At 32.9% G+C, this 142,599-nt stretch overlaps 12 protein-coding genes, 3 long non-coding RNA genes and 4 other non-coding genes across 37 annotated transcripts; 9 read left to right on the plus strand and 10 right to left on the minus strand.

Moving 5' to 3' along the window:
- Positions 1-1,796: 1,796 nt before the first annotated feature.
- Positions 1,797-2,339, plus strand: LOC108831180 (cysteine proteinase inhibitor 4). The gene has a single exon (XM_018604740.2). The coding sequence runs from the start codon at positions 1,857-1,859 to the stop codon at positions 2,193-2,195; it is 339 nt and encodes a 112-aa protein (XP_018460242.1). The 5' UTR covers positions 1,797-1,856; the 3' UTR covers positions 2,196-2,339.
- A 4,945-nt stretch (positions 2,340-7,284) lies between these two features.
- On the minus strand, positions 7,285-7,365 carry TRNAL-CAG (transfer RNA leucine (anticodon CAG)). The gene has a single exon. It is a non-coding gene; the product is annotated as a tRNA-Leu (tRNA).
- Positions 7,366-9,212: 1,847 nt separating this feature from the next.
- Positions 9,213-9,321, minus strand: LOC130499293 (small nucleolar RNA Z107/R87). Its single transcript, XR_008938172.1, has one exon. It is a non-coding gene; the product is annotated as a small nucleolar RNA Z107/R87 (small nucleolar RNA).
- Positions 9,322-9,926: 605 nt separating this feature from the next.
- TRNAT-AGU (transfer RNA threonine (anticodon AGU)) lies at positions 9,927-10,000 on the minus strand. Its single transcript has one exon. It is a non-coding gene; the product is annotated as a tRNA-Thr (tRNA).
- A 6,979-nt stretch (positions 10,001-16,979) lies between these two features.
- On the plus strand, positions 16,980-18,596 carry LOC108831185 (protein GET1). The gene is made up of 8 exons (XR_008938088.1): positions 16,980-17,126; positions 17,292-17,414; positions 17,483-17,561; positions 17,643-17,713; positions 17,873-17,943; positions 18,015-18,096; positions 18,184-18,233; positions 18,311-18,596. It is a non-coding gene; the product is annotated as a protein GET1 (transcript).
- A 4,806-nt stretch (positions 18,597-23,402) lies between these two features.
- On the plus strand, positions 23,403-24,610 carry LOC108820828 (CASP-like protein 2B1). The gene is made up of 3 exons (XM_018593836.2): positions 23,403-23,716; positions 23,805-23,937; positions 24,198-24,610. The coding sequence occupies exons 1-3, from the start codon at positions 23,493-23,495 to the stop codon at positions 24,453-24,455; spliced, it is 615 nt and encodes a 204-aa protein (XP_018449338.1). The 5' UTR covers positions 23,403-23,492; the 3' UTR covers positions 24,456-24,610.
- A 7,788-nt stretch (positions 24,611-32,398) lies between these two features.
- On the plus strand, positions 32,399-35,401 carry LOC108822846 (transcriptional adapter ADA2b). Of its 4 annotated transcripts, none has more exons than XM_018596032.2 (12): positions 32,399-32,660; positions 32,968-33,023; positions 33,108-33,280; positions 33,368-33,433; positions 33,526-33,651; positions 33,750-33,828; positions 33,907-33,955; positions 34,047-34,066; positions 34,171-34,378; positions 34,449-34,659; positions 34,746-34,952; positions 35,025-35,401. In XM_018596032.2, exons 1-12 carry the CDS (start codon positions 32,611-32,613, stop codon positions 35,214-35,216), a joined length of 1,437 nt encoding a protein of 478 aa, XP_018451534.1. In that variant the 5' UTR covers positions 32,399-32,610; the 3' UTR covers positions 35,217-35,401. The 4 variants fall into 4 exon arrangements, with proteins under 4 accessions (XP_018451534.1, XP_018451532.1, XP_018451535.1 ...); XM_018596030.2 differs by having other exon boundaries at positions 32,400-32,660; positions 34,159-34,378; XM_018596033.2 differs by having other exon boundaries at positions 32,400-32,660; positions 33,910-33,955.
- A 30-nt stretch (positions 35,402-35,431) lies between these two features.
- On the minus strand, positions 35,432-35,978 carry LOC108822848 (uncharacterized). Its single transcript, XM_018596034.2, has 2 exons — positions 35,853-35,978; positions 35,432-35,760 (listed from the first exon to the last, which is right to left on the minus strand). Exons 1-2 carry the CDS (start codon positions 35,925-35,927, stop codon positions 35,482-35,484), a joined length of 354 nt encoding a protein of 117 aa, XP_018451536.1. The 5' UTR covers positions 35,928-35,978; the 3' UTR covers positions 35,432-35,481.
- Positions 35,979-42,830: 6,852 nt separating this feature from the next.
- Positions 42,831-44,589, minus strand: LOC108818630 (vegetative cell wall protein gp1). The gene is made up of 3 exons (XM_018591539.2): positions 44,403-44,589; positions 43,969-44,050; positions 42,831-43,847 (listed from the first exon to the last, which is right to left on the minus strand). The coding sequence occupies exons 1-3, from the start codon at positions 44,424-44,426 to the stop codon at positions 43,105-43,107; spliced, it is 849 nt and encodes a 282-aa protein (XP_018447041.1). The 5' UTR covers positions 44,427-44,589; the 3' UTR covers positions 42,831-43,104.
- An 11,539-nt stretch (positions 44,590-56,128) lies between these two features.
- LOC108822249 (oligopeptide transporter 3) lies at positions 56,129-59,014 on the plus strand. Its single transcript, XM_018595281.2, has 5 exons — positions 56,129-56,676; positions 56,874-56,971; positions 57,050-57,619; positions 57,710-57,965; positions 58,045-59,014. The coding sequence occupies exons 1-5, from the start codon at positions 56,152-56,154 to the stop codon at positions 58,840-58,842; spliced, it is 2,247 nt and encodes a 748-aa protein (XP_018450783.1). The 5' UTR covers positions 56,129-56,151; the 3' UTR covers positions 58,843-59,014.
- A 173-nt stretch (positions 59,015-59,187) lies between these two features.
- Positions 59,188-60,838, minus strand: LOC108822250 (SNF1-related protein kinase regulatory subunit beta-2). 2 transcript variants are annotated; one of them, XM_018595282.2, is made up of 4 exons: positions 60,426-60,838; positions 60,150-60,325; positions 59,916-60,078; positions 59,188-59,802 (listed from the first exon to the last, which is right to left on the minus strand). In XM_018595282.2, exons 1-4 carry the CDS (start codon positions 60,633-60,635, stop codon positions 59,476-59,478), a joined length of 876 nt encoding a protein of 291 aa, XP_018450784.2. In that variant the 5' UTR covers positions 60,636-60,838; the 3' UTR covers positions 59,188-59,475. The 2 variants fall into 2 exon arrangements, with proteins under 2 accessions (XP_018450784.2, XP_018450785.2); XM_018595283.2 differs by having other exon boundaries at positions 59,916-60,075; positions 60,426-60,801.
- Positions 60,839-61,241: 403 nt separating this feature from the next.
- LOC108822210 (lysine-specific histone demethylase 1 homolog 3) lies at positions 61,242-68,921 on the minus strand. 5 transcript variants are annotated; one of them, XM_018595240.2, is made up of 12 exons: positions 68,772-68,921; positions 68,480-68,669; positions 67,311-68,396; positions 66,806-66,941; positions 64,456-66,660; positions 64,260-64,353; positions 63,762-64,099; positions 62,907-63,620; positions 62,716-62,790; positions 61,937-62,586; positions 61,730-61,847; positions 61,242-61,565 (listed from the first exon to the last, which is right to left on the minus strand). In XM_018595240.2, exons 3-10 carry the CDS (start codon positions 68,339-68,341, stop codon positions 62,521-62,523), a joined length of 4,659 nt encoding a protein of 1,552 aa, XP_018450742.2. In that variant the 5' UTR covers positions 68,342-68,396; positions 68,480-68,669; positions 68,772-68,921; the 3' UTR covers positions 61,242-61,565; positions 61,730-61,847; positions 61,937-62,520. The 5 variants fall into 5 exon arrangements, with proteins under 5 accessions (XP_018450742.2, XP_056848034.1, XP_018450744.2 ...); XM_056992054.1 differs by having other exon boundaries at positions 68,480-68,654; positions 68,772-68,893; XM_018595242.2 differs by having other exon boundaries at positions 68,480-68,563; positions 68,772-68,877.
- A 7,599-nt stretch (positions 68,922-76,520) lies between these two features.
- LOC130498566 (uncharacterized) lies at positions 76,521-77,713 on the minus strand. The gene is made up of 3 exons (XR_008937456.1): positions 77,466-77,713; positions 77,007-77,213; positions 76,521-76,872 (listed from the first exon to the last, which is right to left on the minus strand). It is a non-coding gene; the product is annotated as an uncharacterized LOC130498566 (long non-coding RNA).
- Positions 77,714-83,063: 5,350 nt separating this feature from the next.
- Positions 83,064-83,915, plus strand: LOC130498580 (iron-sulfur cluster assembly protein 2-like). 3 transcript variants are annotated; one of them, XM_056992049.1, is made up of 3 exons: positions 83,064-83,478; positions 83,548-83,602; positions 83,795-83,915. In XM_056992049.1, exons 1-3 carry the CDS (start codon positions 83,199-83,201, stop codon positions 83,907-83,909), a joined length of 450 nt encoding a protein of 149 aa, XP_056848029.1. In that variant the 5' UTR covers positions 83,064-83,198; the 3' UTR covers positions 83,910-83,915. The 3 variants fall into 3 exon arrangements, with proteins under 3 accessions (XP_056848029.1, XP_056848030.1, XP_056848031.1); XM_056992050.1 differs by having other exon boundaries at positions 83,066-83,478; positions 83,806-83,915; XM_056992051.1 differs by lacking the exon at positions 83,795-83,915 and adding an exon at positions 83,731-83,756 and having other exon boundaries at positions 83,072-83,478.
- Positions 83,916-90,449: 6,534 nt separating this feature from the next.
- LOC130498991 (uncharacterized protein At3g43530-like) lies at positions 90,450-93,552 on the minus strand. Its single transcript, XM_056992868.1, has 5 exons — positions 93,349-93,552; positions 92,575-93,273; positions 92,339-92,455; positions 90,753-92,255; positions 90,450-90,506 (listed from the first exon to the last, which is right to left on the minus strand). Exons 1-5 carry the CDS (start codon positions 93,550-93,552, stop codon positions 90,450-90,452), a joined length of 2,580 nt encoding a protein of 859 aa, XP_056848848.1.
- Positions 93,553-101,883: 8,331 nt separating this feature from the next.
- LOC108821655 (DNA-directed RNA polymerases II, IV and V subunit 9B-like) lies at positions 101,884-103,354 on the plus strand. The gene is made up of 4 exons (XM_018594651.2): positions 101,884-102,014; positions 102,244-102,320; positions 102,854-103,011; positions 103,084-103,354. Exons 1-4 carry the CDS (start codon positions 101,986-101,988, stop codon positions 103,162-103,164), a joined length of 345 nt encoding a protein of 114 aa, XP_018450153.1. The 5' UTR covers positions 101,884-101,985; the 3' UTR covers positions 103,165-103,354.
- A 10,435-nt stretch (positions 103,355-113,789) lies between these two features.
- On the plus strand, positions 113,790-128,084 carry LOC130498554 (uncharacterized). 3 transcript variants are annotated; one of them, XR_008937451.1, is made up of 3 exons: positions 113,811-114,030; positions 114,436-114,502; positions 127,795-128,084. It is a non-coding gene; the product is annotated as an uncharacterized LOC130498554 (long non-coding RNA). The 3 variants fall into 3 exon arrangements; XR_008937449.1 differs by lacking the exon at positions 127,795-128,084 and adding an exon at positions 114,564-115,551 and having other exon boundaries at positions 113,812-114,030; XR_008937450.1 differs by lacking the exon at positions 127,795-128,084 and having other exon boundaries at positions 113,790-114,030; positions 114,436-114,560.
- LOC108836435 (protein LNK1-like) lies at positions 116,017-119,070 on the plus strand. 6 transcript variants are annotated; one of them, XR_001947142.2, is made up of 7 exons: positions 116,017-116,952; positions 117,103-117,251; positions 117,356-117,491; positions 117,588-117,728; positions 117,819-117,959; positions 118,132-118,323; positions 118,546-119,070. XR_001947142.2 is itself a non-coding variant. In XM_056992007.1 (6 exons), the coding sequence occupies exons 1-4, from the start codon at positions 116,854-116,856 to the stop codon at positions 117,681-117,683; spliced, it is 411 nt and encodes a 136-aa protein (XP_056847987.1). In that variant the 5' UTR covers positions 116,157-116,853; the 3' UTR covers positions 117,684-117,728; positions 117,819-117,959; positions 118,120-118,323. The 6 variants fall into 6 exon arrangements, 4 of the variants coding, with proteins under 4 accessions (XP_056847987.1, XP_056847986.1, XP_056847988.1 ...); XR_001947143.2 differs by having other exon boundaries at positions 116,017-116,893; XM_056992007.1 differs by lacking the exon at positions 118,546-119,070 and having other exon boundaries at positions 116,157-116,883; positions 118,120-118,323.
- An 11,102-nt stretch (positions 128,085-139,186) lies between the features above and the next one.
- LOC130498581 (uncharacterized) lies at positions 139,187-140,249 on the minus strand. Of its 2 annotated transcripts, XR_008937465.1 has the most exons (4): positions 140,020-140,249; positions 139,758-139,903; positions 139,575-139,663; positions 139,187-139,481 (listed from the first exon to the last, which is right to left on the minus strand). It is a non-coding gene; the product is annotated as an uncharacterized LOC130498581 (long non-coding RNA). The 2 variants fall into 2 exon arrangements; XR_008937464.1 differs by having other exon boundaries at positions 139,575-139,903.
- Between the last annotated feature and the right edge of the window lie 2,350 nt (positions 140,250-142,599).

Below are 142,599 nucleotides of genomic sequence, written 5' to 3' on the forward strand. Positions count from 1 at the left end.
ATGTGTGACGGAAAATGTAAGTCAACTTTGGTGACATAGATAGTCAAATCAATTCTCTTAAGCCTTTTCACATATCACAACTCGGGATGTTACAATTCACTCCTTCTCAAAGAACCCAACGTCCTCGTTGCGCCTCACGACAGGTCTCAAGACGCCTCTCAGGTCAGAACTGAGACGGCTAACCAGCTCTAATACCACTTGTAACGCTCCGACCGCCCACGGCTAATGGGCCATCCACGCCCGCTCTCTCGGCCCATGGGCCCCATCCCATCCGACGGTCGGTCGTTAATTTCCAAGGCTCGAAATCATTGTTTACTGACCCTGCAATCACCACCCGACCTTTTCCCGTGCTTTGGCCTCACTTACACGGTATCGCGAATCACTTCCCGATAGGTCACCCATTCTTCCACTACTCCAGCTCAAGCACGCTTAACTTTGGAGTTCTAAACGGATGTGTGACAGAAAAGGTAAGTCAACTTTGATGACATAGGTAGCCAAATCAATTCTCTTAAATCTTTTCACATATCATAACTCGGAATGTTACAATAAAACTATATAAACCTTCCAGGTTAGGTTAAGACTCTACACCATGGACCAGTGGCAGAGCTATCTATTTTAGAGTGGTCATATGACCCACGTGAATTTTGATTAAAAATAAAATTTTTTGGTATTTTGAAGAGAAAACTAAAAAAAGTTGCAGATTTAAGTTATTGACTGATGCAACATAGTAAAACTATGCAATTGACCCTGGTGAAAGGTGGAGCTGGCTCAGCCACTGCCATGGACAATGTTATTTTTGCTGTGCATTAATACATACATTATTAGACAATTACTCGAAGTAATACGGCAAACATATCAAACCTAGTTTATATTGCGTTATGAAGTTATCTGCTTGTTGATGAGACTTGATTATTTGAATAATTAGAGATAAATCGTTATAACTATCATATTAAGCTGAATTCACCTTAGTTATTTGAGTTTGGAATGACAATTGAGTTGATCTTTATACTAGAACCTGAACACTTCAGTTTTTAAATCTATGAAATCTGCAAGGCATACTAGTACACTACTCCCTCTGATTTTAAATAATACATATTTTAGAATTTTCACATTTATTAAGAAAAATATATTAAAATTTTTATTAATGCATAGTTTTTTAAAATTTTATATTTCTTATATTTTTAAATCAATAAAATTTCAAGAAATTTAATTAATGTTTTTGAAATACATAATTTTTTATTATTAGTTGACAAAAATTACATTAAAAATATAAAAAAAAGTATATCTTATTGAAATAATTTTTTTTCCTAGAATATGTATCTTTCTCAAAAGGAGGGATTATTATACAATTACTTGAAGTAATCGATGTTTATCATTAAACAGTTCTTAAGACAGCGGTATTGTCAGTCCCGCCACAAAACTAGGCTTTCCTCGAGTGGTTTTTGACACATTAACCGAAAACGACGTCATATAAATTCATCACTGTATTGCCGACGCGATTCCACGTTGGCCCAAATCAACAAACATGGGCCCATGTAGTGCTCTACCAATAAACTCCATTACTCCACTATAAATCTTTGGCAAAAGAAAACAAAACACGTGACGGGAAAAGTTACGTTGACTCTTTAACGTGTCCGTAACTTAAACCACGTGGGAAATTATCCAGTTGTCAAATCTGACGGTGTAAGAACGACAATAAACTCTCATCACCGCGTAAGATGATAGGGCTGTCCGTAAATTTCTGGAACTATCTGCCCACGTTCCAAAGCAAAACCCATATCTCGAAAAATCTATAAAAAGTTAAAACCATCAAACACGAAGACACCGTCCAAGATCTATAAAGAAAAAAAGAAAAAATGATGATGAAGTCTTTGATTTGTCTCTCGCTCGTCATCCTCCCTCTCATCGCCGTCGTGGAAGGCAACCTCGGTGGGTGGAAGAAGATTGAAAACTTATCAGATCCGAACGTGGTGTCGCTCGCGAAGTATGCGGTTGATGAGCATAACAAGCAGTCGAAAGCGAATCTGGTGTTCGTGAAGATAGTCGAGGGGAAGGAGCAAGTGGTTAGCGGGAAAAAGTACGATCTGAAGATTGCGGCCAAGGATGGTGGTGGTGCGACGAAGAACTACGAGGCTGTGGTGGTGGAAAGGGTGTGGGCTCATTACAGGAGTCTTGAGTCTTTCAAGGCTGTGTAGATCTGATTTGGAATATTGATATCTATATAGGTTTCCTTGGTTTGAGATTTTGACACTATATGTTGTTGTTTTTTGACATTATATGTTGTTGTTTGGTAATAAAAAGTCTTCTTGATATTAAATAAAAGATCTGTTTTACTTGGAGCTCTGATTCGAGATTTTGGGGGTTGAATAGATCTATGAGGATGGATGTATGCCGTTGCAGACGCAGGCGGCACACGTGCGTCGTTCGTGACTTTTGGCTTTATCTGTTATTTTTACATTAGAAGAGGCATGAAGAGTGAACGTAAGTGTTAGAGATCTTCAGTTTTGTAGTGACATTTGGGACGAAATATAAGTGCCGGCTCTTGGCATGTGCTGAAGGTGCCACAGCACAGGGTCCAATCTTTTTGTTACATATTTACTTCATAATTAAAGGTCCAAAATTGTTCAGTTTATTAATACTATTGTAGTAAAATATGAAAAGTACACGTTAAATAAGGGTCCATTTTTACAGTTTAAACAGGGTCCATAGAAACTTGGAGCCGGGCCTAACATTGATGTGATTTCAGGTTAGGGATGTGTTCCGACCTGAACCTCCTGATATTCAAAAAAAAAAGGAAATATTACTCTGAATGAGTGTTGTTGCTTTAGCATGCAGATTGTTTTTTCTTTCACAGATTAGATCGTTTTTATGCTTTCAATCTTCTCTTTATATTAATTATAACATAAGCTCATAAAACACGCCAAAATTTATGAGTTTAAAGATATCGGGAAAAAAAATCATTGTAGTGGTTGTAGGCATAAGACAATGAGTTTTTTTCTTCTTGTTATTCTAAAAACATAATATAACCTTGCAATTCTTATATTCGTTTTTCTTTTTTAGAAAATATTAATATGAAATAGCAAAATATTATTTATTATTGATTGTTGATTGGTGACGCAGGAGCCGATGAATCTAAGAAAAACTCTAAAACAATATATGTTTAGACGGCTAAGTAGATAAGATCTTACATTTACAGACGTTTAGCCTAGACTTGCATGGAGCTTCGCATTACCATGTAAATATGTTATGATTAAAGAAAAATATAGACCGACAAAAAAATAAGAAAATATAGGGGTCTTGAGTTCAAATGAGTAATGTGTTATGCTCCTTTGTTTGTTGTGAAGAATACTAGCTTCAAACAATCTCAGACCGTTTAAAATGGGAGACAAATGAAAGGGTGAATCACTTGATATTATATCCGTGAATAACAACTGATGTATAAATCTGAAACTTTAATGATCTGTGGTTGGACACTCGTACGCTTAAGGTTTAAAGAAATTACTAGATTTTGACCCGCGCTTTCAAAGCGCGTGTTTATTTTCCTTTATTTTTTTAAATTGACAAATATTTAGTAAATGTCATATTTTCATATATTTGTTTTTTTTTATAAAAGACTTAAACTTTTTATCTTTCTTTATCGTATTTCATTTTAAATGAGTATAGGCCTGAGCATAATATCCGGACCCGAAGAACCAATCCAAAACCGATCCGAAAATCAGGGTTCCGAACCGATCAGACCCGGGGTAAATATCCGAATGAGTTCTAAATTACTATATACGAAGAACCGATCCCGAACCCGACCCAAACCGAGAACTGAATGAGTACCCGAAGATATCCGAAATGTGAATATATATCTAAAAATATATGTTATAATTATATTTATAATTATTTTAATATTTTAAATTAATATTATAAGTTAACTATAGTAGTTATTTTCTATACTTTTGAATATTTTTTGATAAAATATGATAGTTTGGATAAAAGTTTACCCAAAAAACTGTATAGAATGGATATTTTTGGTTACTTTTGGTTACTTTTGAATTTGAACCGAATCGGATACTTTGGTTACTTTGAGTACAAATAACCGAACCCGTTTTAGATACTTTGATTATTTGGTTATTTTTCTGGTTCTTATGCATGAGAACCGAACTCACCCGGATCCGGAAAGACCCGATTCGAACCCAATCTGAAATTTTATAATACCCTAATGGGGTTTAATTTCAAAGCCCGAAAAACCCGATACTCGAAAGAACCGATCTGTACCCGAATGAGTACACAAACGTCCAGGTCTAATGAGTATTTATGTTTAGAAAATTAAATTTTATCTTTTAATGAATTTAGTTGGTATAACTCTGATAAATTAATTTTATTATGTGGTTAATATTTTTTTAAAAAGTTATAAACTTTTAATAAAGATTTATATTTTTAATGAAAAAATTCCAATGAAAAAATTCAATTTTTTTATGAATGCTTAAATTATATTAAAAAGAAAAAATATAATAATTAAGTGATTAATTTTTATTCACTACACAAAATATTAAGAATGGTTGAAAATAAATTATTTGAACTTGAAAAAAAAAATAAGAATTGGATCTGATTTTTTAATCGGCCCAAATGGCCCAAGAGAAATCTGATGTGGGCAGTGGGCTGGATCCAAAAAATGACCCAATATAGATTTGTTATTAATATTACTTGATTGCCCTTAATGAAATATGCAATGTTAGTTAAAGAAATGGTAGGTTTAGGTAAAAAGCACAATAGGATCCTGCTTTAATAGTATAGATTTTCATACAATTGACACAATGTGAAGCCATTAATATTGGTTCCAAAATCACATGCTATTATTGCGTTTTTAATTTTGTATTGAATGAACTAAAAGAAATATAGTTTTCTTAAGATATGAAGGCTTTTGAGGCAGTGGCGGATCCAGAAAATTTTTTAACCTGGATCATAGCTCAACATAATTCTGTACACTAAATTCAAGTAAAACAATTATGATTTCAAATATTAAAAAAAAAGACAAATATGTGTGCATGCAGAGGTTTGAACTCGAGAAAGGGGGGGGGGGGGAGTCATTGGGTTCAATCTGTAACCAACTGAGCCAAAATCCCTTATGAAAATAGGCCTACAAATCAAATTTATATATTTAACCTGTGTCATTTGCAACCCCACCCTTTCATGTAGGTCCGGCTCTGAGGACGGATGGGTGAAAGGGAAAGAGTTCGCGGTCTTGACATTGTTGCCGCTTTGTGCTGATAGCGTGAGGAACCATGGGTTGCTTGTGAGGGAAGGCGCGATTCCTCCGCTTGCGAGTCTCTCTCAGAACGGCAGCGTCAGTGCTAGAGCTAAATGCAAGGTAATTACCGAGTTGACTTAGCTACAAAACACTGAGAGTCTTATCTTTATCATATCTTGTTTTCGTTTTACTAGTAGATCCTTGTGATGTAGATTCTATAGATAAACAGGCTTATCTTGATGAATTGTCATTGTTTTTTCTTCTACAGGCAGAAATACTTCTGGGTTATCTTAGGGAGCCAAGTAAGGAAGGATGTTCATCAAGCCCTTGAAATGGATTTGCATGGTTCATTTGAATGCACTCCATGTGGACGTTTCCATCAGTCTAGTATGTATATTCTTAGTGTATGTTTTGTATAGCTTCTTTGTGTAGACTGTAAAGACAGATCAATTCTTAGAAAGATTGACTGACTTTTGGTCTTTCTTGTATTAATATGTTAAGCTTAGTTTTTGAGGGTTTCAAAGGAGTGCTATTTGGGTTACAAGTCTAGCAGTATTCAGGTTTTTGGTGTGAGGGTTTCGATTATGCTGATTTTAAGGCAAAAAGCTTGTAGAGTCGGCTAATGTATGTTCAAGAACAAATCAATTTTAATCGATATTTCTTGATCAATTGTTATTAACTCTATCTGGTTCAACTATTGCTTGATCTGTGGAGAGACGGTGGATACGGTAGATGATTTTTTTGTCGACATATCTGGATCCGCTTATAATATCTTGTCCCACAATAGTAATGGTTAGCGTTGAAACATGAACTTGTCCCAGCTATAGACAATGATAGTACTGCTTCAGAAGGTTAAGATTTCACTTATTAACTTTGATGCTTTGGCTACAAGTAACTTGTCTGGCTTAAGGATGAACCTTCGGTAAATATTTGAGATAAGAACGATTCACTAGAAAATGGTAATGTTTAATTGCTGTGTTTTCTTTTTCAATCTCATAGTCAAAGGTCAAATAACCGTATCTCCTAAAGTTGTGTAGTGTTAGTTAAAAACTGGTATATTTGGACCTGGGCTATTATTGGTATAATTCATTCAAAATTTGTAGTTGCAAGAACAAGTCTTTGCATGAGATGTTGTATTTTCAAGCCAGACAAACACGAAATAATATAAGTAATAAATTGAATTACCTGTCTTTTTTTAGCAACAAACTTTGATTAGAAACCTGTCTAATATCAGACTTACTAATCTCTCTTTTTTTTGTTCTATCTTATCATCCTCTTTTTTTTACTAGTCTTCTTCAATATGCAGAAAAAGAAAATAGTTTTGTCTCACAAACGTGAGTACGAATATATGCAGTTTAGTACTTTTGGTTCTTAGAAAATTATGTGCATTGGCTCTCCCTTCCATATATATGCATTCTAAGTCTAACTCATTTTCATTCCTTTGGGCCATTTTGCTGGTCACTACAGCATCTTCGGAATTTCACTAATGATAAATATTCAGATATCAACCAATGATCATGTCTTTTTCTCATATGTCTCCTTTCCTAGGATCAATTTGTGATCGGAGTAGGTTTACAAGTACAACAGACACACCCAAAGAATCAGAGTAAGGTATAACAAAACTTCATCATGATAAGGATTTTTATAGAGTACAAAAGAAGGTAAATTTATGAGATAATTAGTTGTGAAAAGTGCTTTAACCCAATGTTTGCAACTTTTTCATGTTAAACATCATAGCTAATTAGCTATGTGTCGAGGAGTAAATGACATGAAATTTGTTTAAAGACCTAATATTGCATTTCATTCTTCACCATCACAATAAAACACACGTTAATCTTCTTGATAAACATATCCTTAAACAGTTTTGTATCTAATATATCTCAGATAAAAAGTAAAGTAGTCAAAATATTATCGCAATAGCAATTTCTCAAGGAGAATTTTTAGATTCATAACTTTTTTTACTGTTTGTATCAAAACTCTAACAGAGTTATATACAGTTCAACACAAACATTTTCTTACTTTAAGGTGGAAAGAAACAAAAATGATAATGTCAAGAGTGGGATTTGAACCCACGCCCTTTCGGACCCGCACCTGAAGCGGGCGCCTTAGACCAACTCGGCCATCTTGACTTTGTTAAGTTCATTCACAAATATTTAATTGAAATGTTTCTCTTTGGTCTCGCTCGAATAGGAACAGTCTACTGCCACTGCGTCTAAGTTGAAATCTACATCATAATTCTCTTGTCACGCTTGAATGGTGATCTTCTTTGGGAAGATGAACTAAGTAGGTGGTCAAGCTTCTAGAACTCCCAGCTACGAAATACTAGCTTCGAGTTAGATCCAAAAAAGGGGGGATTACGTGGTGTTTGCCAAAGGAGACGCGAGCTGAGGAGAATGGAGAGTGCGGGAGTTAAAAAAGATCCAGGTTCTAGCCAATATCGAATTATATGGAGAAGTTCACAGGTTTGTGTCTCCAACCGATGCTTTAGTAATTCAGACACAAGTTTCGGTTTGGATGATTAACGTGAACGGTGGTCTTGAGATTCGATTCAGTAAGAGCACATTTGGGTAATAAATGTAATTGGTTGGTCCAACTCATTTATTTGGCGAATGTAAATGGGTCAGAAGGCGACATCACGTTAGAATAGTGATAGGATAAGGTCAAATACCACAAGAGACTGCCGTGGTTAAGATTATCTTCATGTCTTGATTCTATTTATTTTCTAAAGCGCCTAGCCGTCCCTTTGATGGTGTGAGGTCATATAATAAGTTATGGTGGTGTGTAATCAAGGTCAAAATTTCCTTTGTTTACCCTTTTAGAAATTGTTGTTCTGATCGTTGTCACATCATACTAAGACCATCTCCAATAGTTCACTCTATTTTCTACTCTAAAATAGAGTGACTCTATGATAAAGATAAAATTTGCTCCAATGGTACTCAATTTAGAGTAGAAAATAGAGTGATTGAACAAAAAAACAATTTACTCTATATTTGGAGTAAACATATTTTTCACTCTATTATAGAGTGAGAACTAGAGTGTCATTGGAGTATTTTTTACTCTAAACTCTATTTTAGAGTGAAAAATAGAATGGGGTTGGAAATGCTCTAAAGTGAGTGAAATATAATCGATCATTCATTAATATACATTAAAATATAGTAACAAAATTGTGGGACCTTGTAAATCCATTTGCTTCCAGTCACTTTCTTGCTAGCGGGATAGATAAGTGGAATCCAATGGGTGGTCGATAGTTTCAAGAGCTTGAGTCTTCGGTTTGTGCGACAATTATGAGTCAGCAAATAAAACTAACTATGAAAAACTCATCTACACAAGAAATTCAAAGTAAAGTTCAACCGCTAAGTCTTTGAGACTTAGTATTCTCTTTTTTTTGTGACAAAAAAAAGTATTCTCTTTTTATTTTTTGTTTTATGCAAATAATTAGATCACCACTTCACTTCCTATTTGATATATAGAAACAAAGTAACGTGAACGACTTTGCCATTATCTTTTCCATTGTGCATTTGCTTCCAAGTTTGTAGGAATGTTTAGTTCCATTTGTCTATATAAATCAAAAAGCCAAAAAGAAAAGACAGAAATTTGTCTGAAAATTTGCCTGAAAGTTTATAATTGTGTTCTAAGTTCTATTTTGCAAGTGTTTTTTGATCAACAATTATAATCTGCAACAGAGGTTTATCAAAACACAATAACTTATAGCTAAAAAAATGTGACAACAGTAGCAGCCTATCATACAAAATCCAGTAAAGATAAAAAATATTATATTAGAAGGACTAGATATTGAGTAAATATTTCAGTGCTAAGGGTTGCAAATCCGTCGTCGTTGAGACACAAATTTATAGAATAAACTAGTAAGTTGGAAGCAACCATAAGCTTTCTGAGTTTAATATGAGAAAACGATTGTTTAAAATTGGATTAGTGTTGAAGTAAACGCAATGCCTACAAGGATGTAAAACATAGTAGATAAGGCTCAGTTCAGCGGGATTATCGACATAGAAACGAATCCTCCAATTGAAAGAAACGCCTAGTTCCGGTCTGTTGAGCTTGAATATTTCCGAGTCGTCACTGCCTTTGAGATTATCAATAAACTAAATAAATGTCCTAAGAACCAGTGATTGACAAGTTATTGCAAAAAAAAAAAGGATTTTAAATTAATGATACGTTTGACCAAATTTTTTTTTAATGAGATGTAGGTGTCATGGCCGGTCCCAAACGGTAAAGGCAGCAACGCCGCTCCGCAAGGCGATGGAATATGAGACCCTTAGTGCGATGCTTCTGACGGAGAAGCCCTTTAAGGCTCCTTCTACGTCTTCCGCTGCCTTTTTTGTTTCTTTGTGACGTTAACTTTTAGGGTTATGCAACCATCACTGTTTTTGTTGCCCCTTGTCAAGTAATCGATTTCTTGGAGAGGAAATCGCGTCACGCTTCATAAAAGACATTCTAAATAAACAAAAGGACATCTATAGGTTCGTAACCGAGAGAGAAGAGTTTCAACAGAAGAACGAAGTTCGATGATGACAAATGGCAATGTGCGTAGGCGGTATTTATATGAAATACGCGAAAACCCTAATTAATTTCTGTGATTTGAAGACTTAAACGTTTAAACCCACACTAGTGAATGGGCCCGTTCAAAATGCGGTCCATAAAAGAGAACAAAAATATAAAACCAAAAACCTTGTGCTTTCATTGAGAGTTGAACTCAAGACCTCCCGCTTACTAAACGGGTGCTCTAACCAACTGAGCTATGAAAGCTTGGCGACGTGATTTGTTACAAGTAGCAATCTATTTATAAACGTCTGATAGCACATGGTTCTGTTGCATGCACCAACTCATATTTGTTTGTATTTTTTTTTGAACTTAACCAACTCATTTTTTTTGAACTTACCCATTCTACATCAGTCCTCACTCCACTTGGCATTGGCTCTACTCTGGAATATTTGGTGCAAAATTAAAATTTTGACATGTTTTTTTCCACCTTATAGTCCTCGCTCAGCTCTGCACCTAACTTATTTCTTTGATAAAGATACACGCTCCGTTTTACTATTTCTTCTAAAACTTTACTATGTTTTTTTTTCCAAGGTAAATAAATCTTAGCACTGGATACAGTTCAGACTTTGTAAGTTTTTTTGTTGATTAAGAATTTTTACTTTCCAAAATAAAAAAAATGAATGATGTCATAGATTTTCATTTATGTTTTGAAAACAAACAAAAATTTTGAATTTCTAAATAAAATAAAAAATCTAAGAATTATCTCAAAATAGGTTCACTTTTACAAAAACTAATTGATGAAGTTCTCATTCAACTTGTGAACTCTAATAAAGTTGGAATCCTCGTACCCTAAAAGAAGATAATTAGTTAGTAGATTATTTGAATGCAGGCTTGTGGAAAGAGCTAACTAAATGATATAATTGGTACCCTAAGAATTATCTCTCAATGTTGCTGACATATACAAGAGTTAAAGAGTGCTGACTCAATTAATACATGCAAATAAGTTTAGATGTGACTGACAATTTTCCTATACATGATAAAAAAAATTATAGACAATTTTAGTTGTATCCGTTTACCTTTCAAAATAAAAAAAATTATTCTAAAATTATATAAATATTTATGTAATAATATTTAATTTAATATATATTTTTATTTATTTATGGTCACCGCTAAAATTATTTTCTAAATCCGCCACCGATACTATCAATCGTTGTATCGCAAGATTTATCTCTGAAACATGTAATACTATATATGATTGCATTTGAACATATCATCACCACCTTCGAGACTACTTAAACGAGCTTAAGAGCATACCGACCAGAAAAGGTTATATATACATTTTTATAAATTTAAAAAAAAAATGCGGAGGAGAAATTTTATGAATTTTAGAGACGCAGAGACGTATCAACGTCGTCGTGTCGATCAGTCCCAACCACCTTCGTCTTGTCGTCATTATTTGTCCAGTGATGACAAAAGCTAGGCTTAACAATGGAATCAGAGGTGGAGTTAGGGCATAAGGAGAGGGAGAGGAGCTGCTGTGACGAGGATGTTTGAGAGTTTAGAGGTAGAAACTGGAAGAAATCAAAACTCGCGGGTTGGGTGAAATATTGTAAGATTTTGTTGTCTTGGTGGTTAGGTTTAGGGTTAAGGAGCTCTCGCTCAGCTCTTAACTCTCGCGTTCTCTGAAGTTTTCTGAATCTTTCTTGAAGCAACACGATTGAAGACTGGATTACCATTTGTTCCTTTCGGTCTCTTGCAAGTGAACTCCTGACGTACAAGTATAATATGAGCGTGGAGAGTGTGTTTCTATAGGGTATGGGGTCATGTTTCGTATGTTTGTGTCTATTTATATATGGAGGAAAAGGGTCGATACATTCTTATTATTTAATCTGCATGAGAATATAATTAATAACTATAGGGTTGTTGAATATTTCGACGAAATCCGAAAGGAAGAGAATCAGGAGTAAAGTTGGAAGATAACAAGAGGAAGAAGGCAAAAAGGATATTCTAAGGATTGTAAAAAAGATAATGTATAATGTGTTCAGTGTTAAAAAAAATATGTGTTGAGTGGAGGCTTGCATATTTGAATTTCTTTTTTACGGCAACAAAAGATAAGAAGTTGGCCAAAGTAGAAGATGGTTGTGAGGAAAATGACAAGAAGAATGTTTAAAGGGAAGCACATGGATTTTGTTTGTGTGATTATTGAGTGATATAAACCCCCTTTATTCATGCATCCCACTTAACTCCCCCTAAGGGCTCTTTTTCTAATGCATGGAAGCTTTATCATTTCCCACTAATCTAGACTATATAAAATCGTCTTGCTAATGCTTGAACTGGATCTAGATTTTATATATAATTGTCTTGTTAATGCTTGAATTGATCTTATATATTGATATGTTTAATCGTAGATTTTGTCAAGGTAAATACTACAACAAATTATACCTTGCATCATATGTAATGCAAGGAGAATACAAAACAATTAATAATAGGAAGACTAATTAAAAGCTTCTATACATATATATTCATATCTTCTCTATTTAAGAAACACACATGAGATTATACTATTCCTGGCGAATAAGTGATTTTTTTTTTTGGTGAATAAGAAACGAGATTGAGTGACAAAAGGGTTTAGGAGAGATTTTGGTGGCTTGGGAGATGGTGAAATGGAACCACTTATTTGTCTCTACGTCAAATCTTCTCCGTGGAGTTAAAGTTATATTATTGGCATAGAATTTAAACTGAAACACATTTTCAAGAGGAGTGTCAAAAGCTGTTAGGGGTTTCTATAAATTAGTTGATCCACTTTTATATTTTAACTTCTTATGATTTGGCAAGTAGTGATTGGAAGAAAAAAAACGACAAATAAAATGAGTTCAAGAGTAGGGAATGATGATATCAACATATAATATGATGTGTTTTAAATTAATCAATTATTGTGAAAACACTAGTTTTTACTCAAAGACATTCCATCTCAATCTCCTCGTTTTCTCTCGATCGAAATGCTAACTAACTCCCCTTCCAATGATGAATTGCATCCATGCATGTACAATTGATATACTCAGACGAGACAATCTTGATATTTTGGAGACTACATGCTAAAAAAATAGCCAAAAACATTTTAATGCACATCCCAACTCCTGTTAAATTATAAGATACCACTAAACCAAATTTATTTTTGATTGACTGAATATTTATTTTAACTTCGATTGGAAGTCCATACTTCTTTTGCTTTGGGCAAGAGCCGACGCTGACTCAAGATAGAAAGAATTGCTATTTTTCTTCATGTCACAATGTTAGATGTAAATTTATAGAGCCGTGGCAAACTTATATATCCACCGCCTGATGATCAATATATCTGCCTTCATTTTGATTAATTAGATTAATCTGGAAAGTTTGATTAGTAGCAATCTCTCACAAAAGAAGCGAGACAGTATAGAGCGGGGGTTGAACAGGGAGAAGTGGACATGAAATGTAAAGTCTGAAAGGCACATCAAAAGTGGTGGGAGCAAACGTTTGTCGGGAAGTAATTGGAATGCAATGGCATGCATACGCCAAAGCTGAAGATGCTATACTACGTCTAGGGTTTGGATTTACATTGATTCTCTCTTTATTGTTTTTTTTTCCTCTTTATTGTTTCAGCTTCGGTATCTGCGAACTTATCGACAGTCCTCTGATTTGATGATAAACCCAATTAGATAGAGATGACTGACATAATTATAGTTAAGTGGGATCGGATGAGACAAAACATAAAACGTCTTTAGGTTAGTTGAGAGAGATTAATGACAAGACGTGCCTATTTCTTCTACGTAAACAACTACTCCACGTAACATAAACAACTACTCCACGTAAAAGATAAATATATTTTTTTTTTTTGATAAAATATTAATTATTATACCAAATTTTCAAGTTTTTGACAGCAATTATAGAGATAACTAGAAGCAGAATGCAAGAAATTAAAACTAAACAACAAATGGAAAGCAATAGCAACTGAAACCGGAAGCAGAAGAGGTTAGACTAGAAACCAGCTAAGCAACGAAACAAGCTGAGACCAAACCAAGCCCGAAAGGTCAGAGAAAAGGAGCCAGTTGCCGCGAGCTACCGAGAGATAGGCGCCCTCAAACCTAGAAGCTACGGTTCCTGCAGCTTCCAACACCCAACCCAACACAAACTGACCCGGAGAATCCCAACACGGACCTACCACAAAACCAGACAGAAACTACCTCCGACGGCACGAGAGAAAGCCTCCATTCGACGATGTCGTCGTTTGGAGAGTAGATATGAAGAATGCCGCCTCCATACCCAACCCACCGTGACCGTTACACCCATTGAATCACAAACCCATAGAAAGAGAGTGAACCGAATAGTGACATACCCTCCGGAAACAGCACGGCAAGAGAGATGACAGACCGAGAGTCTAACTGCCACACGGAAACCAAGTACATGGCCAACACCACCATAGGACAACAGAGTACCACCGCAAACTTTATTAGAGTAAAGAGAGTAAGCAAACGAGGGGCCACACCGCCGAGAATACTCCATGGAAGAGGCGAGAAGCACGCACCGCCACCACGCACTGCCTCCACCATTACGCGTCGCCACCAAATCACACCGTTAAGCGAGACTGCAACCTCACCCCCAATGTAACTCACGCGTCTCCACTAGCAAAGAAGAGTAAGAGGACCCAAGATCCACGACATCTCAGGACCAAACCATAGTCAGAACCCGGACCACAAACGCCGCGCCACCAACAGATGGAGAACCAAGGCTCAAACGAGGCTTCTCAAACGCCACACGCGCCAACACTCTCTTGAATCACCGGAAGCAAGATGAAAATCGAACCGGCCAGGAACACCAACAGGAACAGAGATGGAACCAAAGAGGAGAAGGCGCCGTCCTCTAGCACCACAACCACCGATGGCCAACCTGAAACTCGCCGGAGACGCTGGATCTGAACCAGATCTACGCTGAAGGTGAGACAACCCTAACCGAAGAGAGACAGAAAAGGAGAACGGAGAGAGACACCAACAAAAAAGAAACGGTAACCCGGCGGTCGCACTATCCCGAGGCGGCGGCGACCGCCGGAGAGGAAGAACCACAGTGAAACCCTAGATCTAGGTAGAGAGAGGTTGGAGAAAATAAAGAGGAGAGAGAGTCGTTCTCTAAATTAAAACTGTTTAGGGTTAACTTTTTATAGTGACTAGCCTCACCGCTTGCGCTGCCTCAAATCTAGGATTTTTTTTTTTTTGCCAGTAAAAAATAAATATGTTACAACATCAAATGATAATGGACGAAACCACATTGCATTACAGTTAATAGCAGTAACAAAAATCTTTACTATATATGTATCATTAGAACCGCATTGTAGTTGTCCATTTGAACTCTTATTTTTATTTTTTTCCCTCTATATGGTGATGATGTGACAGAAACATTAATTAATAATAATAATTTTTTTTTTAAAACACTAATTAATTTCCAACGAATGGATGACAGGGGCGGACCCAGAAAATAAATTAACATGGGGCACAATATATATTTGTAAAGTTTTATTTATATATATATTAAATAATAATTATTAATTAAATTATTCATTAATTTTTTATGTTATGTTATATTATATTTATAAAAATACTTCACTCTTTTAAATTTTATATATTTTAAAAATGAGTCTAAAAAAAAACAAATTTTTATAATATCATATACTTTTAAGTAACATCACAAAAAATTATTTACATATAAATTTGTTATGAAAAAATTATTCATTTTAGTTACTTTTTGATTTAAATATTGGAAAATAGCAACTTGATAAAAATAATATTTAAAGTAAAAGGGGAATTTTTAAAGTAAAAACTTTTTGGTATAAAAGAATTTGTCCCTAATACATTTTCTCTAGATGATGATGGTTTGATAGTTAATCTTATAATTTTAGAATAAGGATCGATGGGGCACCTTTAAACAAAATCAATGTAAATCAGGTTGAACATAATGAACATGACTCGGATACTACATTAAGTTAGATAAGATTTCAATTAAAAACCAATTGGTGATAGTATATTTATTTATCTCTCTTATCTATTTTAAGCTTCTTTCAAATTTCCAATGCGAGTAATTTTATCTCGAATAGTCTATTTATGCATTATTCTGCCCATCATTTAAATATCTTTATGTCTTCTTTTTTTGCAAGCTTTTTTTATATATTATATCGGTTGATCCGGTTAGTTTCAGTCGGGAGAAACATTTAGTGCTATAGAATGGACCAGCTACTACACTGCCTAACCTGAATTTGGAATGCATTCCGATTAATACCAAAAAGTGAACCGATCATCTGTTACAATACACCATATTAATCATTTGATTCGAAATCCAAACCTAGACAAACCAAATAATAATCTAGTATTTGCTTCCTTCTTTTTTTTTTCACACTAAAAATTTCAATATCCTCGTGGGAAATATTACAACCTTAGGTGGATCAATACAATCGAAATTGACAGATCAAAGGAAAGGACTAATATAAGACAAAGTGGTCCTTAAGCCATGAAGGAAACCCTGAAGCAATATATGATTGGTACAGATCCATCTTGATAACACTATCGGCGACAAGAAAGGCCGGTAAAAGAGCATGATGAGATTGAGATTCTACCTTCCATGACCTGAATTCTCGAAGCTTTGAGATCAGAGAAGAGGAATAATATTTGAGGGAGTGCCAGGTTGATTGAGAAGATAAAGCTTTAACGTAGTCAACATCTTCGGCTGAGAAAATAATGTTATCAAAGTGAAGGGACTTCATACTTTCAATTGCCCAGCTCCAGCTTTCAAAAGAGGAATTGGTTTTGTTTGATATGTTGGCAAAGGAACGTCGCCCATGAAGTATTTGCTTCCTTCTTTACAAGCTTATTCTCTTGAAAGTATCTTCCTTAAATCATTTTGAGAGTTGCATAACCTTCATAGATCTAATGAAAATCAATCCTAGACAGTATACACACATCACGTTTTTAATTATAACGCGCTGTGTTCAAATAGTTCTGAGTCTCCAGCAGCCTATGTATTTTCCATTCAAGGTTGTCAAAACACAGAGAGAGAGTATCAACACAACATGTAGTCGGCCCGGCCGCTACCAAAGCTTTTTTATCAAACAGCGGTTGGGGTTTTTAAAATAATGGGCCGATTCTCTCACAGAGAAGCCCAATAAAGCCTGTTGAAAAAGGCTAATTCATTAGTAATCGTTTTGTTTTTTTACTCTTAGGGGCTTGAATTTTGTTACTAGAAACGAAAAGAGTCACAGACTTTTATTTCTGAAAATCTAAACCATCCTCTTGTCTGTTTTTTTTTTCATATGAAGTCTTTACCCTTGAAGAAGTATTGAGATTGTGGAAATCTACGACGGAAAAAAATTGTAAGTTCCAATTCGATCACAGAGTTCATCGAAACCGTTTCCTCCTCGTCGTGCAATCTATAGATCTGATCAATTGTTGTTAACGCACATGATTACGACGGATCGAATTAGGGTTTCTATTTTTTTTTTTTTGTGAATTTGAATAAAAGTTCGATTTTTTTTCAGAATCGGTAAATCATGGAAGGAGAGAATCTGATTAAAGATCACGGCTTTGTGGCCGCTCCTCTGACGTTCTTCGTCGTCGTCGTGTTCCAGTTGCTGTCAAAGAGGCTAGACCAGTTGAAGAAGGTAAATAATCAAAACGTTTTCATGAGTAATCAATTTGAAAAGTCACCTTCTTTTGGAAGTTTATGCAGAAAGGGTCGAAGAACACGAGGGAAGCGGACTGAGATCTGAGATTAAGCAGCTTTTGAGAGAGGCCACTGGGTTGTCTCAGTAAGTACTTTTGTTCTGTTCTTTTTTTTTTGTCTGAAGCTGTGTTGTAACAATGAGTGAGTTTGTTTATGTTTGGTGCAGGCCAGCCACGTTTGCGCAAGCGGCTAAGCTTAGGAGGTCTGCAGCTAGTAAAGAGAAAGAACTTGCACAATGTGAGTATATGCGTTGTACATGTCAGCTCTATAGGGTAGTTAGATTTAGAAATGAATACAGTCTGGTGGTTAGATGGACCCACCAGAGCATTGAATATTTTTGGTCTTATATAGCTGTGTGTGTGTGTTTGTTTATGTTTTTTTTTTTGTGAAAATCAGATTTGGAGCATCACAATAAAGAAATTAATCTGTCATACGATCTGTATGGAAAGGTTCTGCTTGCTTCAAAGGTAACAGGCTTCTTTTTTTTTGTTCTTTTGAGAACTCCTTATTTGAGATTTACTAAGAACTTCGTCTCTAGGTTGTGGTATATATAATCTTGGTACTTTGGTTCTGGAGGACTCCAATTGCCATTATTGCTAAACAACTTGTTCAACCCTTTGGTGAGTAATGTTAGAGTTTGCCAGTTAATTCTGGCTTTGGTACAACATAGGTTGAAAAAAAAATACTGAATGTGGTGTGATTCTTAGGGAGGCTGTTATCTTGGGGGACAGGAGGTCACTTGACAGGCCATGTGATGGTAAGTTCCTTCTTTCTCAGTCCATTTCTTTGGGGGTGTTTTGATAATTAAGAGTGTTGGTTGTGTGAATAATGCAGGTTGGGATCATACCGTGGCTAATACTCTCAACCAGAGTGAGCAAATATGTGTGTAGGTTCGTGGAGTTCTAAACCACAGTCCTGAAGAGAGTGGAGTCTAATGTTTTAGGAGTCGCTTGTGGTCAGACTTGTTCTTTTTCTCATCATCTACCTACCTTGACATTTTTGTACATGATACGAATCTTGTTCTCCGGTTTGTGTTGGATTTGACCAATAACAAGTTTTTTTTTGTGTTTTCATAGTTGTAACGACATTGGCCGAATGTCACTAAGATCAGTCTCCACTCTACGTATTGTCAACTTTCATCTTTTAATTAGCCGACTTTGGACAACCAAAAGACGCGTGGTAGTGTGTACTTATTTAGCACGATGCAGTGCATGTGCTTCATTAAGATGTGCCAGTATATTGGACTCCCAGTATATTACACACCCGAACCTATTTTAAAACAAAAAAAGAAAGAATAAGGAAACAAAAATGGGAGTGGGTATTGGTAGTAATATCCACTTCCACCTACTCAGCTAGTCTCATTAGCGGTTGATCTTAATTAATTATGAAAACAACTTTAGTCATATGTTGTTTGATAAGACATGAAAATGCACCTGTAACATCTATTTAGATCTTCATTACAAACATGGGCACTGAATCATATAACCAAATATGGGTTTGGTTAGAGGCTAATAGAGGGAGATGTGTCGTGATAAATAAGAAGAGAAAATGTTCATTTATAGTTGTCTGTGTAGTACTTGTGTGCGGGGGCCATACAAAGTCCCATCTTAATAAAGATAGATAAAGATATAGTCGCAATGCAAATTTCATATGTGACATTAGAAAATTCTTTTAGAACTATCAGTAGAATTTCAGAATAATGTGTGTATTGAGAATTAGATTTAAAATGACATCAATTTTTGTGAAATTCACAAACGAGCAGATTTTGGTTAAAGTAGAAATGCTAGATAAACTCGAGAAATGTATGGTTTTATTTAGTTTAGTTGTTCTTCCATTGTATTTGTGTGTTTGTCTATTTTGTATGATCTATTTTATATCTTTGTTTGTCTTTTACAGAGTTTGAAAACGTAAGAGTTGAAGACTATTGAAGTTTGAGTTTCAAGACTGTATTTGAAGTTGACAATTTTGGTTTTCGAATGATTTTGAACACTTAATATTTTTGTTTGTTTTTTATATATACTTTGACAATTGCATTTGAAGTTTGATTATGAATAAATTTGTTTATGGAGTTTAAACACTGTTGCCTTAAGTTCATGTGTTTATAGATTTATTTAATTTCTAATTTTATCTTGTTTATGTTTTCTTTCTCTTAACTATCATTTCTAAATTATGTCAAGATACATTTAGCCCTGGGCATTCGGATGTTCGGTTCGGTTTCGGGTAAAAACCATTCGATTTCGGATATATCGGATATATCATTACTATACCCAATCGGTTCTTATGAGATTTCGGTTCGGTTTCGGTTCGGTTCTGCTTTGGTTTCGGGTCGGTTTCGGATATCCATTTAATATGTGATTCAAATATATATAGATAAAATATTTTAGTTAACATGTTAATCTAAGTGGTCTACTAATTATATACTTGCATAATCGTCAATCCAAACAAAGTTCGAGTTTCTAAAATGTCAATTTTATAATTTTATAAATATTTACTTTATTTTAATATAAAATAACACATATATTTATAATATAAGAGTGTAGATGAAAGATAATGTGGTCATGTAGTATCAATGTTCTCACCTTTCCTATCAAATTCAGGTTCGAATGATATTGATGGCATTTTACTTTGTTCTCACCCTTCCTATCCAATTCAGGTTCGAGTGGTATTGATTGCATTTTACCTAATAACAGAAAGCTTAATTTAATTTTTCGGAATATTCGGATATCCATTCGGTTATCGTTTGTTTCGGTTTGGTTACCGTTTTTTCGGATATAAAAGACATAGAAACCGTTCGGGTATTTTAGGATTTCGGTTCGATTTCGGTTTCGGATATTTTGGTTCGGTTTCGGTTTTTCGGATCTGATTTTTTTGCCCAGGGCTAGATACATCCATAATTAGTGTAAAATTATTTAGGTTTGCTAAGTTTGTGAACTAACATGATTATTTTTGAGTCACATACATATATTTAGGTAAAAGAAACTCGAATTAGTTACAACTTCATTTAAAGTTGAATCGAGTTTGTGTTATAAATTATACTAGATTCTGACCCGTTTTTTGAAAAGCGGTATATTTTTATAAATTATTTTTGAAATTTTTAATTTTTATATTTGAGTTTTTTTGTAATCATATTTGTATTTAATATTTAATTTAACTTGATAGAATATTCTTTTAAATAAATGAGTTACTTAATTGAAATAACATATATCAATAGGTTATGTTCCTATTTAATATAATAGATTCGAACCAAATTCGAAAAAAAAACGAAACCGAGTTCAAACCGAACTTTATAAACATCTGATGGAAATTATTTTCATAAACCTAAAATCTAAAACTCAACTGAAGATGATCTTTATTTAGATATCCGAAACGTTAAACTCTAAATCTAGTAACGTGAACTAATTATTTGGGTCTTTGAAAAGCCTCTTCTTTCTACTCAAATTTAAAGTGATATTTTTCTTTTTAAAAGATTGATGCTTTAGATTTTAATTAATAACTTTATTTTTAATAAAGTATAAAATTATGAATGATATTTTTAGAAAATAACTATAACTTTAATAGGCTAACTAGATTTTGATCCGCGCTTAGAAAGCGCGGGATTATTTTTGTTGACATATTTATTACCCTATTTATTTGCTCACTAATATGTTTGTACGCATTTGGTTTTCGGTTTGGTTCTAATTTGTATTTTTTTTTGTTTTCAGATTCATTCCAGTTTGATTTCTATTTCTCGATTCAAGAATATAAGAATCGTTCGGTTAATGAATTTGGATTTGATTTTGGTTTGGTTAACTTAGTTTTCGGTTTGGTTCGAATAACAATGTTAAGAACCCGTTAAAATTTTGAGTTCAATTCGACTATGGTCCGATTCTTGTTTTTAGATAATTTAGAGTAATTGGGGTAAAATGATCGATTTTTGGAAAAATAACGGATAATTCAGATAAATATAGATATTTTAGCTAAAGAGTAATCGAGTGATTCTATTCTAGCAGAAAATTAAAATAATTTTAAATATTTTGGATAAAAAATAGTATGAAAATTCATCTTTTGGGTAGAAATATAAGAATTGTTCGGTTATTTATGAATTTGTATTTGATTTGGTTTGGTTAATTTGGTTTCCGGTTTGGTTTGGAAAACCATTAAAATTTTGAGTTCAATTCGACTATGGCCCGGTTCTTCTTTTTTTTGGATAACTTAGAGTAATTAGGGTAAATGATGTTTTTGAAATTTCAAAAAAAATAATGGATAAGTCGGATAAATTTAGATACTTTGGATAAAAAATATTCGGGTGATTCTATTTAGCATAAAATTAAAAATAATTTCAAATATTTTTGGATAAAAATAGTAGGGAAATCCGTTTTTGTGTAGTTCAGTTTATAGATAGTATTTAGAATATTTTATCATTTTAAAATTAAATATAATAAATATTTTAAAATATATAGACTGTATTTTGAATATTTGGATATTCCATTTGGTTTTTAGTTTGGTTTTGATTTGTTGTAGTTTTTCTGTCCCAAGATATAGGACTTGTTTAGATATTATAAATATTAATCCGGTGTTGATTTTATTTTTTTTTTATTTGAATACTATTACTAAGAACATAATAATAAACTAAATTTATTTTAATGTTTGGTAAATATTATATCATATAATAGATACTTTGGCTAAAAAATATTATTCTAGCAGAAATTAAAATAATTTCAAATTTTTTGAATAAAAATAGTAGGGAAATCCTTTTTCTGTGTAGTTCAGTTTATAGATAGTAGTTTTAGAGTATTTTATCATTTTAAAATTAAATTTTATCATTTTAAAATATATAAACTTTATTTTGTTTATTTGGATATCCATTTGGTTTTTATTTTGGTTTTAATTTGGTTTTAGTTTTTATGTCCCCAAGATATAGGAATTGTTTAGATATTTATAAATATTAATCCGGTGTTGATTTTATTTTTTTTTAATTGAAAAATACTATTACCAAGAACATAATAATAAATTAAATTTATTTTAAATGTTTGGTAAATATTATATCAAATAAGTATACTATTATAGTAATATTATTATACTTATAGAAATCTGTACTCAATTATTCATTTAATTAGGGATTACATATTGAGAATAATTGATATATTTTCTGAGGTGGACAGTAAATACAAAAAAAATTTACATATTATAACTTACCATATATTTTCGATTGTAAATAAGGTGGGGTCTGCAATTTATTTTTATATATCAGCTATTTATTTGGTTGTTATAACTAATTTCTATAACTTATTAATTAAAATTAAATGATAATGGTAGTCTTGTAAATAGTTTAAAAAACTAAGGGGATGTCTGAAAAATGTCTGCTGTTTTAATTGTATTGATTAAAACAAAACTATTTTTAATATGTGTAAAAACATAAAATATCCATTTTCCAAATTTGGATAGAGTATTAGATAACGCGTGAGTTTTAAGTTTAACTATTAAACTACTTCGTCCTTCAAAATTTTAGTTTATTTTCCACTTTCCTAAAACATTAAAAGGACAAGTATGGATCATCATCCTAATCCATTGAGTAATCATAAACTTTATTGTGATATTTCACTTTTTCTCTTTATAGAGCGAGGGGTCCCTTAAGTGTCCAAAACCTACATCGTAATTAGAAAAGGAGACAGTGTCTTCTTGTTTTGTGATCAGAACCCATATTTGAAAGCTAAACGCATCTCTACATACTTAACAACGCTATACAAGAGATTTTCCACCACTTGGAAAATTCTAAAACAATTATGTTTCGGTGTCCCAATCAATGTGAGAATTATAAATAGGTTTATACAATATTTCAAACCCAAAAGAGATGTGAAGTTTTAAAGCATGAACCTCTTTATTTCTAGTATAAGTGGGACATATTGAGCATTCTCTATGTAAGGCCATAACTCTTCAACTAACTAGTCTCCTTGCTTCCTCTCTCTCTCTCTCACTCACTCTCTGGTCTCTACGGACTCTTGTCTTGTCCGAATCCAGATTTCCTTTAAGGGTACCAATGAGTTATCTGGGGATCGGAATCAGTCCGGGAAACGTCGCCATCTACCAAGGAGGTAAGATGAAGCTGATTGATCAGAGAGTTAGGCTAACGGAGGTTCTCTTACGCTGCTCCGTGAGTGTCTTCGCTCTCCTCGCACTTATTCTGATGGTTACGGACACTCAGGTCAAGCGTATCTTCGTAGTTGAGAAGAGGGCCAAGTACACCGACATGAAGTCTCTTGTGTAAGCTACTCTGAGCTCATCAACGAGGCCACCCTCTTTTCACTTGAGAGAGATTTGTAAATTTAGTTACATTTTTTGTTGGATGCAGATTCTTGGTGGTGGCTAATGGGATAGCTGCAGCTTATTCATCATTACAATCAGTTCGTTGCGTGGCGGGTTCGATGAAAGGAAGTGTTTTGTTCAGCAAGCCACTTGCTTGGGCCATTTTCTCTGTTGACCAGGTTAGTGAATCTAGTCTTTTCTACATACATTATTGTTGCCAAAACTAGTGAAGTAGCTGTGAAAGTTTGGCTTTGTCGTTTGGATCTCTACATGGTCGGCCCGGGTCGGGTCAAATTAGGGTTTTGATATATGTTGAAAAGTCTACAAGCATTTAATGGGTTTGGTTGGGTATAGTAGAATTGAATGTACGTAGGTAGGAATGTTGCTTTGTTTTTAAGAGACTAAACTTGTAACTTAATGGGGGTGTAAATGAGAACAGGCTATGGCTTACGTGAGCGTTGCGGCTATAGCAGCTGCATCAGAGTCTGGTGTGATTGGAATAAGAGGTGAGGAAAGGTTGCAGTGGATGAAAGTGTGTAATATGTATGCCAAGTTCTGCTACCAAGGGGCTGGAGTGGTTGCTAGCGCCTCTATTGCCTCAGTTGCTATGGTGTTCGTGTCTTGCATTTCTGCTTTTAGTCTCTTCCGCTTGTATGGTGCCACTCAAAGGCGGCTCAACCTCGCCTTGGTGAAGTGAAAATGCACCTTCTTTAGTATTTATGAAATGTTTTTTTTTTTTTTTTTTGCTAAAATATTTATGAAATGTTGTTAAAATGATAATCTTCTCTCATTCTATGTAACAAACTATATGTAAAATTGGACCTAGTGTTATCTGTATCAGTGTGTTATATCTATTGTGATCGAAATAAAAAACAAACAACACAGCTCATATATCCTGCAACTCTAATTATATTTAGGCCCCTCAACAATAGGAATATTACATGACAGGTATGGCATTTATGTTTTTGACTATTTTTATTTACAAAATAGAATTAATCATTTTTAAGATCCAGAGAGGAATCATGTGCAGTGTCAATTTTTATTTACAAAATTCAATTAATCATTATAAAACCTTAAATTTCAATTTTCATCTGTTATGAAAATAAATTACTTGATTATTTTTAATACAAAAAGAACTTTGGTTAAAAATAGAGAAGTCACTACTACAAGAAAACACCCGGAATTCCGACGGCGGTTCCGACGGACACAAAAGTCGTCGGATGTTTTTGACGACTTTCAGACCGATTTCCGACGAAAACGAAAAATATGAAGTCGTCGGTATTCCATCAATATATTCTGACGGAATACCGAGGAAAAGAGGTTTGTCGATATATTCCGACGACATTACGACGACATTCTGATAAAACATGGTTCGTCGGTATTCCGTCAGAATATACTGACGGAATACATACGATATTTCGATCAACATATATAACCGTTGGAGTCGTCGGAAATTCGTCGGTGTATTCTGACGGAATACCGACGACATAAGATTTCATAAAAGTTTCGATATGTCCTCGGTAATCCGTCAGAAAATACTGACGACATTTTGACGGACGGGACATGTCCGTCGGAATGTTGTCAGTATTTTCTGACGGATTACCGAGGACATATAGTTTCATTGAATTTTCGATATGTCATCGGTAATCCGTCAGAGTTCAGTCCGTCGGAATGTCGTCGGTATTTTCTGACGGATTACCGAGGACATGTGTTTCTACAAAATTTCAAACATGAAAATCTACAAATTTATATGTCAAAAATATGAAAATAACACATGATAAGTCTTTAGTATAGTATTAGATCGCAACCGTTCAAATATAACAACTCATTTAAATATTTATGTATGCATATCATTGTTTTCACAACATCTCATCTTAACATTCATATACTTATACAATCATATTCATAATCTTACACTACAAAAAAATGTTGTTGTGTTAAATCATGTTATAAAAATATATTTATTGTTAAATCTTTATGCAAATACTATATTTCTTATCAAAGATTTGGATTTTGCATTTAGAAACTTGAAACCAACCCCTAAACACTAAGTCGTCGGAATTCCGTCAGAATTTTCTGACGGATTACCGAGGACATATGGTTTCATTGAATTTTCGATATGTCCTCGGTAATCCGTCAGAAAATACCGACGACATTCCGACGGACATGTCCAGTCCGTCAGAATGTCGTCGGTATTTTCTGACGGATTACCGAGGACATGTGTTTCTACAAAATTTCAAACATGAAAAATCTACAAATTTATATGTCAAAAGTATGAAAATAACACATGATAAGTCTTTAGTATAGTATTAGATCGCAACCGTTCAAATATAACAACTCATTTAAATATTTATGTATGCATATCATTGTTTTCGCAACATCTCATCTTAACATTCATATACTTATACAATCATATTTATAATCTTACACTACAAAAAAATGTTGTTGTGTTAAATCATGTTATAAAAATATATTTATTGTTAAATCTTTATGCAAATACTATATTTCTTATCAAAGATTTGGATTTTGCATTTAGAAACTTGAAACCAACCCCTAAACACTAAGTCGTTGGAATTCCGTCAGAATTTTCTGACGGATTACCGAGGACATATGGTTTCATTGAATTTTCGATATGTCCTCGGTAATCCGTCAGAAAATACCGACGACATTCCGACGGACTGGATTTCTACAAAATTTTAAACCTAAAAATCTACAAATTTATATGCCAAAAGTATGAAAATAACACATAATAAGTCTTTAGTATAGTATTAGATCGCAACCGTTCAAATATAACAACTCATTTAAATATTTATGTATGCATATCATTGTTTTCACAACATCTCATCTTAACATTCATATACTTATACAATCATATTTATAATCTTACACTACAAAAAATGTTGTTTGTGTTAAATCATGTTATAAAAATATATTTATTGTTAAATCTTTATGCAAATACTATATTTCTTATCAAAGATTTGGATTTTACATTTAAAAACTTGAAACCAACCCCTAAACACTAAGTCGTCGGAATTCCGTCAGAATGGGTCGTCAGTATTCCGTCGAAAAAAACTGACGGACAATATATCCGTCGGTATTCTAATTTCCCCGGGAAAACCAAACCGCGTGAAAATTTTCGCGAACCGCCTTTTCGTATATATTTAATGATTCTGACGGAATACTGACGAACTTCGTCCGTCAGAATCATTAAATATAAAAAAACCCTTCTTCTTCTTCGTTATCACCGCCTCTCTCTCAAACCTCTCCGCGATTCCTCTCCTTTTGACGGCGATTCCGGCCAAACTCAAGCTCCCTTCACCGGCGAATCACCTCCTCATCCTCATATCTCTTCTCCAAACCCCTAATCATGTAAGAATCATCCCCTCCTCATCTAATCTCAAGTTTTTAGGGTTTTGGTTTTTAGATTTTAGGTTGTTTGATTGTAAACCTGAATTTTAGGTTGTTTGATTGTAAATTCTAGGATTGAATGGATAGTTTAGGATATATATGTTTGGATTGTTGTTTGGTTTGTTGTTTATTTTTTGGATTTTTTTGGTGTTTTGGTTAAAATTCAAAACGTTTTTCAAGTTTTAAAACGTTTTTTGATTTTTTTAAACGTTTTTTGATTTTTAAAAACATGTATATGATTTATAAAAACGTTTTTATGATTTTTTCAAACGGTTTTTGATTTTGTTAATATATTTTTATTTTTAAAAACGTGTATATGATTTTTAAAAACGTTTTAATGATTTTTTCAAAACGTTTTTCAAGTTTACAGTATATATAGAATTCTTTATAATTTTCATACACACACACACACACATATATATATATATATATATATATATATATATAATTTTAATATTTTATAAAGTTTTATACATATATATGTATAAATCATGTATAATAAAAATTTAATTTTTTATAATATATATATATATATATATATATAAAATTTTAATATTTTATAATTCTTATACATATATATATAATTTTTAATATTTTATAATTTTTATACATATATATGTATAAATCATGTCTAATAATGGCGGTTTTTTGATCGAAGCAAATGAGGGTAATCCCGTTGATAATCTCCAACTCATCAAGGTGGCTCACACTAACAAGAAGACGGGTCAAATCCAAGACGTTGTCATCAAAGGTGTTGTTGAGATGGTGGAAACTGAAATAGCATCTCAGTCTCAGTCTCAGCCTCTCTCTGATGAAGGCGATTCAACAGGAGCGTCAACCAACTTGTCTCGATTGCAAATCAATGAGATGGTTGAAAAGGTAAATTTCAAAATTAATAAGTTTATTTTATAAGGTAGTTTATATACTAACTTTAAATATTTTTGTAGGCCGTTCCTAAAAGCAAAGGAGACCGTTTAGTTGGGCTGGCCCGCCGTACTTCTTCGTATCCGACATCTTCTTCGCAAGCTCCGTATGCCGATCCCATGATTCTCGAGGAGCTGCATGACAAAGATGAACAGATTGTGGCATTGGAGCAGCAGAACGCCACTATCCTTACCGAGAACCAAACCATCCTTGCTGAGCTGGCATCATAAAAGAAGACCACGCAGAGATCATGGAGAAGCTAAACCGTTTGTTTCCTTCGATCAGTTCTTAGTTTTTTTCTGAATTTTAAAACTTTCTGAATGTTTTTTTTCTATTTCGGTTTGTATGAATTTAAACTCTATAATATTATTAATTTTCACTTTCAGATTTGTTTTAATTATTTTTTTTTTAAATTGCAAAATTTAATTCTAATAAAAATAATTTAAAAATGAAAAATTTAATTATTTATTTAATTGAAAATACCGACGACATTTGGTTCGTCAGAAAATACTGACGAACCAAGTTCGTCGGTATTTTCCGAGGATTTAGTCCGTCAGTATTTTCTGACGAACCAAGTGTCGTCGGTATTTTCCGAGGACTTGGTTCGTCGGTTCGTTCTGATTTCCGATGAAACATGTTGTCGAAAATTCTCTCGGAATGTGGTCGCAAGTTCGTCAGTATATGGTTTCTCGGTATTCGTCAGAAGTTCGTCGGTATGTATGACGAAATTCCGACGAAATTGAAAATACCGACGAAATGATACCGACGGACGGTTTCGTCAGAAATTCGTCAAAATATGCCTATTTCGACGACATTCTGACGAATTTGTCCGTCAGTATCCCCATGTTTTCTTGTAGTACAACCACGTTCATAATATCATTTTTCATGTTTATATTAACCACATTTACTTTTAGTTTTAATCAGGTAAATAGATCTTTATAATTTTAGGGTTAACAAATCTAAACTTAGAGTTTAGCTTTGAATGGTGTGATTTTGGAAGGAGTTTAGTATTTTAATAATATATAATAAATAAAAAATTTAAAATATTTTTTTTAATATAGTTCCAAAAAGTATTTTCAAATTTCAAAAAAAAAATTGAAAAATGAAAACAAATTTAAAAAAATTAGAAAAATAATTAAGAAGTTCGAATTTGAAAATCTATAATCCAAAAACTACAAAATTTATTTTTTATCATTTGTTTAAATAATTATTTATATTTATATAGGTATGATGTAAGGTAGAAGAGTCACTTGTCACTTTAATGAATATAAACATGTATTATGTTACAAAATATAGGATAAACTAGAATTTTTCTCTTAAAATAAGATAATAAATAAAATAAATTATTATAAAATTAAATATAAATAAAAATAAATATAAAGACAAAATTATAATAGATTTTCAATAGCAGAAATGAAATAATAGTCTAATACTGTTATATCAATAAATTTTGTTTTTTAATACAATTTTCTATATTTTCTTTAGAGACCAACGTCTTGGAGCTAACATGGGGTAATAAGATAGTATACCTATTATCAAACTTTTTAAAATCACAATTTTGTAGCTTATTCAATTGTTGTAATATTAAAAAGTCTATGAAAAGTTTAATCAAAAATTTTAAACTTATCTGTTTACTCTCCCTCCTCTTCATTATGTGTTTCTCTATTTTGTATACCTTTATTTTCTTCTGCATATCCGTAACTATGTTCAACATGATAATATAACATTTTTATGTATGTCCATATGTTAATACGTGAGTCTTAGACATGTTTCTATATTTTAAAAGTCGTTTGTTACATAAAATGAGGTAAAATCTATTTTACCATAAGTATTTTTTTTTACTTTTTATTTATTTATTTATTTTACCATAAAATTGATACCATTTTTCAAATTTGCCATTAATAAATGACTATTTTTACAAATATCCTAAATTTGTGATAAAACAACACTAAACTAATTTTAAACATATTATAGAACATTTATAAACCCATTTCTAATCTCAATCTCAACCTTTTAATATTAAACCCTAAACAATAATCAATAAAATCTAAATATGAATATATATTTTTGATTGGTTGTATTTTTGAAAAGTCATACAGTACCGTGTTCAAAAACTCGGGAGACTAGCAGGGTAATCGACCGCATAGGCGCTCGGCGGCAGGCTGACGACGCCGCGACTAAGGAAAATTGCCTAACCTAGTCGGTTGACCGAATAACCGGCCGATTTAGCGATTAGTCGATTTTGAAACTGATTTTATCCTCCTAAAACCCGATTAACTTTTACTTTTTGACTAAATATGGGTTTTATAATGCAAACTCAATCGCAAATTGAGACTCTTAGAAACTACTAGTGATTATTTATAGACGTGTTTAGCTCTTCTCTTTTAGTGAGTTATGGATATGGGACTTTCTTTTATGTATTTTTAATATTTTTTGCGTAAATTTAAAATGTACTACAGAAAAGTCGAACCGCCGACCTCAAAGTAAAGCAACACTATCACACGCTAATACACCACAGCATCATATTATGTTTATATCTGTATTTTGATATTTATATGCATATTTTGTTTATATATCTATATTTATAATTAAAAATATGAAAAATTAGTCTTCGATTACTCTTCGATTAATCCCTGATTTTCCGATAACTCGCTAGGCGTGAACCGACTGCCCAACTAACGGCTAGCGAATTTCCGAATATGGGTCATACTGAACTTGTGATCAATTTTTCTGTAAAAATGTTTGCTTTTGAAAAAGTTTAGTCTTCCGCATCTCACTATACAGTCGTAGTAGTAGGATACTTGACCTACCACTTTATAGTATGCTGTAACAAAACTGTCTTTCTTAGTAATACATATTCAGATTTCACCATAGTCTGATTTGTATGATAATTGGAGATAGTATTTCTTAAATTTTGTTTTGAAGGAGTAGAAAACAGGATAACAAATTTGATTGCACTGCCGGAAAGCCTACAATTAGGTTTGGACATGAAACAAATATTAGGAAAATCCCTAGCATCTAAGATCCAACTTTGTCTCGAACGAATATTTATATTTGTGATCTGTTTCAATTTGGAAAATTTTAAATATTCAAAATTTGGATTTTCAGAGTTCTTTTAGCTATTCAGATTATTCGATTCGATTTTTTAGTTATATAAAAATAAAACTAAAATTAGAATATACTCCTTTTGTTTCATAAATAGTGTGATTTTAGATTTAAGTTTTTGTTTCAAAAAAATGTCACTGTACAATTTCAATGCAACTTTGTACATTAAATATATTTTTTATTATTTTGAATAACCGGTAAACTTTTATTTAAATCATTTTCATTCAATTAATCATAAATTAAATAAGGATGTTCTCTCTATTTCTTAAAATATCATTTTAGTATTTTTTTTCTTGTTACACAAAAGTATCGTTTTAAAATTCCAGTTCGAATTTTACTTACCTTCAACTTAATATTAATTACAAAATATATTGATCTTAAAAATAAATTGATTTATCTCAAATACTATTAGTTAAGTAGATGTAGTTAATGAAAATATAATTATATTTTAATCATTTTTAATATATGTGATGTGTCTAAGTGCTATTTTTTATAAAACGAAAGAAATATTAGTCAATTGTACAATTTTCCTAATCTCCTTAAAAATGTTATAGTGGCAATTTTTAAGAAACATAGAGAATAATATATAACACTAAAATTAAATTTAAAACCTTACTATATTGTAATAAATAAACAACAAATTATAATAGAAAGCCTTTTTCAAAAAAAAAAATCATAACTAACAAACTAGCATCCAAATAATAAAGCAAACTCATTTGTTAACATTTGGTTCAACACAAAATTAAATTAAATGTACAATAACCCAACATTAAAATTTGAAAAAGAACTTAGGATAGTAAATGGACTAAATTTATATTATAAAATATACATATATAATGGTTTTACATTACATATTTTGTAAACATACGTATCAGAAGAGATATCCTACTTATTTTCAAAATAATATTGTGAATTTGTTTTATTTTTTACTGTTCATCTCATTTTGCATTGACACAAATTATTACATATATTTAGATTTTTCTGATCGAATCGAAACGAATAATATACCAGTTCAAATTTAACAAATAATATACCCAGTCATAGCTACAATCTCAAAAATGTAATTAGTAGGAATTTACACCAATATTTCAAAAAAAAAAGAAAAGACACAATAAGTGCAATTAGCATAAGGTTACACGGATTAGTGTAGTAGTAAGGTTGGGCAGTTAAATTAATCATGATGGTAATTAAGAAGAGTGAGTTAAGAAAATATAAATTCCTTTTCCTCTCCTCCTCGACCCTCTCCCTAAATTTTCTCAGGTCGGAAAGTTCCACAAAAGGCCACCGTCCATAAATTTTTACAGATCCGACCTGACAACTTCCGACACCGATTGTTGTTGAATTCCCAATTTAGATTCTTTTCTTTAGCGAAACCCTAAGTACCCTTTCTTCGACTTGACATTGTTTCCAAATCAATGGGTCGCTCTCGTGGGAACTTCCAAAATTTCGAAGACCCAACCCAGAGGTATGCTTTTTTTTTTCCCGACATGGGTTTCTGTCTGATCCCTCCAAATTTCCGAAATTGATTCAATTGCAAGCTTCTCTGAATCAAATCATTGATTTTTTTTTTTAATTTTTTCCGACATGGGTTCTGTCTGCATTCGTCAAAGTTTCCGAATTTGATTGAATTGCAAGCTTCTCTGAATCTGGGTAGTGCAATAATAATCATTGGTGTTTTCAATTTGGAGAATGCTTCAAAGGCTTTTAGAGAATTTTTTATAGTCTTTCCTTATCTTCATGATTGTGAGTTTCACTGTATGTGTGTTATGCAGAACGAGGAAGAAGAAAAATGCGGCTAATGTGGAGAACTTTGAGTCTTCCTCTACGGGTAAATCTTGTTCTTGTTGCTGTCTCCTGTAAAGATTAGATTCTTCTTTTTTTTTTTTAAACTCAAAAGACATTTGTTTCACAGTTACAGGAACGGAGGGAGGAAGGAAGTACAACTGCGATTATTGCCAGAAAGACATTACTGGCAAAATCAGGATCAAGTGTGCTGTCTGTCCTGATTTTGATCTCTGTGTTGAATGTATGTCTATTGGAGCTCAGATCACTCCTCACAAATGTGAACACACCTATAGTGTTATGGTTTGTTTCCCCGCACCTTTCTTTTCTTTTCTGTAATGCTTTCAATATTTTATTATACCAAACATTACTTGGGGTTTGTTTTGTTAGGGAGATCTAAATTTCGAACTTACTTGTCCGGGATGGAGTGCAGATGATGAAATGCTGCTCCTGGAGGTACTACTACTCCCCATTCCCTTCTTCCTATAGTTTCTGTTTCTTTTCAAATCTAAATGTTTTTGTTTGTTTTTGTCTCTCTTTTAATTCAGGGACTTGAAATTTATGGAATGGGAAACTGGGCAGAGGTTGCAGAGCATGTGGGAACAAAGAGTAAAGAACAGTGTCTCCAGCACTACACAAACTATTATCTCAACTCCCCCTTCTTCCCACTTCCAGTATGCTATTATGCATCTATTATGACATAGTATTACTAGCCTTTTTTGCAATGTAATTAATATAAGGTGTCGACTTTTTTTGTATTTATTTTTTCCAGGATATGTCACATGTAGCAGGGAAGAACATGAAAGAACTTCAAGCCATGGCCAAAGGACGCGTCGTCGAAGAGAAGAAAGGTCCGCACTACTTTGCTTTAATTGGTTGGTGTCATTCTTGGGTTGCTATATTCCTAATTCTGAAATTAAATGTGGCAGCAGAACAGAAGATGAAAGAAGAGTACCCGTTTTCTCCTCCTAAAGTCAAGTATGTCTCTTGTCCTTCACAGACACTACTGTACAGTGATACCCCTACTCTCTTTTTTTCTTTTCTCATCTCTTATCCAATTTTCTTGCAGAGTTGAAGACACACAAAAAGGTGAGTTCTTTGCTTCTTGGTGTGTTATATATGGTTCGAATATATAAGTGTGCTTCTTCTTGTGTTGTGTTATTGATGTGTTTTGTTGTCAGAGTCTCATACAGACAGGAGTTTTGGAGGAAAGAAACCTGTTGCCCCTCCGGGAAACAACTCTTTGGTTGAGCTGAGTAATTACAACCACAAAAGAGAAGAGTTCGACCCTGAGTATGACAATGATGCTGAGCAGCTCTTGGCTGAGATGGAGTTCAAAGACAACGATACTCCTGAAGAAAAAGACCTCAAGCTGCGTGTCTTGCGTATCTATTCGAAAAGGTACGTCCAAGGAGAAAGAAAAACAAAGTCTCTTCTTTTTGCAGCTCGTGCTGATGTGTGATCTTTGCAGGCTTGATGAGAGGAAACGTAGAAAGGAGTTCATATTAGAAAGAAACCTCTTGTACCCAAATCCCTTCGAGAAGGACCTGTCTCAGGAAGAGAAAATGCAGTGTCGGCGTTTAGACGTGTTCATGCGTTTTCATTCAAAAGAGGAGCATGAGGAGCTTCTCCGCAGTGTTGTGAGCGAGTACCGCATGGTGAAACGGCTCAAAGAACTCAAGGTTTACTACTCTCTGAAACTCTGTGTTTTTGGTTCGTTTTGGGATGCGGCTCACTGTGTTTTGTTGGATTGTATGTGCGGAAGCAGGAAGCTCAAATGGCAGGGTGTCGCTCCACGGCTGAAGCAGAGAGGTACCTGGCGAGGAAGAGGAAGCGAGAGAACGAAGAAGGGATGAACAGAGGGAAAGAGAGCGGAGGGGAAATGGGAACTAGACCACCTGTGCAAGCATCTTCAAGCTATGTCAATGATCTTGACCTGATTGGGTTCACTGAGTCACAACTGCTGTCTGAATCCGTAAGTGTCTGAGATACTACTAAAAACACGTGGAACAAGCGTTTGAGATGAGTCTGTTTGTTTTTTTGGCAGGAGAAGCGTCTATGCAGCGAGGCCAAGTTGGTTCCACCGGTTTATCTACATATGCAACAAGTGATGTCACATGAGATATTCAAAGGGAATGTAACGAAGAAGTCGGATGCATATAGCTTGTTCAAGATTGATCCGACCAAAGTGGACAGAGTTTACGATATGCTTGTGAAGAAAGGTATTGCTCAGCTATAAGACTCTGTGTGTTGTATCATGTAATCTATCTATCTCTCTCTCTATGTGTGAGCTCTATTTGAGTTATCATATTGTTCCTCTTGTCACAATTGTAGTTTATACTCTGTTCTACATGTCATTTAGTCATCATCAATGTTCTGTTTATGCAAATAGTCTTTTTTTTTAATCAACTTGATATTGTTCCATTTTATTTGACATAAATGCGCACCAAATCATGTACATTTGTAAAGCTCTTTAAAAGATGGAGACGTTGGATACAAATCTTTCAATCGTACTTGTGAGAATCTTCAGGCCGTCCGGCGACGTATTCCATGATTCCCTCGCCGGTAGATTCTTCTGAAAGCTGTTGAAAGCCACCACAGGTGATTGCCACCGCCAAGAAGGCGGCCGTTGATGCAAACAGAGGCCAGAAATAAGATAATATGTCGAGAATCCTGGGTGCTAAGTACACGAGGGAGGACACGAGCAGGCTTACGATGATTGCTACCATGAAGTGGAGTTTGTATTCCTTTAGTCTTGCTTGAATCTCCATTTTCCTTTTGATCTTGAGAGAGAGAGATGTTGAAGCTAAAACCTCTGAAGATTGCAGTTTATGAAGAAGGAGATTGAAATGGTTTTAATGTCAAAAGTATGTACCTTCTGCTTTTCTTGATCAACGCAAGGTCTCAAGTCCTTTTCTTTAGTGACTGTGTGCTTCGGTGAAGATTCCATTGGTTACCATTAATCTAATCAACTACTCATGATTACTCTGTTGGAGTGACATGAATGCCCCCACAGTTTGGAGAGTGTAGAGGACATAATTGTCATTTTAGGATTGATGGATGAGGCAATGGAGGTGCCTTTTGTCTCTTTTCTTCATTTTGATTACCAAACACAAAAGTCTTTGTTTATAAACTTTGCAAAGTTTCTTCCTTTTGATCATATCCAATGGAAAGGCATCAACTTTCCTTTCTTTGTTTACATTATAAAACTCCACTTTGTTATTACCAAACAAGTGTTTGATTTACACATTAAAGAATTTAAATAAAAATTAAAAACTATAAACCATCACATTTTTCCTTTATTGGTATCTAAAAATAAACCCATTAAAGAAACTGTAAGTTGAAAAATTTACAGATCACAGGATTTGCGAAGAAGAATGCAACTATTAGATTGACTTGTTAACAAAATTTGTCTCCCTTCTGCTACTCAGATTTCCTCCACAGAGAGACTCAAAATTATACAGCAAAAGGCTAATCAAGCCACATCATAAGTTATCTACCTCTACTATTGTCTCCAAAGATGGCTTCCATCTCCGCTTGCTGCTCTCACAAGTCTCTGGGAGCTTAAAGGAAACGCCCCTGCATTTTTCAGCAGCAGCTCAAACTGCTTCCTTGTCAGAGTGATCTTTATGCACCGCCTTGTCCCAGCTTCCTTCCCAACCGTCTCTCGAGGTGGATCCTTGGTCTTCTCTGTTGCCGTCTCATCTAACCAGACATTGTTCTTTACTAGCTAAGGAAATCATATTTCTTCAGAATCTATACTATTAAAGCAAAATACCTAATAGGTTTTTGCCCTTGGTTTTTGGAGATAATTACAAAGATATGCCATTACCATATTTGGAATTTTTTTCAATTATTCATCCAAAAATCGCTCGGCCAATCAAGTTACACCTTTTCTAAATCACATGCATATTTCGAAGCATAATAAAGGCGGCCAATCTAACCCTACGAAAACATTAATAAGGCCCATATGATCTTCTTCCTTTTTTTGTTTTTTTCTTTCTTTTTCTATTTTTTTCAACGGGTAAACAATCTTTATAACCAAGTTCTAGATTTTGATGGGCCAAGTTCACAGAAAAAGAATTTTAATAACTGAACTCAATACGCTAAATTATTATTTTCTGAAATATATAAAACAATTATTAAATATATTTTTTGCAACTAACTATTAAATAATATTACAAAACACACTATAAAAATTTGAAGTACAAATTTTAGTTATAAAATAAAATATTTAAAAGTATACAATTCCGCGCTATTAATTTTTCTTTTTTGTTAACCAGTTTAAAGGATTTACACAATCTTGAATATAAATAAAATGAATACAAATCTTGCAAACTTCTGTTATTAGAAATTATCATGTATTTATAAAATTCTTTGTGTTATTTTATAATAAACACACAATAAATATTAATAAAATTAAATATTGAGATATGTTTGGAGACATGAATAGTAGAGATGTGTACTTTCTTTTATTTACACATTTAGCAATTGTATTTTCAATAAATTAATAACAAATCATAATTTTTTTAGAAACATAGATAATATATTTAATACTTCTTTTTATTTAAAAATTTTGCCATTATTTTTACGATAAATTAAACAACATTCTTTCTATATTTTATTAAATTGAAAAAATCAGTGTAAAATAAGTTTAATTTTGGGTTAAATAAATAAAATAATATTACGGGTTATAATTATTTAGAGTATTCTAAAATTTAGTCATATTTAAAATAACAAAAATAAGTCATATAAGTAAATTTAAGATAAATTTCATAAAAATTTAAAATATATAATTTATCAAAAATCATAACTTTTATTACGTAAAATAATTTTCCAACAAAAAATATACCGCCCTTACCTTTTTGTCAGAATTATTTGCAACCAATCAAAAATTATTATTTTGCAATTACATTAAAGAGTATTTAATATAATTCAATTCTTAGCATTTTTGAAAATTTTGTTTCCTAAATGTTTTCACCATATCTTTCCAAAAAATCTTTCATGTTATTAATTATTTGAAAGCATTTATTAAAGGAAACTTCAAAATAAATTCAAGTTGAAATAACAAATGATTAAATCAACAAAATCATAATACGGGTCTGAATTATCTCAACTCCTTAAAAATAGTTTCATTTAAAATAAAAAATAAATCATATAAACTAAATTTAATAAAATTATAGAAAATGTTTTGAAATACACAAATGAGTTTTTCAATACATAGAGTGTTGAAGATATAAAATATATTATTTAAATTAAAAAAATCAATGTAAAATAAGTTTAAATTCAGGTTAAATAAATAAAATCATATTACGGGTTTGAATTATTTAGAGTCTTTAAAAATTTAGTCATATTTAAAATAACAAATATAAGTCATATAAGTAAATTTAGGACAAATTTCATAAAAAGTTAAAATATATAATTTATCAAAAATCATAATTTTTATTACGTAAAATAATTTTTCCAACAAAAAATATACCCGCCCTTTTAAGGGCGGGTCAAAATCTAGTTTATAATTTTATATTTGTAATAATATTCTTTTTCAGAGAACACACATGTAGCAAAACTTTGTGAACAAATATTTATACACATCTATACTATTAAAGTACAAGCACATTTGGATTTTTACTTTGTTTACCCCTATTAAAAAGGCTTTTTTTTGTATTCATTAATGACATTTTGGACATTTTGCATTGGTTTCTTTTTTAATTGTTTTTGGTTTATCATTAACCACCGGTTTCCTAATTCAATTTTGGTATGTGATTATTCCGTGTTTGATACTGCATCATTTTAATATTTTTCCAACCGGACATGTTTGAAACTGCATGGTTTTTTCTCAAACTATTTAATGGTTTGGTTTTAAACCGCTTTTTCCTAAATATAATCCCAACTATCTAACAAAACTTATTTATAAAAAATAAAAATTGTTTATTGGTTCAACCAATAGTTCAACCAGTAGTTCAACCGGTAACTGGATTTCAATTTTAGTAGTTTTTATTGGATTTTTAAATTTTGTTTTTTTTTCAAACCCGAACTGAATTTATCTTTGATCAACCGGTAATCCGTTCAACCGCAGGTCTCAGTCGAATTTTAAAACACCGATCAAAATTATAAAACTGTTATATTGATTTATATTTAAAATATCTAATTCAAAATTAAAAACCTAAAAATACATGTATAATATAGTTTTACCGAACATAAATCTGGATATAAAATACATATATGAGACGGAATATATAAATACATATACAAGACGGATTATATAAATGTGATTATATAAAATTTTCACCAAACATAAACCCGCACTTTGAAAGCGCGAGTCAAAATCTAATGATACAGTTAAAACAAAAAGTAAGTCTCATGATATAATTGCAGATCCATACAATTCGGATAAGTAATCAGTTTCATATTTCACGGATCTTACTCCACCGTGAACATGAATTTCTCAGACCATAAAAATAAAATAAAAGAAATTTAAGACATGGAAACTGACTTGGATTTTTATAGGGGATAATTTGAAAAATACTCTATAATAAGTTTGAAATTTAAAAAGTACATCTTCTTTTCATTTTTTTCAAAAATTACACTTTATTAAACATGAAAAGACATTTTTGTCCAGATTATATATTTTAATAATTGAAATTTAATTTAAAAAATAATAATAGTAATATTTTTTTTTTTTGAAGAAATAGTAATATTATTATTAGAACCTTAACTCTCTCTTCTTGCAACTTTCTCTTCTTTTCCAGAGTTTTATTTCAAAAGCATCGTGGCATGTTAGCTCTCTGTCTTTTTCATGCATCAATGTTTGTAGACATTAGAGTGTGTGCAATTCAAAAACGAAAAAAAGAACATACATGATATTTCTTTCTTTGTGTGTTGAATGATATTTTGTTGGTCTGTGATAATATGCTTAAAACATTATCAGGTACTGATACAAAGGTGAGAAGTGTACATTACGTACAGTGCTTCGAAAACTATCTACTTCTTGCGAAGTGTTTTTATTTGGAATTCTGTTTTTTATCAGTGTGCATTTCAAAGTGGGGAAAAAAGCGTTAATTTGGTGAAAGGTGAAAATTGTCAAATTTATCACAAAATCAAAACTAAAACAAATTACCAAAACCTAGAAAATCAAAACCAAATCCAAGATGAACGCTTAGAACACAAAAACATCAGAATACACTTAAGTATAGAAAGAATAAATTATAAAACTAGAGAAAAATGGTTTGGAAAACAGATCAAGAAAATTAGCAGAAAGAAGAGAAGAAGACATGTCGCTCATTTTTTCCCCAAAAAAATTCAAAATTTAAGATATTATTTAGATATTATAAAGATTTCTTTTTAAAAAAACATATCTTATAGTTGAACCGTTAGTTTAAATATTAAATCAATTATGATAATAAAAATGATGATGACATTAAATATTCAGATGGGCTACTTTAGTAAATTCATATATACAAAATTGTAGTTTTCAAAAAGCATAAATGATAATGTAGTTTTCAAATTAAAATCTCATATAAGTGTATTTTTCCAAATTTTCCCTTTTTATAATCTTGTTTTTCTGTATTTGTTTTTGGCATAAGTTAATTTTCAATGCACTAATCACCTAAAAGGCTAAAAGGACTTCGATAAATTTAAGTTGTGAAACAAATAATGAACCTTTTCTAAAGTTTCCTATATGTTAACGAGCAAATCCAACCATTGATTTTATATCTCATTTCTGATTTTAGTCCATTGTAAGTTGATTTTGAGTGTTTTTGTGAGAGGATATATAAGCATATTATACAAATGCACATATATATATATATTATATATATATATATATATATATATATATATATATATATATTGGTTATACAATTTAGTATACAATTATGCATATGTTTAAATGCATAAATATTTATTAGATTGTAAGTTATATTACAATTATGCATATGTTTAAATGCATAAATATTATATTTACAGTTATATTAGTAACTAACCCGAACTATAATGTAAAACTATAATATTTTATTTATAGTAAAATAGTTTGTAAGTCTAATATATATTACATTCATTTATAATATTTATATTTGAAAGAATAACATATATTCATATAATTTATATTTGTTTTCAAAATTTCTATAATAAAATTAATAATATATAAATGTAATTATATATGAAATATAATTATCTAGTTATTTAATTTATCTCCCACTGGTTAGTTTTATTGTTCTGTAATTTAACTTTAAAATAAAGTAATTATATCTATATTAATTAGAGGTTATTTCTTTTATATTTTACAATAGAAATGAAATAACATGTATCATACTTTATAAAGATTTTACATGTTCAATATAACTGCAAAAAATCGAGCATGAGAACATCAGCTGTAACTTGATACACCATATAACCAAATAATAGAAATATTATTTATCCCCTCATGCCGAAGGCGCTGGCTATGAGGGAAGCGAGGCAGAAAGCCAAGCACACATCTCTTCTCAATGTCTGGTTTCGAACCGATTCTCAGAGGTTTAGTAGAGCTATAAACTCGAAAACATATTCGGTGAAGCTTTTTGAAGTTCTCATAGATATCGAGGTTGTTATCTTCTTTTTTCACTGTCATCTTTTTTTCTTTTGTTGATCGCAAATTCAATGGTGTAGCCGACTCTCTTGCGAAGTCTGCTCTCCATAACTTGTTTTGACTTTGTAGTGAACTACAGTTTAGATTTATAAATCAGTTTGGTTGCCAAAAATAGAAATATTATTTAATATGTAGCAATTAAATTTTATAAATTTATTATAAAGTGATATAATTTAATATTTCAACATTAAGAATTGTTTTCTAAATTAAAATTATTTCTTTTTATACAAATTTTAAGAAATTAAAGTTATTATTTGTTTATAGTTAATTAAATTTCATTTCTATTTAACGTAAAAAATTATATATTAAGTCATTTAATATATTTATTATTATATGTAATATGTTTAATTATCCTTATGAGATATATATAGATATATTATAATGTAAAATAAAATATTATTTTATATTGTAAATAAAATATTATTTTATATTGTAAAATAAAATATTATTTTATATTAATTTATTGTAATATTTTTATATTAGTTGTGAAATTATTTAATTATATTTAAATTTTATAAGCGTTACTTAATATGTTATTTAATATAATTATTAAGTTATTTAATATATTTATTATTACATGTAATATTATATACTTAATAAAAATTAATTTACTATTTATTTCTTGTAACTTAATAATACAAATTTTGAAATAATTCTAGAATATTCATGTTTAAATAACAAAAGATTTTTCATTTAATACACATCCATCCAGATTGTAGATCAAATGTATTTATTTATTTTTATTTTTTTGGATGCATCTTTTGGTTTATGATCAATTTTTGGTCTAAATGTTAAATTTAATGACCCAAACTTCTGACCATACTTCAGTTTTGAATGTCAGTGAATCATCATAACACACGGCTCTCTTATGGTCTTATGTTATGAAGATTCCATATGTTTACCAATTGGACACAAACTTTATCAGGTAGTGTTCACGAGTATTTCTCTGCGAAATATAAATCATAATCTACTTTCTCCTATATCTCTTCTCCCCACCATTAATTGGCATCATAATAATCATAGTAGTAGCTTCATAAGAATATTGTACTACAACTTAGGAGGAGAAATCCTTTATGAACTTCGCTGAAACATAAAAATCGTCAGAAGGTAAGATTAATAATTCATGTGTAAAAGGTAGAGCTTCCTGCATCACAAACTTACAACATCCCAATATTTTACCCACACTTTTTAAAATGTATTGAATCACAGGACAATACAGAAAGAAGATAATTGATAAAGCGAGATACTGTTATTGATTTTTTATATAAGAAAATGTAAAAATTCTGTAATGTTTACAGTTACAGGTTCAAAATGGACAACCGAAATGGAAATGGCTACCATTTTACAAAATACAAAGATCCTTCCTTCCTTATTCGTTTTACTATCACAACATTATACATAAACATCTCTATATATATTCTTTTCATTATTTGTATTAGAAAGAAAAAAGAAAGATTTGAAGAAAAGTATGGATATAAAGAGAGTGAAAAGGGGATGAGTCATATCACATGATGGAGCAGCTTTGTGGGTTCTCTTCGCTGAAGTAATCGCATCTGGTGACGTGGCATTGTCGGTAACTAGGTGGTGGTCCTCCTCCCCAGCTATCGTAGACTGGTCGGCCATAGCATTCATACGGTTGAGGCGGCGGCATTCCATATCCATTGAACGCTGGCCCACATCCATAGCCACCATAGTAGGGCCCACAACACATGGCTGCTGGCTGCCCCTGCGGCATTATTGGCACCATCTGTGGTGGCGGCGGTCCAGGCTGCTTCGGGGCCGGAGCGGGAGCTGGAGCAGGTGCGGGAGCTGGAGTAGGTGCTGGTGCAGGTGCTGGTGCTGGAGCAGGTGCTGGTGCTGGAGCAGGTGCTGGTGCTGCTTTGGGTGCAGCAGGTTTCTCGGGTTCTTTAGGCTTCTCTGGTTGCTTAGGCTTTTCAGGTTCTTTTGGTTTTTCAGGTTGTTTAGGCTTTTCGGATTCTTTAGGCTTTTCAGGTTGCTTCGGCTTTTCAGGATCTTTAGGTTTCTCAGGCTCCTTAGGTTTCTCAGGAGCTTTGGGAGCATCTTTGGGCTTTTGGGGAGGAGGTTGGGGTTGTGGCTGAGGCGGCTTTGGTGGTTCGATGATCTCGATGGTCTTGATAGAGCCGCCACCTTTAGAACAGAGTTTGTCCATGATCCTCTCAGGGCTGCAGCAGACCACCTTGATGATGACCATGTTGGACTTTTCATCAAATATTTGATCTCTGATTTCTCTTGTTCCCAATCACATAAATAATTATCCACTCAGTCCATTTCATCACCAATAAAATCACATCAAAACAAATAATAGTTCACCAGAATCTTTATAAAAATTAAAGAGAGAAGAACTCACGAGGGAATTTGCAAAGAACCTTCTTGACCTTCTTGTAACACTTGGCGCAATCAAGATCCACCTTCAACTTCATCATAGTTACCTGTTTTTTGGATATAGACATCACTTCAGGTTCTGTCTGATTAGTTAATCATGGTAAACTATGATCACCGCCGTACTTTGGAACTGATTCGATCTCTGACACAAAAAGCGAGAAAGAGAGAAAGATTCTTCTAATAGCTTCCACAAAGTCTACCCTTTTTATTCGATCGTATTTTTTTAACCATACAAAACAAAAGATATCCCACATACAAAAACCTCCACAAGATAATATTAATAATAAGTAACAAAAAATGAGCAGAAAAAGGAGTATCAAAAGCTCCAGAAGATGTAAATTCTAAAGACCCACACAAGTTTCTCTGTCGAACAAAATAAGAAGAGAAAAGAAGACAAACCTTTTCCTTGCCCTTCTCGGCCATGGCTTGAAATGGAGAGCTGAGATCTGAGATCTGACGATGGCTTTGAGTCTACTTCAAGAGAGAAAGGCATGGGAGGTGGTGAGAAGTGTAGCTTTTTATAACACTGACTCAAACCTGACTTAACCAATGGTCCAATGACACGCGTACAACGCTAGCATCCGTTCTTGATGTAATCAAAACTTTTTCATATCTTTTTGCTCATATATTTGTATATTATTTCTGATTTTTTCTTAGAAGAAAGAAATGGTGAGCGTACAATAATGAATCACTAGGTAGGATCTGCGCCTTGCGCAGGGTGAGATTGGTTTCTAAAATTTTAATTTAATTTTAACATATGTTCTAAATTTGTAAACATAGTTTATGGATCGGTTATGTAATAACATTCTCAATATATTTTTGTTCATAATTATTAACTACAGATGATAGATATTTATTTTTAACTACGGATGATAGACATATATTTTTAATTTTCATCTATCTTTTCGTTCGAAAGGTACATAGCAACCTTTTGTATACATTACACTACTTGAGTGATTTTTGTTCGTTAATGAAATAATAAACCAAACTTTCACTCCGGCTTTGTCTTCTGACCAGTGTCTTTGTTCTATTTAATTTTGGTTTGTGTAGATCTATCTGAGGGAGCTTTGAACAAATCAGTAACAAAAAATCAAATACAAATCCCAAGACAATCTGAAGCACTGACTGGAATCAATCAAATCTTTGATAAGTAACATTAGGTTACGTGTATTTTTGTATTGAAAATAGTTAAACTATAGATAGACTACCATCGAAAATAGTTACATGATACGATTCTATAGGTTCTATAGTATAAAGAGAGGAACATTATGCATAACTGAGATCATGATATTGAGTTTTAGGTTAATTGGCAAATATGATTAAATAATATGATTTTGTGGTTCTATAGTATATCATTTATTAGGTTCATGAATGTAAAATATTATACTATAAAAGGATAACCAAATATCTATATTATTAAAACTGAATTACATTTCAGTTTTTTAGAAACATAGATAGTAATATTAAAAAAATTAATTATGTTTGGAAATAGGTATAGCATTCAGTCGTTTTTTGCTTCCTTCACTAATGTCATTTTTCGTAATTTCAGTATCACACGGCTTTAACCAAAATCGAAATCAATAAAGTATACATTATCAGTTAACTTACCATGTTTATCTGCTAACCAACTGGTTTGTTTAACTAAACAATTAAAAAAAACATCGTGTACAGAAAGTCATTTTAGATACGAAAACAACTAAAATTTGATTTAAGCGTATATCTCGAAAAAATGTTATTAAATTTGAATCAAAAGTGGATAAATATCCAAACAAATTTATCATTCTGGTATCTAAATAACCAGAACCAAACATGATCCGATCGAAATATTTCGGATATTCGAATGTATTTGAATCATATATACTTGAATATGTTATCTATTTCTATAGTTAATATCAAAGATATAAGCTATCTTAAAGTTGACTAAAATATTTGAAATATAAAAAACACCAAAAATACTTAAAATATATATTTCTTCTCCATCCAAATATTCAAGTTAAACATATTTTTAATTTAGGTAATTTGGCTTACATTACTCAAATTTACATGTTATAGTATTTTTATTTTTAGATTTAGGGAAATTTAAAGTATATAAATTTAAAAAATTTAAAAATAGTTTAAACGGGTTATCCGGACCCACAAAGATCTGAATTAAACCGGAATCAAAATTTATAAATAGCTGAATAGAGCTAGAATCTTTAAACTCAAAAATCTCAAACCCGAATAAATTTTAACGAAATTCGAATGGGTACCCAAATACCCAACCCTAGCTTAGTCAATATAAAATGATCAAATATTACAAATATATAATTAAGTATAAATAAATGAAAACTAAAACTGAAAATTAATACTTGTGCGGTCCTACGGGTCAAGATCTAGTAAATGTTAAATGTGGGTCTTCTATGTGAGGGACATATTGTATAGACAGGCTTCAAATCACCAACAAATTAAATCTAAACCTGCCATTTCTTTAAGTACTGGATCTCAAAAAAAATTAGAGACAAAAAGAATAGAGAGAAGATGATATCATTGAAGCACTTCCATCACTTATATTTATATAAATTTCAAATTATTTCTTTATTAAATGAGATCAATATATCAAATATACGCTCGATGATACTGATTGGCAAATTGCAAGTTAAGATTTCTTCAAAAAAAATTTGTTTTCGGAAGTTGATAAATACGGCTGAATACTGTTTTAGGTTAATATTAAACATTTGAATCAAAGATTTCGTTTGTGATGTAAAGATTAAGAAGGTAGTATAAATAACGGCAAACTAATTTTATCTCCACATAAAATTTTGTGATTGCAATCAAGACTTTCCATATACAATACAATATTGACCTAAATAATAATCTAAATTTGCGTGGAGATCAATATATTGATAAAAATATCACTCACTAATATTCTAAATCATAAATGCATTAAATTAAAGATCATAACTTGCAAATCACGATTATGAATTGATACCATAAAGTGTATCATTTACATTTAAATATATAGAAATTTGATTTCAAATAAATTAGTTTATCTGTGAAAACATTTCAACTTAAATTGTTCTTATATTTTTAATGTTGGAAATTAATATTCATATTTTCTGTAATTTAATTTTTGTTTGCGTTTGTAAAATAAAAATCACTATAAGAAAATACATATACAAAAACTACAAAAGAGATTTTGCAGGTACAAAAAATATTATAACAGGGGCTTACTTCTTTTTTTTGAACTAATAATAATGATGAACTAACGTAACTAATCGATTATTTCATTAGTTGATACCAGTACATATAAAATCCAGAAGACGAACCTTCAATGGTTGTTAAATATGTCCCAAAACTATGGAGTTTATTACTCTTTCAATATTTCTTACCTTCTTTTGTTTCCGAAATTATACCTGCGAAATCTCTTTTGTAGTTTTTATAATATTTATAAACTAATCGATTATTTCATTTCAATGAAATATTTAGCAACAAAATAAAACAAACTAAACAATGGACAATAAATAACTAAAAATAACGCTTTCAATAGTTTAGTTCTGGCAAGATAATTTAAACGGTACATAGTTCATCAATTAGAATCTTAAGATCAAATGCTAAAAACAACAATGGTACAAATCAAAATATGAACGATACGTTGCAAAGGCTTTATTATTCAGAAACTGAAAACCAAAATAAAATTCAAATTAATATGCAACTCACATGAAAAGGCTCTTCTTGGTATCCTCAAAAACAAATCCTGTCAATGTAGTTTGTGTAAGCAAACATAGAAGTAAAATAATTAACAGATGAAAATGTTCATATATGCTTACTTGTTTTTGAAGGCTTCTATTTCTAGGAGTTCAGGGTCAAACAAAATGTGAGAACATGAAGCTCCTCGTCTATTTGAAGTCACCTGCTTATATATTTGAATCAAAAAGAGAAATCAAATCCTTTTTATCCTTGTTTCAGAAAAGGATCAAACTAAGAAACCAAAACCTTTTTAAATGTCGCATTTTGTCTTCCTACAAAAATTTACCATATGAAAGTGTTAGTTGTTTGGTTAGACAGGGCTAAGTTGATATAGGGCATATTGCAATAAACTAAAAAAAAACTTATTTTTGCATCCATGAAAAAATATTATAAAAGTTTCTACACCTTTAGCCTAGTATTGTTTCCAAAAACTTTTTACATCTCTTTTTCACCTTTGAAATGTTTCAACTCAGATATTGAGTGCATAGAACTCATTTTTTGTTAGATTGCATACCGGTTCGAACTTGGTTGGTAATGATGCTGAGTAAATGAGTTTGAAAAGTCATATATAGTCAGGCAACTTAGGGTTTAGGCACACAAGAATTACCAGAAACAAATATTGAGTAGTTTACCCAAAATTTACGCTATTACTATATTTAACTACACGCATTATCGCCTTCCAAAATTTGGTTAGTACTATATTTTCGAAACTAATATAGGAAACAATATTCAATACGATATTTGACCAAATATTAAGTGTATAGTATAAACTTAAAATGATAACTATTTCTGTGGAGGATTTGGCATAAATTACGGTTATATTAAATGACATACTAAATTAGTTTAAAATTTATTGCAGTTTTCATATATTAAATACGGTTATAATAAAATGGCTTCTGATACATTATATGGCTTCTGATACATTATAAAAAATGTTTAGTTTACTTTTAATAAAATGGCTTCTGATACATCTTGCAGTGAAAAAAAACAAATATTAGATTTTACAACATTATACTACATAATTTCGTAATACATTATATGGCAATGATCTATGGTAACCTTATATATGGCAATATATTTTGATAGAAAAGAAAATCATGGAATGAGTTAATGGGAAATAGAATTAAGAGAAATAGTAATGATTTTTGACTTTCCTTAAACATGAAATGATGAAATCGGACATATCTTTGACTTTCCTTTTTACACGAAAACGTCCAATTATTCATTTTGAACTATAATGTATATGAGGAAATTCGAGTGGTACCATAATGACATTTCTTTGTAATTTCTCTAGTGAATCAAGGGTGATTCTATATATGGGCTGAGAGTGAATATGGTGCCGACACGTCAGCATGACACTCATGTAAATAACTTACACATTTAAGGTTACTCTTTAAAAATGCTTCTTGATTAATAATAAGAAGGGGATTGAAAAAATACCTTCACATATCTAACCTTCATAGTTGCCATTAACTGCCCTGACCAACCTTTCTTTTTTTTTCTATTCTCAAATGATATTTACTGCACATCTAATTACTTTTTAGTTTTATTAAATGGCTAATATGAAAAGTTAGGATAAACTATTTAAGGCATGAGTCGGTGGCTATTTTTTTCAATCATCATTCCTTCAACGCAACTCTTTGTTTCCTCTTTTTGTTCTGTAGAGATTTGCTTTTATAAAAAAAGTAGAGAATCTGTGTAATTGTTTCACCAGCTCTAATAATCTAACAACTCCCACTTCCACAGTACCGCATCACATGCTTTGTATTTATCTTATATAAATAGGAAGAGTGACATAATTTTGTATATGTCTAGCTTATAGTATATCACTAACAAACAAATAAAGCAATCATCATCATGAATTCTTCATACGTAAGAAGAAGATAGAAAGTAAGAACACATAAAAAAAAAAACAAAAAAAAGCTGGAAGATTCGTGACATGGGCCTTTTGTTTATTAAAAGCTCACTTGAAAAAGACACTGAGAATTAAGATAAACTAGATCTTGACCCGCCCGACCGGGCGAGTATTTATTTTATGTTTTTAATTTTTCTTTTAATATTTAAATATAAATTTAAATATTAAATTTATGTTTGCAATTATAATAAAAATTAAAATTAAAATTTTAATAAAATATTCTGATATAAATTTTAAATTTCCTAATTAAAATAATATAGAGGTGGATCATAATTTTTTCCAATTCAAAAATCTTAGCATCCCTCAAAAACAAAGAGAACAAAATTATAAATACATAAAACATATAACCATATTTGGGACTATAGTTTCTATTAAAATAAACTTGTTAAAGAAAAATAATGTTACGCTGTTTTTGTTTATTTATATAGCTTGACCCGTGACCGTATAAATATTTTATTTCACTTTATTTTTTTTCTATGTACTAATGGTATACTATATATATTTGTAAATTAAAATGTATTATATAATTGTTAATATAACATTTTTAAAACATAACGATTTTATTTATTAGTTTTAAATAATTATATTTTGTGATTTAATCGTCTATTATATCACAATGTATCATATAAACAAATCTTATATTTATAACTAATTGGACTTATATAAGAAGTATTATGCTAATAATATAAAAAAAAAATTAATTTATATTTTTATGTTATATAAATTGATTATATTTTATATATTAAGAAATATATTTTGGTTAAGATTTTGTTAAGGAAATTTATTATTTAAATTAGAAAAAAATATTAAATGCTTAAATCTATTATTTAAATTAGGAAAACGCAATCATACTTAAATATAGCTTCATTTAATACCTCAATGGCATGACAATGTAAATATAATGAAAAACTAAGGTTTAATTTAATTTTGTACTTCTGTTTTAATAGAATAGATATATTAAATAGTGCAGGAGCCAATGGGCAATATTTAAAAGCTCTTACTGGACTCTGTACATCTTCTTATCGCTACGTCCAATGGGCCGTTACACATTCTTTTGCAGACATAGTTTATTTATATTAACAAGTGAACTCTTATTTTCAATTTGTTTCAACTATGATTTCCGAATTCTCTATCAGGAGCAACATCCTGTGAATGGTCGTTAGTCGATATTACTTCATGAAAAAAAAACTAGACACTTTCTATCAAACTTTTCTTCATTTCTAAATCCATAAATGCATACACACGCCACCTGATTGCTTTTTTATGTTACAACTTACCATCATGTCAAATCAATGGTTATGAGCTTTCATGTTCCCTTAATTATATCATTGTAGAATTTTTTTTCTTCATCCACTCATCTCCAAGAGAATCCAACATCGAGATTGGCGACACATCCAACTAGCATCAATACTTGATTTGATAGTATATGTAGAAAAAACTGGTGAAAAGGTTCACTGCTCACACCAGAAAAAAGTATTAACAAAAGAAAAGGGTTCACTGCTCACACCAAGAAACAAGCTCTATCCAATACCTACATACATGTATCACGTATGTACATATATACCTTATAAAGAGATTATTCAATGACAAAAAACATTTGAATATCTTACGACATCGTACCCGTATATATATAGGTCTGAAACATCGAAATATGGAGAACCGCGCGTATACGTAAGATTAAATTCAAAGGTCAGTTTTAGATGATATGATCTCAAATGTGACGTGTTTTACTTTTAAACCAGTAGAAAACTCATTATATGATTGAGTTCACATTGTCACATGCAATAGAATTAGAGGGTCGAGATATTCTTAGGGTTTGAAAGCTCACGGACCTACTATGTAAAGCATGTGATGTGACCCTATCTAATAATCTATGAAATAAACAGGCTCCAATATTGTCGATACGTTTAGGTCTGCAGGGACCGCTTCATTTATTTTCATACTCATTTTGTTTTTTCACAATGATACCATTGTGGTCTTCCGAACGAGCCGGAAGTTATAGTAATACAACTATACAAGATTTGAATATTTAAGTTTGGAGATTGCGAGTATTTGTCCTTAGGAAATCTTTTCCTGATTTGATCTATATTCATTTGTTTTTCTCCATGACTTGACATAGAACCCATACTTAAAATCCTTAGGGAAAACGGGTTCTACGTTGTAAACTTGTAATTCTCTAATTCTCCAATAACAGAACAGTAGTAATCAAAATATATATAGTAATTCAACCTCAGTTACGAATCTTGATTGCCAAATAACAGTTGATTCAACCAGTAGCTTAAAGAAATACAATTTAATGCCAATAATAAAATTTACAAAGAGACAGTGACGAAGATGTGATCATTCAAATTGGCCATCTTCATTGATATGTCCAAGTCTGACTATGTTGTTGACTTTTTGTTGGTTGACTTAAACAGGTCGCCGGGCCGGGCTGTTGGATGGCAACAAGACCGAAAAATGATTTAGAACCGAAACAATTGAATTGAAGAAAATCCTTTACCAAACGGCTTGCACGTAGACTTTTGTTCAGTTGAGGTTGGTCCTATTTGCTTTGGTTTGGTTCACTTAAAATGGTCGTCCTCTATAGTATACCTATGGGCATTCAGTTTTTAGTTTGGTTTTGGTTTGGTATTTTAGTGTTCTGTTTGTCAGTTTTAATTAAAGATTTAGGTATTTATGAAATTTTGTTCTGTTTTAGTTAAATTATTATTATTTTTGTTTGGTTTTAATCTGGTTAACATGGTTGGAAACCCACTAATATAAAAAAAACTGGATCTGTCTCGGTTCCGAATTTTTGGATTATTTGGATAAATGTCGGATATTTAAGGGTTTTAGATTAATTATCGGCTAATTTGGGTTGTTCGGATAAAAATCAATTAATTTAGATCATTTATAATATTTCGGATAAAAGTTATTCAGATAATTCATCTTTTTGTATGATTTAGTTTATAAAAGTATTTTAGTATATTAACTTGTTTTGAAATTAAATTGGAATGTTTTTAGGTATATAGACTATATTTTAGATATTCGGATATCCATTCGTTTTTAGTTTAGTTTTAATTTTTTTTTTGGTTTTAAAGATATAGAAACCATTCAAACAAATCATGATATCCGAACTCAAATCGAAATAAGTTTTTTTGTTTGATTTTTCGGATCGGGACAAACGTGCCCATCAGCCCATAGCTACTCTTCTGTATCTTATAACAAAAACTCATTTTATTTATGTGTTTGTAGGAGTTGATACTAAAAATCCGGCTAAATATATCAGAGGCATATGTCGGATGTTGCAGTGGTGGATATAAATTCATGAAAAGACGATACATTTTCTAATCATTGTGTTGTTTTCCAGTAAAGACGATGGCTATCAAACATGTGGTTCCCTAACTACTAAAGTGACTATGCTAGTTATGATGCACCTTATACCACAACCCGTGGTCTCTTAAGTCAACTTCGAAATTCCTATATCTGCTTCTTCAGTTGTGGTAGTGTGCTTATCTACAAATCTGCTGCTATTTATAACTGTTTAATCAGTAGACGTTTTTAGCTGTTTAGTTAGTATACATTTTTAATTGTAATGCCATGTATTAATTATTTCATATATGTAGATCTAAAGAATGTTATGTGTCAAGTGTCGTTTAGGTAAAATGGATCGACAAGAATATTTACATATTGAGAGAGACACAGAGAAAGATACAAAGCAAAGTGTCGTCTCTGCTGAAAATTCCATCCCCAGAGAAAAGTCTAACAATTAGATTGGAAAGCTGGTGGGTCCAAATTGCAAATCAAAAAGTCACAAAGACTTTGATGGGATTATCCGATTATGTCCTTGATGATGTGATTGTGAAGATATATATCATTCTACTTTGTGTGGCTCTGCTACATATCCTATTTCTATCCATTCACAGGTAACGGATTTGATTCGTAATGTTATATCACGAATAATCATTCGATGATGCAGTAAGAAAATAATGGTAAAGATACAGACGGTACAAAGTTGATGCCTGGCATATACTGGTCTGGTTGTACAAAAGTTTTGTATTTTCAATTTGTCGTTCTCTCACTTCTTACTATATATATTTAACTAAACACCACCATCTCTCACAACAAAAGTTTTAAACTGTTCTTGTGTCACCAATCGGATCAAACAACATTTAATCGTGGGGATAGCATCTAAAAACTCAAAAGATCTCTAAGTATCTATAACTATATAGTAAATATGCGAAGTTGGTCTGAGATCATGACAAGCACTTGAGAGAATAAAAATGTGAATGGAATAGAAGGAGTTCGTTTTGGTCGATGCAGAATCAAGCTAGGCCCGCATGGCATGCCGCGGTCGCTTTTTGCCTTTACGAAAAATGTATGAAAGGTCCAAATTAAAATGATTGCTGTAGATTTGTGGTGGTTAGTTTAATACTCAGGGATTTACTGTTTATGAACTCAAAGGTCGGATCTAAGATTTAGAAAGCAATATGTTTCTAAGCTATGTTAACAAAACAATTTTTTTTACAATAGCTCTTTAATATTTAAGTGTCAAAACGAATGTTTTATTTGACTGAATCTAAAACAGGCATTGCATGAACTAGAAGTCTATAATTAATGTATATAATATCTATTTTATGTAATAGTAGTAGGGTAAAGGAAGAGAAGTGGGCTTTTTAGGTTGAAGGAAAGAGAATAAAGGGAGATTTAACAATAAGGAAGTGTCGTTTTATGTGGATGAAAAAGAAAAGAATATAGTGTGGGGATTGTGTGATGTGTCACTCTCTCAAATCTAAATTCATTGCTTCACAGATCAAAACTATTCAAGAATCTTATTTACCAAGTTGGTGCGGTGGTCTCTACTCTCTAAACATATATGCCATTAGCGATTAAAGAGCTTGACATTTGTTTGGTTATCCGCTAGATTCTCGAGTCTCACCAAGCAGTTAAAGCATACATTTTTGATATTGATCTTAGTCCCCCTATTTAATCCTTCAGAGGGATTCATGCATGTTATTCATGTTCGTTCAAGCTTTGAAATATATATTATTTAAAACTCTTTTTATTTTTTAGAGAAATTTTAAATTTCATTTTTCTGTGTCTAAAAATGTATGGACGGAAACCTAACTAATCTTCTAAAAGACCAGTACCGACGAATACTCCGGTCTAAATGAGATCTAAGACCGGTTCCAAATTTGCTAAACGAAGGCTAAGACATGGTGTTATATATGTTCGTCTGGCCAAACAGTAGCAATTAAGTTTCTAACAAGAATCAAATCCAAGACAAAATGTTTACGCGGTGCTCCAAAGTCCAAAGTCCAAACCCTCTTCTTACCAAGTTATGTTCATTTTTCTTACAATATCATGGTGGACAACCAAACCAAATGTTTTCTTTGACAATACATGACGCTTTACTGACTAAAACAATTGAATGTAGACTTTTTATTGCTCTCATCCAAGTTTTTTTTTTTGAATGAATATTAAATTCAAAATCCAAAAGAACATTTGTTACATCGTAATGCATCACTGTTTAACGAATTAATGAATCAAAAGAATATTATATTTTATTATTCAAGTTACAAAGTATATTATTATTATACTTTGATAAAAAAAATTATTATTATACTAACATTTGTACTATATTTTATTCATCTTTGTACCACCTTATTTAAGAATAGATTTAACATTTTTATTTAACTTTTTTTTTGTCAACTAACATTTTTATTTAACTAAGAATACAAGAATGTTATTTTGCCGTCGCTTCTTCACTGTTTCATTGACTCTTTTCAGTCTTCATTCTACAAGGACACATTCATTAGAAAGTGCTAAAAAGGTCAAAAGCATATTCAAAGGACCACAACCCATTCACTCATGTCCACCTGTCACTGCCACTCTGTCAAACCACGTTAGCATGGTGGCCACGTGGATTCATATTTGTTTTGCGCATACCACGAGCTTCACACACTCACGAGGCGCGACGTCCGTCAGAGCATTGACGGCCGTTCCCTTCTCCCTTCCTATCTCTGGACGGTAAGTTCTCACGGCGTTGGAAACCACGGAGTGTAAGGTCCTAGTCGAGTGTCATAACGGCCCCACACGAGTCAAGCTTACAACTAGACAGAGAAATGAGTGTGCCAAACCTCTAGCAACACGCGCGACTCACACGCGTGGAAAAATATGGTAAGCAGCCATTTACAACCTCCCAATGTGATTTTGAATTTTAAAAAAAATCACATTCCTTAATTTAATTGATTTTCACTCAAATAATATAGCAAAATTTGGAAATAAATAAAAGAATAAATATAAAATATCTGTGACGAAACAACCTTGTATAATTATTATATTAATACAAAATAATGTAAATACTCTAATTATTAATTGATTGACAAAGATCTCACCGTACTAAAGAGTGACACGTGGATAAACTAACGTTATAGAAGGAAGGTGCAGAATCGTAATTTGACCACATCACTCATTATTACCAGTCGTTCCATGTCTCTCTGTCCTTTGGTTATATAAACAAGACAGATGCAAACTTTGTCTGGTACCTCTCCTGTAAAAGACATGGACGCAGAGAAAGCAAACAACAACGATAACAATGGCCACGTCGAGCACGAGCGTTGCCCGGTGGAGGAAGTGGCACTCGTGGTCCCCGAGACCGACGACCCGACTCTACCGGTGATGACATTCAGAGCTTGGTTCTTGGGCCTGTCCTCCTGCATCCTCCTCATCTTCCTCAACACGTTCTTCACCTACCGCACGCAGCCGCTCACCATCTCAGCAATTCTCATGCAAATCGCCGTCTTGCCCATCGGCAAGTTCATGGCTCGGACTCTCCCCACCACTCCCCACAAGCTCATGGGGTGGGAGTGGAGCCTCAACCCTGGTCCTTTCAACATCAAGGAGCATGTTATTATCACCATCTTTGCTAATTGTGGTGTTGCTTACGGTGGTGGTGATGCTTACTCTATTGGAGCCATCACTGTCATGAAGGCTTATTACAAGCAGAGCCTTAGCTTCATCTGTGGTCTCTTCATCGTCTTGACCACTCAGGTATACCTCTCTCTTTCTCTCCCTCTTGAGATTTATATTCCTGGAAAGATTTTTTAATTTGTTAAAATATTGTTTAATTTGTTAAAATATCGGTCTAAGGGTTCAAAAAATGGGTCTAGACGTCTGCATAAACTAAAATCCTCTGACCGCCTAGTGATTTCTTGAACATTGATTTTGATGAATGGGTGTGTGTGTAGATTTTGGGTTATGGCTGGGCTGGAATCTTGAGGAGGTATCTTGTTGATCCTGTTGACATGTGGTGGCCATCAAACCTTGCTCAAGTCTCTCTTTTCAGGTTTGCAATCTTATCTAGAACGTAACGCTTTTTTTTACTTGCAAACGCGAAAATCTGAACGCTGCTTTTTGTTTTCAGGGCGTTGCACGAGAAGGAGCACAAGTCAAAAAGCTTGACGAGGATGCAGTTCTTTCTTGTGGCACTAGGTGCTAGCTTCCTCTACTATGCGCTTCCAGGCTACCTATTCCCAATCTTGACTTTCTTCTCGTGGGTCTGTTGGGCTTGGCCTAATAGCATCACGGCTCAGCAAGTTGGGTCAGGGTACCATGGTCTCGGAGTTGGAGCCTTCACTCTTGACTGGGCTGGTATCTCTGCTTACCATGGCAGCCCTTTGGTGGCTCCTTGGTCCTCTATCCTCAACGTTGGTGTTGGCTTCATCATGTTTATTTACATCATAGTTCCTGTTTGTTACTGGAAGTTCGACACTTTCGACGCTAGAAAGTTTCCCATTTTCTCCAACCAGCTGTTCACTTCCGCTGGCCAGAAGTATGACACAACCAAGATCTTGACTCCTCGGTTTGATCTTGACATTAATGCTTATAACAACTACGGGAAGCTTTACCTCAGCCCTCTTTTCGCGCTCTCCATAGGTTCCGGTTTTGCGAGGTTTACTGCAACGCTGACTCATGTAGCATTGTTCAACGGCAGGTTAGTTTGTTTGTGGTTTCTTGAATGAAAAATAAAAAGAGAGAGAGAGAGAATGTGAATGAATCAATTTGGTGTGTGTGGTTTGCGCAGGGACATATGGAGGCAGACTTGGTCAGCAGTGAAGACGGTGAAGCTTGACATACATGGGAAACTGATGCAAAGATATAAACAAGTGCCAGAGTGGTGGTTTTATGTGTTGCTGATTGGAAGTGTAGCATTGTCTCTCCTCATGTCTTTTGTGTGGAAAGAGTCAGTGCAGCTTCCATGGTGGGGAATGCTTTTTGCTTTTGCTATGGCCTTTATCGTCACTCTCCCTATTGGTGTCATTCAAGCAACTACTAATCAGGTTTAGTTTTTACTATTTTTTTATATATAAGATAATATCTCCAATTTACTCATATATTTTTTTGTGTGAAAAAATGCAGCAACCAGGGTATGATATAATAGGGCAGTTTATAATTGGTTACATCCTACCTGGAAAGCCTATTGCAAACTTGATTTTCAAGATTTATGGAAGAATCAGCACAGTCCATGCTCTCTCCTTCTTGGCAGACCTTAAGCTTGGCCATTACATGAAAATCCCACCGCGGTGCATGTACACGGCTCAGCTTGTTGGCACTGTGGTCGCAGGTGTGGTGAACTTGGGAGTGGCATGGTGGATGCTTGAGAGCATTCAAGACATATGCGACATTGAAGGAGACCACCCTAATAGCCCCTGGACTTGCCCCAAGTACAGAGTGACCTTTGATGCTTCGGTTATTTGGGGATTGATAGGACCGAAGCGTCTGTTTGGAGCAGGAGGCATGTACCGTAACCTTGTCTGGCTCTTCCTCATCGGAGCTGTCTTGCCTGTTCCCGTGTGGGCGATGAGCAAGATCTTCCCTGACAAGAAGTGGATCCCTCTCATCAACATTCCTGTTATCTCCTACGGGTTTGCAGGGATGCCTCCGGCAACTCCGACCAACATCGCTAGCTGGCTGGTCACAGGAACCATCTTCAACTACTTTGTGTTCAATTACCACAAGAGATGGTGGCAGAAGTATAACTACGTGCTCTCTGCGGCGCTGGACGCAGGGACTGCATTCATGGGAGTGCTCTTGTTCTTCGCGTTGCAGAATGCTGGACATGACCTCAAATGGTGGGGTACTGAAGTAGACCACTGCCCTCTTGCCACCTGCCCAACGGCTCCTGGAATCATAGCTAAAGGCTGTCCTGTTTTCTAAATTGAGTATTAGATTCAAAAACATGTTATGAAAAACATGTTATATTATTGCTTCTTTCTGTACAGCCTTCTCTACTTGCTAGATAGTGGCCATCAGAATGCTGCAATAAACTCTTACTTTTTTTTTTCTTTTTTTATCAGAAAACTCTTACTTTTTCTTAGATTTATCTTTTGTCACATAAGTTGCAGATGACTTTGCTAAATTTGAAAGCCACACAATAATAATTTGTGAAAACTTGAAAGCCACAAAACAAAACAGAAAAAGAGATTTGCTGGTTTTACAAGTTTAGTCTGAGTTTCTTTATTGTTTTTTTTTTCTAAATTATTCTAAGAAAAGAGGAGATGATGATAAAAAAAAAAGTCTTGAAATCAAAAAGATTACACATGACTGAATAATGCATCTTTCATTATGTTGCTAAAAAACCTTATTGACAAGTTTTAAAAGACAACAAAATTCGAGCTTATTGAGAGGGAAAATACTTTTTTTTTTGCCTGTGATGATGATAAAACTCTTCTTCCTCTTCTTCGCATATCCTATTATAGCCTCACATTCATTCATTCTCCATGAAATTAGATACTAAGCATGTCTGAGTTTCCCCACATGCTTACAAGAACTGGGCACTATCATCTTTTCTCACCTCTGGAGGGACTTGTAGAGCACCACAGTGACATACTTGGCCAGAAAACGGTGAGTGGAACCAAGAGCAACCACAGACGGACCGCTTTTGCCTTTCTGCATGTAGAGATGGTTGAGGATGACGTGCTGAGGTCTCGGCAGCGGTGATGGAATGTCAGGGCTTGCTGGAGGCAGGTTCAGCAGTGTCATCTGCAAATGCGGCGGAACCAGAGGCGGTTCTTTGGAGTAGTCCTCAGCTCCTAGAAGCAAGCTGCTGTAACTAGCTTCTGGTGATTGCGGTGGCTCAAAACCAGATATGCTTTCAATGTCTTCTGGTACATAGTCCTGCACACACAACCACCAAAACCATATCTGCCTATCAGAAACTATAAAGATCTCCCTTTGCATTCCCTATACACACCTCAATAGCCTCTCTCTCACCCTAAAGGATTCATTACCTGGAGGTCTAAGAGGTTGAAAGTGTTGCCAGCGTCATCACGAGCGAGAGGGAGCTCAGGGGCATGCCTCCACTGCCCATCAACGATGAACCTGTACTCATAGACACCTGAAGGTAGGACTTTCATTATAGTGAAGTCTTTCCCAGATCTCTGAAGCCGACTTCTGATACCAAAACAAAACACAACAATGAGAGATTTGAAAAAAAAAGACAAACAGAAAGAAAAAGGAAAGACCTTGTCTTCCAATTATCCCAAGAACCTTCGACAGCAATCTCCTTACCACCATGGCACCAAGTGATCATGGTGGGGATACCTTGCTCGTTACAAGCCTCTTCGTAGGAAGGAGATTGCATCCAGGAAGGGTTAGGGATGTGGATTTCATCTGGTCTTTGAAGAGGAAGCACCGGAACCTAAATGAAAAAAGATTCAAACTTTTTTATTTAATTTCTTCAGATCTGTCTTTTAAAAGGGAAAGTGAATCTGGGGGGAAGGAGAAGGAGAGAGAGAAACCTGAGGAGCAAACATGAGAGGAGATTGAGTGGCGCGAGGAGATTGAGGAGGAGATTGACCCATGAGCTCAGGAGGAGGAGGTGCGGTGGTGTCGGAAGAAGACATGGGTTGATGAATCTCACCGTCGTTGTTGTCTTCGAGTTGAGATGCGTTGTTGTTGTGGTGGTGGTGGCTACTGTTCGCTTCGTCTCTCGCGTTCACGTTGCCCATAGAGAGAGAGAGAAGAGAGAGGATACGGACAAAAGGGGGATGATCTTAATGCTTTTGTGTGTGTGCGGACAGAACAGAACCGGGTTTAAAGGTTCGTGCTTTTTACGTAGAGATTGATCAAAGGGGGACGGAGTAATTGAGACAATGGCTTCCCGTTCCTTCCTTCCTGAGAGATCACAAAACTATTAATAAAAATTAATAAGATAAATTAAAAAAGGGCTTAATCTTTCATTTCAACTCACAGATTTATAAAAGAAAAGTCGAAACTCATATATTTTTCTTTGTTGTTATTTTGTCATACACTCTTTCTACTTTTTCTCTATTCACTTTCCTCTAATGGGTTTTGTTGTTTATTGCATTTATTAATCCTATAATTTGATTTAGGTGCTAATGACCCACATTTCAGCATATTAAATAGTTGGGCATTTGGTAAAACTACCTAATGTTTTATGTTTTCAGTTCATTAACTCCCTCCTTTTGTTATGTTTCAAGGGGGGAAACAAATGTAAACTTCGAAGCAATTTTACAACCAATTTTTTTTTGTAGTAATTTTGGCCAAAGACCAATTGGCTTGGTATATAGCCAGATAGCAACAAGAGACCAAACTTAGTGTGTAGTGTTTTCCACCACTCAAGTAGTTTCACATAGATGATCATGGAACACAAATAAATAATTCGAAACATCATAAGAGCACATCTAGAGGGAGTATAATAATGTAGCTAAAAATATGTCTCAGGTATGGAGAGCGCAAGTGGAATTTGTGATCTAATCAAAGGACGCAAAGGGTTTTTATTCAAACAAATCATACTTTGTCACGTTAAGTTGTGAAAGACACTGCCACTCTGAAAACTGACTATAAACATGATCGCTCTGCTTTACCGCCCCTCTTATCTGCCAACGCAATCAGCTGTGCGTGTAACAATAAACTCCCTACAAGAAAATCACTATTAGTCGCTGCAATTTTAGACTAACAATGACATATGCATCTCCCATTGAACTCATGAAAAGAACAGTTTAGCCTACAATGCAAATACCAAACGCCTACGATCACAACTGAACCAATGATATGATAAAACGGTGAGCAACATATGTACCTCTCATCAACAAGCAGAGTGCTTCTTGAACCAAACCATCCAATCTAAAACAGCTTCGACTGAAAAAGATTTTCATCACTCACCACCAAGGGTCAAAGCCGAGTCTATGTTTCCTCACCTGCAAAAGCCAGCATCAAAACTTTCACCCACATTACTAACAAGTCTAAGAATATGCTCTGACGAAATTACACACACAAAGCAAAGAACCTGCCTCGATGCCGTTCCTCTTCCACAAACTGCTTGCAAGTCTAGAGACACCAGAAGAATATCACAATCCTAAACTGCTTTTAAGCTCAAGTAATCCAAAGGTCCGACTTTACCTGCAAGCGTGAGAGTGACAGACCTGCAACTGTGGAATCGCAGATTTCTCCTTCAAAAAGATAGGGGAAAGAGCTCACCACAGTACGGCTGCTGCTAGTATAAGCAAACCAGAACATAATATCACACTGGTATCTTTGACTCAAGATATATGATTCAATAAAAACAATGAAACGCTTTTCTCTTGGGTTCTGGAAACGATATGTGAATTTCAAGAAATGTATTCAGGTACCTGAAGCAAAAAATTTGACTAATGGGGGTTAACACTAAATCTATACAAAACTAAAAACAATCAGCATGAGTTGAAAAACATTTATCATCTGAGATTATCTGCTTCTTTTGAAAAAAGCTTGAAAAAAGCTTCTTGATAAATGAGCAATGATATGTCGTTTTATGCGAAGGGGCTTTGCCATCCTTTAGCAGATACCACCAACTCAAGTACTATTGGCCATTACTATCGATCACAATGGCCATCAAGGTTTTGCAACTTTAGCCATCGCAATGTACTTGTCAACTTGTTTGTCCACAAAGTCACGAATCTGCATAAATATTAATCAAATGCAGTCACAATCAATTAGAAAACGTGCTCTAAAAGTAGATGCAACTATTTACTGATATTTACTTAAACAAGGAATTTAAAGACAATATTTTTAGCAAACGTTACAAACCTTGTTTTTCCGCTTTGAGTCAAGGAATTGGGGAACAGCCATGGCTTTCTCCGCGTCTGTTGTTTGCTGCATTACCTGATAAAGCTCAAGAGTTTCAGATGAGTCTTTTTCTAGCTTCATAGAGAGAAAAAAGAATCGCAATATACTAATTTAAGAATTTTAAAAGAGTAGAAAACCAAAAAGTCACAAACCTTTGTTGCTGTCTTCTTCATTATTGACTTGTATACATCTCTATCAATTTTCTTCGCTTTATATGGGGTCATAAGCAATGATGCAACAAAATCTACAACCCCCTGTTTCAGACGATCTGCACCCCTGATATGACTTTTACGTGGCTCTTTATTCACTGTAACCTGTGACATAGAACCTTCATTCGCGGGTTGGTCATGCTTCCAACTAGGAGGACCCGTCGAACATGCAATCGAACCTTCTTCATCCTTCATATGCAAGGCACGACTGAAAAATTCTGGATCAGCAGCAGCAGCTTGAGATTGCCATCTATCTATAGCATTGTAATCCTTGACACCATCGCTACTACCGCCAGTATCAACCCACGCCCCGGTAAAAACACTGGTTTCCGCAGCCCCACTTTCTCTAGAACATTCTCTGAACTTTGAATGAGACCCAAGCTCATTCGAGTGGCTACGCTGTGAACAGTTATCGACCTGAACCCTTGAACTGTCAGGGTCAAGACAGGAGGCAGGGAAATCATACCAGTCCCGAACTTTGCAGTTCCTAGAGTCTATCTCTGACATACAATCTTGTCTTCCTAAGACGTTGCCTGGAAACTTTTTCTTGAAATCAGATTCGTCCATTTTTGCGTACTGTTCTCGCCTCGCAAATTTATGAAACGAGGGAATCTTAGGAAGCTGCAATGAAGTACTTTGATAGGCCTCAGAAAATGCCTGCAAGACAGAAACATATTAATTTATACGTTAACAAATAAAGAAAGGTCGATCTAAGAGGAAAAAAAAAAAACACTCTCGTCTTCAGAGAAAACAAACACATTTCAGCATTTCACTCATTCGAAGATAAGAAAAACTTGCCTTTGCAGCTGCTTCAGCTGCTACACGAGCAGCCTCAGCTGTAGCAAACACAGCTTTTTCTTCCTCTGACATAGGTAGCTGGTTGTCCTCAATCTCTCCATCTGTTGTCATATCGTTACCATTGCTCAGATTCCCCCTACTGTCTGCATCCTCACTATTCTGTTTTCTTCTTATTCTAGAGATATTTGTAGGATTTGTTCTTCTCAATGATTTCATTTCCCTATTAGCTTTTTCTTTCCGGTAAAGTTCCAACCACACATTAACAAGCTGGCTTGCAATGGCACGGATATCACGGCTCGTGTGTGCACAAACCTTTTCTTTCACAGTCTTTCCAATGCCTGCATCAACAAGTGGAAAGTAAGTAACTTAGAGAAAATAAAAATTAATAACCGGAATATAATCACAAAACTGGTTGCACGTGATATTGAATCTTACGACAGAACCTATTCCATGTGATATATGAGACAGAAAGTGTACTTAAAAGAAAATAACCAATACCTGAGAGCCTCACGGCAAAGAGATCACTCGTAACTCGAACAAGAATATGTACGCAATGACGTAAAAGCTGGGTTCCATTCTTCCCCATCGAATCCTATTAGAAAATATAATAAGCAAAAAATCTATGGAGCAAACATAAAACCAAAAGAAAGCTGTTCTCTTTGCTTTGCTAAAGGCAAAATCTCCTTAAGCTTACCAGGATCCAAGAGTTCAGCACTGTAAGCCCTTCTTTTGTACCTGCAAAGGATTTCAAGGTTTCACCAGGTAGGTTAAGCAACTCCTTGGCTAGATGCAAACGCCCAACAGTTGTTTTAGCAGAGAAAAACATGTTCCGAAGCAATGAGTGTCTGGCCAACACATTAGACAGCTCAACAACTTCAAGTCTCTTTATTAGGTCGCTGACTTCATCCCTTACAGATACAGATTTCCTCTGCGCCTTTTCTAGTGTTTCTATTTCGGCTGTATAATCATTTCCACTTCTTAATATATCGATTATACGCACTGCTTCACGAACTCCGGTCATCATCGCGCCACCAACAGTGTCAGGATGCTCTTTGCATGTTGCCTCACCAGCAAAGAACAAACAATTCTGAACAGGCCTTCCCAGTACATCATAATCTTCACCAGAGGCACCAATAGCAACATATGAGTACGCACCATAACTGTAAGGATCAGCGCCCCAGTCAGTAACTACCGAAGCAACAGGATCAGGCACCAGATCCCCACCAAAAAGCTTCCGAAGAACCATCATTGCATGATTCACATGCTCAGACTTACTCTTGTCTTTATAGTCAACCGCAGCCTTCCCAACCACCAAAGCTATAAGAACAGGAGCACCAACAGTTTTTTTGATATTCCAAAACATAAAGCATTCACCTCTTTGATCTGTTTCCTCAGCAGTTGCCCCAAAATAATCCAAGCTATCATCCCAAAATACCTTTGAGAACTCCAACACAACTTTATTTAGAACTCCAAAACCAAGTTGTTTGATTGACGAATATTTCCAGTCCGGCAAGGGTGGTGAAAACTTAATGGTTTCTGCTTTCAAGCACCCAAGAGGAACAGTAACCAGAACAGCATCTCCAAGATACTCACAACCATTTGATGTACTAACTCTGACTTTGTGCTTGTTGTTATGCATGGCGGAGACATCAGAGGCATAAGATACCTCAGAAACTACATTGTTCAAGCGAATATCAAGTCCTTCAGCAAGCGACTCAGTAACTCTGCTATAACCACCTTTAATCATAGCATGTGGCCCTCCAAACCCGCCATAAAACTCATCTTGATTCCAGTTAGAAAGCGAAACTTCCTTGAGGACAGCAGCACAACCATACTCTGTATGAGCAAAATGCCAATTCATAACTCTTCGCTCCAAAGGATTCAAAAAATCATCTTTTAACCTTCTATCATGCATAAAGGTACTAGTGATGCCTGTTCTTGAGAATGAACCATTAGTTGAATTGCCAATCCCGAATCTTTCAATGTTCACCTTCTCATGTGGCATCCTCAGCCGCTGGAGGCCATATTCTAGACCATCCTCGAGCGACATTTTATTTGCTCTATCCTTGCCTATTTCCTCAACAAGCAAATCCATATCATCAATCAGACTGTTGAACTCTGCTTGTAGAGCATCATCTAGTTCTGGAGGAACCTTTGCCCCTGTTACAGTATCATAAAGAGGACAGAATCCATGCAACACACTCAAATCAAGACCTAACTGGTTACAGACCAAAGCCGATGGATCTGGCATTCTTTCAGATGGCACATCAGCCTCAATTCCTGTAATTATGCTGGCCCCCAGATCCACAGGAACTGAAAGAGAGGACAGGTCTGTAAATACACGACCACCTACTCTATTTCTTGCCTCAAGAACTGTGACAGAAAAACCTTGGCGTTGTAAATGACGTGCTGCTGTTAATCCAGCAGGACCGGCTCCAATAACTATTACTTTTTTCTCATCTTCAACCTCACACTGAACACAGTCTCTTTCTCGCATTTGATTACAATTTGCAGAGGATGGTGTGCTAGACAAAGCGGTCTTCAGTACTGAAATTGTTTCCGGACACTTTTCAACTTTGGGTGCATTAGCATCTGCTGGTAAAGCATTGCTGCAGTCGTCAATAATGCTTGCCTCGCATGTTCTGCTGGTAGATCCCAACATTGCTGAGGTCGCACATCCTACAGTTTCTGTTTCATCATTTTGGAGAGCACATTTCTTACCCTCGCTAGTCGATTCAACGGCTTTGACCTCACCAAAGATAAAAGTATCTCCTTCAGAATTTGGAACAGAAGCCATAGAATTTTCTTCGAGCTTTTTTCCCTGAGAAAGATCATCATTATGATTAGTCGAAGGACCCCCTTTTCCCCTCACGGATGACACCCCAGTATTTATATATCCCTGCAAAAAAACACCATCGCATGCGGACTATGAGAAACCCGTACTCATTCTCTTTTCAATAATCCATACAAGTCAAAAACAAACTTACGAAAAAATCAAGCACAGAGTAAACTAAAAGGAGACAGGATAGAACAGCACGACTTACTCTCTGATCAAGAAACTTATAGACTTCTCTGATAAGGCAAGCTGAAGAAAATTCACTCTCAGAAAGGCCAACAACACACTCGGTGACAGGTAAAATTCGGCTGACATTTTTACTCCACAGACCTAAGATAGAATTCCTGTAACACAACCAATATCAGTTTTGATACATATAGAATAGTGTTAAAAAAGTCTCGAAGAGGACAAAAGAAACGCAAAAATTATCCAAGTCTGAAAAGACAGAACTGTTCCAAGTATAATTGTTGAAAATAAATGGACAAAAAACAACTTGAAAATCCTTGAATCTCACTAGTAGGCCTGCCAAACAATACATTATGCATTCAAGGTTTCCAACAAATGAAGAAGTTAAAAATGGGATAGACATGTCAAGGTAAAGTATCATAAGGTACACACTTCTCGTGGACCTTTACGAAAAATACATTCTATACAAGCCAAGAAAACCAAAGCCATATATTTGAATCCAAAACAGCTATTGAAAGGAAACTAACCTGCAACGTAGGTACTCCTGATGGCTCCCTTTGCGCTTCAACACCTCTTTAAGTATAGTCTTCTCCACTGGACTAACCGACTGGGCTTTAAGCCCAGCTGCCACCGCAGCTGCTCTACCAATCTCAATTTCCTTGGGAATAAATGGAACGAAATCACACTTGTCGCTTCCTTTAAAGGACTTGTCACTTTGACAATCCAGAAAGCCTTGCTCATTCTCCCAATTTATATCTCCTCCATACACCATGTTTTCATGCTTACGCTTTCTAGCAATGCGCTCTGGACGTTGCAAGGTGGACAGCTTCCCAGAATTAGGTAATGAAACTGCATCACCTCGGAAATCTTCATCTTCAGAGGGAGTAACTGAAACCGGGGAAGCTTCAGCAGTTCCATCTTTGAGAGTATCAACTTGGATACCACCTCCGTTAGAAGTATCACGTTGAGAAGACTCTGATCCTGGCTCTCCCGGGTGTATGTGCTGATCAGGAGAAAGAACTGACATTTCTTTTCTAGCAGTAGGAGGAGGATTAACATCGACATTGACATTTGGGAGTGGTCTCTTGGATTTATCATCTGGAAATTGATCCTTCTCGCTGCATAGTGCCACTGATCTTGTACTGGACTTAACCTTGGTTTTATAGATATCATCCAAGCTCTTTTTGTTCACAGTACCTTCCCTACCAAGCTCAGATCCATCGTCAGCCATATCAGGGCATTCCTCACTAGGGACCAAACTAGAATCTGTCACAGCCTTGTCATTCCTAACCCTTTTCTTGCGACCCTTCAACCTCTTCCTAAAACAGGCCAAGGTATCATCCATATCCTCAGAATCCTTGCGTACATGACTCAGTTTCTTCTCAACAGTCTCTTTCTTCCTCTGTTTACTCTCTGTCTCAACTCTACTCTTAGCGGCGGTTTTGTGCTTCATAACCTTTAAGAGAGATCTGATAGGCTCATCATCATCACCATCATCTTCGAACTCAAAAACCTTAGATCCACTCTTGGAACCACATTTCTTCCCCTTCCCATCCATATTTAATCTCCTCAATCCCACCTATAAAGACTCCCAGCACTAACAAAACTTTCACCTGAAAAAAAAAAAATCAACAACGCGTATCATACAAAACCCCCTTCTAAATCGATCAATATACAAAGAAAATCACCAGCTAACCTTTAAGTAATAATCAATCAAGTCTCCACGGGGAAGTAACAGCCTCAATTTTTTAGGGTTTTCTAGGAGAGTGAGCTCGAAATCCTAGACACCAGAGAGCACAGACTGAGGGAGACGATTGGGGGCAAGCAAATACATGAAACGGAAACGAACGCCGGAGACAGAAAAGGGAGATCTAGAGCAGAAATTTCTTTCCGGTGGGTTCAAAAACTGGATTTAGGGTTTGCTTACGAGAGATTGGTAATGAAAACGAAATCGAAAGAGTAGCGGGAAGTGCGTTTTTCTTTTTTACCTTGGTGGTGGTGTCTAGATTAGATAGATAGATAGATCCTCCTCAGAAGCCACGCTTCAATTCAATGTTTCAAAACCCAAACCGAAGATGGTGGTGAATGCTCATTTAGGAGGCATACAACGATTCGGAACGCTTTTAAAACGCAGCGTTTCCATGATTCTTATGAGTTATGAGATTTTTAGATTCTTATGAGTTATGAGATTAACTAGTATTTTTTTAACAATCAAATCAAACGACCATTCTATTACTTAAATTTAAATTGGTCTAGTTAACCAGACAAATATAACAATTAATAAAATATAATTTCATATAGAAAGATTTTAGATCTAAAACCAAAAAATAAGTGTATAACCAATTAATATTACTTGTCAAATAATCTATATAATACTACAAATAATGATTTATGGTAACTAATTGTTGAAATTATAAAAATAGTAATAATTTTGATCAGTTTTTTTATATTTATAAAATAAATAAATAATAAATGAACAGTTTATATAACTTTTTGTCACGAAAACAGTTTATATAACATATAATGATTTTATATTCTTATTTACAACATTATGTTATATTAATGGACTATAATAACTATTAACGTCTTACAAAGTTCATAATGTATGCATTGTAAATCATTTATAAAAATTATATTAACATTTATAAAAATATTTATCTTGGATTATTTTATATTTTAAATTATTATAAGAGTTTGTAAGTCATCTATAAAAACTTACTGATGATAAAAACATATTTAAAAAAAATAGTCTTAGAAAAATATTTAACAAAAACCACATAATGATGAAACATATTTTTTAAAAAAAAATTACAACAAATCTATTGTTACAAACATTCAAACCCGCGAAATCGTGGGTATCCACCTAGTTTATAATTTTTTTTTCACCTAGTTTATAATTATTTACAAATGACTAGAAACTATTTTTTTGTCTAGCGGTTAGTTGTCCATTTAGATCATGACTGGTTTCCCTGCTACCACCCATAAACGTACCTTTTGCAGTTAGTAGTGGTTATTGGCACATTTTACTAATCATAGAAAACAATATAAATCATTTCAGATAAATCTAAACTTCTTAAATTTAAAAACTGGTTTCATCTAGCATTTGCGATTACGGAAGGATAAATATCTTTTTAAAAAAAGAAAAACATTAGACATATTAAAATTTTAAATAAAAAATTTAAATTAAAATAATAGAAATACTAAAATGCATATATTATATTTTAATTTATATCATAAAACTTAAAAACAAAAAGAGAATCTATAATTCTAAAAACTTAATAGTATAATTATATATTTATTATAATATTATGATTTTTAATAATTTTATAATAAAATAATATAAATATTATTAATTTATTATTTAACAACTGCTACCATTGGTAGTCAACCAGTCATAAGTAGCCCCACAAACACACTAATTTTCTAATCGCTGTATAAATGCTCAAAACAGCAACCATTTGTATCCGCAAAACTCCCAAAAGCACATCCGCAACCGATGTGGTTACACCAGTTAGGCTCTTAGTTAGACCAAGTTTTGATCAGACAACACAGTTTTCCGAGGAACACTTTTATCTAACCATATCTGATATATATGAAAGAAGATAAAATTTCTCACCATTGCCTTTTTTGTAAGTTGGTCCCGCATGACCATTCTCTCTCCAGGGAGATATCTCACGCTCTCAAAGTTATCTTGTAGACTCTGCATATGATAAATCTCTAAAGTAAAAACTGGCCAGTCCATCATGCTCTTGGTCTTATCCACTAGGTCTAAGCAGCAAGTCTCGAAACAGATCGATGGAATCCTCATCTCTCATACACGAATCTGTCCAAAGTAACCATTCTATATCAGTGTGTAAGGACGAGAGACTTTTGTTACACGCACGTAATCCGAATGATTCAATATTCACTTCCCCCTCTTTTTGGCTAGCCTTTCAATTCTACAACATTTTTCCTTAAGGAAAGCTAGTTGAAGAGTGTCAATCAGAGAGATGATTTTCCTATTAAAGAGCTTGTTATTCCTCACCTCCCACTTGTACCAATAGATCTGTAGGAAGATATCCAATTGTAGCTCCAATGGAGCCATCTTTTTTCTCTTTCAAAGCAAAAGGTTCATGTTTTGGTATATAGATCGGAAAATAGTCTGGAAAGGACAAATAGTCTGATAAGGTCCAACCCCGCAAGGTTGGGGACATTTAAAAAGAAGATAATAATCGACTCCACTGCCCACCACATCTAGGACAACTCATATCGGTGTCCATGTATCTATAAGTGAACCTCGCTGCCGTGGCCATATATCCTAAGAGAGACTTCCACATGAAATGTTTGATCTTGAAACTGAAACTTATTAAAGATTTCTGTTACTTTCATTTTATTTCTTGAGGTTTTTGTGTGTTATTGTATGTGTTCTCGTGATCTAAATATATCGCATAAATTGGTATTGTACAAATTTGTTTAACAGCATACAAAGAATTTTTTTTGTGGCATAGAGTTAGAAACAATAAGCCACATCCTCTTCAAATGTCTGCTAACATTGTTAGGCATTGGCATTTGGGAGCCATTTGGGTTGGGATCGAATATTTCAGGTTTTTAGGTATTGCGGTGATCTAGTCTAGAATCCATTCGGATATTTTTGCATATATGATCGGGTTCAGATATTTATAGTTCGGATTTAGTTATTTAAGATCGGATTCGGATATTTAGATTTTGAAAAAAATAAGTTCTTCATTGTTCAAGTTTTTCTAATTAAAATTTTACAATTAACTTAACTGATTTTCTAACTTTTTATAAGTTGGGCGATTAATAGAGGTTTTTAACGCTGGTTATACTATTACAAAACTGTGAGAAATATTACAAGACGATTTTCCATCCGATAATTCTACTTGTCTTATGAAGAATCACGTCTGACTACATCATCCTAAGCTGTCCTATGAAATCCTCGTTAGACATTACGCCATCCCCAATTCTAAATCTCTCATCTTTGCTTTTCTCCTTAAATCTGCATAGTTTGTCTTTGCTAGGACTCGAAACGCAAATCTCTTGGTGTAGAACCATTAGTCAAATTGATGGATTAAAGGGACTTCTTAATCAACGATTAATAGGTTTGGAGATAAAATTTTGAAAATAGAAAGTTACTAATTTGGTTGTTGTTCTGTGATTTTGAATGCAATTTTTGTTAATGTATGAAACAAGAAGTTTGACATGTATTTTAAGTTAACAACAAATTATCTTTCCACATATATACTGTATATATCTGATCTTGAGCCTGTGCATCATCAATATAAATAATTTGAATAAAATATGAAAATAAACTAGGAATATTTGTTCGGTTTGATTTACACAATCAACGATGTGTACATATATTTGGCTAAATTTGAATATCTATTCGGATTCAGATATTATCCTTTTGGGTTTGAATATTCAATCTCTCATAACTTAATACCCGTTCAAATATTACTTGAGTTCAGATTTTGGTTCGGGCATTTTGGATCGGATTGAGATACATTTTTTTTTTTGAAGAACGATTGAAATACATATTCGGTATCAAATAAAATGGCCAATCCTAGTTAGTATATGTTATGTTCTGTCGACAGTATCATCACGTCCGGTGTCCTTCCCGTGTTCCAATATCAAACAATTTCCAATATCAAGTCAAACATTATATGTGAAATATATTGAACTCTATATTTTAATGAAAATATACCAAAATATCAAATATTCTAAATATTTTTTTTTTTGAAATCTTCTACTTTATTAAGTCAAGATTTTTAACCAAAAAAATGTAATTTTCTTAATATTTACTTATAAAATATGAATGATAAATTTCAAATCTTTTCATAGCTCAATGCAATTTATTATGTTGAGATATTCATTCGTGTGATAATGATAAAAAAACTCAGCATTTTAGTTCTACTATCTTAAAATAAAATATAAACTATATTAATAATATTGCAACTAATATTATATGTCATATATAATATTCTGGAGCAAAAAATTTCAAATACACTTCAATTATATTTTTACCTTTTAAGAAAATAATTTTACAATATTTATTAAAATATCTTTATATAAGTTTAAATGGTTCTAAATTAGTCAAAGCAATTATCATTGATCTAATAGGTAACTTTAATAGATATTAAAATAAATTGGGTATGAACAAAGTTTGAAATTTATATATGATGGATCTTACACCCATAGAGTTTGAATCTATAAATTTATATTAAAAGACAAAACTCATTTATATTGTATAGATGTAAATCTTACATATTGAGGGAATGATTTGAAAACCATTGAAAAGATAACTGTAAAAACATAAGATATAATCTTAAAATTAAAATCATGATTCAAACCATTGAATAGGTAATTTATAAATTTATAGATTCAAACTAAAAATGATTTTAATTTTAAGGTTATATTGTATGTTTTTCTCATAATTTTATCTTATTTTGTAGATACTCTCTTTCAATCCTTTCATCTCTCTCTCCAAAAATCTAAGATTTAGATACATATATTTTAAATTTATATTTTAAAAGTTAAGGCTAATAGGCTTCAAATGAAGTCTACTAAATGTGATTTTAGAATTTTATTTCATATATTCTTTAAAATTTAAATAATTAATTAATATTATTTTATCTTTTTGCAAATATTATTAGCATACTTCATTTGAGCCATCAAGGTTATGAAAAATAAAAAAAAAAATCTAGACGAATCTTTAAAATTTGCTTTGTAATAAATTATCATTATAAAATATTTGTCTTTAATTACTATATTTTATAATGATAATTTATCACAAAGAAAATTCTAAAAGCAAATTTTTTAATATGTATTATATTATTGATTTTTGTTAGCAATAGAAATTTAATTCAACATACTCTAATAAAAAACAAATTGAATACACCATAAACAAAAACAATAACTAACAAACTTGTATAATTTGTTTGGCGTAGACTTCAGTGTTAGTTTTTTCAGAGAAGACTTCTACTGAAGTAGTGTTTAATAGACTTCATGTTTGTAGCAATCTTTGAGATTTCAACACACACAGATTTGACAAATAATACAACTTAATTTATTATACGTAGACTTAGATAACTCAATCAAGGTCCACACTTATCTATCATTTGCGACATGCATAAGAAGAGTATCCAGAGTCATTTGCTGTAACATTAGATCTGATAAGGGATAAGTTAACTCCACCATCTCGATTTTCTTGTCGATATCATAATACTTTTGTGCTATTTCAAGAAGTTCACCACGTGTACAACTATTATGCACAAAACATATTCTCCCTCATTTCCGACTATCGACAACAAACACCCATAAAGAGAATATTTACCACCCATTTTCCTTATACAACATGTAAATGAACTATTCCCTACAAAAAAATACGATAAAAAGTTAGCAAACAAATATTTCATGTTTGATATAACTACAGAAGTAAATTTTCAAAGAAGCCTATGATTAATAGCTAACAACATAGTCAAATAAAAACCATTAATTATTTGAAATTCATTCAAAATCTTTATGATTAACTAACATACACCGTGAAACAATAAAATCGTGAAAAATATTAATGAATATACTCAAATTCACTTTTAATAGAATTTTCTATGTATACTCCATGTTTAGTCGTCTATTTTTGGGTTTGTTTTTGCAATTGAAAAATTCACGGGCTATTTTCTGTATTTGAAAAAGAATTGTGATTTTATTCGAGTAAACTTTATATGCAGTCTACACTTTAAAAATGTTAATTTTTCAATCGACCACCACTATTTGACTTTCAAAAGTATAATTCATTACAAAGTCTACATTTAAAAGTAAAAACAAACATGTTAATTTTGTAATTGACCAAATTTGAATTTCTAGAAGTAGATGTTAATGGAAGTCTACCATAGTGTAGACTTCAAATCCGACGGGTTAGTTTTGTGTGTAACCAAAATAAAATAGTAAATTTCATATGCAGTTTACAAGTTATTTCTAAGATTAGTAGACTACATATGAAATCTACACTTTAATTAATTTTTGGTCAATCTTTTAATATCTTAGTCAAACAGAATACTAATTCCTCTTTGTAGAATAGACTCCATAAGAATTCTACTAAAAAGTTTGGGTCAAATGAAAAAGTGACCTCTTGCAGACTTCCAACGCAGTTTGCTTGATGTAGACTTCCAATGAAGTCTGCTATGAAATGTAAAAAGTTCAGTCAAATGCAAGACTAACTTCTTTTTATGTAGACTTCTTCGTAAGCTTACTAATTTTTTTTTTGTTTTCAAAGGTAAAAACGTAGACTTCTATTGAAGTTTGTGTTCCAAAATATATATGTTGGGTCAATTACAAAACTAACATGTGCGTTGACTAGCAAACTCGACGTAAGTCTACATATCAGCATAGACATACAGAACAGTTTACTATTGCGACAAAAATATGAAAAGTGACCAAAACCATGTAAATAGTTACATTTCCCTGTGTAAACTCATTTCCAATCTTTTCCACTGTTCAAACTGTGAATATGAGCAAAAAACTGTTTTGACGATTCTTAGAGAAGAATCAAGAAAATATGAAAATTAGGTTTATGAAAATAAAAGTTGTGAGAAGTTTTTAGATCAAAGTACTGAGGAAATGAGAGGAAACGAAGATTTGATGGTGTAGAATGAAAAAAGTAGGATATAAATTGAATGCTTGAGCTTTAGGAGCTCCATAATTGTTGTTCAAAGCTGTTGGAAAATTGGATTATAGTGATATTGTTGTAAATAAGAAAAAATGTTGATGTAAATAAGAAAAATTGTTAGAGTGTTTTTGGTTTTATGTCATTTTCGAAATAAAATGAAACTAAATTATGATGGCATTTTTTCAAATATTGGGAAAACTTAAGGAAGGTATGAGAAAATCATGACAAAAAGGGTTAGTTTTGTATTTGACTCGAAATTTGAGTCATTTTAGAAAAATTAACTCCATATATTAAACATGCATTATTATAATAATAACTTAGTTATCCGACTAATTGAACTAGATATTTTAATATTTCTAAAATAACTAAGAAGATATCACATAGATTTTTTCTAAGATTTCAATCTAATATAATCTAACTACTAGATTTTGACCCGCGCTTTCAAAGCGCGGGATCATTTTCCTTTTAAAATTCTATTTAGAATTTTTTTTTTGTAAAATGTATTTTTTCATAGATTTATATTTGTTTATAATATATTTAGAATTGTGATAATATAGTAGTGTTGATTTTTTATGTTTTTGTTTTTAAAATTGTTTTTTGTTTAAAATTGTTATAAATTACCAATATGTCTAAGTAGCTGGATTTGTATTTTCTCCATGTATGTAAGACTAACCTTTCATCCTATTTTGAAATGTTTTACAACTTTCAAAGAAATGATTTGTATAATAGAAGATATTTGGTTTTTTTGTTTGGAATAGAGGTGAGAAAAAAATGGTAGCTATGATTGTATTTATAGGATTAAGTTAATATCTTAAAGTTATTAAATGAAAAATATATTATTTGAAATATACTTGATTGTATTATAAATATATAAGATCAGTTCGTCTATTAACAGCAATGTGTTTATTAGCGTGTGATATGTAGGATCAATACGTATTTGAAAACTTTTATGTAAAGTCAATGAGCAGAATAATTTGATTTTCTTAAAGAATATTTTCTTTTTTATATATTTTTTTTTAAAAAGGAAACCCTAGTGGCATGTAAATTAATGTAATATTTTAAAGAAGAATAGAAAAAGACACCAAACTTGATATGATAAAGAGGTTGAGAATGAAATCAAATCCTTTTGCTCAGCTTAGGTTGGCTTTTTTACTAACCAACCTCCTATCTGACACTTAAACACATACAAAATATAAGTTTAATAAATATATATATATATATATATATAAATTTAATGGAAAACTCTATTATTATGTGTGTGATGTTAATCTAAGCTAGTCGTGGCCCCCTTCTTCTTTGGCACCAGCTTCAGATTCATAAGCATTGGTGTTGTCTTCAGAGCCTTTTGATTTATCCTCCTCCGTTGCATTCTCCTTCTTGCTTGCTTTCTCTATCTTTGGCTTTGGAATTCTATTCACCTTCTTAACCTACATATTAATATATATATATATATATATATATATATATATATATAGATATATATATATTTTTTTTTATTTTAACCTAAATGAAAATCCCCTTTTTGCTGACTTTGATTATTTATTAAACTGATTTCGTGTACCTTGTTTTGCAGAATATGTACATTGGTGTACACTACATCTGACGTGAACACTGGCTTGCTCCACATAGCAGTCCTGTTACAAAGATTTGTCATGTTAACTCTCTCTAATTTTAAAGACATAAAAAGGTATGAAGCAACATTCCCTTTTTCTGCTCAGCTTCGTTCTTCTCCAACCAGCTTTTTTACTTCCCTGTGTTTCTTTGAGACCTGAATTAAACAACACAATTTAGCATTAGCTCACCAAGACTTGTTAAAAAAAAACTGATACTTGCCTCATCAAGCTTTTTTCTTGGATCTTTTCAAATTCAGGTGTTTCTAGCTGCTCAAGGACCAAAATAAAACCAAAGCATTGAATGTTTGAGTAGAATGCCACCTAAAGACACACTAATATGGAGAAAGTAAAAACTATATAGCAACAAAAGAAACATGAAGTAATGGAGATAGTGATCTACACACAACCTTCTTTTTGGTAGCATATATATAAGATTCTAGGTTGCTTTCGTAAAAGGTGCTCGTGAAGAGCATTCTCCCTGAGCTTGGGATCGCAGATTTCGAGAACAATTGCTCCGCTGGCGAAATCTTGCGATCATTGTTGGAAGAAGCTCCAAAGGAAGCGAGTGATAGATGAAGATAAGCCAGCTCTTGCCGTTTCGTGTCTCCTGTATTTCATGTTAGATCAGTACTCTCTTGTATATATATAAGAAATGATAGATTTAATGAATGATTGTAGGATACGCTTCGGTTTCGTAAAGTACTATATATTATGGATATTCCTTGCGAGTTGGTTAACAGAATCAAAGCGTATATAGGAAAGAGATGATTTTGAACAAACTAATATTCATTGTATATAACAAATATAGAAAATAGAAGATATTTTTTTTTAGGTAACAGAAAATCGTAGTGAACTTTTGATAAAGTTGGCGACTTTTTTTGAAATAAATGTAAAAAAAGCAGTGGCATAGCAACGTAAATAAGTTGAAAAATCAAGGGCAGAATCCTATGAGGGATTCTGCTTTAATAGTATAGACTAGATTTTGAACCGCGCTTTCAAAGCGCAGGATTGTCTCTTTTGAAATATTATATTTTATAACATATTTATTTTGTTACATATAAATTTTTGTAAAGAAAAAATATTATAATGTGTTTTTTATATGTGTTGTTGTCAATGTTTTGAAAACCGAACCGGACATTGACTCGGTGAAGCTACTGGTTGACTGGTTAGACCGGTTCAACCGGTCGAACCGGGGTTTTTATTTATATAAAAATATATATAATTATTATACTATATAAACTTTACTTCTACATATAATAATTTCTTTATTCTTTTTTTATTAACTCAAAATAAACAACAAACATAAATCTGATTAGTATGTAAACTAAAAATTTAAAAAAAACAAATGATTTACAGTTAAAACAATCATATTTTTTTTATTTTTACAACTAACATTTCAAATTTTAAGAATATGGTAAAATAAAAAGGGAAAATTGCTAATAGAGAACAAAAAAACAAAGGTGTTGTCCCTTTGGTATAAATCATTTTTTGTCCAATTTTTCTCCTTTTTACCCTTTGTATTTCTGAAAACTAATGAAATAAATACTTTTGTGAATCAAAAAAAATATTGAAAATACAAACAATTAATAAAACACCAATATACACATGCTGATATTTTTTTTGTTTTCAAAAAGTTGATAAATAAGAATTTGAAAATACGTTCTACTAAAGGTAGAATGTGCCTTCTACGGAAAATGGTATAGTAGAAAGCGTTTTCTAAAATAAACATGTTCATCTACTATTTTTAGAACGTACATTCTACTATTTACTAATTTTCTAAAAAAGTGGAATGCGCATTCTACTAATCCTAAAGCTATCTACTTTTCGTCCTGAAGCATCTTCTACTTTTATTAAGTATTCTAAATTTCGCGGAATGTGTTTTCTAAAATGTACTCTTCCGTCTACTAAAAGTAGAATGCGTGTTCTGGATTTTGTCAATGTTCTAAACTTTTAGAATGCGCCTTCTACGGATAAGATTACCTGATTTTTGCGAAAATTAATGACAATTTCAGTTATGGAAATATTCTAAAAATCTTCTAAAAATATTCTAACTTCCTAAAACGTGTTATTTTCGATTTTGCTTGTCAAATTTTTTTTAAAAATGATTTTCCCTTGTCTTATTCATTAATCTATGGTTTTTCCATAGTTTTTTTTTTGTTTTTTTCACAAACTCTTGTTCACTATGATACATATCTATACAACATGTGGTGTTTTGAAATTAGGTTTATTTTTTTGTAAAAATTTATTTTTATTAAAAAAATTTTAAAATTTATATTTTTATTAAAAAGTTTGATAAAATTAAAATGGTTACAAACGTTTTAAACTTTTTATAAAAAATAAAACTTTGTACAATGTTTCTTTTTATAAAGTTAGTTTAAAGTTTTTATTAATTTTTTTGTAAAGTTTTATTTTTATTTTATAAATTTTAAATTTTTTATTTAATTTTACAATTTTATTTAAAAAGTTTTAAAATTTTATAAAAATAAAACTTTGTAAATGTTTTTAATAAGTTTATTTAACGTTTTTATTAAAACATTTTGTAAATTATTTTTATTTTTACAAAGTTTATTTTTATTAAATAAAATTTAAAAGTTTTATTTTATTTTCCCTTTTTAAAACGTTTTTAATTATTATTTTTAAATTCTTTTAGTTTAATGTGTTTAATAAAAACTTTAAACAAACTATATAAAATTTGTAAATTTTATAAAAATAAAATAAAACTTTACAAAAAGTTTTTAATAAAAAGTTTAAACAAACTTTATAAAAATACATTTATTATTTTTCATTAAAAATTTTGATAAAATTAAAAAGTTTACAAACATTTTAAACTTTTTTATAAAAAATAAAAATTTGTTAACTGTTTTTTATTATGTTGATTTAACGTTTTTTATTTAAAAAAATTTGTAATTTTTTTTTTATTTTTATTAAGTTTTACAAAATTTATTTTTATTAAAAAAAAGTTTTTATTTTATTTTCTCTTTTTAAACGTTTTAATTATTATTTTTTAAAATTCTATTAATTTAATGTGTTTAATTAGATTAATCAAGGGTTAGTTTTGGGATTATAAAAGAAATTATACTAAAAGGACAACTAAATGATAGTTTTATACTATAGGGACAACCATGCTGAATTTTTGTTCCGTTTTGGCAATTTCCCCAAATAAAAATAGTATATGAGAGTCAAAAATATATTTTTCACATTTTTCTTAGAAGAATTAAATAGTGATAGTTGAACACTAATTATAAAATATTAAATTTTAGCTAGTAATAATTAAAAACACTTAATTATATGTTAATTTTCAAGAACCGGGTTTTAAAATTAAACCGGGTCACGGTTTTACCGGGTTTCAGCCGGTTTTACTGGTTTCAGCCGGTTTTACTGGTTTTTATCAAATCCGGGTTTTAAATCGAATCGGACTCGGCTTCTTCAGCGAGTCACGGTCGGACCGGTTCGACCGGCCGGTCCGATCCGGTTTTCAAAACACTGGTTGTTGTTGAAACTAATACAATGCTATTAAAGTTAAATTGATGTTTTCTTATTGTTTGGTTTTATAATAAAAATTATTTTATACAAAAATCTACCAATGATATTCGCCAAATTATTTTATTATTAATAACTCTTTTTTAATTAATTTATAATTAATAACGCTAAACGTAAGTTTTATGAATTTTAAAATGAGTGGATATTTATTTAATTCTATTATAAAAATGTATACATTCTTCAATTGATGAAATAATATAGAGTTGCCCATGTATTAGACTTTCAGTTGTTTCTCTCTAATTGTTTGTCGCAAATCTTAGTGGCTATCTAAAATCGAAATGGGTTTGAAAATCCCTCATTTTTATTGCCGAAATATGCTGAAATATGTTTGTGCCTAAATTACATTAAATTGCATTTAAAACACTTGATTATGATTGGTGCAATTAATGTGGCCGAAATTCATTTTAAAAAGACAATAAAAATAATGGCATTTCTATGTAATTATCTACAAAAACAAAGGGTAGAATCCTATTAGTGATTCTACTTTAATAGTATAGATGTTTATTTAAAAATATAAATATACATTTTTCTGAAATATTATTTTTTAAAAATATCTAAACAATTAAATAATTTCGTAATTGTTACTAAATAATTAATATACATTTATATTTATTTAATTTCGACTTATATACACAATATAAATTTATAATATTTTATTTATAGAATTATGAAATATAAAACTATACAGTAAATAAAATTAAATAACTTAACCTATTAATTAATTTTTAAAGTATAAAATTATATGAAAGTATAGAGTTACACAAAATAACAAATGTTCCTAGATTTTAAAATATACTGTAATATATATAAATTTATAAAATTAACATTACATAAATGATAATATATTATAATTTATCAAATAATATTTTTTAAAAACAGATAAACATATATTTACTTCATAAAAATAAAATATTTTTAGTTAACTGATCGATATTTTAATTACTTTATAGTATAATGATAGGAGTTAAGTTGATATTCTTACAATTATAGATTTTACTGATGTTTCTTCATTCGTACAATATGTTAATCAAATACTGGTACGGTATTAACTAACACATTAACTCATTTATATTTAAATAAAAAAAAATAAAAATTGATTAGTGTGAGACATGTTAAAAGATGTATTACTCCGTTTTAAATTTAAATTTGTTAAGATAAATTAAAACAAATACAAAACAGACCAAATAAACAGATTACTATATTTAATGATTATATAGTTATATTTATATATGATTAATTTTAATACAAAATATTATAGACACAACTGAACATATGTTATTCCGTAAAAAGTATTATAAATCAACGTAATACTTATCAAACTTAAAATGATTACTTTATTGAGTAAAACATTTTTTTTTTACGAACGGCTTGCATATATTTATAAGAAAGAAAGAAAATGTCTTTTACAAGCCCATGCCTATATGCATAGCTCTAGTCCATACCCAAGTTAGAAAGCCCATAGAAACCCATAGAGAACATACAACCCATAGAAAACATAGAATAGAAAATAGTAACCCATAGTAAAGATCAGAGGCCCAAACCCAAGTATCAGAACCGTCGTCTTTTTAGTTTTGCGTCGAGAGCCAAGCTTGCATGTACCTAGAAGACACCGCTTGAGAGTTGAATCGATAGCTGAGGAAGAGATCGGTGATCTGGCGGGTGATCAGTTTGGTTACCACTTCAGGGGAGCGATATTGCTGCGTGTGGAGCCTTTTATTCCTCTCCTGCCAGATCCAGTATGTCGTTGATTACCACCCAATCAAGATGAGCCTTTTCTTAATTTTACCTCCTTGTAGCGATTGCATCTGCAACAGAGTTTGATTCCACTGCCGCAGAGCAACAGAGTTTAATTTTAAAACATTTTTTTTAAATGATGACAATTTGCTATTGTATAAAACATCAAATGCTGTCGGGACCCACCTTTTAATTTTTTTTTTTGGGGGGGGGGGGGGTTGGAGTGGTATGGAACAGTTTAGATCATTTTTATAACTAATGTAAAATGGACGTGTTGGGAAATCCTCTAAGTGTTCCCGTCGGCGGAGCGACTCTAGGACGAATTTTCATCAACAACCGCTAGTACCACAAACAACAAACGCAATATTTGCCGTTGATAGTTACAAAACCAATAAAGCCTTTATAAGTGTAGTGTGTTTACGTTAAACCAGTGGAAATGAAATAAATTTGACTGCTAAATTTTATGTAGACTCATGAAATATGATAGTTTGGTGTTAGTGGTTTGTATATATTAATGGATTTGGAAATTCAAACCAAATTGGTTAATAACTGCGATAACATATTCTTTTGGTAATTTGAAATATATGTAAATTTTTTTTTCTAATTGAAAATTTTAGGTAAACAATATTATACTGTCAAGATATATGAAGGGTGTATTTGTGATATAACCAAAAAAAAAGTAAAATCAATTTTGTAGGGAAAATGTTAGAGAGAGATAAGAAAAAAAAAAAAGAGAAGAGAGGGTACTTTGGTTGGATAATGAATTATGTTTTTTTTTTGTATGGTTATCTCAACTGATTTCCCATATATAAACGAGTCAAAGGAACTTATCAGAAGGAAACGAAACCCTAAATAAGACTCCGCCAATGATGCTGAAGCAAACTGCGAAAAAGACTTTTCTAGGGCTACGGAGTTCGACGGCGGGGCGCCGATTCTACCACGAGAATGTAATAGATCACTTTGAAAATCCTAGGAATGTTGGGTCCTTCAAGAGGGACGATCCTGACGTAGGCACAGGATTGGTTGGATCTCCTGCCTGCGGGGACTTGATGACCCTCCAGATTAAGGTCGATGAGTCCGGTCACATCACTGATTCTCGATTCAAGACCTTTGGCTGCGGAGCCGCCATCGCCGCTTCTTCCGTCGGTATGCTTTTATCATTGAGCAGACTTGCTTTGTTTGATTTTCATTTTATATATATGTATTGTTTTTCAGCTTCTGAATGGATCAAGGGCAAAACGGTATCGGAAGTTATGACCATTAAGAACGCGTAAGTGCCCTTCTATGCCTCTGTTTCAGTTTTTGGATTTGAGTCTAGCTAGTGATATGATATTTGGTTTAAAACTTTGATCTAAAATGTATAAATGATGATGATTACATGATTTTTGAATTTCTCAGTAATACTAGTGTGCTCTAATTTTCCAGGGAAATCGCAAAACATCTTCGATTGCCTCCGGTCAAGCTGCATTGCAGTATGCTTGCTGAGGACGCCATCAAGTCCGCCGTCCAAAACTACAAGGAGAAGAAAGCAATTGCCGATGCCTATGTGGCTTGATTCTACGGATGATGATCCATGATTTTTACATGTGTACTGTTTAATTACTTGCTTCCAACAAGTAGCTCATAATGTTTATTAACTATTGGACTGGCATGTCCTGAGTTTTTTTTTAATGGAACGTTGCAGTGAGATCTTGATCATCATACTGAACGTTGCAGTCGAATACAAAAATAATTTGAGGAAAGTAAACACAAAGATGCACTTAAGGGGAATTTCACCCTAGAATGGTGTGAGTCATGTAACGACTACATAAATGACAGGACTTGGGTTCAACCCCCCCTCCCCCCCGCGTGAACCTTTAAATTCACCATCTCTCTAATAACCAATCAAAATGTCAACTAAATTAATGATAAAATAATTAAATAAATAAATAATGTCAATTTTAATAATGCTAATATCATTATTTAATTCATAAACTCAAACCTATATCCTAAATCCAAATTATAAACCCTAAAATTTTTAAATTATAAACCCAAACTCTATCTCCTAAACCCAAGTCTTAAACTCTAAACCCAAACCATAAATCATAAACCAAAAAACCTAAACTCTAAACCCAAAACTATACCCTAAGCTCAAATCCTATACCCTAAACCCAAACTCTAGACTCTAAACCCAAACCATAAACTCAAACCTAGAGCACATTTAGGGCATAGGGTTTGGGTTTAGTATTTACGTTTTGGGTTTAGAATCTAGGATTTGGGTTTAGGGTATAGGTTTAGGTTTAGAGTTCAGGTTTTTGGGTTTATGATTTATGGTTTGGGTTTAGGGTTTAAGATTTATGTTTAGGGTATAGAGTTTGGGTTTATAATTTAGAATTTAGGATTTAGAATTTGGATTTAGGGTATAGAGTTTGAGTTTAGGGATTAGATAGTGACACTAATATTATTAAAGTTGATACTATTTATTTTTTTAATTATTTTGGTTTTTGAAAAAATTATTTAATATTTTTAATCATTAATCTAGTTGACATTTTGATTGGTTATTATAGAGGTGGTGAATTTAAAAGTTCACCATAGGGGGTGAACCCAAGTCTTGTCCCTACATAAACCAATTGAGCTACTGAAATATCATTTACTCATTGGAAAAAAAACATGAACGTATAAATTTAACGGGAAAATTGCATTAATAATTCAAAGTGATATTTACTAACATTTTAAACTTGTAAAGTTTTTGACGACCACTTAAACCATCAACCTGACATTTGTATCACAAAAGAATTGAAATTTGACTCATAGGCGGATCCACACGGTAAAAAAGTGTTGCAGATGACACATGATATAAAAACCAGAAATGTAGACCTATGTATGGAAGTTAGGCTGGCTAATTTGGTTAAAGTAGGGAAGTCTAACACCCTAGAAACTTAGGTTTGAGGGTCTAAAATGTTCTTTTCCTTGTGATTCTTTTTATTGCTTCTTTTTATAACAGATATTTTCTAATTTTAATCCAAGTCTGACACATCTAATACAAATTCATAGGTCCGCCACTGATTTGATTTACTTGTTCATTAAAATCTAAAATGAATCAGAACTATCCATTTAAAGTAGAAAGTGATTATATGTCAATTTTTAATAAATAAAAAAATCATAAATTATATAAAAGTTGGATATTTTATTTTTATTAAATTTCTGATTTTATTTATTTCAATTATATAATTTTAATTTAATTTTCCGATTTTATTTATTTTATTTATTTTATTTATTTATTAAAAAATGAAATGTCATTACTTTCTAGTTGTAAATGAATAGTTCCAGTCATATTTCTGACTTGATGAACAAGTAAATCAGGTTGATGATTTTTTTTTGTGATACAAATGTCTAGTTGAAAATTTAAAATGATAGTAAAAAAATTTGGAAGTTTAAAGTGTCAGTGAATGCTATTTTGAAGAGTTTTAGGTGATTTCCTCTAAATTTAACTTGTGTCATACGACACTCTATTCCTCAACGTGAGTCCACCACTGCATGCCTCTAAAGATGCTCCTTGGATACTTAATCCATAAATTTACAGACAACTCTGAGAAAATTAGGGGTAGAGATAAACAGGAGATTAACTCTATATACCCCATGCCCTCTCAAAAATATTCACACTATCCCTTCCCTATTCATACTAACCCTTTTATCCCTCCCTTTTCCTTGCAATTACCTTACTCTCCTTCCTTCCTTTCTACACATCTCGATCATTCCCTCTCCCTTTCATCCTCTTTATTCTCCAATTAAATACCAACCATATTTCAACCACCTACATGGCCCACAAAGAAACCTTAACCAATCAGATTTTTTGTGCCCCACATGTCTCCTTCTCCCCTTCTTCATCGTTTTCTCTTTTTCCTCCATTGACGATTTTTGAAGCTCCAAAACAGATAATTCAGATTCGTTTTCCATGATTTTTTTGTGAAATTTACATTTAAATAACGTGTATATGATGGATAACGTTAACACTGTAAGATTTGATGAAAATTTGAGAGTTTTAAAACGATTTTTAAAACTATTTTTATGGATTTCAGGTATATTTTATATCCGTTTTTGATGAAACTTTTGCTGAAATATCAACTGTATATCTTGTCTACTGTAAAAACAAGAAGATCCGATGAAAATTTGTGAGTTTAAAAACGATTTTGAAAACTAGGTCTATAGATTTTAGGTATATTTTATGTCCGTTTTGATGTTTTTTTTGTGTGTAATTTCATTAGGATGAATTACACATTATGGGTAATGTAACATCCTAACAATTTCGTCCTTAAAAGATGATTAGTTAGTTGAAGAATAGATTCTGGGTACTACTAAGATAACTAATTTTACTAAGACAAAATAGTTTTACTGGTATTACTGGGATTACTATGTTGACAAGTTCGACTAGTATTACTCGTATTACTATGTATAGTACTGAAATGAATTAGTATTAGTAAAATAAGATAATATGGTGTCACAATCAATTTTAAACTTCTTAATAATTATACTTCTATTTTATTTCAGGAAAAATGCAGAATCCGCATTGCACAATTCTATGTTTTGATTATGGAGGATATTATATGAAGGATGGGGCTGAAATAAAATGGGTCTCGGGAGATGGTGATGGAGAAGATGAAATTCACACGATTGTGTTGAAGAAATCAGTGGAGGAGGTCACTTACTCTGGTTTGGTTGGTGGTATTTGCAGAAAGATAAAGGTAGATGAATCTAAGATGGAAGTGAAGATTAGTTACTTTCCGATGCTATTGTATTCGTACAAGCCATCATATATCCGGAATGATGAAGACGTTTTTGGTTATCTACTGCAAGTAAATCACGAGATGTGTAGAAATGTTCTACATGTGGAGTTCAGCAATAAAGAAGTGCAACTTTCAGAAGAGGATGATGAAACAGATGATGTCTATGTTGGTCTATCTGATAGAGAGGCTGCTGATAGAGAGACTACTAATTTTGAGGCTGGTGATGAAGATGGTACTGAGAATGATGGAACTGGTAACGAAGGTGTTGGTGGTGTGCTCACTTTTGACGAAGACATTGAGATGCATGATGGTGTGTATCAGCCACGGGATGATGGTATGGATTTGGTTTTAGGTCAGGAATTTATAACCAAGGATGCAGCAAAAGTTCTTATTCAGACTGCTTCATATCAGAAATGTTTTGAGTTTGATATAATTAAGTCAGATACAAAAAGATATGTGGTTAAATGCCGAGGAGCCAAAGAAGAAGACTGCAAGTGGTTTGTGCGAATTGCAAAGTTAAAAAATGGTGATCTTTGGACAGTTAGAAGCTTCATCAACCAGCATACATGTTCTGTTGTTACTACTAGAACACTGCCTGATAGAGAAGCCACTGATAGAGAGACTACTGATAGAGAGGCAACTGATATCGAGGCTGGTGATAAAGATCATACTGAGAATGATGCAACTGATAATGAAGGTACTGGTGGTGTGCTAACTCTTCAAGAAGGAATTGAGGTGCATGTTGCTGTGTGTGAGCCACGGGATGATGGTATTGATTTGGAATTAGGTCAAGAATTTAGAACCAAGGAGGAAGCAAAAGTTCATATTCAGACGGCCGCACATCAGAATTGTTTTGAGTTTGATATCATTAAGTCGGATGCTAAGAGATTTGTGATTAAATGCAGAGGAGCCAAAGAAGGATGTAAGTGGTTTGTACGAGTTGCAAATTTGCATAATTCAGATCTTTGGACGGTTAGAAGCTACATCAAGCAGCATACATGTTCTGTTGTTACTACAAGAACACTGCGTAATAGAAGGAAAGGCACAGCACATATCTGTGCATCTCTTTTGGCCAAAGATTATCCTGGTACATTTGACACACCAGTTCCCAAAGTTCTTATCGATTTGGTTCATCGCAAGGTTGGTGTGGCAGTATCATACACAACGGCATGGAGAGCAAAAAGAGAAGCTGCTAATGAAGTGAGAGGAAGTCCAGAAGAGAGTTTTACTTTATTGAACTGTTATCTACACATGCTAAAGGAGAAAAATATTGGCACAAGAAGTAGTGTGGTAGTGGATGAGGAAAACAAATTCAAGTACCTGTTTTTTGCCCTTGGAGCTAGCATAGAAGGGTTTCGGGCGATGCGGAAAGTCCTCATTGTGGATGGAACACACCTCAAGAATGTCTATGGTGGAGTTCTCCTTGTCGCGACTGCTCAGGATCCCGATCATCACCATTACCCAATTGCGTTTGGTGTAGCAGACGGCGAGAATGATGAAAGCTGGACATGGTTTATGGAGCAGTTGAAATTAGCGATAACTGATGTCCCCGGATTGGTGTTTCTTTCAGATAGAAACAGAAGCTTGATCAAGGCAGTGCGTCTAGTATTCCCTGAGGCCGAACATGGGTATTGTATATGGCATTTGTCTCAGAATGTTAAAGGCCACGTCCATAACAACAAAGATACTTGTGCGTTCAAGTTTAGAGAATGCGCATACGCTTATACAGTGGCTGAGTTCAAGTATCTTTATGACGCTTTTCGCAGGAAGTATCCAAGCGCAGCGGTCTATCTTGACAAGAGTGTTGAAGAGAAGAAATGGGCTAGATGTTACTTTGAAGGAGATAGGTACAATGTTGACACCACCAATTCAGTAGAATCTTTTAATGGTGTTATTAAGAATGCGAGAATGTACACCTTACTGCCAATGTTTGATTTCATCATTGCAAAAATGGCTGAATGGTTTAACAAGTATAGGAAGAAGGCAGCTGAAGTACCGGTCACAGTGAAGCTTGTGCCTATTGTGGAAGACGTAATGTCTATAAGATGTGTTCAAGCAGGGTTTCTCACGGTTGATGAGTTAAACAGCTTCTTTCTTGAGTACAGTGTGCATGGTGCTGACGGGAAGGTTTATACAGTCGATATGGCTAGGTACACTTGCAGCTGTGAGCAATTTGATAAAGACAAATACCCATGTGTGCATGCAGTAGCGGCTGCCACATTCATGACTAGTAAGGCAGGAAAGGAACTCCATCTATCTGAGTATTGCTCTAAGTACTATTTGGTAGAGCAATGGGCTTTGGCTTATCACAGGACAATATATCCTGTTCCTCATATGTCTGATTGGGTTGTACCAGAAGAAGTTAGAGCAAAGAAAATACTTCCTCCGGATTTTGAAGTCAAGAAAGGAAAACCACAACAAACAAGGTTTCCATCTGTAGGAGAATCTCGTGGAAGAGGAAAAAGAGGCAGGGGAGGTGGTAGAGGGAGTGGCAGAGGGAGAGCCAGAGGCACGGGTAGAGCCAGAGGAGAAGGTCTTGCAGCGTATTTTGAATGTGGAAGTGGTTCCAGTTCAGGTGTTTGATTATTTTATTATGTGTTATTTGGACTACTAGGATGTACTGGTATTATTATGTATTATTTGAACTACTAGGAATTACTGGTATTATTATGTATTATTTGAACTACTAGGAATTACTGGTATTATTATGTGTTATTTGAACTACTACGAACTACTGGTATTATTATGCGTTATTTGAATTACTAAGATTTACTGGTATTATTATTTGTTATTTAAACCATTATATGTATTATAGTTTATGATGTAAAATTAGACAATTTTGGTGATTATTTTCAATGCGTAAACTATGTATATAATAACTACGTAGATTTAGACTATTTTTATGCTTGTTTTCAATAGTTAAAGAAAAGCTTGTTTTCAGTTTTCCAAAAAACTTCTTTAACTTTCAATGGTAGTGTGTGAATGGTTCAAGTATAGTAAGCAACATGAAACAAAATACGTATTTCTGGTAAACTTTTTATGTAAATGTCTTAGTTTACGATACCTATGGTATAAAAGTAATTGTTTTACTACGAAACATTCTATTTAGTGATTGTTTAACTAGAAAAACGTAAAAATTGCCAAAATATTACTATGTGGATAGCAGTATTACTAACACCTTGAAGATTACCATGTATTACTAAGTGTTAAATATAATACTAAATATTTATATGGCGGCTGCACGTTTAGCATGTGTTTATTTTTTAAATATTATATATATTTTGGCATTTATCATGTGTTTATTTTTTAAATATTATATATATTTTGGCATTTTACATGTGTTTTCCATTGTTCTCAGTAAACCCAGTAAATCCAGTTATCCAACTTACTCATTTTTGGGCATAGTAACACCTGTAAATTTAAACATCCAAACCTGTCTTTTACAACAAACCAACAACCAAAAGCATTACAAGTTTTAAACATCCAAAAGCATTACAAGTTTTAAACATACCAACATTCAAAATACTTAAATTAACATCCTAAATACATAAGCCTTCTCTTAAGCCTAAACCTTTGTTTTAGGCTTTTTCCCTGCCGTGAAAGGAGTCTGCACCCACTTTGATGGTTCAGTCTTTCTCTTCCCCTTCTCTTAGATGCCTGTGGTGTGCAATCACTCTTCTTTGGTCTGCCCCTCTTAGGTGTCGGTTTTCCATACGCCATTGTCTTCTCCTTGCATCTATGTCTGATCCCAGGCCTCCTAGCTTCCTTATTCCCATCCGTCCTCTCCTCATTGGTACCATCTTCACAGGCATTGCAAGCGACCATGACCCACCTTTGCTTTTCTTCCTCGGTATATTCCTCAATTTCTCGTGTCTGTTCCTCAACTTCTCCTGTCTGTTCCTCAGTCTCTTCTTCCACAACTTTCTCAGCCTCTTCAGTCTCTTCTTCCACAATTTTCTCACTAGTTTTTTCCTCTGCTTCCACAGCTTTTCGGGCTTCCATCACTGCTGCCCAAGTGGTTATTGGAGAATTAACTACTCTCCTTGCAGCCATTGCCTTAGTCCTACCACCAGAAGGTGTTGTTGGAGTTTGATGTGCCTCAACCCGAAGCTCTTTGATCGGCGACTCAAAATGAGGCTGTTTGATCGGAGATCCAAAATGAGGCTCTTTGATCGGAGACTCAACCCGAGCTTCACTGATCTCTGCCGCAACCCGAGGCTCACTGATCTCTGCTGCAACCCGAGCCTCACTGATCTCTGCCGCAACCCGAGGCTCACTGATCTCTGCTGCAACCCGAGCCTCACTGATCTCTGCCGCAACCCGAGGCTCACTGATCTCTGCTGCAACCCGAGCCTCACTGATCTCTGCCGCAACCCGAGGCTCACTGATCTCTGCCTCAACCATAGGCTCTTCTTGACTGTTCTCAATTACTTCCTCACTGGTTTCAACCTCTTCTTGATCCTCCATCACTTTTCCTCCAACCTCTTCTCGATCCTCCATCAAACTCCTCCACAGTTCATCATCCTTCATTCGGTTCAGCACTTGTTCTTGCTCATCACCGTTTTCCTCATCAGCCTCACTGTTTTCCTTGTCTTTATTACCCTCACCCTCGCTTTTTTCAGCTTCTTCTTCACCCTCACCGCTTTTCCCAGCTTCTTCCTTGTCTCCCTTATTCTTCGCTGTTGTGCCATAATCCCCATAATTCCCATGATCCCACTGTCGAAAATCCATGTCTTCACCATGATTCTTCTCTTCACTTAGCTTACTCTCAATAGAAGTTAGCCTTTCTTCCATTTTACTCATCCTCGAGTCAATGGACTCCAGCTTTGCCTCCACCGTAAAGTTAAGACTGGCAAATGCTGTTCCCATGAACTCCACTAGCCTCCCTTCCAGACCTTTCAAGATCAAATCTAAACCGGTTTGAGAGGATGATCCTTCTGCCAACTCCACCTTTGCTTTGTCTTTCTTTTTTGGAAACACTCGTGCAGCTTGATCTAACTCATACAACTCTTCCCACCAAATAGTCTTCTGCTTCACATTTAACCAGTAGTTCCATGTATCACTTTGGCTGCCTTGACGATCATAGTCTCGCTCCTCATCAATGATACGAGCCAGCATAATTTCCTCACCCAAAGTTGGAACCAGCACACTATTAATATCCTGAAAATAAACAATAAATAACAGCAGTTAATTTTTTTTGTTCTACTAGCTTCTACTATAAGTCTATAAATGCATACATGTACCTTTGTTTCTCCAAGCGCATCATATATGTCTTCCAAAGGATAACCCCTCAGACTGGTTTTTATAAACCGGCTCTTGCACATCCTTGGACAGTCTTCACTAGGGTTCTCTGAGTGATTCTGAACTTTTTCCCAAGAGCAGGAATACACTCGAAAGCAAGAACCTAGTATATCCAATGTCACAGTGTAAGATATTCAATTATATAACAATAAAAAATTCACAAAACTACATGATTTACCTCTAAAGGGATTATGAAACCAGGAAAGCCGCATGTCTCATTCACTTCACCTTTCAGATGGTTCATCACATGCTTAATCTCCTTTATTGCATCCTCAAATGTAAGACGGCCCCATGGAAATGATATGCAAGCGTCCAAATCCTCCACTATCCTTAATATGAAGGAGTCTAAAGGTCTTGTATCGTTTGGCTTCCCTCTGATAACCCGACCAAGGAAATACAAGACTGTCATCTTCAATCTATCTGGACACGGCGCCATAGACAACATCTTCTGCTCCACATCACTGATGGTGATCTTAGTTACGTCATGGAAGTAATAATCCACAAACTTATGACTCCCGAGCTTCTCATAGTTCCTCGGATACTCCCTGCAGTCTAAGCCAGAGATGAGGGCATGCTCCCTCATAGAATAGCGGATGGGTACACCATTAACCGCAAACCATGCAACATCATCTTCTGGAGTACAAATTGTGCGCAGGAGTAGCATCCACATCCCTTGGAGCTTCAGGTTTGGTTCATCTGGCATGTGGAAGAAATGTCGAAATTGAGGATGACTTCTGAACCATTCAGCCTCAGGCTTAAGCTTCTTCTTGATCTTCTCTACTGTCTTGGTCACAAAGCACTTTGTTTGTATCTTGCAAGTCTGAGCGAACTCACTGCTTTTGAAGTAGAACTCAAGGGGTTGCATTGGTTGCATTTCCTGCAATTAAAATACATATATACATGTTAGTACTATTAATTACTAACAATGGCAATGATTCCAAAATATATTTACCTCAAACGATGGAGCAGACATGTCTTCACTTTCAGACCCAGATGAAACTGAGAGCGAGTGTATACTCGGTTCTCTCACTGGTGTACTCTTCTTCTTATTTTTCTTCTGCGCTACTCCCTTTTTTACATTTGAGACCGGAGGTTTTCTGATTCTAAGAGACTGACGACGCCTTTCATTGGAGACTTGCCTTTGATTTCCCTTCATAACTTCCCTGTACAAGACATTACAACAAACAACATCAATTAAGTGGTCTCATCAACAACACAATTCATCTTCGGAAATCAATTTTATCAACAACAATTTGATCAATTCAATCCGCAAAATCAATTTTATTAACTCAATCCGCAAAACAACACAAACCAATCCGCAAAACAACAACACAACTGAACTTCGAAAATAAATTTTATCAACTCAATCCGCAAAACAACAACACAACTCAACACAATAGAACAACAAACTAATGACTTACCACAAGGAACGAAGACTTCTCGAGTTAATTTCGACGAGGAAGGAAGAAGAAACAAAGCGCTACTCGACTTAGGTTTCAGAGGGTTTTAAATCGCAAAGAGAAAGTTGAGACACGAGAAATGAGAGAGAGAGTTGGACGTTTGATGGATTCTCGGTTTAGATCCAGGAGAACAAGAAACAGATTCAATCGATCATAATCTCCCTTTAGGGTTTCGAGAGAGAGTCGAGAGAGGAGTTAGATCGGAGAAAATGAGAGAAGTTAGAGGAGGAGGAGATTAGAAATTAGCATAACGACATCGTTTAGGTTTAGGGTGGGTCGGGTTTTTGGGTTAGCTTAGGGTGGGTCGGATCTTGAGGTTGGGTTAAGTAAATACCGAAATTAATAAATGGGTAGTTTGTAATTAGCCACTTTTTTCATTTAAAAAAAATTAATATTAAAATATGGGGAGATTGGAGGATTTTATTGAGGGGTATGGGGCATGTCGAGTTAAAGTCCAGATAAACAAGAAAATACTCTTAGTGCCTCTCTTTTTGTTTTCTTGTGATTTTTTTAGTCTCAAACATACATGTAAATTCTTCTCTTGGTGCGGAATTAGGAGACCCATATGCATTTACATTTGATACATTGTTGTTTTTGACAGGACACTGTTCAAAAGCTCATAGTCAGATTTTTTCTCAAATGGTGGATGCCACTACCTACAGTTTTTAGGATATGATCTCAAACCCATTGATTCTATCTTGGATCCTACAAAACTCCAAAAAGTTTTCAGATATGACTGGAGACTGAGAAACAACGAGGAGGTAAAGCATATATATATCTTGCAGTTTCCGAGAGCAAGTTACAGACACGCCATAGCAGAGTGGAGTAAAACACCCTTTGTCAATAATCATAACAAGATCGTGGAGTTACATGACGCATTAGCCAAGGCGATGTCCAACCTGACTTCAGACGACTCTCTTATGTCGACCCTCAATAAGAAGCTTATCTAGGCTTACATGGGTGAAGAGGAGTAATGAAAGCAACGAAGTAGACAACTATGGTTGCTTTAGGGGACGAGAACACATGTTACTTCAATGCTTTAACAAAGGAAAGAAGAGCTAAAAATAGAATCTATGTCATTGAGGAGTGAGGACCCCTCGGCAACCCATGGCCCTTATGGCTTTTATGCCAGCTTCTTCCAGTTAAATTGGCAAATTATGGGACTTGCAATTAATATTCAAAGAAACTTAGAGTTTCCTCATTTCAGAGATCCTACCATGATCCGTCAATGAAACACACATACAAATAATTCCAAAAATTTTAAGCCCTAAAATAGTCTGTCAATATAAACCTATTTTCCTCTGTAAAGTTTATTACAAGACATTATCTAAGATTATGGAACTGTTCTTGAAGCACCCATTTCTGAAAACTCATATGCTTCATAGCTAGAAGGGAAATTATTGACAATTTTCTGACTACGCAATGTACTCCACTTCTTCACAACTTCCACGGCTAAGAAGTTCTTCGCAATAGCTGTAAAAACTGACATTAGAGTTAGTGTCAGTAATAATACCAAGACGAAACTAGTACAGTAAAGCAAGAAGAAAAGATCGAAGAAAGTGTTTCACTGATCAATGGAGCATAAGTACAACATATGTTTGTAAACCCCAGTTCTAGCTTCATGCTTCTTTTGTCAAAAAGCGAATAACAGTCTTTCCTCGTCAACAGTAGGTCGTAATCATTTGTATCTCCCTATAGTAGAGAATGCATAAAGACAGTTACTTACTCTTTCCTCGTCACCAATAGGTTGTGAAAAGGTCCCCTCAATGTGTAATTCGCCGGGGAGATCCATTGTTTCCATACATCTTCATTCTCTATAGAGAAGTTCTCTATGGCCTCTGCATAATAAAAATCACAAACATATGGCTCTCTAGCTTGTAATAAAATTGTGAGAAAAACAAGAATAAATCACCTGCTGTTTGCAGACGATCAAATCCTCATTGTTTCTCAGCTTTGAATTCTGTCCTACAAAAATATGAAGCAACCTCAGGTCAGATAATGAACACCAATATAGTGAAAGGAATATGTAGCGAATAAGGGGAAGTAAATATTGAATCTTTCAGCTTTAAAATACCTAATGAGGTGAGGATTCGTGTAAAGAATCAACTAGGCATTGAGAAAGAGGGAGGGTTGGCAAGTACCTTGGTCTTCTTAAACATATATAAAAAGGAGATCTCTTTGAATATATTGTTGACAAAATGAAGAAAAAATCTATCAACTGGTCAACATGATTCATCTCCACGGCTGGGAAGGCTATTATGCCACAGTCTGTGTCTTCTTTCCAACTGCCTGTCAGCTGCAATAAAATACAGCCAGTTCTACGTGATTTTGATGGGACTCAACTGATGGGAAGAAAAACTATCTGATGGGATTCATTAGAAAATCTTACCAAACTGAAAAGCCTAGGATTTATTCTGCGACATCCAACTTTTCAATCAAACCTTCCTTACCAAAATAATATTGAGATTAATAACAAAACCGGACTCCCTCTTGTCTCGCATCCAAATAGGGAAGTACTTCCCTTCTTCAAAAACATAACGACAATCTAATTTTCACGTGGATGAAAGGCCATCCTTCTGGGACGTGACTCTGGCTCGAACCACTTGACCCTAATCAGTGAGATTCTTTCAAACCTACTCTACTCTCTGGTCCTCAAGAATTTGGATCAATCTTCCCTTCTACAGAGTGATAGAGATACAAGTCTACTGGGCCGAGTGTCACAAGAGGCCCAGCTTGCAACAAACATATCAGAGCCCAAGTCAAAGACTCTCTCTCAAGACAAGTCTCTTCTCCAACGGTCATCGACTGCAAACAGAGCTCACGTCCAAAGGTGTACGGATGTTTAGAACTTGCCAAAAGAAAACCGATTTGAGCTATTCTTATCCATTGAAGTTTGACTGCTTTACAGGCTGTCAGAGATAAGGTTGCTCTAAGGATCTAGATTGTTCCTAGGGCTTTGACCGCTTTGTATATAATGCTCTGTAATCTCCTCTGTAAAACTCATTCAGTAAAGTCGTATTATTCAGAGTCCTTTCTGTCTCTTGTGTTCATTCATATGGTATCAGAGCCATTAATACCTTAACAGGTCCCTGATGGCAGATCCTTATCCGTTTCCAAGTAAAGTTCACATCTTGAGCTCGGTTACCCTCAAGCTCAACGATAGGAACTACTTACTCTGGAAGACGCAATTCGAATCTCTCTTGTCCAGTCAAAAGCTTATCGGCTTCGTCAATGGTGGTGTTACTGCTCCTGCTCCTACTGTCACGGAGGTCAGAGATGGGGTCAACGTCGACATGCCAAATCCTCTGTATGAGTCCTGGTTCTGCACTGACCAACTGGTCAGATCTTGGCTGTTTGGCACTCTCTCCGAAGAAGTGCTTGGGTACGTTCACAACCTCACCACGTCTCGCGATATCTGGTTGAGTCTAGCTGAGAACTTCAATAAGAGTTCATTGTCCCGTGAGTTTACTCTTCATAGGAACCTTCAACTACTTACAAACAAAGGCAAGTCGTTGGAGGTTTACTATCGAGAGTTCAAGTACCTCTGTGATGCTCTCAGCTCCATTGGCAAGCCAATTGAAGAGTCTATGAAGATATTCGGCTTCCTCAACGGGCTTGGTAGAGAGTTTGATCCTATTACCACTGTCATCCAAAGCTCTCTCACCAAGTTCCCACAACCCTCTTTCACTGACGTTGTCTCCGAAGTTCAAGGCTTTGCCTCTAAGCTCCAGTCCTACGATGATGCCTCCACTGTCTCCCCTCATCTTGCCTTCAATACGCAACAGTCCCAACCCTCACCTGGTGTGCGTCCTGCAGCTCCAAGCTACAACCCACAACACCGAGGCAGAGGCCGTGGAGGCTACTACAGAGGACGTGGAGGCTACTCGACTCGTGGGAGAGGTTTTGCTCAACACCAAACTCCAACTAATACCACTGGTGAACGCCCGAAGTGTCAGATTTGTGGGCGTATGGGTCAGACAGCGTTGAAGTGCTACAACCGCTTTGACAATGCATACCAGAGTGCTGAAGCGTTCAATGCCATGAAGTACACTGATGAACATGGCAGAGACTGGTATCATGACTCTGGAGCTACGGCACACATCACCTTTGATGCTCAGAACCTGCAAACGTCTCATCCCTATGAAGGAGCGGATGCAGTAATGGTTGGTGATGGTGCCTATATACCCATTACGCATGTTGGAGCTACAAACATCACCTCTCCTTCAGGTACTATCCCTCTAAATGAAGTGCTTGTTTGCCCTCAGATTAAAAAATCTCTGCTCTCTGTCTCAAAGTTGTGTGAAGACTTTCCGTGTAGAGTCTTCTTTGATCTTAACAATGTGTATGTGATTGACCTCAAAACTCAGAGGGTGGTGGCAAAGGGTCCTCGAAATAAAGGACTATATGTGCTGAAGAGTGATGAGTTTGCAGCTTTCTACTCAACGCGTCATGTTGCAGCTTCGGAAGCAGTATGGCATCAGCGTCTTGGGCATTCAAATCTCAGAGTTCTTCAGCATCTACAAGCCTGCAAGGAGATACAAGTCAATAAGAGCAACACTTCTTCCATTTGTGAGCCTTGCCAAATGGGAAAGAGTAGTCGTCTTCAGTTTTCTACTTCTAGTTCTTCTGTTTCAGAACCTTTAGAGTGCATCCATAGTGATCTTTGGGGACCCTCCCCTGTTGCATCAAATCAGGGTTTCCGTTATTATGTAGTCTTTGTGGATGAGTACTCTCGTTTTACTTGGTTCTACCCTTTGAAATATAAAGATGAGTTCTAGTCAGTGTTCATTGGGTTTCAGAAGTTAGTCGAAAATCAACTCAACAAGAAAATTAAAATGTTTCAATCTGATGGGGGTGGTGAGTTTATGAGTAACAAGTTTAAGGATCATCTACGTCTCCATGGCATTCATCACCGAGTGTCTTGTCCGTATACTCCTGAGCAAAATGGTATCTCAGAGAGAAAGCACAGACATCTAACAGAGCTTGGAATGTCTATGATGTTTCATAGCCACTTACCTCTGCATCATTGGGTAGAGGCGTTTTATACAGCTTCCTACATCACCAATTTGCTTCCTAGTCTGACCAAGAAGAAGGTTTCTCCAGTTGAGATGCTTCTGAAGACGAAACCGGACTACTCTCATCTTCGTGTCTTTGGGGCTGCTTGCTATCCGTACCTGAGACCAGTTGCTGATCACAAGATGGAACCTAAGTCACTGCAGTGTGTCTTCTTAGGATATAGTCCTCATTACAAGGGCTATCGATGTCTGTATCCTCCAACAGGAAGGGTATACCTATCACGTCATGTCGTCTTTGATGAAGACTTGTTCCCTTTCAAGGAAAATTACAAGTCTTTGGTCCCACGCTACGAGACTACTCTGCTCAAAGCTTGGCAACAAGCTACGTTTCCACCACTGAAACAGACTGATGATCGATGTGTTCGGTTCCTACCCCTTCCTGCAAGTCCTGCAGTGCCTCCACCTGCTGTTATACCTCCTCCAACCCCTCCTCCTATCAACGATGATGCACTAGACCATGAGCCTGATGCAGAGCCTCCAGTGGTAGTGCCTCCGGGTGTTGCAGCAAATGTGCATCCTATGCGCACCAGGGCCAAATCAGGCATCCAAAAGCCTAACACGCGATATGCTTTGTTCACTTCAGAGTTTGTTCCTGAGATTCCGAAGAACATCAAAGAAGCAATAAGTCACCCGGGTTGGAATGCAGCAGTTTGCAAGGAAATGACCAACATTCATATGTTGGATACATGGAGTTTGGTTCCTGCGACATCTGATATGAACATCTTGAGCAGCAGATGGGTCTTTACTATCAAGTTTGGTCCAGATGGTAAGGTGAAAGAACTAAAGGCTCGACTGGTCTCGAAACGTTTAGTCCGGTTGTGAGAACAGCTACAATATGTATTGTTCTTAACGTTGCTGCAGCAAAGAACTGGTCCATCAGACAACTAGATGTATCTAGTGCATTTCTTCATGGAGACTTAAAGGAACCGGTCTACATGTATCAGCCTCCCGGGTTTGAAGATCCAAACCGGCCTCATCACGTCTGCAAACTCACTAAAGCTCTGTATGGTCTCAAGCAAGCTCCTCGTGCTTGGTTTGATACCTTCAGTGAGTTTCTGATTGACTTTGGCTTCACCTGCAGCAAGTCTGATCCGTCTCTTCACTTATCATCGTGACAGGAAGACACTTGTGCTCCTTCTCTATGTCTATGATATACTTCTGACTGGCAGTGATGAGTCCCTTATTCAAGCTCTCATTGCCTCGCTGAACAATCGTTTTCTGATGAAGGACCTTGGCAAACCAAAGTACTTTCTGGGCATTGAAATCATTGAACATGATGGAGGCATGTTTCTTCATCAAGCTGCTTATGTCAAGGATATTCTTCAGCAAACAGCAATGTCAGACTGTAATCCTGTTGCAACTCCTCTTCCGCTACGCCCTGAGTTTGATGACTCTCCCCTGTTTGAAGAGCCTACGTATTTTCGAAGCATCGCTGGCAAACTACAGTATCTGACAATCACTCGTCCGGATATACAATATGCAGTTAACTTTGTTTGCCAACGGATGCATGCTCCAACGGTTGCTGACTTTGGCTTCTTGAAAAGAATACTCAGATACATCAAAGGAACTCAGCACCTTGGGTTACACGTCAACAAGCTGACGACTCTGCAACTCTCCGTCTACTGTGATAGTGACTGGGCCGGGTGTAAGGAGACCAGACGATCCACAACTGGCTTCTGTACACTGCTTGGTCCTAATCTGCTCTCCTGGTCAGCAAAGCGATAGGCAATGGTCTCAAGATCATCAACAGAGGCCGAATATAGAGCCTTGGGAGCCACTGCTCAGGAGATAGCTTGGATCTCTTTCCTCCTGCGCGATCTTGGTATCAGTCAGCCTCATGCTACGATGTTACTCTGTGACAATCTTTCTGCAGTCTACCTGAGTGCCAATCCTGCAATGCATAAGCGCTCTAAGCACTTTGACACATATTTTCACTACATCAGAGAACAAGTAGCGTTGGGGCTGATTGAGACTAAGCACATTCCGGCTGCGCTTTAGATTGCTGACATCTTTACCAAATCTTTGCCTCGCCGTGCCTTCATGGAATTGCGTGACAAACTTAGCGTTGGGACTCCTCCCACCTCAAGTTTGAGGGGGAATGATAGAGATACAAGTCTACTGGGCCGAGTGTCACAAGAGGCCCAGCTCGCAACAAACATATGAGAGCCCAAGTCAAAGACTCTCTCTCAAGACAAGTCTCTTCTCCAACGGTCATCGACTGCAAACATAGCTCACGTCCAAAGGTGTACGGATGTTTACAACTTGCCACAGCAAAACCGATTTGAGCTATTCTTATCCACTGAAGTTTGACTGCTTTACAGGCTGTCAGAGATAAGGTTGCTCTAAGGATCTAGATTGTTCCTAGGGCTTTGACCGCTTTGTATATAATGCTCTGTAATCTCCTCTGTAAAACTCATTCAGTAAAGTCGTATTATTCAGAGTCCTTTCTGTCTCTTGTGTTCATTCATACAGAGTCTCCATCAACATCTTTTCATACATCTTCTCATATATCTCCTGAGAAAGTTTTCACCATATCAATATCTTCAGCCAGAGAATGCGAAAGAAGAGCCCAACTTGGTTCTGCTCCCCATACTACTAGACCTCGTTACTTCTCCACCCTTTCAAGCCTACCCATCTGATCTCACTCAACTCACACATATTTGGCGTCGCTCAGATTCGCAAAACCTCATCGAAACTATTAACCAGTATGAAGACAGTCAGAACTATATTGAGTCTTTCCGGACATCGTCGCTTTTCATTAATTTTTCAAAACTTTAAAGGGGCATTCTTTTTTGGAGCTCATTTAATGCAATTTTTTAGATGTTTCTAAAATAAATAAATAAAGGGCTATGTAAAACAATAATAAACCTTTGAATGTGGGCTGGCCCATGGGCTTTATGAATACCCGAGAAAGTTTACGACATTACGTCCGATTTCCAGCCACTATGCTTGCTTTGACTAGAGCTTGACCTCTGCTCCCGGTGAAGGAACGACACAGAGAAAGAGAGAGAGGGAACACGAAAACTCGTCAGCTAACAGAAAGTTTGAGCGGAGATGAGTACCATGAAGTTCTGCCGCGAATGGTATAAACAAATTTGTTTCTACAATTCTTCTGCTTCCTCTACTCAAAGTTCTGATTTTAGGTTTTCATCTCTTAGCATTGTCGTGTCTGAATCCGTTTCGGCTACTGCCACTTAGTTCGTCGAAGTTCTGTCGTTTTGCCTATGCTGTCAAATCGACTAAAAGCTCCTATCTTGCTCTCCATCTTACGAACCTTTTATTTTATTTTTTTGTATGTTTCTTTGTTTTCAGTAATAACATACTATATCCCAAGGAAGACAGGGAGCAATCGATACTCCTCTACGCCTGCCGTAATCGCGATCACCAGGTTTAATTTTGTGTTCCATGGCTTTCTTTTGAATGAAATTAGGGTTCCATGGCTTTTATGCCTTAATGTGATTTGATTTGAAACTCTTTTGGTGTATCTGTAAGAGGTTTATTTAACGATGCCACTACGCACTATTGCTGTTTGATAAACTGATGCCGTTTCCTCTTTGTCCTTTTCTTAAGAGTCTGGAGACTCAAATGTAAGAAGTTGAGATTAGAACACGAGAGACGAGAATTTAACTGAGTTTAGAAATCCACAGTCCAGCTCATAGTCCTTGTTACAGGGGTCCTGAGCCTGATTGGTTATGATAATGCTTACATTTCATTCATTCTGAACAAATGCATGATTCAATAGCATTTAGATGCCATGAGAGATCATATGCTGTGCAGTTTAGCTTATTGTTGGATTTTCTAACCCAAATTAGTTATCTTTCATGCCGATTGTTAGTAGATAGATTGCCGCACTCTTGTTACTTACCTTACCTTACGAGGTCTGCTACTTAGTTTAGTGTTGTTGTGCCAACTGTTTGCAGCAAAGCAGCGGATGACAACTGTGTTTACAGAAACGAGGTTCACCATTCAGTTAGTGAACAAACTCAGATCCTCTCTGACGTTGCCTCTGACCCCACTCTTCCCCGCACCAAGGCCGTCCGCTGCGCCAAGTGTCAACACGGCGAAGCTGTCTTCTTCCAGGTGAATGATGTCTCATTTAGTTATTCTTTTTTCTTGTGTTATTTACCTCGTGTGTGTGATTGAATATTGCAGGCTACTGCAAGAGGAGAAGAAGGAATGACCCTGTTCTTCGTTTGCTGCAACCCTAATTGTGGCCATCGCTGGAGAGAATAGAACTAGTACTAGTTTACATTGATTTCCCCTCTGTACCGTGTTCTTGACTTCCTCTGCTGGAAACGTTTTAGTTTGGAGTTTTCTATGTGCACAAATAAATATGAATACTGTGACGGCTGTTCTTGATTTTTCAGGGTCTTTTGTGATAATTTAAGTTTTACCTCGGTTCAATTATTTATTTTCTCATTTATTTGGGGGTCAATCGGAAAATAAGTCGTTATCCATGGGGTTGAAATTTTAGTACGTGGAAATTGGCACAAGTTTTTTGGTCCGCATGGCTGCATGTGCACTGCAACAATCCATTACGGAAGATATTTCTGTTTTTGTATAAAAAAATGAAGATGTCCAAAAAAGTATAAGAAAATGTAAACTTTTGATCTGCAACACCTACATAATGATATAACGTTACCGATTACATATTCGCCTAATGCAATTTTTGATCAAGTACTTACATTAGTGAAAGAAGGAACAGTTTGAAAGGCCGTTACTTTACTTGTCCTCGTTAAAAACATAGTTTATATCCCACTAAAACACCTTCATTAGATGACAAAAAAACACCTTCATTCATTTTTTATTTTTTAAACAGAAATCATTTTTTTTTATGTCTGGCTGATTATGCTATTCCAGCGTCAAAAACATTGCATAGATGATTATACATCTGATAATTTTACCTTCTTTGAAAATACACATCTGCCTGTATCACTTTGATCGAGCTGTCTTATGAGATCCATTTTCAACAATACACTTTGCACTATGTTGAAGACCTTTTGTAATTATTTTCTCCATAATCTGAGTAATTTTGTGTGTTCTGGAGTGTGATCCCCAATTTCCTATTATAGAACATTAATAAACATTTAGTCAAACCACTAAACTAAAAAGGTTTCCACTCTTTTCATTTGTTTATAAACATAAATTTTCTTTCTACTAGATTAGTTCTCATTTGAATACTTACTTTCCTTCTATGTAACTTTTTCGGGCATTTTCTTTCTAGAACAAAAGTATATTAATAAATTTCTTGATGAGGAACCTTTTTAGAGATTAACTTATTTTTGACCTTTTTGTTGCCAACAATAACTATACTATTCTGAATGAATCACCAATTCGAAAGTTCAAATATGTGGTATAGAATCATTGAATCAACATACTACACAACAAAAAGAGAATTTCAAACACTTTGTAGAAGCTTGCCTGTCATTGTGTTATTTTATTTAGAATATGTGAGGTTGTAAAGTGAGGAAATAACTCATTCCATTGTTGAATTTCCTATGTGGGATATGAAAGCCGATTTTTTTTGGTCGGTGTATACACCATCTTCATTAATTGAAAACTGTCTATTTGCAAACAGTATTTCTGAAAATTGTAAGATCTTCATGTATTTTATAATGTAAATCAAATCTTCATATTTAACATCTAAAAGTAATAGATTTCATCGGACATTCATAATTTCTATAATCTTGTCATATCGAAACCCATGTATTGGAAAATCATTCTTTATCCGAAAAGTTATCTTGTTATTTCCATGATCCACCCACATAACACTATCACAGATCATCAAATTGTTGGCTTGATTGCGAAAGATACCAATCATTCAAATTTTTGTCTCAATCCATGCAACACCTTCTATTTCTGCTCTTATTTATAAATCTTGTCATTTTGATTCCAACCACCACCCCCCCCCCCCCCAACACCATTTCCCCACCCCCGAAAAAGGAAAATGAAAAAAGGATTATGCTATTAATCCGCCTTCTAATACCATGGATCTAATAAAAACCCAGAACAGCTAATATTTTTTAAAGATTCCTTAAGTTTTTGATGAAAATTTTATTATCTCATCCAAGAAAAAAACAAAATTTATTTATGTATCAGTTAGTTTATTTTTGTTATTAATAACCTACTATAAAGTCGTTAAAAAAACCTACTATACAATTGATGAAAATTTTATTATGTAATCCAAGAAGAAAAGTACTATAATAGAAGAAAAAACAAAAAAATTATGGAAAAGTTAGTTTATTTTTGTTATTAATAATCTACTGTACAGTCGTTAAAAGCCTACTATAAAATTGTACTTTTTATATTTAAATTTAAATTTTATGATAACCTTTAGATATTCCTACACATGATTTAGGGTTTAGGGTTAGGATTTAGACATGGTATTCCACCGACGCAAAAATCCGACCCGAAACCGACTCGAAAATACCCGATCCGAAACTGATCCGAAAATTTGCAAGTATCTTTGGATCATAAATTTCTTTTACCCGAAAGAATCAGAATAAAAAAGAACCGACCCAAATAGACTCGGACCCAAAAAGAACCGACCTGGTAAGAACCGATTTGTACCCGACTTAAAAACATGTATATCCAAAACTATGATTTTATGTGTTCTATTTTATGATTTAGTTGAAATATCTTTTGCTAACAATATTTGTTATTATTTTGTAACATTTTTAAGTAAAATGAAGTTTTAAAATTTAGACTTAAAAATGTTTTATTTTAATTATTAATAGTTTAATTTAAGTTATTTATATAAACTTTTAGATATATATGAAAAATATTAACTAAATATAGTATGTATGTATTTTTCAGATCCTAAATACCCGAACCTGATTCGGATTCGATATGGATCCGAAATATTTTTGGTTATTTTACAAGTATTAGAATTAAAGATCCGAACTGACCCGAACCCGACAAGATCGGACCCGAAAAAATTATAAATATCTATCAAATTTCTAGGACCCGAAAATCCGACCCAAACCTGACCTGAAGATTCGGATGCCCAAACCTACTTATACTCGTATTTTCTATATTAATATTATGTACAAAAGGACATAGGTTCATAACGTATGTAGATAACATATGTAGGCTCATGAATTAAACGAGAGTATTTGTATTAAATTTAAGGTTATCATATCTTGTAAATATATGTATGTCCAATATCAATATTTATTGATCCATTTATGTTTATCTGCAGGTATAAAAATATTAAAATGTTATTAATGAGATTTTAAATTTCTTTGTAAATTTGAAGGTATTTTTGAAAATTTGACAGTTTCTTTAAAAGAGAAAAACATGAATGATTATGTTTTAAAGGTATAGATTATTTAAATATTTTGAAAAAATGGTGGTTATAAAGAATTCTAGTTAAATATATTTTCATTTTAATTTTCAAAAATAATATAACGTTTGAAATTTGATAGGAATTATAAAGGTATCAGTTATTTTATTTTCTTGTGGATTTTACTTTTGGACGCGCCTCTGATAACACATGATGTATGAATATAAGCATGCCAATGTACTTTGTGGTGGGAAGAATCATATGCATCTACAAGATAATTGTAAGTTTGTAACATTTACAAGATAGGGTGATTTAAGAGAAGTGCAGACTCGGGAGATGAGACGAGTGATGGAGTACCCGTGTTCTCCAAGAATCATCAAGCTCTGTGAAGTCTAATAAAACTGGAATTTGCAAGATTTTGTTTCTAATGGAGGTGAGTTGCTCTCTGTTTCATATCTCTCTTCACGGGAAACTTAAAAGTATAAAATATTGATTATATGCTCATCTGAACTAAACCTTCTTTACTGGTTATATCTTATAGTCTAACGACTGTTGTAATGCTAACACACTGTTGCAACAGCTATTTTCATCTAAATACTTGTCTAACAATTGTTGCAACAACTGGTTTCATCTAAATACTATGAAGTGGATTTGGTGTCATAGTACTAACTCCTATTCTTGGTTACTCACTTATGCTTAATAACAAGGCTCGAGAAGAAGGGATTGTGAGGTATATATTTGAGCTTGGAGCCTTGGAGCACAGTGGAAGTTCCAAGGTTTTACAATCCACTAGCCACAGCCTCGCAAGATACGATATGTCAAGTAATGAAAACTTCTCTCCAACTCCGTAGAGAGCAAAACATTCCTATTATGCACCAACTGAGTTCACTCTACAAGCAGATGTACCATTTGAATCCAGACAAAGAGGAAAAGACCTAGTGATCACTAGAGAGTAAAAGAGCTGTTATTAATCCAAAAGCCCTCAGGGCATGAGCCTCTGTTACAGCATCTATGCTTTCAGTGTTAGCTTAAGATACTCATACATGGTGAGATCCTTGTACATATCTTTCTCCTTCTTACCTCTGAGAAAGTCCACCACAAGCTTCTCTAACAGATCTTATGTTGTTTTACCTCTAAGTTTCTGCTCCCCCATGTTCCTTTAGTCATTTTTCTCAGAAGAACTTGGGACGTAGACTAGAAGAAGTTGGATAAGCAATGTGTATGAAATGTTGTAACATATCCAATCCTAAACAAAAAGAGTTTGACCAAAGTTAACTATGTGGAAATCAAAGTGTTCTTTCTACTCTCATCGAGAGTGTTTATGTTTTGAATTACAACAAATGCAAGAGAGTAAAGAGAGAATAAACCAAAGCTTGTGTTAAGAGAAACAACACAAGTAAAGAGAAAAACAGAGAGTGAAGAGAACAAAACAGAGAGGGAACAAAAACAGAACAAGAGATGGAGCTGGCCGTGAGTGGAGAGGGTCAAGCAAGAAGTGGCCAAGTCCATGTGAACGGCCAGCAGCAGAATCATATGGCCGAGAATATCATGAGCACCTAGCTTTTAACCAGCCAATAGCAACACAATCGTCAATGACAAATGTTTCTTCACTATATACTCTTTCTCTGCACAAGCTTGGAGTGAAATTTGAATAATTAAACCGGCTTGGATATTGGTGAGAACCAAACCAAGATGCAAAAGCAGAGAGGCTTTTCAGAAGGCAAGTTTAAAGTTCTCCTTGGATACAAATTCATTTTAAAGATATTGAATAGTGCTCTTAATACATTAAAACAGAGATTACATACTTTGTCACTTCAGAAAGATGTAGAATGACAGACCACTACACTTAAAAGTTCATAAAACATCATTCATTTAATTAAACTGACCCATTACATGATTTGATTAAACTGACCCATTACATAATTAAAGAGAGAGAATCCATACTTAGACCTAGAGACACCGCTGAGACCTAAAGACATTAAATTAAAAATACCAAATTCAAACACCAAGTCTCCAGAAACAGAGACACACCACTTAGATCTAAAGACATTAAATTAAAAAGACCAAATCCAAACACCAAGTCTCGAAAACCAGAAAATATTGCTCGATCAGTTATTCCCCTTCTTCTTCTTCTTCTTCTCTTCCTCAATCTTCTTCTTCTCTTCCTCAATCTCTCTTCTTTTCTTCCATCATCTTCTTCAAAGCAGTAGCTTTCCTCTCCATTATTTCATAGAACTTCATATGCTTCAGCACCTCTCCTCCAACTCTGTATGTGAAACCTTTCTCCTCAACAACAATGGTTGCTTGCACATCATTGTCTTGTGTCACATTCTTGAAAGTGAAGCAAGGATAACCATCAAACGTACCATCTTCATGTTTCCAACGAAATTCAAAGATCTCCACAAGAGTCCACGTCAGCAAATCTATCCACCACATGCGATTGAGCTCTCGATCTTCAAGAGAATCCATGTAGACCTTGTCCATCACACACTCAATGACAAGCTCAAAGAGTTGCTCATCATTGGAGTAGAGAGTCTTTAGATCTTCATCATCCTTGTTTTCTTTTCCCTCCACCACTTTAACTCCTCCTCCTCCTTCACACTTCAACTTGGTGGATGAAATGACTCTCTTTGGCATGAAGGAAGGTTTACCAAGATGTTGAAAAGTTGCCCTCTTGTCCCTAACCAAGCAAAATCCAAACATTGTTCGAGATACATCTTTGGTGAGAAAATTAGCCATCGTGACTGAAAGGGAGAGAGAAAGAAACAAGAACCAGAGAAAAGATGAGAAGGACAAGGAAGATGGTAGCAAGAAGCTGCATTTAAGAACAATAAGATCACGACCTTAGTTGCCATGGGAATCAATCTAATTCCACTTTTTCTGATCGTTTCTTCTTTGTCTCTCTTTTTTATTTTGAGTTGAATGGTTTTTCAAATTTCTTGCCTATCCTAATCCGGTAAGTTTCAGTATAAGCTTAGTGTACAACATTGGAATATGCACTTTGATCACTTTATTTGTCGGTAGACTGTGAAATTTTATTCTGGTCATTATTATTTGGTCACTAGATCTTTATTATAGACTACATATTTGTTGTTTTCCATTTACATATAGTATAATAAATATAAAGTGAACTTGAATTTCCATTACTTGGATGTAAGAGTAATGCATACAGGTTTGTTTACTATAATGTAAAGTAGTAGTTGAAACTATAATTAGAATGTTGTTCTCAAAATATTATTTTTTCTTACAAATCTTTCTTCTTTCACTGAGTTGTCAAAATAAATTATTACTTTACCTTGTATTATTTTATTTAAAATAATATTATCATATCTATATTTATTCGAAATAAATTATCACTAACACACACTAAACATATTTAATTAAAAATACTAGCTAGATGTTTTAGATACGGGGGATTTATCATCTCTGAATTATAGAGAGACAAAATGGATTTTTTTTTGTTTTTACTTCCTTAAGAAAAAAACAAGAAACTTAGACACAAAGGCAACTTCTATGTAACATAATTATATATGTTCTCTCATTAAATGAGGACAAGACCAAGAAAAAATGAAGATTTTTTTTCTAGTATGCCGAAATGCACAGAAAAATCCTTAATGTATATAATATATAAATTAAATAAAATTTCGGTTACTATGATCAAAAGGAGTTGATGAAGTGTTACTTATGATTTGCCTATATATCTACTTTTATTCAAAATGAATTTAAAAAATCAAACGGTAAAAAAAGGGAGTAAAACTTGACATTTAAATCCTCTGTTTTTATCTCTTTCTCCTGGTTTATAGGCTTTTTAGAGACTTTATGGGGGAAAAACTTTCATGAAAAAGAGATGCGACTGTGGAGGTGTCTAATGAAGTTGACTTACAAATTCTCCCCCTCGTGACACGTGTCCATAAGAGAACTTCTTAGAGGGAAAGGTGTGTGTGTTTTTGTTCAGACAGAAGTCAAGATGGCATGTGGCTAAGATTTTGATACAGAAGCCAGAAGTAAAGTTAGCATGCATGCAGCTTTATCTTACAACATATAAAAATTATATTCATATATTCGTACGGCACGGCGCTTTCTCGTTCTTCTCTTTCTTTACATGTATGACAAATACATTTATGAGTTTACTCCCAAGGCATCTTGTGTTCTAATTCAGACACTTCCTCGTAGTGTTGTATTTTATTCATATGGTTTATAAATCCTCGAAGATATTTATAAACCATATTATAAACCATATGAATAAACATATGATTAGTTTCAAAAAAATAAAAATGAAAAATAAACATATGACGTGGCAAGGGACACAATGATTATAAACCATATGACGTGGCAAGGGACGTGGAGAATTAAATGACTACGCGGAAGGGTTGTATTTTATTCATATGGTTTATTCATATGGAGAAAATCATGTGTTCTATCTTCTAATTACTACAAGAACCTATTGATAGATATCATATAATTGTTCTATTGACGTGGAGAATTAAATGGAGCAAGGGGTTGATCCATGATATGCTGTGTGCCAGATTTATTTTTGGCTTCTGTATAATTTGGAATTACGCTTATGTATGTTTGGAGTTTCTTCATTTGCTTTTTGCTTAGAACCATTTCTCTAGTACACACCGTATGAAATCGTTAAAATTAATACAAAATTTGCTTCGCTCAAATGGATCGAAACCATGAAATATATAAAATCATATATTTTGGCTATATAAATGTAAATGGTGCAGCCGTAATGGGGATCCTTTGCTCTCTACAGAGTTGTAGAAGAAGGCTACTGAATGGAAGAAAAAAAACCCTTCAAATCTGACAATCAACAATAATATAAAGCACAATAGGTTAAGCTCGAGACGAGAAGAAATGCCAATATCAAAAAAAAAGAAGTAATGACAATAGCAAAGATAAAGTGTACAGTAACGTATGAAGAAATCAGCTATGTTAGATGGTTTGTTAATGAATCAAAAGGGTCCAGAGAGCAAATGCAAATATATATACTAGGATAAAACTTGTGTCTTGTGCATAATGAATTTATATAAAATTATTTAAAAAATAATTATATATGAAAAAATAAAATTTATATTCTTGATCAAATTAATATGTTTGGCTCTTGAACAATTTTTTAAAACGTTTTTGTTAATTACATCATTTGTTTACCGATGAGTTGATCACATTTTTAAAAATATTTTAGGTCCAAAATAACTTATCACATAAGAACATAACGTTTAGGCCGAAGAATCTCAGACCTATTATTTGGTTACAATAAAACTATATCAGCTCGGTTTTATATCATGATTTAACAATTTAAAATTTAATTATGGGTATAAAAAATTTACATTCACGTGTTAATCCTATCTATCTTCAATATTTTTTTTCTTTTTTTTTGTCGATTTTCATTTTGTTTATTTCTCGATATAAATATTAATTTTAGAGTTTATTCTCATTTTGTTCTTTTTTTTCCTGAGATTTAGAAATTTATAAAATTTAAAATTATAAAAGAGATCCGTACTTAAGTTAAGATTTACGTCTTGCAGAATAAATATTTTATATTTATTATTTATTTTATGTTTTCTGCATATTATGAAATAATAAAATAATAATATATCTTAAATAACTAAGAAATCAGTTACTATTATATAATAAATTGATATGCACATGTAAATTAAACAGCCACCCTATGTATATGATGTATAATTAATATAAATAATATTAACATAGATATATAGTATACTTTTAATATGGATATTTATTTAAGAAGGTTTCTACTCATATGATTTTATAATTATTTGCAGATTTGTGTAACAAAACTTTACACCAATGATTTTTTTTTAGTGTGGGATGTTTAGTGGTTTCAATAATTTATAATCATTTAGAAAAAACAATGAAGATTTCAAAATTAAAATATTAACTTTTCAATATATTTTCAATGCAAATATCAAAATACATGTATATATTTTCATATGATGTATTAGGCATGAACACTTTACCCGATATCTGAAGCCGCACCCGAACTTGACCCGAAAAATCTGAACCGAAATCCGAACAAAAGTAGCAAAATAAACAAACGGATATTAAGTTAGCAGATATTGGATATCCAAACCCGAACGGGTAATATCGAAACCAAATAGATATCCGAAGATAACCGAATATATGTATATTTAACTTATATTTCTAGTTAACTCCTCTCATTTTATTCAAAATAGTTTTATTAATGCTACACATATTTTTAGATCAGATAATATACATATAATTACGGATTAATACTCATTTGAAAAACATGTCAAACTTCTTGTTTGGTGCATTAACAAAAATTATATCGAAAATTTCAAAACAGTAACCAAATTACTGTCTTTTCTAAAAAAAAATTATCTCCAAATATATTAATCATTTAATCAATTGAAAATAAAAAAAACAATTAAGTTAAAGGTAGATTTTTAAATATAAGAAACTTGAGCAATGAAAATTTTGATTTTTTTTTCAAAATCTAAATACACGAAACCCGACCATAAATAACTAAACCCGAACTAAAAATATCCGAATCCGGTCCGAAATATAGAAATACCCGAATGGATATTATATTCCTATACCGAAATACCCAAAAATACGAAATGCCCGATCCGAACTCGAACGGGTACCCGATCATCCACCCCTATGATGTATAGTTTAGTTTAACATAAACATCTATTAAAATAAAATTATTTATTCATATGGTTTATAATCATTGTATCTTATTACATAAAATTTTAAACATTGATCACAAAAGATTATGTGAGATTTTTAACAGTTTTAGTAATTTATACTCGTTTTCAAAAATTCAAAATAAAACATATACAAAAATATAAATTTCTATTATATGATTAATGTAATTTTGTAATTTATTTTAATAATAAAGAATTAAACAAAAATGATAGAAAGTATACTGATTTTTAGCATATCTTTATTATTTTAAACCATTAGTTGCCATATATATATTTGAATCACATTAGGCGATTTCGTAGGTTTTATTTAAGAAAAAAATAGATGATAAATATCAATTTGATAAATCAGTGGTATATAATAAACATACTATATAATATAACATTCTCTAACAATTTAAGTTTGGACTAACAAATTTCTTAATTGATTCTCAAACCGCCGCGTAAGGAAAATTAGTATCTAATCTATTAAAATTGGAATAAAAATAGGAAATACCCCTAAGAGTTGCACAATATTTACAACATAATGCCACTGAAATAATTAATGAATATATGATTTTAATATTTTTTACCTTTTCCTTTTTAATAATTCAAAATATAATTACCCTATAAATAAACTATTTAATTACAGCTAATGCCACTAAGAAGCTAATTAATCCTAACTTTCAGTAATTATTGCATTTTCTGAATTTAAATCATACTTACCTAAATAGATCACATCTAATTCCATATCTTTATAAATAAAGGAGGCTTTTTTTCTCCTTGGAGGGGGGGGGGGGGGGGGGGGGAATTAATGCCACATGGCACTCTCTTTTAATCACTAAATTTCATCTTTCTGATTTTTTGTGGGCTTCTAATTGGATTTTGTATTTGGTTTTCGGTTTAATTTAAGAAGGCTTGGATTGTACACAAATTAGACCCACGTGGTCTTTTTCTTGAAGACTCCGGCCGCCTTAAACGATCACCGTCGAAGCTCTGTTTCTTTTCATCTTACCGGCCACCAAAACTGGAGATGTTACGGAATGAGGATCAATCGAAACGACGTCTTAAACGCTGTCATTAACAATAGCTCCACCATTACTTCCTTTCTGTGAATCATGGAGAATCCTCAGCTATAAAAAGGTATGTTCTATCCCGTCAAATTTATCTGTTCAGTTTATTCAATTATAAGTTTTTTTCTATTTTTAGTGTTATTGTTTTGCATGAGAAGATCTCTTTTTTGTTCTTAGCTGCTTCTGTTTCTGAACTTTAATTTAAAAATTAAATTAATTTGACGACTACACCCAGATTGATAATAAGAGTTTGATCTTATCCAAAGTCTGAATTTTCTTAAACTTTGTCGTCTTCTTCTTCTTGAACCAGAATTTTGTCTTTTTGTTTCCTTTTTTACTGACCTTCTTATGTTTATGTTTTAAAAGTTCTTGGATGATCTGTTCGACTGGGTTCGTTGTTCTGTTCAGTTTGTAAAATGTATATTTCTTTAGTTCATGTTGTTCTATGATACTGAATGTTTCTATCAACAAGCAGGAGTCAAAAGAGAACTGACCTACGTGAAGAAGCTTCGGCAATATATTGTCTACAGGAGATGACAATAGTGAGTGTCTTAACTCTTAATGTTTTTGATAAGTTCTCTTAAATGACAATGTTTACTACAGATCTGTACATGAAGCTAAGCGTTAGAATCACAACCCAAATACCCAAAACCGAATCAGTAGGACATTTTGTACAAACTTAACCAAAAAGTCGAACATATTTTACAAAATGACATTGGAAAATATTAAGGAGAACTTATAGTCGGCTTTCTTAAATTCACCAGTATACATTGATTGGTGGTGCAAAATGGTTCATTTTTTTTGTCGTCAAATGGTTCATATCTTGGTCTTATAGCAAATGAGTAACAGAGTAAGTTATAATTTTTTAAGCAAATTACACTTTTCGACTCTTATACCCAATAATGAGGGTCTCGCTATTATAACTCTGATCACCATGTTTAACATGAGATTGAGTGTTTCGAGTTGTTCTTATTATACTTTGTCTAAACATTAATCATTCATCGCCATTTACATAAAATATCAAAACACATACGACCCCACAATAAACGACATATACATACTTTTACATTTTAATATTTAATCAGTAACGTAACAAACGATAGCAAAGGCTTTAGTTTTCAGGTTATAATTACGTAGCGGTTTCTACCTTGCCTCTTCGCCTCTTAACCCTTCTCTTGCCTTTTAGACTATATAAAAACTCTCGGCCTCACTTGAGAACATATTCATCTGCACGCACCTAGGTGAAGCATAGTTTGCTATTTGACGTACCAACACCCAATTCCATGGTGAAGAAGCCTCCTTGGACCAACCGGCTTGAAAGCATACTCAAGTAAAAGAAACACTATACAAAACTAAAATAAATCATCTACAATCACCGGAAATAATTATAACACACAACGCAATCAAACAAACATGGCAATACTATAAAATAAAGTACACTAAATATTATACCAACTTTACATAAAAACATGTGAAAGCCAAATCAATAGGAAAAAAATAATTAACAACAGTAACAAAATATGAGTTACTCTTACTTTATATTTTCTTCAATGTCGAATTGAAAAAGAAATCAAATAGGAAAAAATTAAATCATTACATTTTACATAATTTTAAAATTTAATAGTTTTGTGTTCTCTGACAAAAATAATGCCAGTGATCACTTTTGGGAACTTAAATTAAAAAAAGTATTTATTACTTTCAATATATGGTAAATTTTAAAATTTTTATAAAATTTTAAAATATATTTAATTATTAAAATAATTTTAATATAAACTCACCCGCCCGCATGGCGGACCAACCCCTAGTAAATAATAAAATTAACATTATATATTTTACGTTCACTATTAGTTGGTCATTCTTTTTTTTTGTCCAAAGCAACTTATAGCTTACCACTAAATGATATTCTATAATTTACATAAAGACTAATTTAGTTACGTTACGCATATGCGATATCTATACTATACTAAAAGCTAAATACTATCAAAGGAGAAGCTGTCCACATCACCCAATTAAATCGGCCAATAGAAAAAGAGAAAATTGCCATGTCAGATTCGTCACTTAAATCAATTGGGCTTCAATCGCATTTCTCTGTTGGGCTTCGTAAAACATAGCCCAGTTAATGTTATGGACTTAAATTAATGTTATCTTACAATAGACGCCATTTAGAAACTATATCGTCTTTTTCCTTTGTCTTCATCTTCTCCTTTCCTCTTCATACATTCACCGTTACTAAGCCTATTTGCCATCAATCAATGGAGTTCTTCAATATCGTCTTAATGAATACGTTTCACCTCCTTCTTTTTATCCTTCTTTATATACTCTTTCCCCTTTCATGTCTACAAACCAAAACCCTAGATTATTTTAAGCTAAACCAAAACCAAACGGCAAGTCCCGTCTCCTCCGTCCTGTCTCCACATGATGTGTGTGAACCTTCCAAAAGCTCTGAAGATTCTGCAGATGAGGGAATCAAAAAGACGTGACAGTGTTGAGGGAGAGAAAGCCATACGCTCTAAACGTGGGAAAAGATGTTCTGTCTCCAACGATGATGTATGTATGTGGTCATCTCGGAGACGGGGATTCCGGTGGGTAGATAGCAGAAACAGCTATGAGATTGGAATAAAAAAATTACGTGCTTTAAACGGCGGGAAAGTCACGCCGGCAACAGAGCTACAGAGACATTGAGTTTGATCTTATCCAAAGTCTCATTTTTTTCCTTTCAGGGAATTTGATTTATTTTATTTTCATTTAATTTTCCAGGTTATATTGGTATTGTTTTAGTTGGTTTTAAGCTCTGTTTTATGTTATAATTTTCTGTATTCTGAAAACCGTTGAAAAAGAAGAAGCATTACTTTTTACCTACTAAAGCTTCAAGAACAGAGAATCAAGATGCTATATGGTTGGAATACTTGCTGACCCTAAAGAGGCAAGAGTTGGTATTAGAGAGACTCCTTACTTCCGATTCAATCCAGTCCACTTATATCGATAGTAAATTGTAATAACAGATTGTGTCCAGACTATTTCATAGAATCAACTCTTACGTGTGCAATTGTTTACATCTGTGTATTTACTTACGTGTACAATAATTAATATAAACTTACGTGTACAATTGTTTACTTTGTTGATTTGCACTCGCTTGCTCCAGTTGGATGTTAGGACGAAGCTTTGCATAAGGGACAGCTTATACCGATTGGCAAAAAGCGCAGAGCAGAGACATCATTGTATGGATGCAAATGGTGGAAACAGACAGGTGAAAGGTGCTGGCTCGCATCTCGAGACTGGTGAAACAGACAAGTAAGCACCAACTGCCTACTTCTCCTGTATACTCATCATTTTATCTTCTGCTATGTACTCACTCATCTTTCAGTTGTTTTAGATTCTGTCATTAATATCTACAGGTACGTGGGATTCTTGGATATAGAAACTGATACAAACCCGATAGACCGATCCATAGCTCATTTGCTGTTTCAAAGACCCTCAGACTCATCTCTTTCATCAGATCACGATGTTCTCTCTTATAAATCCCATCCAATGGTAACTTAAACAAACACTTACTTCTTACGCACAGCCATTCAGACTTTTGCAAACTATGTCGCATAGTGGCTCATTCAGTCATCATAATCTCCACAGATTCCTCAGCCCAACAGTAGTCCGAGCCTGAGGATAGAGAACCAAGAGGAAACCCAAGAACTTAGAACCGAAGCTGTAGCATGTGACAACAAGTAGTGATGTCAACTGGAAACCGACTCTTTCAGTCCTGAACCAAACTGGGTAACATCTTTGTATTTACTTCTCTCTTTGGCTTTAACCTTATGCTGTATCAGTTTCCTTATATGTGATCAACTTGCTATTTCCAAATAGACTAGACAGAGGCTCGGTATGGAATCAAACATGCCATCAGCATCAGCTTCTCTACTTGGAAATCACAAAGACGAAAGCCTAGCTGCTGTTTCGTTGAACAGTTGATTGAGAAAGTTGATGGATTTGCTGCTGTCTTCCCAGGTTAGTTAAGAAGAGTTTTTTTGTTCATGAACTTGCCCTTTCTCTCTACAAGGATATTTTGATATTGTTTCGCAAGTACAAGATTTTGATATTCTGTTGCTGATGTTACATGCGCTGCCCGAGGCGCTTCTGATATTGTTATCACTGAGCCTTGACTCAGTGTTATCATCAGCGCAGTTATAACCACTCGAATTATACAATCAGTGGGATGTGAGAAGCCCTCTAAAGGAGACGGTGTCGTTTTGGCTAAGATCGATCCCACGGAGGAGAACGAGCTCGCTCATCAGTATAGTGTTCAGGGCTTCCTCACCATACTGTTCTTCGTAGATGGCGAGCACAAGCCTTACAATGGAGGCAGGACCAAGTAAGTCAACTCTCCATTTTTTGTAACTAAAGTTCAAATCTTTATTGTGAATTGTATTGAAAGTTCAAATCCTTAGTGTCAATTGTATTGAAAGTTCAAAACTTTAGTGTCAATTGTATTGAAAGTTCAAATATTTATTGTGAATTGTATTGAAAGTTCAAATCTTTAGTGTGTTTTTTTGTATTGAGGTGCCTTTTTTATTGGATCTGATTTGTGATGCAGAGAAACGATAGTGACGTGGGTGAAGAAGAAGATAGGTCCTGGTGTGTATAATCTAACCACACTAGATGATGCTGAGAAAGTGTTGACTTCTGGGAACAAAGTCATCTTGGGATACTTGAACTCTTTGGTGGGTGTTGAGCGATTTTCCTGGTGTCAAATATCTCTCCTGCAACTGCTTGGATGGAGAGATGTCAAGTGGTAATGACCAGAGCAACGAAAGTGTGTAAATCCCTCGAACACGGCGAGCCCATCCTGTGGAGCAGTTTCAGTTGCAGAGCACATTTGTGAGCAGGCTATCATGATGAAGACCCGGTTCAGGTTGCAGGAAACATCCTAAAGAAGGCTCGCACCCAGTAATTGTTAAGGCTATCGAACTTGAAACCTCACTATTTCTCTTTTGCTTCATTGCAGTATTGTTTATAAAAAAAAAATTTCAGTTTGTTTTGTTTCATTGACCATGTTTGCAACTTTTACCACAATTAAAACTTATTAGTACTTATTACATTCACGTGTTTACAGATGTCTTTTAATTTTCTTAAGCTCCACTAAGGTGCCTTTTTTTAAATCTCAGCTTATTGTTTCTTCAAATGTATTATTAATTCCACCATCTTAATTAAAAAAAGGTTTAGCACTTGGTTTATATATTCATCTGAAAATCTGAGTTTATGGTTTCCTCGACTTTGTTTTAAGCTTCTACGACCATATAAATTTAAAACGTATTGGCACTTATTCCACACAGGTGTTTGTAAATTAGCCTACCTTGGTGGTCATATAAATGAAATCAACTGCACTATTCCCTACAAAAAGAAGAATATATTTGATGCGTCCAAATTTATTTTTATTAGATGAATATGTCTCCGAGTTTTTTTGCCTAAATTATTGGAATATACAATCAAAAATAGACCATAATATAATTTGTTTTAGTGACTCGGTTTATGTCTATCCCTAGACACTTTTATTATACAATAATTTAATTTGGTTTAGATAAACTACTAAACTATTTAAAATAAAATTAATGAAATAAACATTTAAATATGAGGTTCATATCAACAAAATACATAAAATATATATTATTAATTAGATTATATAATTTACATGTATTTATGCTATTATATTTTAATTGATTGGTTTATTCGGTTTACTTAGTTTGAACGGTTTAGATATCAAAGCATATCCATATATCCCAATTTCTAAAAAAAGACATATGTTCGGTATATTCGGTATCGCCAAATTTAATCTACTTTCTCTAGCTCGGTTTGGTTCAATTTTAATGGGTTGGTTTTATCGGATTAAAACACCCCTAAATAATTCTAATATCAGAAAATCAAGTTTATTATCCAAGCTACTCTTTTTGTTTTTTAAACAATGGATATTCACCAACTTTTCCATGATTTTGAAAATATAAAGCTCCCATTACAAAAAAACATTGAAACATACGATCGATAAATAAACTATCAACACACTTTTCCGCGCGTAGCGCGGAGAGAGACTCTAGTATTTACTAAAGGATCTTCTATTTGTGCGCTCCTGCATCAACAAAAATAAAAATATATCTTTTACAGTTAAGTAATTGATTGTAGAAAATTTTATTTTTTTTGTTTTTATTTTCAGTAGTTAATCGAAAAATATATACGAAAAAACATAACAACTAAGTCACAGAGCATCCGAATATTCTTTTGGTATTAACTATACTAGATTTATAGTTCCAAATGAATATAGTAAATTTATCAATTCTATTAAAATGGAAGTACAAAATAATACATCTACTATTAAGTGACTTTTTACAAATTTTCATTCTATTTAATTAATTTAAACCACTTTATTTGTTATATTTTCTAAAAAATCAAAAAAAAATTTACACAAATACAAAACAAAACTTACATATTTTCAATTATTTTATTATTATTTTTACATTTCTTTTTTCACTCTTTTTAATTAATTCATTAGTTATATATCTTTAATATAATAGGTCGACATCATTTATTTTACATATTAACTATAATAGTTTGACAATGTTGAATGAAATTGCTCCATTATCACAAGAATTCAAAATGGTTAAAAAAAAAGTGTTTTAATTTGTTAACATAATCAGTTAGGCATATACATTTAGATACATGTTCAGATACGAATTGTTTTTTCCAGTGCCGGGTGTTTTTGGATCTTGAAATCAGGCTCATTCATGTATTATAAATTTACATGTGGATTTTAAGTTAGAGTCTTCTCAAATCCATATGGATTAGGTTTTGATGTATAGAAACCTAAAATTATCTAAAAACTAATGTACATGTGACTGGTTCGGATGTCCCGAAAATAATCATATTAACCGATTTAATTCAGGAATTAAATTCAAACTAAAGATAGCCAAAAGTAATCATACTACCCGATTTGACTCGGGTTCGATTCTGATGAATAGAAACCTAAAAATATTAATTACTTATATTATTAATTATATGATGACACATATAAAATATATAACAATAATCATAAAAAATATCATTTTATAAAAAGAAAAAATTGCCTGTGCGGGTCAATTTCTAGTTCTAATTACGTGACAAATTAGCATACACTTTTTAATTAGTACGAACTAAATGTTATAACTTTTTAATGTTTCTCCTTTAATTTATAGGAGATATAGTTATTTCAACAACAGAAAAAAGGAAATAATCACCTCAAATCTCTGTTAAAAAAATCACCAAATAGAATGAAGTTAGTCAACAACAATTTGAAAGGGCTTAACAGAAAAGACATGACATCAGATATGTTTTAGATATGGGGGATTTGTTTTTGGGAAAATTGTTTTTGGGTCAAAAAAATGATAACTATGTCGTGTTAGACTAATCTCATATATTTTATGTTTCATTAGGCTAATTATTTTCAAAATGGAAAAATTGCCCTTAATTTCAATTATAAATTCAAAATTATAATTAACAAAACAATTATTAAATATTAAGATATAATAAATATTTAAAGTAATTACAATAAAAGAAAACAGTAAAAATCCACATATTTTCGGAACTGAATATTTCCAATTGTGAAAATTTGATTTTTCAAATACGGAAACTGAATATTTTCTTCCCATATTTTCGGAATTGATTATCTTTATCCGTAGAATATGTATTCTACTATGTGTAGAATACAATAAACATGTTTGAAATCAATGTTTACAGGTTTTAGATTTATAGAATGCATAGATTCCGATTTCTACAGATTTTAGATTTACAATAATGTGTAGATTCTGATTTTCATAGATTTTAGAGCTATATGTAAAATACAATAAAAATGTTTGAAAATAGAATGTGTATTCTAAATATTTTTAGATTATTATTATTTACGTAGATCACGTATTCTAAACAAAGTAGATTCAATAATAAAGTGGATTTCATTTTCTACTTCGTAGAATGTCAATTCTCTTTCTGTAGAATAAAATATGAAATTATAATTAAAACACTTTTAGAACTGAAAAATATCACTACATAGATATAGGTATTCTATCAGTCGTTACTATTTTTTAAATTTTTTTGTTTGTAAAACTATTTATTTGATTTATTTTCAAAAGTACTAAAGGGTATTAGAGACAAAAATGGTACAAAATAAAAATTAGTCTAATGAGACATAGTTATAATTTTTTGCCTAAAAACAGTTTTTTTTTTAAACACAGAAGGGGATTTATCATCTCTGAATTATAGAGAAACAAAATAATTTTTCTTTTTGTTTTTCTATTCCTCCAGAAAAAGAGAAACTTAAACACAAGGCAACTTCTATTTAACATTACGTCAAAAAAACTTTTATGTAACATAATTATATATCTATCTTATTAAAGTAGAAGTACTTTAAGATTTTGTTTGGTAACAAGGATAAGAATAAAAAGAATTATTGATTGGAAACTTGAATAACATATTAATCAATACTATTAATCAATCTACCGAGATTTTATCATGATTTATCTATAATTCAAAAACAATTTAAATGGTAACAATACTCAGTGATTATAGAAATTAATCAGTCTCAATAAATGTAGGAACTAATAATTGCCTTAATATATATTAACATTCCTTATGTGGAAATGTATTATTGCATCATTCGTTCAAAAACTAACTATTAATAAATATCATAGTAACTAAAAAACCAATTTATAGGAAATAGTTTAACGTCGACAACTAATATAGGATCAGCGTTGACATTTGATCAAACAACTCATGATATAATTTTCTGTCTAATATAATTTTTTAGTATTTAAATATTTTTAAATCAAAATATATTTAATATTATTATATCACCAGGAGATTTTCAAATCAAAAGCTGTTGGAACCTACAATTTCTTTTCAATTTTAAATTTAATATATAAATATCAATAGTGAGATTTGTTATATCAAAACTGAGTTATATAATCAATTCAAAATATATAATTTTTTCTTTATGTAATCTTTTAATATTTATAACAAAATTTGTAAATCAAAAATTGTGCTGGAAGCTACTCCAAGAAAAGAATTATTAGTCAATCATAATTCTAATTTAATAACAAAAAATTCTACTTTAATAAGATAGATGTGAAGGTATATATGTAATTTATTCTTTCCAGATTTTCTTGGTATATTTTCTACACTTTAATATTTTAAAATATAAACATTTCGTTATTTAGTTCTGAAAATTGTTTTTCTACATTAAAAAAATAAATCTTTTCAAAAAGTAAAATCTTTTTTTCGTCAACAAATAATATATTTTCAAACTGAATTATTTTTTATTTTATTATCATTACCATTTAAATCCCTATAATCATAAAAGATATTTTCTCAATTATTACAATTCCTATATATTATTTCAATATATTTGCCCCATAATCTAAACTACTTAAATATCTACATGTGATATCTTTAACATATTTTTCACATTTGTTTATATAATTATCTTTGACAATAACTACCCTTGATTAAGGAGTATATTTCAAATAAAGTCCTAAGATTTTTTTCTTTCTCTATTATATTTTAAGTATATAAATATCTATAGTGAGATTTCATACTAAAAAACCAATTGCAGTCAAATCACGTTATATTTTCATCAATGTTTTTTAAACCTGATATGGACATTGAACTGAATGACTTTCCAAATCACCGAGATCAATTGCGAGTGTACCGTGGATTACTAAATAAATTAACATTATTATATAATAATATATTAACTATAAAAAGAAAAATATAGAAAAACTCAAGTTAATCTGTACTTTTTGTTTATTTAAGGTTTTATAAGTTTTTTCTATTCTACTGTTTTATAAATCTGTTTTTTTTTTCTGTTTTATAGGGTGTAAAAATTGCAACTGTGTGCCAAAAAATCAGATTTATCATATGCAATGTGGTTTACCAGTTAGAGAGTGGAAGACTATCGGCACTTTTAAAGTTTTGGCTGCTTTTGGACAATATCAACCAATTGCGCATCAATACAAGTTGATTTTTTTTAGGAAAGACCGTGGTAACCAAATATGATTTACAATTTTTTTCATTTCCTTATAATTTTATATTTCTCAAATATTTGAAACTAAATAAATACACATTTAATACACATTGTAAGATTTAAAACTATTATGAGTTCTGTATAAATAAGCTGTCAGACACATTCAATATATTTTTCCTTTTGCTCCCAATATTTCAAGGAAGTACGTGATTACATAATACAGTTACAAAATACAAAGTTTAAAAAATAAACAAAAGCAATACAATTTCGAACAATTAATTTAAAGTTCTGAAATGTTTATATATCTATATATATCATAAAAAAAGACCCGTCCAATATCCACACAGATACGCAGATCAGCCTCTAATATTATTTACGACAGTAAACTATAAGTAGTAGAAGTTGTATCCCCTAATCTTATGTTTTTCATAATTTTATATATATCATAAAAAAATACTCGTCCAGTCGGGCGGATTAAGATCTGGTATTCTCTTAAAAAGAAGACAAGACTAAGGAATCAATGACGATTTACCAATGAGCACACAAAAATCCTTAATGTACTGTATATAGAGTATATTAATTAAAAAATAAGTTACGCATTAAAAAATAATGTAAGCAGTAACTAAGTAAGTACTAAATTAAAGCTAAATTGGCTGGAAAAACAAGAATCAAAAGAAAATTAGCAACCCATGCAGGAAAAAAGTTATTTAGTTAGTTGGATAGAGAAGCAATAGTGAAATTACACAGATACCCTGCAATAATATTGAAGTAGTGTGAATAGGGTGTAATGCTACATCATTTTTTAAATTGCTGCCACATCCTCTGGGTTTGCTAGCAACAAGGATCCCTTGAGCTTCAACATGTGTCCCTTCCAAAAGACAAGCAAAAGCTTAATTAATCAGAGTGAGAAAACCAGAAGAGTACGTCACATCTCCAGGAAAAAAAATAAGATACATCGGTAATTTAGGTTTAGGGGCATCTGTGAAATTATGAAATGTCAAATAGTGATTATCCATATACCTAAATAATCTTTTTGGTGTATATCAAGTGCAATTGTCCAAATTAATATGTATAAAAAAGATTTATTATTTAATTAAATTTAAACAATTAAAAGAGAAGAAAGAATCACTAAATGAAATGTGGTGAAGAGGTTCTTACTTTTTTTTTTTTACAGTATGTCTGCAATGAACTTTTCCTGACAAAAAAAATTATCTTTTCTTATTTTGTTTTAGTTTTTAATTTCATTAATTGGTAGATATCTTCTTAGATACTATACCAATGTGGTTGCCCTTAGTAAAAAAGTAGTTGATGAAGTGTTTATTATGATTTGCTTATATGTCTACTTTTTTTTTTTTGATAATCCGGGGGTTCCCCACTTACGCGGGTCATTCCTCCGGGCTCGGTCAGGCAGCGGTCCACTTCACCCGAGAGGGTTATACCTGGGCTGAGGACAAGACCCAACACCCAGTACCGCATTTGGTGACATGGAAGAGGTAGTTCCCCTCCAGGTGTCGAACCAACTTGTCTTCCTACCATTCTTCAATTGAAACACATCAGTCATTCCATTACAATATGGAGAAGATAATCTCTCATGTGTTAGTCCATCCAGACAACATCCCATAAGCAGGAAAATCACTTATAGTCCACAAAACCATAGCTCGCATCGCAAAATTTGTTTTCGATGAACAATCATACGTCCTCATCCCTGTTGACCACAAATATTTCAACTCTTTTATCAGTGGTTGTAGAAAATCATCTATAGACTTTTTTGGATGCTTCGGACCAAGTATTAATATGGTCAAGACTTTTTTTGGATGTTTCAATTGAACAATCATCCGTTGCATGCACATCTCCGGTGGTAGGTTGGATGGCGTAAGAAAGACTGGCCACAATAAATATTGTCTCCCTGACATTCCTAATGGACTAAATCCATTTGTGCATAATCCAAGATATACATTCCGGCTGTTTCTAGTGAAATCTAGATATACTTTATTAAAATGTATACAAACTCTTGCATCTGATGGATGAGTCATCTCACCATCCGTCTGAGTATGCTCGGCATGCCATCTCATATTTCCAGCAGTCTACTCAGATTAGTACAATCTTTTCAATCTGTCCGTTGGTCCACATCTTTTGGTACGGTATCCTATTACTCCCTCACCCTTTCGGTTTGAACCGTGGCTTCTTGCAGAATCGACATTCTTGTAACTTCGCATCATCTCCCTAGTAGATCATGCAGTTGTAGATGCAAACGTCAATCATCTCCGAAGGCAACCCAAGACTATAAACCAGTTTCTGAATCTCATAATAAGAATTATCATACACATTGTCTTCCGGAAAATACTCTTTAAACAAGTCTGCCCATGCATCCATGCAACTTTCAAGTAAGATTGTGATCAGTTTTAATATTTATCATTCTAGCTGCCAACGACAATTTAGAGAGACCTTCTCTACAACCACTGTAAATTGGCCGATTCGCAACATCTAACATTTCATAAAACTTTTTTGTATCTATATTAGGTTCTTCAACTTCATTATCTACAATGCATCAGCTATCATATCATGAATCCTATCATAATCTACCATCTTCTCCTCCTTATGGTAACTATTTTCATTATGCAAATGATCAACCGGTTCATCTTGAAAATTGCTATTACTACTACTAGTTTCATTCCCACAATTATAACATTTTCCATGTTGAAACCAAATATAGTAATGTGATGTGAAAGCTCTATTTACTAAATGCTTCCATACATTTTCACGAGTTTCCAATTTTGAATTATTGCATTTCCGACAAGGACATAACATCTTACCGCGCATGAGCGGTGTAGAATCTGCTTGATGCATAAATGTCTCCAACCTTTCGAGATATTCTTTCGTCACTCTCCTGTGAGTATCTCTGTGCTTATACATCCATCTCCGCAACTCGAAGATATTCCTATAACCAGCCATTTTTTTCCTTTCACATTTTCTTTTTGGTGTGTTTCAAATGAAACACAAACGACATATTTATAGGAAATTTTTGAAATCGGAGGGTGAATTTTACTAGGAATTTACGAGGAAAAATAGTTGGTTAGTCGAAACCAAAAACATGTTTACAACTAAAAAGTAGATGGATTTGATATTTTGTCGCTAAAACAACGTATAAAGTTTCGTTCGTAAAGTACACACTAAATTACTTCGGCTTTACGATGAAACTAATTTTCATCGTAAGCTGCACGTTATATTACTTGTTTTTTACGACGAAAAGCTATGGTGTTACTTTACGACGAAAACCCATTTTTCTTTTATTCAATCTTGCCCAACCAAACGTATTACAAGAGATAGAACACTTTATTTTGTTATTCTAATGCAATTTCAAATTTTGAGTTTGTATATTTTATTAGGTTACTAATAGATAATGTAACATTATTTTAATTTGAATATTAGATTCATTCTGCGCAAGGCGCGGATCTCATCCTAGTTATAATGTATATTTAAACCTTCTCTTTGGTACTCTTTTGGATGCTAAGATGCGAAAATCTTTTCTTGATTCCACTGGTTTTCATCCAGAGCAATACGTGAAGTGTCCACGTGAGTTGTGAATATGGGTTACAAAAAAAAAATTGATCCAGAGCAATACAATGCACTGTTTCGGTCTTAAAACTAGCGGTGTATCCGCGCTTCGCGCTGATTATTATACATTTTTTAAATATTGTATTGCTGTGGAACTTGATGAGCTCGACAATGGCTTTGTTGTATTGACATTTGTCGTCTTTTGCGATTATTGAGTGAAAGTTTATGAGTTGTTGTGATTTGTGGTAGGCTTGGCTATGGAAGCAGATGGTGTTTTCTCAGTGATTTGTTGAGTGCGTTAAGGCCGTTGTATGGCAGAAAGTGGTTTTTGTTATTACTTAACTAACATTCGACCATGTGGGTTAAACTGGTGTGAACGGAATGTGCCTGTGTTTTTTTTTCAGAAATATAATTGTTAATTTGGTGGGGTGACGTGATGAGTTTTTTGTGCAAATGTTAAATCGTCGAAGTTTCTTTTTGTAAAGGTCCAAGTGTTTACTTGCAACCATTTGTGAAAGGGTTTATTGTCGTATCATGTTTGAACATTTTTTGGGCCGGCAGCAGTATCGCATTACCAAATTGAAGTACCATTTTTGTGGTCAAATACATGTGAGACTTAGCGGAAAAATATGGGTTGAGGTAGCGAGAGCCGTAGTCGAAGCTAGATTTTCTTTATTTAGTAGCTATGAATCTCCACCGCTAGTGGTAGTAGTATTAGCAGTTGCGGCAGGGTTCTTCATATCCTTGGATGTTGCAGATTTTTGGAGGCCTTTGTGGTCGGAGGTATTCCTAGCGACTTCTTTTTTCTGATTCAGCTGAGGCCTGAGTGTGATGTGTATATTCGACCATCACAAAATTGTTGTTGGCAGCAGTGGTGAGTTATTCAAGATCGTTAATCAATATCTTACACTTTAAGAAAGCTGTTCTCGGCTTGAGTTTCATGGTCAAAGTAGAAGTGGGTGTCGGAGGTGGTGTCGAAGAAGAGGTGGCTTTTAGTCAGACATAAGGCTAGTATTAGAGTTGTCGTTATGATGCTTTGTAAAGTGAGTATTAACAACAACACTGTAGTTACCTCCTAGTAATTTAGGATTAATGTTTGTAGCAACCAAGACCTTTGGATTCCCACTAATACGCATTAATTTGTCATGTAGAAGACTTGTTCCCATTTCAAACACACTAACGCACATAGTATATATTTACTTTACAGAGATGGATGAGGTTCAAAATATTTTTTCCGACATCTAATCACCTAACAATAAAATATTGGAAAGGAGTTACAAATCTATGTTACATGTCTACTCGAATTGTTAGCATCATACGTTTGATGCTGTGAGTTTCACCGTTTTAAGTGCTTTTGATTCATGTAACTTTACCTATGATATCTAGCACTTAAGTTGTTAAGGTTTTATGTCTAACATGGAAAATCAAAACTTAAAAAGAAAGTGTGACGCATAAGTTGTAATTGTTATATAGTATAAACTCTATAAATTAATACTCGATAAATTAATATTTTTCGCTTTTAAAATGGATCGATTCAAAATATGACACAAATCGATAAAATAATAAAATAATAATTATTTAGAAAATCCTATGTAAATATATTGTTCCATTAGTAATATAGATTAATACTTCTTCTTTATATATATTTTATATAAGTACAAACTAAACATGGTATTGTATGTCTTACAGTCACATTAAATTATCGCTATATCTTTAAACACTTGATATTTTGATAATACTTAGTAATATTATATGTAAAACTACATCTGACTTCTATGAAATATATTTTATATACAGAAAATAATATAATAAAATAATATAAATGTCAAATTTCAAAAGTTTAGTTACTGTAAGTTTAATTTTAAAATTTCAAAATCAACCATTTTCTTATTTTATAGAAAATATTTTTAAAATAGAAAATTCTAAAAAAAATCTTTTATAAATTAATAATTATAAATTAATAAAATATTTCAGTCCCAACATTATTAATTTATAGAGTTTTTCATGTACATACCAGGGCAGTTTAATGTTTGTGTTGGTCAAAGCCATTCAGTTTTCATATTTGCAAAATCTAAACTTCTCTGTTGGGATGCTAATGAGAGGCTCTATGATCAAACTGTATATGTTGGAGTGGACATTAACTTTGAAATGGTTAAAACTTAAAAGAAAAAATATAGTTAAAATAATCACTTTCTCAATCTATAATATTAAAACTGAAGTACAAAAATAAGCTAACCCTTAACCTAACAATTTAATTACAACTAATGCAACTGAATAACTATCTAATGATTATAATCCTAAATTTTAGCATTTATTGTATTATCAGCATTTAAAACAACCATAATTAATCTATATCTATATATCTATACTATTAAAGCAAAATACCTAATAGGTATTTACCCTTATTTTTTGAAGTTAATTACAATGGTATGCCATTACTATATTTATGTCATTACAAATGTTTCTATATATATATCAACCAATTTATTCGGAGAATTTAATATATCTTAAACATGAATCTTTTAATATTTTGTTAAGATTACATCCCATAAAAATAGCAACTAAGAATGAATGAAATGTATATAGTTTTTAAATTAAGTAAAAAGCAAGAATTATAGTACATTAATACCAATTAAGTAAATTATCTACATTAATATTAATTACAAAATTTATTATTTAAAATTAATTATATATTTATAATTTCAATTTAAAAATAAGAAAATATATTATTACAATGTATTCTTAGACAAAGATACTTCAGAATATGATTTCGATATCTTATTTTGAAAATATTGAAATAACATATTAGATTAGAATATATATTTGATAGTAAACAATTTAATTATATGAGAAATAATATAAAGTTAAATAATGGAATGATCCAACATTGACTTTTGTAAGTAGATTTTTAAGTGATTCAAAGGTAAAAAATATATATCTCATGTAAAAACTAATTTTATAAATGTGAAGACCATAATTTTATTGAAAAGTTTAGATAAAAATATATGGGTCCGGCTCTGTTTCTTAATCTATTGTCTCAAAATTTAGAAACAAATTTTTGCAACATATAAAAATTATCCACATAAAAACTTATATAGTGCTCATATTAATTTGTATAATTATAAATATTGTATATGTTGGTAATAATATATATAAAGTATATAAAAATTTTGATTTTACCGAATATATATATTTAATTAAGAGTATAATCCCGCGCTTTTAAAGCGCGGATCAAAATCTAGTCTATACTATTAAAGCAGAATCTTTCATAAGATTCTGCCCTTAAATTTTCAAGTTATTTACAAAGGAGTACCATTCCTTTATTTAGATTTTCTTTTTAATTATACATGCCAAAAATTAATCAACCAATGATATTCCATTCAGAAATCTCTAGGCATATTAAAAGTCCATCGAATCTAACCTATAAAGACACAACTAAGGAACCATCGCATATTCTTTTTTTAGAACTATCACTTTCTTTACCAGAACCTAATAATCTTAACTATGCAAACTCTGTTCTTTTCTTCTTTTCTTTTCTGTTTTTTTTTTCTTTTCAACATGTAACGGTTTTGAAACCAACTACTCGACTTGGGTGGGCTAAATTTACGAAAACATTAGATGAATATTTGAACCCAATACGCTGAACAATCTTTTTTCATATAAAACGTTTACTAAATTGCTTCAAGTTCGATTTAAATTTTGAAAAAAGTAAATATCATTTTCTCAAAATTAACATGTTTGTGATATGGGTCATCCAAAACATATAAAAAGCTAAAATTAGTTGCAAAAAAAAAACATATAAAAAGCTACTAAATAATTCCTTTTTGAAACTAACTATTACACAATGTTTAAAAACACATTATAAAAGTTGAAGTACAAATTCTAAAAAGTATACAATCTGACACTTTTATTTTTTTTGTTAACCAAGATATATAATTTACACATCTATACTATTTCTATACTATTAAAGTAGATAACTGCTTATGAATCTGCCCCTGAATTTTCAAGAAAATTACAAAATATCTCATTTTTTTAATGAAATCGTGTAATTAAAAGGGAAATTCAGCCATTAAAAGCCCAACAGAATCTTAAAATAAATTGACAGTCCAATTTTTTTGTTCAGTGTATTATTAAAACGAAATGGGCTTGAAACTTTCGAATCGATTGAAATTTTTGATTCTGTTTAGTAACCCATTTAAAATATATATATCTTAATCTATTAAAACTGAAGTACACTTTGTACTTAGCCTTTAGTTTTCCACAAAAATTACAATGGAATGCCATTGGTATTAAAACACTGAGCTTTATTTTTAAATTGAACCGACCTCTAGATTATTTAACCATTGCCTTAATTGTAAACCATAAAATTGATTCAATTAATCCAGAACCACTAGATGTCGTTGTGGCTAAGAGAGCTTGCGAAATATATTTTTAAAAAATCGATTAAAAACGGAAATTAACCGTTTATTAATTACCTAAAATATATTACCTACCAAAATTACTCCCTACATTTTAGCAGTTATTCATAACAATTAAGATAGCAATCAACTTTATTCCTATATTCTTGCAAATCTTCATAACAATTATTATCAATCAATGACCACAATATTCCCTTTTTTGTGACCACAATATTCATACTTTTCTAAACATTCAAATCACGATATCAATCAAGCCACGGATTAATTATTAATTACAATATCAATCAGCTAACATAATTTTTTTTATTCTAATCCTGCAAATCACATTTTACATATACTCAATTAAAGGATATATTCTTCTGATTAAGCTAACTTTCTATTCGGAATACTCACTTTTGAAATAAAATCAAGAAGTATATTTCAAAAATAATGCTAAATAATCACAGCTACGAAAATCATTTATAATAATCTCTACCATTTCCTGAAAAGCTATATATACCTATACCCTAATAACATCAATGATCTCTGCGAAATAAAAAAAAACTATAAGGTCTTTTAAGTATCATAGCATTAGCGGGTTATAGCAAATTAAAAGATTGGATACCTCCAAATAGATCAGTTCCGACTAATTCATCTTACCAATGCAACAAAATTGGGTCTATAAAATATTTATTCAAATACATTAATAAAAGACACGACCGTGTCACAGTTACTGTTAAATCTAGACCACATTGTTGCAAGTGATTTAGGAGATGTTAAAGATTAGTAAGGAAAAGCTTGATAAGAGAAAAAATGAACTCAAGAAATGGTTCAATTGCAGGTAATATTAGCATTATTGTTTTTTACAGTATACCACTTAATTAAGTAATCTGCGATGAAATTTTGTTTTTTTGGTACATTTCCATTAGTTTTATTATTTAAAAAAATTATAACTATAAGTTTAAAATATATTTTACATCACCAAATTTTAATATAATTTAATAAAACACCCACAATAGTATCTTAATACTCAAATAAAATAAAAAATTGTACAACATCATACTTTATAATTAGACACTGAACAAAATACACCAATCTCAAAACTCAAAAAAATATGAAAGTATAAAATAAATATTTAATATATAGTAATTTAAAACATATACCCGCGCGGGCGCGCGGGTCCAAAATCTAGTCTTTTTTTTTTGTAAAACATTCTTCATTACTAATTTAATCGGTTACAAAGAAACGACAACATCTAAAAAACCAGATGCGGTCCTTTTGGAAATAGTAAGAACAAAGCAAGATAAGGATAGAGACACAAACTTTGTAAGTTTGATGGAGAGTCCAAGTTTATCAACGGAGCCACTCGCAAATATTCCCAAAGAGAAAAAACTGCGTCCTTCAAAATTTTCAGACTTGTAAATAGTCACCGTATATCGTGACGTTGAACGTTTCACAACCTCGAGTCTCACCGGGATGAGTCTCGTTGTATCTTCCGGTCCCATACGAACCATTACACAAGATAGCAAGCAGTTGAGAGAACTAAGGTACTCTTTAGCATTGACGCCGAGAGAAAGGTGCCTCTTATGGAGAGGAGGTTTGATGGGATGATTCACTCCTATGAATAGAAGGAAGGATGAAAAGGATCTCTCATGGCCCCGACATGAGGAGGTTTGACTAGTCTTTTCTGAAAAGAAAAAGACTAAGGGACTACAATCTACAAGCTTTAAAAGACTCCGACTGAATAATGATATTAGTATGGTAGCTGCTCTTGTCGGAGATGACCAATGATGATGAGCTTTGCTTGAAATAAATGGGATAAAACCAGTGATTGCATCAAAATTTAAACAATGTAGTTCCGAACATAACCTGCGAGGCTTCATTGATGGGGATAGGTTCTCTGGTTCCCCGATTGATTTGGGTAACTCTGAGCAGGAGAACAGTGAACATATCCGAAACGTTGGTTTATTGTCGCAGCAGGAAGCATAATTGAGGACCTGAGATAAGAACCTGACCAGACTTGATGAGTAACCAGTTGTTGAGTTCACGCATTGACTCCATCTTCCAACATTACCGTGTCGGGGCCAGAGAGTTACGGAGACCAAACAGAACAGCATTTCATCATCATGTCTCAAGCTAAGCATGAAAGCATAAATTCCAGGAGATCCATCTGTGGCTAGTTCAGTATGCTCCGACCTTTTAATTGACCGCAGGGATGAGAGTGGAGTTGCAGGGATTGAACAGAAGTATAACCTTTGAGTTGGATTTATAGAGACTGAGCAAAGTTCAGATCCTGTAGGCGGCGAGGTGAAGCTCTTGTCTTTATTCATCGAAGGGGTGGGACCAAGAGGTTTGATGGAATGAAACTGTTGGAGGAGAAGGTTCTTGGCCAAAGGTTCTTCCTGGTAGTAGTGTTCAGAGCTTTTGAGACATGTAGATCCGACGTCATACTTACACCAAAACCAGGAAGAGTCTATCTTCCCCGAAGGGAGAACGGTCATCTTCGGAGGAGACGAGAAAAGCATCGCACTTTGTAACATCTTCAGATTTGAGATCTGACAAGAATCAACTATAGGAGAACAATTGCAGGTCATAGAAAACAGATCTGGAACAAGTAGGGTCGTGAGAGATGGAGGGCTACACAAGAGCCGAAGTATGAGAATGCCGCACCGACACCATCTCTCGCAGCTAGCGACGGCGCAAGAGATTTTGAAACCCAGCAACACAAGAAACTCATGGACAAACCAGGTGGAACAGAGTGACAGAGAGACAAGCAGATGAAAGGCAGAGGAGAGACGGCGACGCCGGCGAGCTACGGAGCTGCCGGCGTCGGAATTCATGGTTGAACGAGCTGCCTCGATAACTGTGTCTGGGAGCGATGGTTGATCCCTGTGTTGTTGTTTTAATCTGTTCTCCAAAATCTAGTCTATATTATTAAAGTTGAAGTACACAATTTGATTGTTTGGAAACAAGGAAATAAATAAATAAGATATGTTTGGAAATATGGATAGTAGAATAAATGAGATATGTTTGGAAACATGGATAGTAGAGATGTATACTTTCTTTTATTTACACATTTAGCATTGTATTTTCAATAAATTAATAACAAATGAAAATTGTTTAGAAACATGAAAAACATATGTAATACTTCTTTTTATTTAAGCATTTAGCCATTGTTTTTACAATAAATGAAACAACCTTCATTCTATATTTCTTTTTATTTACAGTTCTATAATTATATTTACAATTATTTTTATTTACAATTCTTTATAGTGAAAATAAAAACACAAACTGAAATATAAATAGTATATTATATAAAACAATTTTTTAAAACAGTATTGTTACCTTATTTAGTTTAGTCAAATATAAAAATTTCAAGAGTTCAATTTTCAGAAAAAAATCATAAAATTAATAATAATTCATAAAAAACTAATGCAAAAAATAAAATTTTAAAACATGGATAAAAGTATATAAGTTTTAAAATATACAAAATGGACTAATCTAATTACCTAAAAACATTGTTTTTATAAAATAATCATAAAATAAAATTTAAATTTTATATACACATTTCAAATCAAAATAATAGTTTAAAGTTGATTTATATCAAAAATTGATTTAAAATATGCATATATTCAAATTTTCATTTTTACTAAAATATTTCCAATAACCATTATTAAAAATGTTTTCAATATATATAAGAAAAACAAAACAAAAAGATTAATTTCATATACCAACTTAAATAATGGTTTTTATATTTCACACTAAACTTTAAGAATATAACATATGTGAATATTTATAAGATGGTACATATAAAATCCTATTAATTATATGATTATTTATATGATGGACTAATACAATTAATTATATGATGACATATATATAATACATAATAGTGACTAGGGCTAGGCGTTCAGGTATCAATTCCGGTTCGTTTCGGATCTGTTTGAGTTTCGGATTTCCAGGGTCAAAGATTTTAGCCTCATTCATATATTTCTAAATTTCAGTTCGAATTATGGCTAGGGTTGGGCGTTCAGGTATCCATTCAGGTTCGTTTTGGATCTATTTGGGTTTTGGGTTTCAGGTTTCCCGGGTCAAAGATTTCAACTCCATTCAGATATTTTTAATTTTCATTTTGAATTATATTCAGATCTTTTCGGGTTCAGTTCATGTTCGTATAACCCATTTAAACTATTTTTTAAAATTCATTATATATTTTGAATTTCTTAAAATCTATAAATAAAATAATATATTGTATATAAATCTGAATAACATATGTAATAATATCTAAACTGGTTTGGTTTAAATTTTGGATCAAAAATCAATAATTATTTTAAATATTATTGGTGTTTTGAGTGTACTTCCACTATGTTAGATATTTATATTTGACTATTTTTATATATTTTCAAGTATATAAACCAACCAAAAAGTATCATATATATTCTACATGTTTTTATATACAATAAAACTAAAAATAATTAATCTATATAAGTATATAAATCTTTTTCGGATACATTTTATCCAAAATACTTCGGTTCGAATTAGTTATGGTTTCGGTTGTTTAAATATCAAAATTTTAAATAATTTAGATATTTAATCAATTTTGTTCATGTCTGGTATTACTCTTTCGGATTGTGATCTGTTCAGTTCTTCAGATTTGAATTTTTTATCTATTTTTGATATTTACATGAAAATAAATAGCAATATATTTTTGAAATATATATCCGCACGGGCGTGCGGATCAAAATCTATTATACTATTAAATCTGAAGTACAAAAATAAACTAACCCTTAACCTAATAATTTAATTAAAACTAATGCCACTGAATAAGTATCTAATGATTATAATCCTAAATTTTAGCATTTATTGTATTATCAGCATTTAAAACAACCATAACTAAATTGATTTTAAAACTAACTAGTACAAAAACAATTTACGGTGAGCAAAACTATTTCTTAAATTTGTCGATGAATCATGTGTTTCAGAAACACATATTAACCAATCAGAATAAAAGAAAATAAAATTTACTGCAAATATATAATTTTATGTTTTTTGTGTGTTCTATAATATTTTTTAGACTCATTTAATATTATAATGATCGTAAGTGATGCATATCATAAGTGTGCTGAAATGTAAAAGATTACTAGATTAGGACCCGCCCTAAAGGGCGGAAATTTATTTGTCAAATTTCAATTAATAATATATGGTATATATAATATGTGTGTATAATATTATATATCTTTTGTTTAACATTTATATATATACATATTAGACATATATATAATATTTTATTAAATATATATAGAATTTAAATAGTGTTATAATTTGTGTTGTACTTGTTATTAGTTTGTATTTAATCTTCTTTTATTTTTAGTATAATAATTTGCATTGTCACACCTTTTACCTTTTAATTTATACACATATATAGTTATCCCATTTTTCAAAAAAAAAACTTATACACATAGTCTCGTAAAATGTAATATATAAAAAAACATATTTAAAAAATCTACTGACCATATACCACCATTATTTGGTTGTTTGAACTCATGTTCTTGCATAACTGTGTATGTTGTGATATGATGTAGGCGAAGAGTAAATATATGGAAGTAAAGTTAGTGATACGAACATGAGCCTATGTTGGTCTATGCCACAATTATTTGGTTTTTTGAAGATCAATGAGCATAAGCATACACGGTCTTTGTATGTTTACGTTGTAAATGAGTCGGATATTTTTTTCTCTTATGTCTGGAATGATATGGAACTCGTTGATTTAAGAGTGGTTCAGTTTTATATGATCTAATTATATTAAGAGATTAACCAAATATATTATAAAAGTGTTACTGATTAAGTTTAACTAATCTATGTTGGTTAAGATTTGGTTTAATTTAAGCTGGTAGGTTGCATTGTATAGGAGGCATGATATATTCTAGCAACAACTATGAAAGAGTCCAAAATTTAAATGAGAACTTCAAATAGTAGATAATCCCTAAATTAATAGATTAGATATAAACCATTAATTATCAGTCAACAAAAAAAAATTATTTTTCTCAACTCACAATATTATATATGTGTACATAATATTCCTAAAATATTAACAAACAATGCATCACACATAATATCAACCTATATACTGTATTTATTAGAAACTCAATCACAGCGTTTAAAATCTAACTGATTCCTTTTTATGGTCAAACTACTTTATAAAATTTAGCTTACCACTGTTTCGTAAGATAATTCTATAAATTACATAAGAATTATTTTAACCTAGCTTATTCGTTATCTATCTATCTATACTATTATTTACGAAGTGATTTTTCGCAACGTATTTCTCACGTTAAAAGTTAGAGTGGTTAATATCGAAACTACCCTTAATGAATAAAATATATAACTAAACTAAAAATAAAAACGAAAATTAATTTATTCGATTATATAATTGATTAAAATTAATAGTAAGATTATCTAAAATCTAAAAAATATTTTAAAATATAAATATAATTCCTATATGTATGTTGTATTGTTATCTGAATTTTTTTTAAACTGATATAATAAAAATCTTTAAAAATAAAAGATAACTCATATACATATTTTGTTATTATCAAGAATATCTTTAATAATGATTAAAAATTATTTATATATATATATATATATATATTATCATCTAAAAAGAATATCTTTTAATTATAAATAAAATTAGTTGCAAAAAATATAGTTAAAAATATTTCCCCTAGTGACGCGTGTGGATAAGAAAACTTCTTAGACAGAAAGGTGTGTATGTTTTTTATTCAGACAGAAGTAAAGATGACAGCTGGCTAAGAGTTTGAGACAGAAGACAAAGGACAGAGGACAGAGGACAGAGGACAGAGGACAGAGGACAGAGGACAGAGTCAAGTTAGCATGCATGCAGCTTTATCTTACAACATATAAAAATTATATTCGTATATTCGTACGCCACGGTCGCTTTGGTTCCTCTCTTTCTTTACATATATAACAATTTCATACATAGGTAAGTTAAATTTCGTTAAAAAAAATACGTATTGTATAAATTTTTTAAAAATAATTACACATGTAGATACATTATACCTTACGGATACGGAAAAGCACATTTCAAATAATAGTTCCATTCAAACGTAAACAAACAGATTCCTACTCAAATTGTCTCATTTGAATTTAACAATAGCAAATGTCAAAATGTGTATTAACAAAGGCTTGGAGGAATTGAATCACGTAAGAGAAAATTTGAATTGTGATTAATTAATTCTAGTTTAAAGTTGCACAAATCTTAAAGAAAAAGTATGAGCCTACCAAATCAGAACAATTAATTTAACAATTCAAGACTGTTGGAGCTTTTTTTCAAAAAAAAAAAAGACTGTTGGAGCTAGACTCCCACTGTAGTAAAATTATACTAACCACACACTTTTTGTAGACTTTCATTATTACTCTGCTTTTCTGGGAAACACCACCTTCCTTGACCCCCAAGGCATCTTCCAATTGGAGAGAAACTTATGTTCTAATGCACACTTCCGCATGAAGCAATCTCCAATCCTACACACACACACACACATAGAATCTCGAGATCCACTGATATGAAATGGTTTAAAAAACATTTATCATCCTTTAGCAATATATAAAGCAAACCTTGAAGTCCCATTGCCATAGATGCTACGATCATCTTTACCGACCCAAACATAAGTGTCCGCTTAAATCTTCTCCGTGTCATCAAAACCCTCCAAGATTGGTGACCACAATTGGAATGAGTTACGGATAATTAACAAAATTCCATTTAAGAAAACAGTAAAGTGAACAATATACATCATATACCTGCCTGCTTATAAGAATCAAGCTTAGCATCGGCCTGCTGAGACTGAAGTCTCAGTTTCGTGTTGCATCTACCAAAGAGAGATTGAGAAGCGTGATGAGTCATATCTGGGAACAATCTAGAGCAGTCTGCAATGTGCTGTGCAAAACTAATAGATTTGAAAGTTGAAGGTTAGATGAAATTGGGAATTAGGGTTCCAATTTTTTTACATGGAATCAACTAATGTACAATAACAACAGACCGAATGTGAAGTTGAAGACTTACATTAGAGTAAGTTGCAACTGAAGCCGGACGTGACTGAGACGAAATCGATTTGGGTTTGTCCCAGAAACACAGAGATAAAGACGGAGCCGGATGTGACTGAGACGAAATTAATTTGGGTTTAACACAGAGACGCAGAAGAAGCTGGTGGAGACAAATCCGGTCGTGAGAGAACATAGGGAGTCGGAGATGGAGATGGAAATGCCGGAGACGACGAGGTGTGTTTTGTGTATCTGTCGATGTTGAAACCCGACAAAAGGTAAAATCTTTCTTTTTCTTCTTATAATATTAAAGTGTATTTTTATTTATTATTTAAATTATGGTTTATGGCAAAATCGTAAATTCGCATGTTTCAAAAGTTATTCTGGTAATTTCAAACTTATATGAGTCAGTCTAGTAATTTCATGACTTTTTAGGTCATTTTAACTAATTTCTCTTTAAATTATGTTTGAAAACTTATATTGTTATTCATCATCCTCTTTAATGCATATCTATCTTATTAAAACTGAAGTACAATTTCGGTGTGTTTGGATACTTGGATAAGAGTTTAAAAAGGAGGTTTGTTTGGAAACACGGATAACAATATTAAATGAGAATTGTTTGGGAAAATTAATAGCAATATATTTACTTCCTTTTATTTACACATTTAGTCATTGCATTTATAAAAAATTATGTATTTCCTTTTTGTAATTTTTTTATTTACAGATTTTACCACTACATTTAAATTCAATTGAAAATAATTAATTATAATTCCAAACTTATCTAAACAAATTGAAGTCTCCATATATTGATCATTATTAATATGTAAAATTACTATTAAAAAACATTTCACTTATTTTAACCAAACACATAAAAATAAATATTTTTTTTTTTTACAAAATCAGTTAGACATAAACATTCGGATACCCATTTAGGTACGAGTCGTTTCTTTCGGGTATAGTTTTTTTGGGTTTTGAAATTTCTTTTTAGTACTTCCTTTTTGTGTTTTCTTTATTTATAGATTCTACCATTGCATTTAAAATTAATTTAAATTAATTAATTAAAATTTCAAAATTATCTAAACAAATCGATATTCATATATTGATCATTATTAATATTGTAAAAATATTAGTAAATAAAAATTTATATTTAACTTCATTTATCCAAACACATAAAAATATTTTCTTTTTGTTTACAAAATCAGTTAGGCATATACATTCATGTATCCATTTAGGTACGGGTCGTTTTTTTCGGGTATATATTTTTTGGGTTTTGATATTTCTTTTTAGGTACTTCCTTTTTTGTATTTTTTATTTACAGATTATACCACTGCATTTCAAATCAATTAAAATTCATTAATTACAATTCCAAAACTTACTGAAACAAATCGATATTCATATATTGATCATTATTAATATTTTACAAATATTACTAAATAAAATTTTATATTTCACTTAATTTAGCCAAACACATAAAATATTTTTTATTTGTTTACGGAATCCGTTAGAAATAAATATTTGGGTACCCATTTAGGTACTGGTCAATTTTTTCGGGTATAGATTTTTTTGGTTTTGATATTAGGCCATTTTTGGATATAAATTTATGTGTGAGTTTCAAATTGAATCCCCCGGGTCTGTGTGAATTTTGTTCTAATGTATAGGAAACTAAAAATGTTCAAATAACTAAAGTATTTGAAAATGATTTATATTTGAACAAAATATAATGGCTGCACATAACAAAATATTAATATAAAAATACTGTATACTTGCATTCAAAATCAATTTTTTTAACAATAAACTACACAAATATTTTTATTTGTATAAAAAATGAAAATACAATAATTTAATTAATATAGAAATATGTCACATTGTTTAAACAAAATATCAATATTAAAGTATTATACATTTTGCGTTCTAAAATTATTTATTTTAGTAACAAGCCAAATAAATATATTTATTAGAGAGAGAATAAAACAAAGCCAAAAACACATAGTTTACGAGAAAGACTCTATATGTCGAACTTATTATAAAAAATATTTTACTAAAATAAATATATTCAATAATTACAAACAAATAATATATTTTATAAAAGTGAAAATAATATCCGCCCTTTCAAGGGCGGGTCAAAATCTAGTTTACAATTACAACACAATTCAAAACTTTATATTATTATACAAAACTTATAACCGAATAATTAAATTGTCGATGATGATGAATATTGATTCAAACCAACAAGTCTCTTATAATGTATATATTTAAACCTTCTCTTTGGTGCTCTTTTGGATGCAAAAGTGCGAAATGCTTTTCTTGATTCCACTGGTTTTCATTCAATGCAATAAGTGAAGTGTCTTTGTGAAGATGTGTACAAAAAAATGATGGGTTGATATTCAATACAAAGCACCGTTTCGGTCTTAACCTCTCAGAAAATCGCATTCTTGATTTGATAGACAAACAAGTCAAAAGCTACTGATGTGGAGGTTGGGCTGCCGATTGATAGATATCATATAATTGTACTATTGACGTGGCAAGGGACGTGGAGAATTAAATGGAGCAAAGGGTTGATCCATGATATGCTGGGTATGCCAGATGTATTTTTGGCTTCTGT

Source organism: Raphanus sativus, chromosome 8, assembly GCF_000801105.2.
Source record: "Raphanus sativus cultivar WK10039 chromosome 8, ASM80110v3, whole genome shotgun sequence".
Taxonomy (NCBI): Eukaryota; Viridiplantae; Streptophyta; class Magnoliopsida; order Brassicales; family Brassicaceae; genus Raphanus; species Raphanus sativus.

Coding starts and splice junctions, on each gene's coding strand:
- LOC108818630 (XM_018591539.2), bottom strand. CDS start 44,426: ATGGCCGAGAAGGGCAAGGAAAAG. Junction 44,051..44,402: donor CCGAGAAGGGCAAGGAAAAG/GTTTGTCTTCTT, acceptor TCCAAAAAACAG/GTAACTATGATGAAGTTGAA. Junction 43,848..43,968: donor GGTTCTTTGCAAATTCCCTC/GTGAGTTCTTCT, acceptor TGGGAACAAGAG/AAATCAGAGATCAAATATTT.
- LOC108822846 (XM_018596030.2), top strand. CDS start 32,611: ATGGGTCGCTCTCGTGGGAACTTCCAAAATTTCGAAGACCCAACCCAG. Junction 33,434..33,525: donor ATGAAATGCTGCTCCTGGAG/GTACTACTACTC, acceptor CTTTTAATTCAG/GGACTTGAAATTTATGGAAT. Junction 33,829..33,906: donor CGTCGTCGAAGAGAAGAAAG/GTCCGCACTACT, acceptor TAAATGTGGCAG/CAGAACAGAAGATGAAAGAA.
- LOC108822250 (XM_018595282.2), bottom strand. CDS start 60,635: ATGGGCAACGTGAACGCGAGAGACGAAGCGAACAGTAGCCACCACCAC. Junction 60,326..60,425: donor CTCTCATGTTTGCTCCTCAG/GTTTCTCTCTCT, acceptor TTTTTCATTTAG/GTTCCGGTGCTTCCTCTTCA. Junction 59,803..59,915: donor TCAACCTCTTAGACCTCCAG/GTAATGAATCCT, acceptor TTGTGTGTGCAG/GACTATGTACCAGAAGACAT.
- LOC108831180 (XM_018604740.2), top strand. CDS start 1,857: ATGATGATGAAGTCTTTGATTTGTCTCTCGCTCGTCATCCTCCCTCTC.
- LOC108822249 (XM_018595281.2), top strand. CDS start 56,152: ATGCAAACTTTGTCTGGTACCTCTCCTGTAAAAGACATGGACGCAGAG. Junction 57,620..57,709: donor GTAGCATTGTTCAACGGCAG/GTTAGTTTGTTT, acceptor TGGTTTGCGCAG/GGACATATGGAGGCAGACTT. Junction 57,966..58,044: donor TTCAAGCAACTACTAATCAG/GTTTAGTTTTTA, acceptor GAAAAAATGCAG/CAACCAGGGTATGATATAAT.
- LOC108836435 (XM_056992007.1), top strand. CDS start 116,854: ATGGTTGGAATACTTGCTGACCCTAAAGAG. Junction 116,884..117,102: donor TACTTGCTGACCCTAAAGAG/GCAAGAGTTGGT, acceptor CGCTTGCTCCAG/TTGGATGTTAGGACGAAGCT. Junction 117,252..117,355: donor GAGACTGGTGAAACAGACAA/GTAAGCACCAAC, acceptor TAATATCTACAG/GTACGTGGGATTCTTGGATA.
- LOC108821655 (XM_018594651.2), top strand. CDS start 101,986: ATGAGTACCATGAAGTTCTGCCGCGAATG. Junction 102,015..102,243: donor ATGAAGTTCTGCCGCGAATG/GTATAAACAAAT, acceptor CTTTGTTTTCAG/TAATAACATACTATATCCCA. Junction 102,321..102,853: donor CCGTAATCGCGATCACCAGG/TTTAATTTTGTG, acceptor CTGTTTGCAGCA/AAGCAGCGGATGACAACTGT.
- LOC108822848 (XM_018596034.2), bottom strand. CDS start 35,927: ATGGAATCTTCACCGAAGCACACAGTCACTAAAGAAAAGGACTTGAGA. Junction 35,761..35,852: donor TTGATCAAGAAAAGCAGAAG/GTACATACTTTT, acceptor CTCTCTCTCAAG/ATCAAAAGGAAAATGGAGAT.
- LOC130498991 (XM_056992868.1), bottom strand. CDS start 93,552: ATGAAGGGAAATCAAAGGCAAGTCTCCAATGAAAGGCGTCGTCAGTCT. Junction 93,274..93,348: donor TGTCTGCTCCATCGTTTGAG/GTAAATATATTT, acceptor TTTTAATTGCAG/GAAATGCAACCAATGCAACC. Junction 92,456..92,574: donor GTTTCATAATCCCTTTAGAG/GTAAATCATGTA, acceptor GAAAAAGTTCAG/AATCACTCAGAGAACCCTAG.
- LOC130498580 (XM_056992049.1), top strand. CDS start 83,199: ATGATGCTGAAGCAAACTGCGAAAAAGACTTTTCTAGGGCTACGGAGT. Junction 83,479..83,547: donor CATCGCCGCTTCTTCCGTCG/GTATGCTTTTAT, acceptor ATTGTTTTTCAG/CTTCTGAATGGATCAAGGGC. Junction 83,603..83,794: donor GTTATGACCATTAAGAACGC/GTAAGTGCCCTT, acceptor CCTCCGGTCAAG/CTGCATTGCAGTATGCTTGC.
- LOC108820828 (XM_018593836.2), top strand. CDS start 23,493: ATGAGTTATCTGGGGATCGGAATCAGTCCGGGAAACGTCGCCATCTAC. Junction 23,717..23,804: donor ACCGACATGAAGTCTCTTGT/GTAAGCTACTCT, acceptor TGTTGGATGCAG/ATTCTTGGTGGTGGCTAATG. Junction 23,938..24,197: donor CCATTTTCTCTGTTGACCAG/GTTAGTGAATCT, acceptor AAATGAGAACAG/GCTATGGCTTACGTGAGCGT.
- LOC108822210 (XM_018595240.2), bottom strand. CDS start 68,341: ATGGATGGGAAGGGGAAGAAATGTGGTTCCAAGAGTGGATCTAAGGTT. Junction 66,942..67,310: donor CAGGAGTACCTACGTTGCAG/GTTAGTTTCCTT, acceptor GTTGTGTTACAG/GAATTCTATCTTAGGTCTGT. Junction 64,100..64,259: donor CTTTGCCGTGAGGCTCTCAG/GTATTGGTTATT, acceptor TTGTTGATGCAG/GCATTGGAAAGACTGTGAAA.